This window comes from Artibeus jamaicensis, unplaced genomic scaffold (assembly GCF_021234435.1).
Source record: "Artibeus jamaicensis isolate MK-2021 breed Jamaican fruit bat unplaced genomic scaffold, CSHL_Jam_final contig_64, whole genome shotgun sequence".
Lineage (NCBI taxonomy): Eukaryota > Metazoa > Chordata > Mammalia > Chiroptera > Phyllostomidae > Artibeus > Artibeus jamaicensis.
The window spans coordinates 16,069,575-16,213,753 of NW_026521911.1; the positions used below are offsets into that span (position 1 = coordinate 16,069,575).

The 144,179-nt window shown below is 41.2% G+C and overlaps 6 protein-coding genes and 1 pseudogene across 6 annotated transcripts; 6 read left to right on the plus strand and 1 right to left on the minus strand.

The window, feature by feature from the left end:
- The first annotated feature begins 7,217 nt into the window (after nucleotides 1-7,217).
- Nucleotides 7,218-13,537, plus strand: LOC119061451 (putative tripartite motif-containing protein 64B). The gene is made up of 5 exons (XM_037162003.2): nucleotides 7,218-7,628; nucleotides 8,188-8,283; nucleotides 9,368-9,611; nucleotides 11,827-11,913; nucleotides 13,047-13,537. The coding sequence occupies exons 1-5, from the start codon at nucleotides 7,218-7,220 to the stop codon at nucleotides 13,535-13,537; spliced, it is 1,329 nt and encodes a 442-aa protein (XP_037017898.2).
- Nucleotides 13,538-18,740: 5,203 nt separating this feature from the next.
- Nucleotides 18,741-48,226, plus strand: LOC119061458 (upstream-binding factor 1-like protein 1; annotated as a pseudogene).
- A 3,238-nt stretch (nucleotides 48,227-51,464) lies between these two features.
- LOC119061457 (tripartite motif-containing protein 77-like) lies at nucleotides 51,465-60,112 on the plus strand. The gene is made up of 5 exons (XM_037162009.2): nucleotides 51,465-51,875; nucleotides 53,066-53,161; nucleotides 56,550-56,780; nucleotides 58,237-58,357; nucleotides 59,619-60,112. The coding sequence occupies exons 1-5, from the start codon at nucleotides 51,465-51,467 to the stop codon at nucleotides 60,110-60,112; spliced, it is 1,353 nt and encodes a 450-aa protein (XP_037017904.2).
- A 30,782-nt stretch (nucleotides 60,113-90,894) lies between these two features.
- LOC119061456 (upstream-binding factor 1-like protein 1) lies at nucleotides 90,895-92,124 on the plus strand. The gene has a single exon (XM_037162008.2). The coding sequence runs from the start codon at nucleotides 90,895-90,897 to the stop codon at nucleotides 92,122-92,124; it is 1,230 nt and encodes a 409-aa protein (XP_037017903.2).
- Nucleotides 92,125-105,001: 12,877 nt separating this feature from the next.
- LOC128628250 (tripartite motif-containing protein 43B-like) lies at nucleotides 105,002-114,695 on the plus strand. The gene is given in 6 exon segments (XM_053670736.1): nucleotides 105,002-105,189; nucleotides 110,243-110,413; nucleotides 110,415-110,466; nucleotides 112,200-112,328; nucleotides 112,885-113,038; nucleotides 114,298-114,695. Coding segments are annotated over 6 exon segments (1,092 nt in total).
- A 2,775-nt stretch (nucleotides 114,696-117,470) lies between these two features.
- LOC119061460 (tripartite motif-containing protein 64-like) lies at nucleotides 117,471-123,770 on the minus strand. The gene is made up of 6 exons (XM_053670879.1): nucleotides 123,360-123,770; nucleotides 122,704-122,799; nucleotides 121,373-121,616; nucleotides 120,741-120,750; nucleotides 119,045-119,142; nucleotides 117,471-117,961 (listed from the first exon to the last, which is right to left on the minus strand). The coding sequence occupies exons 1-6, from the start codon at nucleotides 123,768-123,770 to the stop codon at nucleotides 117,471-117,473; spliced, it is 1,350 nt and encodes a 449-aa protein (XP_053526854.1).
- Nucleotides 123,771-141,553: 17,783 nt separating this feature from the next.
- LOC128628241 (upstream-binding factor 1-like protein 1) lies at nucleotides 141,554-142,537 on the plus strand. Its single transcript, XM_053670724.1, has one exon. The coding sequence runs from the start codon at nucleotides 141,554-141,556 to the stop codon at nucleotides 142,535-142,537; it is 984 nt and encodes a 327-aa protein (XP_053526699.1).
- Nucleotides 142,538-144,179: the final 1,642 nt, after the last annotated feature.

Sequence of the window (144,179 nt, forward strand, 5' to 3'; positions counted from 1 at the left end):
CATTACAAATGTAGTTTCAACTCTTAAGTGAAAATAAACTTTTAAGACAGTTAGCTGTGCCATTATGATTCCCAATATTGAATATAGTGATTTTTTCCCTTGAACTACAGTTTTTCTCCTTATGATGACCCTCACTTTTATTACAGGGACTACTTTGGGTCCTGCTTTTGATTCTGACTGTTCATTTGCATAAACACACCAAGAGCAGCCTGGATCACTTCTGATCCTTAAGTCTGCTTTCCTGGAACTCACACAGGGAACCTTCAGATTGACTTCTCAGTCCACCTCTCGGGGCGCAGAAGCAGAGCCACACATCTACCATCTGGCTTTACCTGTACCAGTTGTTTCACTCAAATCTTTGAGCCTCCATTGTGCCTATTGGTTCCTTCTTAGCCGTCTTTCAGGAAAGCAACCTTCATTCCTTCCCTGGAAATGCTGGCTGGAAATGCACAGCCAACCAGTGTATCAGGCTTTTCTCATGGGCTTTTGCTAGCTTCACAGATCAATCCCAGTTCCTCTGAGCTCTATGGTAACAACCAGAACCCATACATGCCTCCTTCAGCTGTGACATTCCAGTCAAAGTCCTGGTTAACGAAACCACTATTAATGACTGGTCTTATTGGTTTTATGCAAAGAAATATTATGCCATTATTTATTCCTTAAGAATGCCAAATTCTGGAGGGATCAGGTAGGGAGAAAAATACAAAGCTTGAAGGAAAATCTTTCTCCTTCTAATACCCATCAAGATGCATCTTCATGCCTTACAGCTTCTATTACTAACACCACATAATTTCTTTCTGAAACTTTCACATCTCCATTTATTTTTATAACTTCCCACAGACTTTCTGCAATACTCACAAACCTTCTATAGCCTTTTTACCTATCCAGATTTATCCATAATTCACTTTTAATCTTTGTTCCTTTTCCACACTGTGAAAGACTACTTAAATTCAGTATGTGGCAGCTAAAAGTCCCTAGCACTATAGGCATCTTCTACAAAAAGTCCCTAGATTTGCTGGGACATTTTCACCTTTCTGAAGCTTAGACCTTGCAAACACCCTATAAATCAGATGGTCAGCTTTGAACCTCAGTTCATGACCTCCAAAACTAGAGCTATTCCTTTCAGAACCAGTTACACGGAGAACCTGACTGCTGCAGTGTCCACACAGCAGCAGCATACAGCTCATAATCTGAAAAGAAGCCTTAGCCAGTTCTAAGATGGTGACGCCCATGAATGCTCTGTCCTCCATGGTGGGGCATTCATGTGGCTCATCTGTTTTACCCAAAATGGTAGCCCCACGACTCTGGTACTGCCCACCTGTGTTGGCAGCCCCAAGTCTCTTGCTCCAGTCTCCAGAGCAAAGGAGGCCCTGGAGGCCCCGAAGCCCCTGGTGCAGCAGGTGAGCAGAGCCCACTCGCAGAGGCTGTGAATTTGTGGTGGAGACTTCTCCCACTTGCAGGGTGGGAGAAGCCATAGTGGGCCTCACCTCTCCAAAAGGCAATGTCACCAGGGGAGTTGCTGCTGTCTGGGGTTCCCCTGCATCCACTCTGAGGATGGGAGGAGGCCCCTCCAAAGACCAACCCACACAGGGCACAGCCCAAAGGGCTAGGGGCACTCCCAATTCCAAGCAGCGCCAGCTGCAGCAAATCAGTCCAAGGCAGTCCAGCCTCCCGGTGGAACCCAGCCAGAGCTTCCCCAAGAGTCTGGTCCACATGCTCCACCTTTCCCAAGCTATGGGGTCAGCACGTAGTGTGCCCATCCAGCCCCGACCTCTGCCCCTTCTTCAAGGACACCTGGACCCCTGTCCCAGCCAGCAGCTGGAACAGCTGGCAAGGGCCTTCCCAGCACCCATCCTGGGCCAGTGTGGCTGAAAGGAGGCCACCCACACACTGCAGCAACACTGGGTCAGTCTCCCTCCTGGTGAACAACTCCGGATCTCTGGCCAGGCCCCATCTGAGGGGATTGGGAGAGCCTCTGAAGCCCTGTGACAGTCTAGTCTGGGTCCAAGCCAGCTAGGCTGAGGACTGTAGGCACCTGTAACCCTGGTCTTTGTCGCCTGTCAGTGGGCTCCTTCTTTTTCCTTTTCAGAGCGGATACAGAGCAAAATCCAAAATATGGAGTTCTGAAACAACACGCAGGTAGAGGCACTCTCTTCACCAATGCACCCACTGGTGCCTCGCAAAGACATGCTCCTTCAGGCCCAATGTCATGGCAGAGACATGCTGCTCTATCTCAGGCTGAAGCACTCGTCAGCCCCAATTAACCCTTCCTGGGTCCCGGGTGGCAAAGGCATTCTCCCCAACTGGGTACAGGCAACCTTTCCTAGGTCTTACAATACAGGTTTCTGATCAGAAACGCAGCCACATGTGAGAAATTTGCTCTTCTCCCACGAAACCAGAAAACAAGTAGTTGAGGTTTCCTTTACTCCATGTTTAAAACTTTCACATCCTTTATACATATTTCTACTTATCTAGATTTATCTATCATTGTTTTTACTCTTGGTTCCTCTGCTTAGGCAATCTGGTGGCTCCCTGCTCCCGGGAAGTATCTGGTTTCCTAAAGGACCCACTGTCAGGGCTCCAGGGCGGGCCCAGGAGGTCTTCACAACTCGCTGCTGGCTCAGTGAAGGGGGCTCGGCTGGGGTAGCCCTGCTTGTCTCCTTGGCGACCTGTTTAGTAGCACCAGGTACAAGGGGCCATGAGGGCCTCAGCTGCCTCCCACCCCTCCAGCAGGGGGGTCACTCTTGCTCCCTAGGTTTTTCAGTGGAGCCACAAACACAGTCACTCCTACAAACACACAGACAAACATCCAAGAGTTTATGCAGTCCTGCCCGAGTAGGACTGCCCAGGTGGGGAAACATTGCCCCTTCCAGATGGCCAATTAATTGGCTTCCAGAGGACTTAGGGCTAATTGCCTGCCTGAGAGGTGATCATTCTCTCCTTCCACCACAAGGGGTGGACTGATCTCAGGCTCTGGTTCCCGGGGCACTTATGGATTGGTGCCTTCTCAGGTTCAAATAGTTCCAGTCCGCATCCCGCCTGCCCAGGATGATTTCCACGAGCCTAGGGGGTCTGGGACCGAATTCACCAGGGCGTGCACTTGCCCCTTCGCCCCTGGGCTCCCTCTGGGTCACTCCCCTGTCTCCCTCTCACCTCAAGCAAAAAGGCCTGCTTGCTTGAGTGTCGATTCCCAGTCAGGGAACCAAATGTTACAGAAAACAACTCAGGAGCTTTCTGGTGTACAAAGTGAAAGTTTATTTTACTTGCGGACCTGGAAGAGTCAGTTTCCAAATTCTGGGCACTCAGCAGCAGGGGAGCAGTTATTTTTATAGAGCCAGGGAGGGTCTGTCCTTCGGACCCTTACTTGTGGCACAAAAGCAGGAGGCACTTTACAGAAGCAGAAGGAGCAGAGCATTATCTCTGGCATGTAGACGATACATAGTCCAGAGACATCAAAAGAGGCATTTGGCCTCTTTGGGCCAAAACAAGCCACCGACCTGCAAAAACAAATCACTCTCTAGTCACTGTGTTGTGTCTTAAAATGGCTACCAATTTCCCCCAACAATAGAACTGTAATGGTGTCACAACTTATATTTAAATCCTTTATCCGCCTTGAATTTATTTCTGTGTATGGTGTAAATTGGCACTTGAGTTTCATTTTTTTTGCATGTAGCTGGCCAACACCATTTGTTGAAGAGGCTATTTTTGCTCCGTTTTATGCTGCTTCCCCTTTCATCGAATATTAATTGACCAAAGAGACTTGGGTTTCTTTCTGGGTGCTCTATTCTGTTCCATTGGTCCTTGTGCCTGTTTTTATGCCAGTACCAGACTGTTTTGATTACAATGGCCTTGTAATACATTTTGATATCAGGTCTTGTGATCCTTCCTACTTTGCTCTTCTTTCTCAAAATTGTAGCTGCTATTCAGAGTCATTTTGGTTCCATGTAAATTTTTGAAGTGTTTGTTGTATATGTGTGAAATATGCCTTTGGTACTTTAATAAATATTGCATTGAATCTGTAAATTGGTTTGGGTAGTATGAACATTTTGATGTTGTTAATTCTTCCAGTCCATGAACATAGTATATGTTTCCATTTGTGTGTATCTTCCTTAATTTCTTTCTTCAGTGTTGTATAGTTTTCTGAGTACAGGCCTTTTACTTCCTTGGTTAGGTTTATGCATAGGACTTTTATTTTTCTTTTTGCCATATCAAATGGGATTTGTTTCCTGATTTCTGTTTCTGCTGTTTCATTGTTGGCATACAAAAATGCCTTGATTTCTGAATATTGACTTTGTATCCTGCTGTTTTACCAAGTTTATTTATTAGGTCAAGCAGTTTTTTGGCAGAGTCTATAAGATGTTCTGTTTACACTATCATGTCATCTGCATAGAATGACAGTTTTGTTTTCCTCTTTTCCAATTTGGATATCTTTTATTTCTTGTTCTTGCCTGATTGATGTGGCTAGGACTTCCAATGTTATGCTGAATAGAAGTGGTGTAAGGGGAGAAACTCACCTTTTTCCTGATCTTACTTGGGAGAGTTTTTAGGTTTTGCCCATTGAGTATGATGTTGGCTGTAGGTCTCTCATAATTGGCCTTTATTCTATTGAGGAATGCTCCCTCTATTTCCACTTTGCTAAGTGTTTTTATCATAAATGGGTTCTGTACCTTATCAAATGCTTTTCTTGCATCTATTGATGTGATCATGTGATTTTTGTCTTTGCTTTTGTTTACGTGATATATTACATTTATTGATTTGTGAATATTGAACCATCCCTGCATCCCTGGGATGAATCCCTCTTGCTAATAGTGTATGTTTTTTTAATGTATTGCTGGATTCGGTTTGCCAATATTTTGTTGAGGATTTTAATGTCTATGTCCATCAGCAATATTTGCCAGAAGTTTTCTTTCTTTGTTGTGTCTTTATCTGGTTTTGGGATTAGGATGATACTGCCTTCACAAAATGAGTTTGGGAGTCTTCCTTCTTCTTGGATTTTGGGGAATAGTCTGTAAAGGAGAGGGGTTAACTATTCCCTAAATGCTTTGTAAAATTCTTCTGTGAAACCATCCAGTCCAGGACTTTTGTGTATCAGAAGTTTTTGGTTACTGCTTCAGTTTCATCAGCTGTTATTGGTCTGTTCGGGCTTTCTGCTTGTTTTTCATTGAGTTTTTGAAGATTATATTTTTCTCGAAAGTTGTCCATTTCATCTAGGATTCCACATTTCTTGCAGAGCTAGTTTGGTGGGGGTGTATTCTTTTAGACTTCTTTTGTCTGGGAAGCTCCTTATTTGGCCTTCCATTTTAATTGAGAACCTTGCTAGATAGTGTTGCTTGCATACCTTTAGTTTTCATTACTTGGACTATTTCTTGCCATTCTCTTCTGGCTTGGAGCATTTCCATTGGGAAGTCAGCTGCTAATCTTATTGGTGAACCCTTGTAATTTTCTTCCCATTTCTCTCTTGCTGCCTTAAAGATTCTCTCTTTGTCTTGGAATTTTGCCATTTTAATTATGATGTGTCTTGAAGTGAGCCTCTTTGGGTTCCCCTTGATTAGGTCTCTGTGTTTCCTGGATTAGTGTGAGTTTCTCTCATCAAATCGGGGAAGTTTTTCATCATTACTTTTTCAAATAGATTTTCTATTTCTTCTCTTCTTCTTCTGGTATCCCTCTTATACGAATATTGCTACATTTCATGTTGTCTTGCGGCTCTCTTAACACCTGTTTAATTTTTATGGGTCTCTTTTATTTTTCTTGTTCTATCTGGATGTTTCTTTCTACATTTTTTCTCCAACTTGTTGATTTGATCCTTTCCTCCATCAAGCCTGCTTATAAAACTTTCTAATGTGTTTTTTATTTCTGAGATTTTATTGTTCATTTCTTCCTGGTTTTAGTATATAGTTTCTATTTCCTTTTTCATGCTGATGTAGTTCTCAATCAGTTCGTGGTAGTTTTCTGTGAGTTCCTTGAGCATCTGTATAATCATTCATTTGAATTCTATATCTGATTGTTTGGTTACCTCCATTTCTTTCAGCTCTTTTAGTGGGGAGTCTTCCATTCCTTTTGAGATCTTGTTCTTTTTTTGTCTCCTCATTTTAGATGACTCTTTTTGTTTCTGTGCTTCCTGATGTTTCACTTAGCTAACTGTCTTTGGAGGGTGAACTTCTCTGGTAGGAATTCTATGAGATTCAGTGGTATGATCTCTGGTCTCCTTGTGTGGACATTCTAGGTTTGGCCTTTCTTCTGTTTGTGTGGGCTCTCTTGTTGTACTTGGGCTTTTTTCTTTTGGTGGTTCCTTTCTTGGTGGTTTTTCTCTTCCAGCAGGAAAACTGATGTTTGTAGCTCCCACCTATTCTTGTGCATGAGCAGAGGCAGGGGGAAGGCAAAACAGGTTAAGACAGCAGAAGAGTATTTTATGGGATTTAGAATTCCAGCAAGTAGAGAAGAAATAGGAGATTCTTTGGATAAATATAGCTTTAACTGTGATATTTCACCCAATGAGCCACTTTTTTAAATGGTGAAAGAGAGGTAAGACTCTTGTTAGAGGGGAAGATGATTGTGCACTGAATCCAGAAAACAGTGCTTGTGCCAGATTAGATGATGAGATATAGTGAGATTAATGTATAGAAAGTAGGTGTAGTATAAGAGAGAAAAGAGTTAACCACAACAATAATAATGATTATGATTAAATGAAGTGGGCTAACAAAATGGAGGGTTGCTGTGTAGTATGTACAATTGTATGCAACAACAATTATTTACAACAGTACAGAGGTTTTTCCATCTTCTGTAATTATTTACAGTAGTAAGTAGGTTTTGCAATGTCTTCTGTACAACTTCTCCAAACTTAATATAAGCTTGGATTCCAATGGTTGTTGTCCCTGTTCCTCAGAAGATCCGCCAGGGCATAGGGAGAGCTGGGTTTCACTCCCATCCACCTCACCGCCATCTTCCTCCCTGCATTTGAGATCATTGTTTATTTTAAACAAAGAAAGATGCTGAGGACACTCTTGTCTCAGTTTTTCACTTTTATCAGGAAAATATCAAACCTGTCTAGACTTAGTAGGTCTAGGTTTGTACAGGAAGTAAGTTAATGGGTAAATCAGGTTCCCATTTAGCAGGTAGATAGAACTCAAGTAGGCATATCTTTATCCAAAACCTTTTCTTTCCTCATATGGGAAACAAAATGACTTTCTATTTTCTTTCTTATTTTAACTTTCAGAAACATGGATTCAGATACCTCATCAGCCTTTCAGAATAATCTCACCTGCTCCATCTGTACGAATTACTTCCTAGACCCTGTAACCATAGACTGCGGGCACAGCTTTTGCCGTCTCTGCCTGTACCTCTGCTGGGAGGAGGCCCAAACACCAAGATGCTGCCCCCAGTGCAGAGGAGTCTCAGAGAAGCCAGATTTCAAAACCAACATTGCACTAAAGAACCTGGCTTCCATTGCCAGAGAAGCCAGAGCTAACTACATCAAGAGCTCTGAGGAGCAGATCTGTGTGGCACACAAAGAAGCAAAGGGGCTCTTCTGCAAGGATGAGAAGGGCCTGCTCTGCACACTCTGCTCTGAATCCCCAGAGCATGCGGCTCACAGCCACAGTCCAATACAGTGGTCTGCTGAGGAGTACAGGGTAGGTGCAATGTGATAGGTATAAGCTCCAAAATGAGAGAGAAAGATGAAAATGATGATAAGGAAGGGGAAGACAATGGATATAGTGGAGATGGTACTGTTTCTATGTAAATTCCAAATTACCAGTGTAACTGGGCAATGCTATTAACCAACTTGTGCACTATAATCAAAGTAGTGTTGAGCCTTTACTAAAGTACATTGCATTCAAACTACTGTCTAAGTATGTAGAATTGGTGCAGTTGTGGGGAGGGTGGCCAGCACCAGGAACAGTGGCTTCTGATGCAAATTGTACCTGTTTATAGTCACAATATGTGAAAATCTGGTTGCCAATTTATTAATAAATGAATGTTACCTGCAGGGTACCTCCAAACTTTTTATTGTATGTTTCTGTCACCTCTGATATTCCAAATATTTGAATCAAATTTAATGAATATGGAAAAAAACAGACCTCTCCATTTTATTTCAGGGTGACTTTTCCCAGGAACTGCCTTTAACCATAAATAAGGCAATAACATTTACAATATCATTTTTTGTCACTTAAGCTTATGGTTATTTTGCAGGAGCAACTTCTAAAGAGAATGAACTCTTTATGGAACATGACTCAAGAAATGAAAAACAAACTGAAGCAGGAAGCTAGCAAAACCAAGTCATTAAAGGTACGAATACATGTTCTGTTTAATTTTATATTTTTATGCAGGTTGAGAAAGGCTGGTTTAGACTTTTAGGCAAATTCAGGCTACCAGTTACAGGATAATGGTTTACCCTTTGAAAAGGCAGTGGGTTTTAGTAATATATCAGTAAACACATATGTACCAGCCAAAAAATACATAATCAGCCTACAGAAACTACTGTAAGGAATATGAACACAGTTGGCCCTTGGACAAGAAAAGGGCTGGCAATCAATTATCCACGTATAACTTTGAACTCTTTCAAAATTTCCTCATTTTTTCTTATCTGCAAGGCATTGCTTTAGCATGCATAAATACCAAATTTCAAGGATGTTCACGTCTTTTATATAAAATGGTATAAATTAATGCATACAGTTGGCCAACTGCATTCATGGGTTTCCCATCTTAGATAAAAAATATCATCTTTGACATGCTATGGCCTGAATCCATGGATAGGAAACTCACAGATACAGGCAGTCAGCTGTGCATTTATTAAAACAAAATCAGAGTATTAGTGGGCCCTCACAGTTCAAACATATGTTCATGGGTCAACTGTGTATGTGGTGAGCATATTCCCTATACAATTTTCAAGCTTTGATAAATCTTTCAGAAACTGGGTGAAAAACAACAACATATTAAGTTTGACTCCAAAGGACAGGAGAAAAATAAAGCAGTACATAGAGTAAAGAGTAGAGAATTTTACAAAATAAGTATGATATGGCATATACTTCAATATTGTTAAATATGTAGAAAAAGCACACAAAAGAACAAGAGAGAAAGAAGGTAACAGGGAGGAAATAATTACTAGAGTAAGAACCTTAAAGAAGCATCACAGAGAGAGAGCCTGGGGCCCTTTGGAGGGATTAATTTAACAGCAAAAAAAAAAAAAAAAAAGACTGAGATCAAAAGGTCAGTATAGACAGAAGGACTAGCAAATACTCAAGACACTTGGAGGCATGAGGCAGAAAGTTCATCAAGTTCTTTTTTTGATGAGTCTGAGGGAATATTTCAAGTTTGAAGTTTTCTACTGAGAGTGGAGACAGGTAATGTCTTTGTTCCACTATCTGTGCAGGACTACATGGCCAGTAGGAGGGTGATGATCAAAGCTGAATATCAGAAGATGCATCTGTTTCTCTGTGAGGAGGAGGGACTCCATCTGAACACAATGGAGAGAGAAGCAAAGGAGATCTTCCAACAACTCAAGGAGAGCGAACTCAGGATGACCCAGCAGAAAGAAAGCCTGAAAGGAATGTTGAGAGAGCTGACTGACATGTGCCACAAGCCTAACGTGAAGCTGCTTCAGGTGAGGAGGGAGGGTCGATCCTCAGAGACAGGAATCCTCTTCTGGGCAATGTTGGCCTAATATTGAAATGTTGCCTGCATATAGGATACCATTACCCTCAGCTAAGCATTAATGCCCCTTGGCTCCCATGATCAAGCCAGTCCAGTCAGTCACTTATTTACTCATATCCTTTTAACAATGATTTAAGTATAATCCAAAGTAATATCTACTCAGAGAGTGTTCAAAATCGGTCAGTCTCTGACCAGGGAACATGAACTTTGCTGTGGTAATTCTCTATTTGTGTTCCCATAATCCACTGTCACTCTCTGCTATCCACACAAAAGCAACCTGCTAAAGACATTGAAGTTTTGCCCTTTTTGTAGGAAACATTTATAGAACGTGGTAATCAATTTTAAAGCTCTCTTTGTTTTTCATCTGGTTCACTGTTTTGCTTTAATTGTTATTATAAGTGGTCGGATCTTTCCTTGGGAATAAGATGGGGCAATGAGTGACACTGGGAACCTAGAACTTGCTGCATTCTCTCACTTTCTGCCTGAACTCCTACCACCCTTAGTGCACCCTGAGGAAACTCAGCATGTTTTAGTGTAATTTCTGTTATTAAGATATCCTCTGGCCCTGCCTGGTGTAGGTCAGTGGATTGAGTGTAGGCCTGCCAACAAAGGGTTGCCAGTTCGATTCCCAATCAGGGCATAAGCCTGGGTTTTGAGCCAGATCCCCAGTAGTTGGTGCTCAAGAGCCAAGCACACATTGATGTTTCTCTCCCTCTCTTTCTCCTTCCCTTCCCCTCTCTGTCCTTAAAAAAAAAAAAAAAAAGAATAGGAAAAAATTCCTTACTAAAAGAAACTCTGAAAACTATTAAAACATACTAGAAAAGGCCTAAATGCCAGGACTCATATGTTTATCTTCTCTTTTTGTTTGTTTTGCAGGATTTGGGAAATATATTGGAAAGGTGAGTTTATACTGATTACTTCTAAAAAATCATTGTCTTCTTGATGAAGTGGGTGTACAATTTTTGAGCTATAAAAATTGGCCTCTGTGGCTATTTTCCATTTTGTTAAAAAAAATAACAAAGCCCCAAAGCACTCTTCTCTCAGAAGTTTCTTCCTTATGAGACTGAATTACAACACACCTAAAAACCATCTGACCTTCTGGGCTTTGTTCTAGTCACTCACTGCCATCCTCTCCAAACAACACAGTAAAAGTTTCTAAAAGTATTTTTGTAAGGTATTAGGAAGATGAAAGGTGAAAAGGACAGGAAGAGAGAGTTTCCTATGAGTAGGATAGGAGAGGGGGGCCTTGCTTTTGTTCCCAGGTGTAGCAATAACTCAGCCTGTTCCATCACTGCATGTCCCTCCTTGTACTTAGCACTTCACAAGGGAGTGACTTCTTGGTGCCCTCAGGAAGTGCTACCTTCAGGAGCAGGACTTTGAGGGTAGAGTTTTTTACCTGCTTGACAAAAAATAAAAAAGAACAAAGATGTCTGACTCTGTAGATATTTCCCTTATGGACACTGAATGTTTCATTGGTAAATAGCATGTTTTGCTGTGTATAATGCTCTTCCATGTACAGTGCATACCCATGTTTTTTGCCCAAACTTTCAGAAAAAAAATTTTTGTTTTATTTTTTTTAAATCACTTATTTATTTATTTATACTTAGAAACAAAACAACTTATCATTTTCCAAGGTATTATTTTGCATATGGCTATTGTCATTGCTTTATAGAGTTACACTTCTAGTATATGAGCATAAATAAAAGAGTTAAAGACATTTATATAGATACAGAATTAGTACTATCCCTGTACAATGAGCATCTTTATTTTTCCCTCAATGCTTTGGGCAAAAAAGTGTGCATTATACTTGGAAAAATACAGTACTTGCAGACTCAAGTCTCACAGGCTTTTCCTGAATTTTCTGCTCTCTGTAAGATACCCAAGAGTCTTGCATTCTCTGAGGTGGAGTAGAGGGAGGAAATGATTCTCAATTTTAGAAATGAAATAATTATCTGGAAAAAATAGGAAGGTTGAAATTTGATATAATTTAAATTTATTTTTAAAAAGTAACATTTTATATATGACCAATGGGTGAAATACAATGTATTCCCAATTAACTCAGAATGGGAGGAACCTGGTGAAATATCTTGGATAACAAGCTGTGATTTTTGTAATGATTGTGGGATTAACCTTTGGCCCTAAATCCCTCCACTGTCATTCTTTACAGAACTGAACCAGTGCAGATGCAAAAGCCTCAGCCAGTGAATCCAGAGCTCACTTTATGTCACGTCACTGGAATCCCAGATATGCTGAACACCTTCAGAGGTAAGAGTCAGCCCTTTGGCATCAGGCCTCCATTTCTTTTGTGGCTCTTCAGACTGAGTCTTCTGTTTTAATGACGTATATTTTTTCTGACATGAAGGTAGTTTGTGACTTTCCAAAACTGATATCTTCCTCCTGTCTAGTCATATCACAATGACCAAGGCTGAACTTTGCAATTTATAGAATATTGAAAATAGGAAGCAAGATACCTTTTTAAATTACATTTGATGTAGACCTTGAAGAACACTAGAAGAGTAGGCAAAGAGCGATGACATTGGTCACGCGGTTATGAAGAAATAGAATATTTAGTTCTCAGAGTAACAATCAATATTATACTTTATTCAGGCTCAATTATTCTTGAAATTTTAAATATGCATTGATGTTTTTAATCTGTTGTATATTGCAAGTGTATTTATCATTCATTGCACAAAAATATTTGTGCAATTATTCATGAGATCGGAGAGTCCTAAAAATAACTGAACTTGTCATAAGCATGATAATTTTAATGCTGTTAGATCAATTTCAAAACCACTGGCAGGAGAAGGATCTGTGAGCATGGCCCCACCACACCAGGGCCCCCCTGGACTGCAGGTCTAGTCCCCAAGGGCTGAAATCAGGATCAGACTGAATGTGAGGTCTAAACAGATCATGTAAAGCCAGAACATCCTCCTCGGGCACATCTAATTTATCTATAATGCAAATTTCTCTCCAATAATTCGATTCTTAAATATGTAACAGGTGTGACTTACATTCCAATAAGTACCCTCAAATAGTAAATTGCTATCTATTTATTAAACAATATCAAGGACAATTAGCAGAAAAAGAGATTTCTAAAGTGACAGAAAAGGTTTAGGTGTGACCTGAAACAAACTATCTGGGGACTGAGATTAAATCACTGCTTTACAAGGTTTGCAATATACGCAAATGGATTTTGGCTGGCTGTGTTATTTTTTGTATAATTTAAAGGATATCTATGCTGTAGAGGTAGGGATAACTTTTGTTCTTGGTAGAGGAGCCAGTCTCAACTCCCTTTACTGTCTTTATTTTGTATTTCCTTAGAGAGGGGCAAATGAAGAGACTGTCTCTCAAAGCATAGAAATTCCTTTCACTGACCTGATTTTTTGCCTCTTTTGCAGTGGACAATGTTCTGAGTGCAGAAACCATCAGTCGCTGTATTAGCCTAACTAACGGTGTTAGTGTGATGTTTGGAGGTGACCGTGACAGCGCATCCAGAGAGCCCCAGAGAGTGCAGAGTTTTGCAGCATGGGGAACTCATACCTTCACCTCTGGTAGACATTACTGGGAAGTGGATATGATGAAGCACTCGATGTGGATTCTGGGAGTCTGTAAAGATTCCCTGATGAGTGATACTGATATTATTGTTGATTACGAAGAAGCTTCTCTTCTATTTTCTAGGAAAGTGAATGATCATTATTGTCTCTCCACTAACTGCCCACCCTTCATTCAGTATGTGAAAAGGCCTCTGGGTAAGATTGGAGTGTTTTTGGATTATGACAATGGAACAGTGAGCTTCTATGATGCTTCAAACAGTTCCCTCATATGTAGTTTAGTTTCTTCTCCCTTTTCTTCCTCTCTGAAGCCTTTCTTATGCTTTGATTCTCCATGAGAAGTTAAGTTTTGGCCATTTATTTGATACAGTTTCACGTCTAAGGAAACTATTTTTATGAAATCTCCTGTGAGGCAGCAGGTTGATATCTGAGTGTCTCAGAGCATATTGTAACTTCAGGACACATAACTATTGTATGTTTCCAACATGGCATAACCACATTGAATGTATAAATGTATTTATTAAATTTTTTAATAAAATGTTTACAATGGAGAAATTCCTAGAATATAGTCAATGGCTCAATGGCATTTTTTCAACTGACAGCTGTATTATGAGAAGTTATAGAACATGTCACCCACCACATCTCAGCTAATATGATCATTTTTACAGGATGTCATCTCTGACCCTACAGACCACTGTAGTTCCTCTTAATCCAAACTCTCTGAGCACACTATACCATGTCCTCATAATAGTCAGCAAACTTTCATCAAATTGGTAGATGCTTATTACCACTAGACTGAAAATTGTAAGAGTAGGATGTATTAGTTACTATTTCCACTACCCACTGCTGTACTCATGATACAGGGTGCAGCCAAGAGGGGGTCACAAATGGGGATTTTGAATGGGGTCCAGAACTCAAGGTGTTTAGGAACTATTGGAAAGATATATGAGATATCCTGACCCCTTCCCACCCAACAGGTGTGAGTTGGGGGAAGGGACACATGGAGCAGGAACATGCAGAGCTGTTTTGTACAGCCACAGCTTTGCAGCTAATCCATGGCATGGTCATTTAACATATCTATCACATATAGATGGTCATGCATAAACCTCAGACTTCGCAGACCATCAAACAGCCTGATAATTGCAATTGGTTATTTCACTAGTGAAGGAAATGTCCACTGTGAAGAAAAGAGTATATTGTAGTCAAAATCAGTGTTAAAAATAAAATTGTCTATGAGAAAAAGCATCTCTCTCCCTAGTGTCTCACTGGGAAGAGAACATTCCAACATTATTAGAAAATCAGTTCTGAATAGAAAATATTGAATTCGAGTGATGCAAACAATATCTCCTGGAGACACAAATATCTAAATATAATAGGAAAAAATCTTCCTAAAAATCAGAGATGATAAAGGAGAAGGAGGTTATGTTTACTGCTGACTGGTTACTTTTCATGACACCTGAAAAGCTGGACACCTGGGCAATGCCACCAAGTCCATAGCAATAAAACTTATCTCTATCACTCCTTCTTGAAGGACAAAAAGAATTTTAGGCTAAATAAAGGGAGATTACTTTTCCAGGATATGATAATATTCCAGTTAATTAAGCAAGTTATCACTAAAGAAAAAATCTAAAAGCCTTCTTAGAAGTGAATTTGTACTAATTGTCTGCCTCTGATGACTGGTTCCACCTGAGAACTTCCTCTTCCTCTTCCTGACATATTGACCCTCCAGGTTCAGGTTTACCATGGACCTCTATGCATGGCCTCGCCAACCACCAATTTCCTTTATTGTTATTATTCATAAAATCTTCATATCTGCATTTAGGTTTTGTTACACTTATGATTATTTCTGATCACAGCCATTATAATCAGAAATCCACACGTTATAAGTCCAATTACTAAAACTATTTAAAACCTAATTCACTGCTGTTCTTTTAAATTGGAACATCTTGAACTGCCATCCAGTTTTCTATTCCTCAGTGAACAACTGACAGTTTATGTGATGATATTTCTAGGACTCAAGAAGCCCTTTTTGGTTCATGTCTTTTTTCTCATTATATAAGTAACATATCATATTTACAAGTGATTGATAGGGACAGAGTCACATCTATCATTACAGCAGTTTTAATTTCACCTTTTATAAGATTATAGTTACTCCATGACTAACTAGGAGTATACATGCCACTCAGCAGATTGTTCTCCTCTGCAAGAAAGAGGAAAAGATCATCCACAAGAAATCAGAATTGAAGAACCCTTTCAGGTGGTCCCACCAAGGGGGCAACACTCACCTTGGGAGCTGTTGAGCCTGTCCATCAGTTTAGTAATGGGCAGTGCAGGGAGTTTGGGCCACAGAGGCTGAGGCATGTGTAGCTGCACCTGCTCACTCCTGTAAAGAGGAAGATGCAATTAATCTTTTGGTGCCATCATCATTCAACTGAATGTTCTTCATCACAATCCTTTTGTGGGTTAGGACTGTACTATTCTTAGGGAATCTCTCTTTTTTTTCTTCTTTACCTACTTCCACTCCAATTTCTCAGAGGTACTTGCCTCTGTTACTTAATTCTGGGTAAATCAAGTCTTTGCATTTTCAGTTCTTATTGATTGTGAAATATCAAACCATAAATGACCAGTCTTATAGAAAGGTTTGCATTGAGCCTGACAACGTGAAAAAATACTCACTTCTGATCAAGAAGAGAAGGAAAACATATACTGCAAATCACATGCAAATAGATGAGCGCAGAACAAGTGAAAATACTCTCAGAAGTTATATCTTCACTTTGTTCAAAGTAACTGGATCTTTTTCATGGCCCTCATGAATCCCACTTAGCATTGAAGAACAAACTCACCTTCTCATTTCATCTCCTAACTCATGTCAAGAAAGGAAAGAGAAACTTAGGCTTCTTCAGAAGTAGGGTATTCTGCCAAACCAGTTTGGGTTTGTGGAGGTTTGGAAAAGTACTAATCCTAACACTTGCAAACTGCCTTGAAAATTTATTTTCCTTTTCCTCTCTAAAAATAATTTTGACCATATCTTGTCATAATCTAAATTCTTTTGTAAATGATTTTTAATTTTTTATTTCTGTGTCATTGGTATATTATTATATATTGCTTTTATTAATTTAGGGTGTACAGTATTAATGATTCAACATTTTTATTCCTTACAATGTCATCACAACATTAAGTCTAGTAATCTTCTGTCACCGTGTATACTTAATTAAAATAATATTATTGATTATATTCTCCTTCCCTTTTTACCCATTCCCCTGGACCCCTACTTTTGGTAACCATCTGTTCTGTTTTTATGTTCTTGAAAAATTCGGAACACTGAGTGTGAAAAGAGGGAACTGTCTGTGCATTGCTGTTACTCTCAGCTCTGTGCCTAGGAGTCTCTCCTAAGGCTTGTCCTGAAAGAGTAATATGACCCAAATTAATGGCATATGAAATCAATGATATCACCTCAGAAGCAGGAAATATATGGGAGCTTTTACCAAATGTTTCTACATTACCCACTTGCAGACCAGAATTAAAAGACCTTAAGAAAGTTTTTCCTTTCTGGTGTTTACTGGAGGAAGAAACAAAAGTAGATTTTGAGAAGAAAAATATTCCTCATATAAATCTCCATAATCACAATTCCATAAGGCATGTTTATGCATGGTCAGGCCAGGAACAGACTGTATTATTCCCAAGTGGGAGCCACTCTCTACCATGGATGCAGGAGATGAAGAAATATATATCTTTGGTATCAAATACATAATGGAAATGTATTTTCACTAATGGTGTGAGCTTCCAATAATATAAAATATTCCCAGCTAAACAGTCCACTTTACCTTAAGCAACTCTACATCTGGTTTCAGACACATGTTCATGAGCTTGTCATACATTGCTTTTAAGTTGATCTTCTTTTCAGCCACTTCAGCCTCAAGTTTTTCGAGTTGCTCAAATATCGTTGACCCCCCCTTAATAAGACTCTCTTATTAAGTCTTTAAAAAGATTCTCTCAATATTGTTTTTTCTCCCTAATGGAGAACCAGTTGAAATGTCTCAGAAAAATCCCTGGTTTCATCTTGGAATCCATAGATATACATCTGCAGAGAAATGGATTTCCCAGGTCACATACTCGGCCCAACCTTACCCACCTCCACTGAAACAGCAGCTGCTGTACTGATTCATATTCTCTACCAATAAGCTTCACATGTCCTAAATTCAGGTTCCCCCACTTGTCAGTAACCATTCATTCATTCCTCTTTCCTTCATTTATTTTCCACTCTTTTTAAAAATACATTTTATCATATTATTACAGTTGTTCTATTTCCCCCCTTCATTCCCCTTCGCCCTGCACAACCCCTCCCCTACCATTCCCTTCCTTTAGTTTATGACCACATGTCTCAAGTTCTTTAGATTCTATATTTCCCACACTAATCTTGCCCTCCCCCTATCTATTTTCTACCTACCATCTATGCAACTTATTTTCTGTATCTTCTCCCCCCTTCTCCTCCTCCCACTCCCCTGTTGCTAACCCTCCATGTGATCTTCATTTCTATGGTTCTGCTCCTGATTTAGCTGTCCTCTTAGTTTGCTTTTGTTTTAGGTGTGGTGGTTGAGAAGTGGGAGTTTGCTGTCCTTTCACTGTTCATCTTTTTTATCTTCTTTTTCTTAGGTAAGTTCCTTTAACATTTCATATAATATGGGCTTGGTGATGATGAACTCCTTGAATTTGATCGTATCTGAGAAGCACTTTATCTGCCCTTCCATTCTAAATGAAAGCTTTGCTGGATAGATCAATATTGGTGTAGGTCTTTGAATTTCATGACTTGGAATACTTCTTTCTAGCCCCTTCTTGCCTGTAAGGTCTCTTTTGAGAAATCCGCTGACAGTCTGATGGGAAGTTCTTTGTAGGTGACTGTCCCCTTATCTCTTGCTGCTTCTAGGACTCTCTCTTTCATTTTAATCTTGGCTAGTATAATTATGATGTGCCTTGGTGTGTTCCTGGTTGGGTCCAACTTCTTTGGGACTCTCTGGGCTTCCTGGATTTCTTGGAAGTCTATTTCCTTTGCCAGATTGAGGAAGTTCTCCTTTATTCTTTGTTGAAAGAAGTTTTCCACTGGTGGCTGTTCCTCTTCCCCTTCTGGTACCCCTATAATTCAGATGTTGGAATGTTTAAAGATGTCCTGAAGGTTCCTAGGCCTCTCCTCATTTTTTTGAATTCTTGTTTCTTTATCCTTTTCTGTTTGGTCATTTTTTTCCTCCTTCTGGTCCACTCCTTTGATTTGAGTCCCAGTTTCCTTTCCATTACTATTGGTTTCCCATGCATTTCCATTCATTTCAATTAGTTTAGCCTTTATTATGTTTCTCTCATTTGTGACTAAAATCAACCAGTTCTGTGAGCATCCTGATCACCAGTGTTCTGAACCGTGCATCTGAAAGTTTGGCTATTTCTTCATCGCTTAGATTTATTGGCTCTGGAGCTCTGAGTTGTTCTTGAGCCATGTTTTGATCTGTTCATGAAACATCCCGACTTACCCGAGGCCCCTGACTTCACTTCATCATGAAGAAGAGGGCTCAGTAATTCCAGATGCACCCTGAGCTGAATAACCAGGAGCTGACCAAGTTTCTGTCTAAGAAATACAAGGAACTCCCATAACAGATGAAGCTGAAATACATTGAAGATTTCCAGAGAGAGAAAGAGGAGTTTAAGGAGAAACTGGCTCAGCTTAGAAAGGACCACCCTGATCTAATGCAGAACTCTGACACATCTGTTGTCCCTAAAAGGAGCTCAAACAAAGTCCAAGAGAAGTTTTAGGAAAATGTGGGAAAAGTGAAATCTCCCTCAGAAAACTATTTTTCTGAGAAGGTAAAATTCGGTGGAGAGCCCGAGAAGCCTCCAATGAATGAATACCACAAGTTACACCAGGATTTGTGGTCAAGTAGGGAGCTGCAAGACCTGCCCATGAGGGAGCGCATGGTGGAGATTGGCAGACGCTGGCAGCATCTCCCGCTGAGCCAGAAGCAGCATTACAAGAAGCAGGCAGAGGAGCTGCAGAAACAGTACAAGGTGGCCCTGGACCACTGGCTCAGCAGTCTGTCCCCTGAAGAATATGCTGCTTACAGAGAGAGATCCTATGCTAAGCGTAAGAACATGAACATGAATGAAGGCCCGGGCCCCAAGATCATGGGGAAAGAAGTGCTCTGTCCCTGAGCCAGGGCTCTGCAAGGAAGGCTTGCACAGGAGCAGCGGCTGCAGGCTCCAGAGACAGAGCCAGCAAGGACTAGAGGGGGCCATTCTCAAGGCTCACGGAGGCCAGAAGAAAATAAGGAAGATCAGAAAAAGGATGAAAGCAGTAGCTCCTCAGACTCCAGCAGTGGGGATGAAGATGAAGACTGTGAGGACAGCAGCTGCTGCTCATCTTCCTCTGGGGTCACCTCTGACTCAGACTCCAACTGTTACCGAACAAGAAGAGGAGGTCCAAGGGAGGGGCAATACAATATTTGGCCCACCTAGGGATGCCCAAAACTGCTATACAACAGGGGCCCCTCCCAAAAACAAAATACTAAAATCTACTGGGCCCTTCTGTCCGCCACCAATTGGAAAGACATCTCTTAATGCCAGAGATTTGTGAAAAGGAAACAAAATGTTTATTTAATGCTATTCAGGCCTAATGCCACCACTAAAATATCAAAGTCCTTTATGTATACACCTACACCTGATACAGGGTGCAGCCAAAGGGGGCCCCCCAAAAAAAGATTTGGAATGGTGTCCAGAATTCAAAGTGTATAGAAATATTGGAGAGACATATAAGATGTCCTCCACCCCCCCCCCACAGGGGGGAAGAAAGAATGGAGCCAGGGCCATTGAGAGCTATTTTGCATAGCAACAGTTTTGGAGCTAACCTCTGAGGAATGGTTATTTAACATATCTATACCCTTTAACTGGTTTCATAGATATGTTAAATAGCAGTGGCCAAGTTTGGAGCCAGGCAGGGGCAGAGAGAAGGAACTAGCGAGGACTGAGTAGCTGGGACTCAAGATGGGATCTATGAGCTGTTCTCCTGAGGGAGAAGGAACTAGCAGAAACTCAGAATGTAACTAGGGGCTGCTCTCCTGAGTGAGGAGGGCTTGGACTCAGGATGTAACGAAGGGCTGCGCTCCTGAGTGAGAAGGCCTGGGAGAGAGCCAGGCGGTTTCAGCAGAGTGAGGACCCCCTCTTGGTGAGGTGAAAGAGGGAGCTACGTGGTTTTGGCAGGGTGCAGACCCCCTCTTTCCCAGGTGAAAGGAGAAAACCACGCAGCTTTGCCAGAATGGAGATCCCCTGCAGCCAGGTGAAGAAGAAAGCCACATGCTTTTGGTGGAGGTGCGGACTCCTGCAGCTTTGGTAGAAGAGGCCCACGCGGCTTTGGGGTGTCCCCTTTGGCCGCGGGGCCTGAAAAGCAACAGAGACTTTGACTGGAACTGGGTACAAAGGACTCTTGCCAGTGGACTATGAGAGGGTACCACAGTACTTTGGATTAACTCGAGATCCTGCACGGTGACACAGCTGACGGTGCCAGTGGCCTGCAACACAGACGTGTGCTCTTTTCCTGATTTACGGTACCCGGAGTTGGGACAGGGGGAGAAGGGAGCGCTGTGTGGGTGTAGGTGTACAACCTAAAGGACTTTGATATTTTAGTGGTGGCATTAGGCCTGAATAGCATCAAATAAACATTTTGTTTCCTTTTCACAAATCTCTGGCATTAAGAGATGTGTTTCCAATTGGTGGCGGACAGAAGGGCCCAATAGATTTTAGTATTTGGTTTTTGGGAGGGGCCCCTGCTGTATAGCAGTTTGGGGCATCCCTAGGTGGGCCAAATATTGTATTGCCCCTCCCTCGGACCTCCTCTTGTTCGGTAACAGTTTTTGGCGACTCCGCCGGGACGATAATTGTCCGTGGCAGACCGACCCCCTCAGGTGCGAGAGAGTGAGGCTTTGGAATTTTCCCAGTCTCTGAGCATTTCTCTGCGCTCTTGAGGGCATCGGCCGCCTAATCACGCCTGGAAAGGTGAAAAGGAAACAAAGCGGGGAAGGAGCAGAGATGTGAAAGTGTTTTGGGTTGAAAACTTGGTTTCTGACTGCTCTTTGGCAATAATGGAGCTGGAATTGTGGGCGATAGCAGGGGAAATACCTGGTCTTTACGCCACCTGTATTCTTTTTGCTCTGAACCTTTGTTTGCTTTGTTGGAACTGTATGAGTAGCTCTACAGGGAAGCGTGTAATGGTTCAGAAGGAGAAAGGGATCTTAGAATCCCTCCCTGATAGACCTCAGGAGGAGAAAGATGATGAGGAAAGAAACCTCATTAATGCTCTGAACCCAGGGAATGAGGGACCCCAGACAGCAGTGTCTCCCGTGCTGACACTGCTTTCTGGGGAGGTGGGGCCCACTGCGGCTTCTCCTGCCCTGCAAGTGGGAGAAGTCTCCACCACGGATTCGCAGCCTCTGCAAGTGGGCTCTGCTCACCCACCGCAGCAGAGGTTGCCAGGAGCCACTTTGGCTCCTGAAAACGGAGTAGCAGAGCCCCCACCTTCACAGGTGGGCAGAGCCTGCTCTCCACCTGCATTGGTGACTGCAGCCTCAGTGCACCACCCCCACTGGGTAGAGAGTGGCTTTGTGGTGTCCCCTTGCCCGCTGGTGGAAGGGGCCTTGGGGGCTTCCAGGGCTCCTGAAACCGGAGTCCTGGAACCTTCCCAGGTGGGTGGAACCAGAGTCGGGGTGCTGCCATTTTGGGTAAAATGGATGAGTCACGTGAGTGCCCCACCATGGAGGACAGAGCATGCACGGGCATCACCATCTTGGATGACCCCTCTTGCATGGGTGCCGCCATGCTGGATGACCCCACGTGCATGGGCGCCGCCATCTTGGAACTGGATAAGGCTTCTCTTCTGATTTATGGTCTGTATGCTGCTGCTGTGTGGGCACTGCAGCAGTCAGGTTCTCTGTGTAACTGGTTCTGATAGTAATGGCTCTGGTTTTGAAGGTCATGAACTGAGGTCCAAGAGTGACCATCTGCTTTATAGGGTATTTGCAAGGTATAAGCTTCAGAAAGGTGCAAAATGTCCCTGTGAATCTAGGGACTTTTAGTGGAAGGTACCTGTAGTGCTATAGACTTTTAGCTGCCACATACTGAGTTTAAGTAGAGTCCTTCCCAGTGTGGGAAAGGGACCAAGATTAAAAGAGAGTGATGGTTAAATCTAGATGAGTAGGAATAAGTATAAAGGATATGAAAGTTTTGAACCTGGAATAAAGGAAACCTCAACTACTTGTTTTCTAGTTTCATGGGGAAAACAAATTTCTCACATGTGGTTCTGTTTCTGATCAGAAACCTGTATTATAAGACCTAGTGGTCACTGTAGCCGGTTGGGGAGAATGCCTTTGCCACCCGGGACCCAGGAAAGGTCAATTGTGGCTGATGAGTGTATCAGCCTGAGGCAAAGAGCATGTCTCTGCCATGAGACTGGATTGGAAGAGAGCAAGTCTCTGCCACTGGTTTTGCTTCTGATCAGAAACTCTGTGTACCTGAAGACCTAAGAAAGGTCACCTGTAGCCGGTTGGGGAGAGTGCTTTTGCCACCTGGGACCCAGGAAGGGTCATTTGGGGCTGATGAGTGCTTCAGCCTGAGGCAAAGCAGCATGTCTCTGTCAAGAGACCGGGCCTGAAGGAGCATGTCTCTGTGAGGCACCAGTGGAAGCATTGGTGCGAGAGAATGTCTCTACCTGTATTGTTTCGGAACACTGTGTTTCAGATTTTGCTCTGTATCTGCTCTGAAAAGGAAATTGAGGATTCCAAGAAAGATTGAAACTTCATACTCTGTAGGAAAGTGAACAAGGAAAAGGATTTTCCATTATGATTTATATTTTTCTCCCTACCTGATCTCCAGAAATTTGGCATTCTAAAGGAATGAGTGATGACATAAAGTTTTCTTTGCATAAAACCAGTAAGACCAGTCTTTAATAGTAGTTTTGTTAACCAGGACTTTGCCTGGAATGTCACGCCTGAAGGAGGCATGTATGGGTTCTGGTCGTTACCAGAAAGCCCTGAGGAACTGAGATTGACCTGTGAAGCTAGTGAAAGCCCACAAGAAAAGCCTGGTACTTTAGTTGGTTGTGCGGTTCGTGCCAGTATTTCTAGGGAAGGAACGAAGGTTGCTTTCCTGAAAGTTGGCTAAAAAGGAACCTGTAGGCACAGTGGAGGCTCAAAGACTTGAGTGAAACAACTGGTACAGGCAAAGCCAGATGGCAGGTGTGTGGCTCTGCGTTTGTGCCCTGAGGGGCGGAGTGAGAAGTCAATCTGAGGGTTCCCTGTGTCAGTTCCAGCAAAGTAGACTTAGGGATCATAAGTGATCCAGGCTGCTCTTGGTGTGTTTATGCAAACAAACAGTCAAAATCAAAAGCGGGACCTAAAGTAGTCCCTGAAATAACAGTGAGGGTGATCTTAAGGAGAAAAATTATAATTCAAGGAAAATCACAATGCTCAGTATTACACATCAGAATGGCGCAGCTAATTGTCTTGAAAGTTTGTTTTCATTTGAAAGTTGAAACCAGGTTTGTGATGTTACCGAAAATGTACAATTTACAGGTGCAAAGGATCTTGCAATGGAATGTCTTCCCAAAAGACAGTCTCACAGCGCAGAGACTGGTTTGGGGATTGTTGTGTGAATTAACCTGTGCGTTCTGTTTTCATAGAGTGTATGCCTATGACCTGCCTATGCCTATGAGTGATTGGTTGCAATATAGGCCTCACTTAAGGAGCCCATCTTCGTCATCGCCCCCCTGAGACTCAACGGTTTGGCTGAACTAAGTAGTTGGGTTGGTAAAGGGCTGGGGCGGTCTGTGGCCTCACTTTAAACTGATTTTCGCTTTTCTGTCTTGATGGCTTGGACAGAAAGGGTGCAGATATCTGAAAGGAGGGAAATCTCAATGTATTCCCTTCAGCCTGAGTGGAGTATAGTGGAGCACGAGAGTTTTTAGATAGGTGTAACATGCCTTGTACACCTTCCACTAGATAAGCCATTCTTTATTGAAGTGTCTGCCTTTGTCAATTAATGGTTATGATTTAATTGTGCTTCCAATTTCTTGCCTAATCTGTCACCTCCAGAATATGACCTGACCAGAATGCCAACAGTCCAGTAATGCCAGCCTTTGGACACCAAGCCTGCGACGTCCAGGTGACAGCCAACTGACCAGGACCCTGTAAGGTCTTTCCCCTTGCAGGAAGGACTCCCTCTGTGCTGCACTCCCCTCCCCTTTCAGGGCACCCCTGACCTCGGAGTACGTAGGACAGCGTCCATTTTCAGCTCGAAGCAGTTACAAGAAGATGAGATCTGCGTCCATTTTCCTTTATATGATTATAAAGGTGTATATCTGAAAGGAGGGATATTGATACAGGGTGCAGCCAAAGGGGGCCCCCCAAAAAAAGATTTGGAATGGTGTCCAGAATTCAAAGTGTATAGAAATATTGGAGAGACATATAAGATGTCCTCACCCCCCCCCCCACAGGGGGAAGAAAGAATGGAGCCAGGGCCATTGAGAGCTATTTTGCATAGCAACAGTTTTGGAGCTAACCTCTGGAGGAATGGTTATTTAACATATCTATACCCTTTAACTGGTTTCATAGATATGTTAAATAGCAGTGGCCAAGTTTGGAGCCAGGCAGGGGCAGAGAGAAGGAACTAGCGAGGACTGAGTAGCTGGGACTCAAGATGGGATCTATGAGCTGTTCTCCTGAGGGAGAAGGAACTAGCAGAAACTCAGAATGTAACTAAGGGCTGCTCTCCTGAGTGAGGAGGGCTTGGACTCAGGATGTAACGAAGGGCTGCGCTCCTGAGTGAGAAGGCCTGGGAGAGAGCCAGGCGGTTTCAGCAGAGTGAGGACCCCCTCTTGGTGAGGTGAAAGAGGGAGCTACGTGGTTTTGGCAGGGTGCAGACCCCCTCTTTCCCAGGTGAAAGGAGAAAACCACGCAGCTTTGCCAGAATGGAGATCCCTGCAGCCAGGTGAAGAAGAAAGCCACATGCTTTTGGTGGAGTGCGGACTCCTGCAGCTTTGGTAGAAGAGGCCCACGCGGCTTTGGGGTGTCCCCTTTGGCCGCGGGGCCTGAAAAGCAACAGAGACTTTGACTGGAACTGGGTACAAAGGACTCTTGCCAGTGGACTATGAGAGGGTACCACAGTACTTTGGATTAACTCGAGATCCTGCACGGTGACACAGCTGACGGTGCCAGTGGCCTGCAACACAGACGTGTGCTCTTTTCCTGATTTACGGTACCCGGAGTTGGGACAGGGGGGAGAAGGGAGCGCTGTGTGGGTGTAGGTGTACAACCTAAAGGACTTTGATATTTTAGTGGTGGCATTAGGCCTGAATAGCATTAAATAAACATTTTGTTTCCTTTTCACAAATCTCTGGCATTAAGAGATGTGTTTCCAATTGGTGGCGGACAGAAGGGCCCAATAGATTTTAGTATTTGGTTTTTGGGAGGGGCCCCTGTTGTACAGCAGTTTTGGGCATCCCTAGGTGGGCCAAATATTGTATTGCCCCTCCCTCGGACGACCACCTCCTCTTGTTCGGTAACACACCCACACAGCGCTCCCTTCTCCCACTGTCCCAACTCCGGGTACCGTAAATCAGGAAAAGCGCACACGTCTGTGTTGCAGGCTGCTGGCACCGTCAGCTGTGTCACTGTGCAGGATCTCGAGTTAATCCAAAGTACTGTGGTACCCTCCCATGGTCCACTGGCCAGAGTCCTTTGTACCCAGTTCCAGTCAAAGTCTCTGTTGCTTTTCAGGCCCCGCAGCCAAAGGGGGCACCCCAAAGCCGCGTGGGCCTCTTCTACCAAAGCTGCAGGAGTCCGCACTCCACCAAAAGCATGTGGCTTTCTTCTTCACCTGGCTGCAGGGATCTCCATTCTGGCAAAGCTGCGTGGTTCTTCCCTTTCACCTAGGAAAGAGGGGGTCCGCACCCTGCCAAAACCACGCGGCTCCCTCTTTCACCTCACCAAGAGGGGGTCCTCACTCTGCTGAAACCGCGTGGCTCTCTCTCTCATCTGGCCAAGCGGGGACCCTTTGTGTCCTGGCGCCAGTCTTTTCCAAGCTCCCACACAGGCCTTCTCACTCCGGAGCCCAGACCCTAGCTTCATTCCGAGTCCAAGCCCTTCTCACTCAGGAGAGCAGCCCTTAGTTCCCATCTTTAGTTCCCCAAGTTCCATCTTCAGTCCCTGCTAGTTCCATCTTGAGTCCCCATCCCCTACTTTCTCCCTGGCTCCAAACTTGGCCACTCCTATTTAACATATCTATGAAACCAGTTAAAGGTTATAGATATGTTAAATAACCATTCCAGAGGTTACCTGCAAAACTGTTGCTATGCAAAACAGCTCTCAATGGCCTGGCTCCATTCATCCCTTCCCCCTGGGGGGGGGGGCAGTGAGGACATCTTATATGTCTCTCCAATATTTCTATACACTTTGAATTCTGGACACCTTTCTAAATCTTTTTTTGGGCCCCCCCCTGGCTGCACCCTGTATCACAACTGAGCTTTGTTCATTCCCAAAATGGTGGGACAGAGAGCTTTCCTACAAAAGTCCTTGGCAGTGGCATTAAAATAAAGGGCTCTTCGCCATCTCTTTACATTTTCTTCTTTTTATCCTTCCCTCCTCAAAAGAAAACATGACTTGTTGGATAAATAGGTATCTGTGCAGGACCTTCTGGCTTTTCTATTCCCCAAATCTACCCTCCCCCCAGAGAAAAACCTCATGCAATTAAGGCTCTTGGAATAAACAATGAGACGATTGGGCTGTGGATGGCACACTGGCATGAACCGAGTGTTCTCAGATGAGAAGTTTTACTAACCACATGTTCTGCCTGTCCGAAGCAGTGGGGACACCCTGAGCCAATGGACTTTCTCTATGGAACTGTCTCTCAGGACTCTTGCACTGGAACTGGGCAGTGGAAGATTTGACTGATTAAAAGTAAGATAGTTGCCTTTAAGAAAATTGTCGGGGTTTTTACCACAGTTGCTATTGTGGAGGAAACTATTTGTTAGATTAATTAAAAAAAAGTTGGCAAAGCAAATGAACAAAATAAAAATGTCAAGCCCCACGGAGCTGTCTCCCTGCTGTCTGATGTAAAGAGTTGGTCTTCCCCATCCGGCAAGTGGGCGGGGCGTGTGGGCAGCAGCACTTCTGTATATATCTATCTCAGAGACAATGAGATTTTTCTCACTGATTTCAGAAATTAGAAAAAAAAATTTAAACTCTCTGTCTACATTTAAATTGGGTGCTTTTTAGAATTAGTCCCCTTTGATTCTTGGTACCAATTTCCCAGGTCATGTCTGAATTTATTCTGGTTTCCACCACAACCATTTCCTAACACTCTATGTGCAAATAAATCACATTTTTACCATATGCAAAATTTTAATGTATTATCTTACATGCATGTGTATATATAACTATTTTATTACACTAATCTGTCTGTGAATTCATGTTCTACTACCACACTGTTTTAATTATTTTGTTTAGTGACACATTGAAAGTCTGTTTATAGCCAGTGCCACCTCATTATACTTTCCTTTTCTAAACATTCCTGGCTATTTTCCCTTTTTGTTCTCATGGATATTAACATTGCATAATCACTTGTATTCTTTATATATAAAAACAGTTCGGACTTGACAGTTTATCTTATTCCTTGATGTCTTAGTAAAATCTTTCATTTTTGTTTTAGAAGCGTGCGATTACAGTATCAGACAATAATGACAATCTTTGCCATTTTTATACTTCTGCCAGTGAATCATGATTTTAATTCATACACTATCAAATGTATTCAGCATCTACTGTTCTGTATGCCTTTTCCCGGTTGCATGGGATACAGAGATGAAAGTAACAACTCCTGACTTTGTCACCATCACAGTCCAGCAGAAAGGAAGGACCTGCAAGTATAATGAGGAAGAGGCAGGAAAGCACACACACCGGACAAATGAAGGCTAAAATTCTGCATTTTCTGCCCTAATAAGATAGCATTGGTGAAAATAACAATCTCTTTACTTACTTTATTTCCTCATAACACATCATGAACTGGGAATAAAATTATAATTATATAAGATGTAAGTGAAGATTAGCTTTAGTGCTTATAATATGCCTGGCTCAGAGTTGATTCATACTCACAAACAAAAAAGGTAAGTTAATTTCTTCGTTCCTGCCATAGTTCTCACCTCACAGGATTCTCTCTTCCCCTTCCTTGCTCGCAGCTCCTCTTTCAACCAAGTTCAGGGGTTCACTAGCTCTTCTGGGCACCAACCTCTCCAAGTGACTGCCAGCTCTATCCAGGAGCGGAGCCAGCTGCGGTCACCTCACAGGGTAAGTGCAGGGGGAGAGAGACCACCCAGGACCACCCAGCCACTCCCTCCCAGCAGCATGCTACCTGGGCCTTCTGGTGTGATCTGTCCTCCCTCCGTGTGCTCCCCCAGGTCCAACGACTTGAGGTGGCTGCTAGCTCTTCACTGAGGAGCAGAACCTAACTCCCTAGAAAAGCACACGGGGCTGTCAAATATGAGTGCAGGCAGAGCCAGGGGTAGGGCCAGGAGGCCGCGGGGCAGCCACAGAAGTTCGTGGGGTTTGAGGGTCCCCTCAGGGCACCCGCCTTTGAGTCAAGTACTGAACCTCCAAGGATTCCAAAGACATGTCAAGCAGCGAGCAGATCTGGACTTTGTGAGGAGACTCCTACCACCTCCCTCCTGAGTGCAGTCTCTGAAGGAGCCGCTAGGATTCTGTGGCACCCACCAGTCCCTTCTCCACACCTGGAGTTTTGAAAGCTCCTGGAGAAACACTCATTTTACTCCCTAGCAGGGTGCCCATCATGCTGCCCAGGACAGCTATGAATGTGGCCCAACACAAAATCATAAACATACTTAAAACATTATGAGATTTTTTTTGTGACTACATGTCACAATGTATTTAGTGTGTGGCCCAAGACAACTCTTCTTCCAACGTGGCCCAGAGACACCAAAATGTTGGTGCCTACATCTCTGCTGGTACCTGAGCCATGGCTACTCCTGGAAACTTCCCAGGGCTAGTGGAGCCTAAGGTTTTTCCTCAAATTCTCTTGAGATCCAGCCCTGGGACAATGAAGCTCTCTCCTCTCGCAAGTCCCTGGGTGCTAGTGTCTGACTTGCTACACCTGGGAGAGCTGGTCTCTCAGATCCTCTTGCCCAGACCACATGTAACTGGCTGCAGGACAGTCTCAGGGAAATGGGGATTCCTCTGGTTTGCTTCCAAAACACCAGAGGGCCCATTTCCCAACTAGGCCTTGAGCTGGATTTGTTGGAGCAGGTCTCCCTCTAGTAGCCAGATGCTGGAACCAGGGACAGTACCTAACCTTCTTGAACTTGGCCACCACCTACCCTGGACCACAGGCTCATTGCCCCTGAACCAGACTTCAGAGATGTGTTTTCTTGAATGACTCTGGTGGGATCCAAGGACCCAACTCTACTTTCAAACACTCAATGTTTTCCAGTAGATTGACTTCTATACATAATTAAATATTTTCCCTGGAAAAACAGAGTTAAATAAAACAATGTAATTTACATTTACAAAAATAACAGTAGTAGTAACAGTGAAATTTGTGTCCAAGTTTTAAAATGAAATTTAAAAAGTGACCCTAAAATACAACATTTAATGCATACTTGACTATAAATTCCTAAAAAGTATTGGAAGTGTTTTGACGCAGGCAACATAATCTATTTTTTAAAAATATATTCTGTCCTTTCTTCTTAAAACAATGATGCACATTGAGTAGGGAGGCCCCCTGAGTTTGCCCTGATAGAGAGATCACAGAAGGGAAGGGTGGAACTGCTGAGGCTAGAACTTTGGTATCATGCAGCAGATTCCCTTTTCCTCTACGTAATAAACACTACACTATATTTAAAGAAAAAATACAGAAACCAGTTTTAGTTAAACATCTAAATGACAATTTTCTCACTTATAAATTCTAATCCATTTTTGAGGAGTCGGGTTTTTGTGCCAAAGAAAAACAACTAGAAGTAGTAGTCTCATTAGATATCTAGGGTAAAGCAAACTTTGTTCTACAAGAACTACGTAATAATAGACTGATACAGGTGAACATTTTTGAACTGAAAGGTTATATGCATGCTATTTGCAAATTCTACCAATGACCACCAAAGCTCTCCAACCAAAGATAGTTTCATCCCTTTAACATCTTTTCAGTTACCTCCAGGTAGTCTGTACATCCTCAGGTTAGGGTGGTAGGACCCTAAACTATAGGTGGGATGAGTGGCAGATGACTATGCTGGAAATTCTGGGTCACAAACAAGGTCACAGAAAACCAAGGCCCTGAAAGTTGCTTAGCCTCTGGCTCCTCACTTCAGCAACAACCAGGAAAGGAATCTGGAATGTCAGCCAAAAAAGAGCTGCTGAGTGTGTACACATATACATGTGTGTGGAGGGGGACATTGGGATAGACAAGTTGGAAACCCCTTCCTCCCCACCATTCCCATCCCACCCAGGTCTTTGGTTCCTTTTCTAAATGTTTTAATAAAACTAAAAGATAACCCATAGACAGGGAGAAAATAGTTTCAAAACATATCTGATAAAGGATTTGTATCCAAAGAACCCTTACAATTCTATAATGAGACAAAAAATTCAGTGATCATTGTACAATTTATAAGATTTGAGTAGGTACTTCACTGAAGAAAATATCTGGATAGCAAATAAGGACATTGTCTTAGTCTGTTTGGAATTCTAACAAAAATACTGTAGACTAGGTGGTTTATAAACAATAGAAATTTATTTCTCACAGTTCTAGGGGCTGAAAGATGCAAGGTCAAGATGCTGGTGTATTCAGTTCCTGGTAAAGGCCTATTTTCTGGTTTGTAGGCAGCCGTCTTCTCCATGCCCTCACACGAGGGACGGCTCTGGAGTCTCATTAGGGTATTAATCCTATTCATGACGACTCCACCCTCATAAGCCAATCACCTCCCTAAGGCCCTGCCTCCAAATTCAATCATATTAATGATTAGATTTCAACATAAAAAAAGGTGCTCAATGTCATTTGTAATATATATGCAAATTAAAACTACAATTTTACATTTATATGATATTTCCAAAAAGGCAGAAATATAGAGACAGAAATTGGATCAGTAGTTGCCTAGAGGTGGGGATTGAAATAGGGATTGACTGAAATATTATAGAGAATCTTTTTGGAAGACTGGAAGTATTCTAAAAGTGGATGTGATGATGGTTACACAAAATAAATTTAATTAAAATGTATTAAAATCAGACTTCCACCAAGATGGAGGCGTAGGTGGAAGCACTGCACCTTCTCACACAACCAAGTTTAAAAGCAACAAAGTTTTAGCAACAAAAATGCAGCCAAACCACAAAAAAATTGAACTACACGGAAGTCTGACAACAACGAACCCTTCAGCCAAACTGGTAAGAGGGGCAGAGCCAGCAGCAGAGTGGGGTAGGGCAGGAAAGATCCACAGGACTGACCCGGGCACACAACCCAGGTGTGCCAGCAGCCGTAGGTGGATCCCAGGTGTGGAGTAGTGGGCGGACCCACTGAGGGCACAAAGCAGTGGACCCATTGAGGGCTGACCACAGTCACACATTCGAGTGCAGATAAACCCATGAAGGAGCGAAACGGTGAGACAGACCATGCAGGCCCCAGTGGCAGAAAGTGGCAGAGGGGAACGCCGTTGTCCCCCTCTGACCCCACCCCCACATACAGCATCACAAACCAGAGACCTGGGTGGCCTCTCTCTGACCTGCCCCCACATATAGCATCACAAACCAGCTTCCTGGGTAACCCCGCCCTGGTGAACACCTCCTCGTACATAACAGGCAGGAACAGATCAAAACATGGCTCAAGAACAACTCAGAGCTCCAGAGCCAATAAATACAAGTGATGAAGAAATAGCCAAACTTTCGGATGCACAGTTCAAAACACTGGTGATCAGGATGCTCACAGAACTGGTTGATTATAGTCACAAATTAGAGAAACATAATGAAGGCTAAACTAATTGAAATGAATGGAAACGCACAGGAAAACAATAGTAATGGAAAGGAAACTGGGACTCAAATCAAAGGAGTGGACCAGAAAGAGAAAAAAAATGACCAAACAGAAAAGGATAAAGAAACAAGAATTCAAAAAAATGAGGAGAGGCTTAGGAACCTCTAGGACATCTTTAAACGTTCCAACATCCAAATTATAGGGGTACCAGAAGGGGAAGAGGAACAGCCACGAGTGGAAAACTTATTTGAACAAATAATAAAGGAGAACTTCCCCAATATGGCAAAGGAAATAGACTTCCAGGAAATCCAAGAAGCTCAGAGAGTCCCAAAGAAGTTGGACTCAAGGAGGAACACACCAAGGCACATCATAATTACATTAGCCAAGATTAAAATGAAGGAGAGAGTCCTAGAAGCAGCAAGAGATAAGGGGACAGTCACCTACAAAGGACTTCCCATCAGACTGTTAGCTGATTTCTCAAAAGAGACCTTACAGGCAAGAAGGGGCTAGAAAGAAGTATTCCAAGTCATGAAATCCAAAGACCTACAACCAAGATTGCTCTATCCAGCAAAGCTTTCATTTAGAATGGAAGGACAGATAAAGTGCTTCTCAGATACGATCAAATTCAAGGAGTTCATTATCACCAAGCCCTTATTATATGAAATGTTAAAGGAACTTACCTAAGAAAAAGAAGATAAAAAAGATGAACAGTGAAAGGACAGCAAACTCACAGTTATCAACCACCACACCTAAAACAAAAGCAAACTAAGAGGACAGCTAAATCAGGAGCAGAACCATAGAAATGATCACATGGAGGGTTAGCAACAGGAGAGTGGGAGAAGGAGAAGGTACAGAAAATAAGTAGCATAGACTGTAGGTAGAAAATATATAGGCAGGAGGGTAAGATTAGTGTGGGAAATATAGAATCTAAAGAACTTGAGACACGTGGTCATAAACTGAAGGGGGGATGGTGGGGGAGGGGTGTGCAGGGTGGAGGGGAATGAAGGGGGGAATAGAACTGTAATGGCATAATCAATAAAATATATTAAAAATGTATTAAAATCATCTTAAGTGGATGAATGTTATAGTATGTAAATTTTCCCTTAATTAAGCTGGCAAAATTATTATAGGCTCCAAAAAGTTTTTTGTTTATTAATGGGGTTATATTAGGTTATGCCACAAGAGAAATTAAATGAAAAAATAATAAAATTATGTATTAAATAATTTAAAATAAAATTTATAAAACCATCTAGACCGAAGGGCAAATAATGTCTAAATATTATTATAAAAATAGTTTTGACCGCACAGACTGGCAGTGTTCTCAGAATGCATTTTGAGAATCCTGTAGTGAGGACACAAGTCCTGATCCCCTACTTACTGGCTGTGCAGGTGGGATAGGGAAGGCAATGGTCCAAAGGCTGGGCCGCCCGGACCATGGGTCATCAGGCCTATACCTCGTTGCTTGATGTCTGGGGCCCTGAAAACAAAGGGTGCTGCATAGTAGCCATCCTGTAGCCCTCCCACAGCACTATAGCTGTATGGGCCAAAGGGCTCCAAATCTGCCACTCCCTTCTCCCCACTACAGACTGCAAGAAGATATAGCAGCAACTCCACAGCCTGGATTCCCATCCTTGTGCTATCGAATAGAGTTGGGGTGCCTTTTGCATTTTTAAATATATTTTAATGTTTATGCTATTACAGTTTTCCCAATTATTTTCTTCCTTTTATCCCCCTTCACCCTGTACCCCCATCCCTCTAACCTCTTCTGCCCCTTAGTTCATGTCCATGTTTTGTACATATAAGTTCTTTGGATTCTCTGTTTCCTATACCATTCTTAGACTCTCCCCATCTATTTTATGCCTACCATTTATGCTTCTTATTCCTTGAACCTTCCCCACCTGCATTCCTCCTCTCCCCATCCCCACTGAAAACTCTCCATGTAATCACCATTTCTCTGGTTCTGTTCCTGTTCTAGTTGTTTGCTTCATTTTTGTTTTATTTCAGTTCAGTTGCTGATAGTTATGAGTTTGTTGTCATTTTACTGTTCATAGTTTTTTATGTTCTACTTCTTAGATAAGTCCCTTTAACATTTCATATAATAAGGGCTTTGTGATGATGAACTCTTTTAACTTGACCTTATCTGGGAAGCTCTTAATCTGCCCTTCCATTCTAAAGGAAAGCTTTGCTGGATAGAGTAATCTTGGATGTAAGTCCTTGACTTTCATAACTTGGAATACTTCTTTCCAGCCCATTTTTGCCTCTAAGGGTTCTTTTAAAAAATCAGCTGATAGTCTTATGGGCATTTCTTTTCAAGTAAGTCTCTTCTTTTCTCTTGCTGCTTTTAAGATTCTCTGTTTATCTCTAATTTTGGGTAACAATGATGTGTCTTGGTGTGTTCCTCCTTTAGTCCAATTTCTTTGGGACTCTCTGGGTTTCTTGGACTTCTTGGAAGGCTATTTCATTTGCCAGATTGGGAAGTTCTCCTTCATTATTTGTTCAAATAAATTCTTCAGTTTCTTGCTCTTGTTCTCTTTTGGCACCCCTATGATGCAGATGTTAGAGTACTCGAAGTTGTCCCATAAGTTTCCCCTAAGCCTCTCCTCATTTTTTTGAATTTTTGTTTCTTCATTGTGTTCTGATTGAATATTTCTTTCTTTCTTCTTTTCCAAATAGTTAATTTAAGTCCCAGTTTCCTTCCTTTCACTGTTGGTTCCCTGTGTATTTTACTTTATTCCACTCTAGGTAGCCTTGATTTCTTCCTTAGTTTTGTGACCAAGCTCAATCAGTTCTGTGAGCATCCTGATTACCAGTGTTTTGAACTCTGCATCAGATAGGTTGTTTATCTCTTTGTCGCTTAGCTCTCTTTCTGGAGTTCTGATCTGTTTTTTTTTTTTTTTTAAATTTGGGCCATATTCCTTTGTCTCGGCACACCTGTTATGTTGTAAGGGGTAGGACCTTAGGTATTTATCTGGAGGAGGCAACCCTCTTTGCTGCATTGTGGTGCTGTCTGTGAAGGAAGGGTCAGAGAGGCAATAATGCTGCTCACTCTCTCAGCTCTAGCCCCAGTTCCCAATGAACTCTCCTATGGGATCTTCTCCCACCATGGCAACCCTGCAGTATTTTACAGTTAGCTTTGAGTCCTTAGTTTCCCATCCAGGCAGCCCCACCTGGCCAAGGACCTCTCCACTCTGCTGCCCATTTCCCATCTCTACCCCTCCTATCAGTGTGGGTGAATGTTTCTTTAACTCCTTGGTTGTTGGAATTCCACGCAGTTTAATTTTCTGGCACTTCTGGTTGTTTATTGTTTTTAAATTGGTTGTTATTCTTTTGGTTGTGTGAGGGAGCAAAGCATTTCTACCTATGCCTCCATCTTAGCTGGAACTCCCAATGTTTTTTTTTTAATTGTTCATCCTGAACCACCTAAAGCAGCATCTTAAATGAATATTGAGCTAAGTCAGAGATTTTTAAAGTATGGTCCAGGAACCAGCACTAGCAGCAGCATCTTATAATTTGTTCAATATGCAAGCTCCCTGACCCTACACCAGACCTACTGAATCAAGAAACTCTGCAGTTTAGGCTTAGCCATCTGTATTCTAACAAGACCCGCAGGTGATTCTGGTGTACCTACCAGGCTAAATCAGTGCTGATGTTAGTTTCTGAGAACAATCCCTTGTTAGATAGGAAACAGCACAGCTGGGAAGGGAAGTCTCTTTCTTCTTCCTCCATCTCTACCCCTTCCTAAATTTGGACCTTCTGGGTGGAGAGACAGACAATCACTTTTGGGTTCTGGGAGCAAACAGGATCAGGCAACAGAGGTTCCTTGAGGACAAGCACCAACTGGAAGGTAAGGAAAGAGAGTTGCATAAAACAAGATTACCTTACTTGTGCCTGTTTCCTTGTCTCTCTCTGTAGTTTTCCTGAAATCTTTGGTAAAACCTTTAATTAGTTCCAGCCTCATCTTTTGACCCACGCTTGAAAAGAATCAGGACTCGTGTTCAACAAGCATATTAATGTGGACCAGCTTTACCTGAGGTTACCTCGATGGTTACAGTAGTTATTCAGAAAGGTTTCAAAAAAGCAGAGCTGGACTAAGCACAGCCCTGTATATCTAGCAACTTCAGAGCAACTTGCACGTTCTGAGCTTTACTTCTGTTAATGAAATAGGCTTCATTTTTGTTCATTCAAAGGTCTACAGTTACCACAGCAACTGCAGTTTACATGCACCTTCCTAATATAGCCATACACACTTAGTTGTACTACTTGCAAAATGTTTTAAAATATAGAATAACAAAAATTTACATGAAATTATTTTAACTTATAATACAGATAGTTTTTTTGTTAATAATTTTAATATACGCTATTATATTTGGTATAGTTTTTAAAATTTTATGTTTCATCAGAGGAAATGTTATTAAGAAAATTAGACACCCCGAATCAAGTTGACTCATAAGGATACTTTTATATATATACTGAGAGGGGGATTGAGGAAGAAGAGAGTGAAAGAGGATCCCCATGGAGTGAAATCAGTGGCACTTATTCTATTTGGGCAAAATGTAGGATGAGCAAAAGTTCTAGGGATGAAATGATATTATAAAATGTATTTCAGTCATAAGTAATCACAGCAACTTCTATATACAGTTGGAAAAATCTGTGTCTGAGTGGAAGTGTTTGAGCTTGCACACACAAATGCATAAGAGGTGAGAAGAAAGTCCAATATTCCCCTTCTTCCCAAAGACTTTGCAATCTTTGTGGAGACCTTGTCTCTGGAGAATAAGAGCAAGAAAAAGAGACCATGTTTTTTCAAGGATGAATGATATTCAGGATTTAAAAAATGTTTCTTTACCTTTTTTCTTCATTTGGTTATTGTGAGAAGCTGGTCTGAGGTAAGGGCTAGCCTAGGCAGAGAAATATATTGACAAAAGATTTTATTTAATGGCCTTGAGAGGAAAAGAATCGGTGGTTATTTTGACCGTTGTCTTTCATTGAGTGGGCAATTCATCCAATTTCTTTTGTGGTAATTCCTTCTCTCTTTGTGGGAGGCTATTACTCATTTCTGAGGAATAGAGGGGAGGAAAGCCCCACCTAGAACCTCTGACCCCAGGAGGCTCCTTAAGTTCCTATTTTCAAGAAACCCAGGATGGGGATTGGGGGTGAGCAATGAGTGACTCTAAGAATATTGTTCTCATGTTGCAGTGGCCACATTTCCCATAGAATGAAGAATGGGAGAAGCTATGCCCTGTCTGATAATGGGTGCTTGCTCCCAGAACTAAAATGGGGGATAAGATCCATGCCTCTCTCATCCAAGGGAAGTGTATTCAGGGATACCTGATAGGCATGGCGTCCACGAACAAAGAGAAAGTTGAGCCCTAGATGTGTGTCCGGTTAGGTCTTTGGAAAAAAGAGGATCCCAGAACTCAAACTTCCTTGTCCCTACTATACCATGCCTAGAGTCCTCACACAACTTTATTGTCTCCCATCCTTTTGTGGCTCCACTATGAACGTGAAGTAGTACCTGCCCTATCTCTACAGCAGCTGAGACTCTCTGGGCTCTGAAACCACAGCAAGGTTTCAGAGCATAGTGGAACTACTTCTGGATTCATTTTGGGGGTAGTGGGAGCTGAGAGGTGGCAGCACTGAGCCCCAATGCTACAAATTGATAACAAAATGAAAGACTATCCAACTGACTAAAGCCCAATCCCTGGATTGAGAGTCCCTTAACTGAAACATTTGGCCATTGTCCTTGTCCACTGTGTCTTCTGAGCCAGACTGGTGAGCTCCAGGCAGTGGTATTGAGATGTTATTATGGTGGGTCCTGACCATGGGGCTTTTGAAACCACCCCCAGTGTGAGAAAGATGAAATCTCCACCCTGAATTACATTCCAATGTATCCGTTTCCTGTATTATATTTCCATTACAAAATTTTGAGGTTGGAAAGCTTTTTATAAATTATTTTTATTATTTATTTATTTAATTATTATTCAAGTACAGTTTTCTATCTTATACTCCCATCCCAGCCCACCGCCGCCCCCCCCCGGTTTGAAAGCTTTTAAAGGCTTTCCCTGGCTCTTTCACCTATCACTGTCTCAAATTTGGTTTTTTTCTCACTCTTTTGCTCTATTTTTACTTCCTCTCCCTTAAGTCTCTTTCATTCCTGTATTTTTGCCTTCCTCCTGAATGTGCTCCCTCTGTCCTTTGTTGTCATTATGTTAATGTACTAAAAATGCTAGTAATTAATCATTGATTAATTACCAGTACCAACTGATCCATTTATGCCCCTTTTGAGAGGTACTTTGTTTTGAAACTAAAGAAACTGAGTCACCCTCAGTTGACTGGACTAGGAAGCAGTGAGTCTGGGGATCAAACCCCACAGTTTAGCTTCAGGGCCTGTGCTCTTAGCCATAATGCCATGTTCTCACCCTCTCTCTTTCAGTTTGGGTATTGATGAACAGCAGAAACTTCATGCTAATTCCTTGGAATGGAATGGAATAATTTTGCCTAGAGTTTGCCTATTGTCTCCTTTATCAGTATTCTATTGTCTCTGCAACTTTGTTGCTGTTCCCCAAGGGGTGATCTTTCTCTTGGATTCACTGATTTATTCAGTTAAAGGAAGGAAATTTTACTTTGTGCCAGGCACTGCTCGAACTTTTTTTCCCCTATATCTGCCCACAGAGTTGCTGTAAGCATTTTTTTTTCAAATTTCTTTGTAACATCTCTTTTTAGCACTGCTTTCTATAAATTCCTCTCTATTTCGAAAGATGTTTCTTTTGTCCTACTCTCATCTCTGTTCCTTTACTTGGTCTTTGCTTTCCTCTTCCTCCCTTTCTATTATATAATCCCGAACACCCTGTGTTCTATGAGACATGACTTCCTCACATGTTCATGGGATCAGTCAGGACAGGAGAATCTTCAATCCAGCTCCATGCAAAGGATTCACATCAGAGAGATAGGACACATTTTGGAAAACCTCACTTTTGTTTCCTCCTCTCTTAGAAGCCTGCATCCTTATTGCTGGGTTTGGGGCAAGAACAGGCCATCCCTATTTCTCATTCTGGGATATTTCAGTAATTAGCTCATCTTATATTATGAAAGTCAAGAGCAAGAACAAGAGCCCAGGAATGTGGGTAGAGACATTACAGATCTTTGTACTGAGACCTGGGCCAGACAGAGTACTGAAAGAGAGGGATTTCCATGTGATTCTGGTAGACCTCATGGTTCAGTAGTGCCAGAGTAAAAGACCATGTAGGTACATAGTCAAAGCCTGTGGAAAGGATAGAATCTGTTCCTTCAAAGCAGAATGTTAATATAAAGACTAGATTTCATCAAAGAGATAATATGCCTCTGAGCCAATATCAAATACCTCCACAATCCAAAAGACTGAGATATCACAGGAGCTAGCCCGGCTGTACCTTCTGAGTATGCGAGGCACAGGGTTTGTGAGAATAGAACTGCCTCTGTCAGAGATTGAGGCCTAGGTTTCTGTCTCTTCAGGTCACATTTACTGGTAAGGTCCAGTTGATGACTTCATCAGCCTCTCTTCAGAAGCACTCATATGAACACAGGCCTGATCCCTGGCCCTTATAATCAAGAAAGTCATAGGAAGCACAGGACATCCGCAAGGCCTATTATAAAGAGATTTTGTAGCCAAATATGGAGACATCTGCAGGGGTTTGCTGTTGAGGATAGGTATTGACCTTCTTTACCAAACAGGTTCTATGGAGATGGACCACTCCCCCATCCCTCTATTCCAGTGTTGCGTATCTCTGTCAACCCTGCTTCACTCTGTTATATTCAGAATGATTGTTCAGTTGACATCAAACCCTTGAAGGGCCTGCCAAAAGAATAAATATTTGCTGTACCAATTATCCAGAGAATTAGAAGTCCCTTTGATAGGAATCTGGAGCTTGAAGGGTGGATCTATAAGAGGCTCATTAAATTCTGCTATCTCTAGGATTCTCACTCTCTGAATCCAGATGCCTTTGATTGGTTTATTAGGAGAATAGATGTAGCAGGTTGATATTTCCCCCAACCCCTGCTCCAGGTACAACAACATATTCCATCCTCATTCCCTTTCTATAATCTAATTCAATTTCAGTACTGCTCCCATCCTCTTGCATGTGGGTAGCTTTGTGATAATAGCAGATGAAATACTCTGTGTAACATAAAAGGTAGAATAACTTTCACCCGGCTTTATTGGGATGCTTGCTGTATGCATTGAGGAAGGCTGAGCAGCCACAGGAAGAGGCTACATGAAGATATTCTAGGTAACAACCCAGCTGAGATAACCCAGACAGTATCATCTGCCTGAATTGTGATTAGGTAAATTTTTTTGTCTCCACCATATATTCAGTTACCAAGAGATTAATCACTGGGTAGGTGTACAGACTCAACAGACTTATTAGACTTTAGATTTTGACCAGAACTGCATTTGTACTTGATTCTCAGTTCTTTTCAGTCTCACATGAGGTGATGATTATACTTCAAATATCCATATATCCATTAAAAACTCATAACCTGTGTGAATTCAAATAGTATGCATATTTCTTTATTTCTAATAAACATAAGTCCCTTTGGATAAGGACTGGGTAATCATTATGGTATGTAATTGTCATGGTATCACTGAGGACTTACTCCTAGGAATGTGGCCACCTTGTCAATCAAGGAATACTAAATCTGAAAAAGGTCTCAATCCTAGGAACTGCAAATAGGATCATTACTTTAACTAAAAAAACAACCCTTAGCATCATGCTCATTCTTTCTTTTAAGATCTTAAAATAGTCCCCTTGGCTTCCCTTCTATCTGTTTTGCCCCTGGAATGTTGTTTATTAACCATCTCCACAATTCTAGCCCGAAGCAGATAGCTACCACTGAACTTCGTCCTGAAGCTAGTTCCATCTCATCAGCATATGCCTGAGGACTTTGGAGACTGGTGTATCCTCTTGACTTTTTTTGAGGAACACAATACCATGGTTATTTTTCTGTATTCATTATATATCCACTCCAAAATACAAATGCCCCTTGGCCACTTAATCCTATTTTCTACCATCTGGCACAGCAATTCAGGCATTTAAATGTTGCTAATCATGGGCCATTACCTTTTCCAGGCTTACAGGAGGTAGCACTCAGCCAATGTACCCCATCTTCTGATGTCATTGTCAGGGTATTATATCCTATATCCTGAGAAAGTGCCCCAGACCAAGCAACTCATTTTCTATTTTATGTTCTTGCTCCATTGTTCAAGTATTCTCAAAATCCAGTCCCAAGGGGATTCCCACAATCTTTGTAAGTAAATGCTGGATAATTCTTCCAGTTTATTTGGAGTATTTGTTCTTTTTTATGCACGTTAAGAATAGCATAGGAAATGGAAATGCCAAAGAACTTCTGTGCACAACCCATGGACATTAACTAAGGTGGAATTGCTGGAGGAAAGGAAGGTGCCTGGCAGAGGGAGGCAAAAGGGGTAAAATTGGGACCACAATAATAGCATAATCAATAAAATATACATAAAAAAATAAAAATAAAGCCAAAACTAAAGGGAGCTGTGTTTGGCCTGCAAATGAACAAAGAGCTAGACTCATACAAGCTTAAAATGTAATAAAATGTATTTTTTCTCTTTCAGTTGGAAGTTAAAGATAGTGTAGACACCAGAGCTGGTTGACTCAGCAAGTTGAGAATACCATGAAATATGAAGGTGCTTTCCCTTCCCCTCTGTTGTCTGGTGTTAACTCCACCCCAAGTCTTTTTCTTCAGTGGGAATTAAGGTAGCACTTTTCAACCACGAGATGACTTCCACTGAGTCTTTTTTCTTATAATATTATTTACCTTTAGAGGGAAGGGAAGGAGAGAGGGAGAGAAACATCAATTCCCTTTGCATCCCCTCTCCTTAATCCTCTAACAACAGGCTCTTTTTTCTTATTGTTTAAAAATTTTAATTTTTTATCTAATTTACTGGTATAAAATTAATAAAATTATATAGGTGTGGGGGGTGCAATTCTATAATACTTCAGCATATTGTATTTTGTGTTCACTGCCCTAAGTCAAGTCTCCCTTCATTACCATTTACCCCCTTTTACTCTCTTCTACCTCCCTCAAACCACCTTTTTCTCTGGTAATCATTATACTGTTGTCTGTGTCCATGAGGTTTTTTTGCTTTTTGCTTAATCCCTTCACCTTTTTCACCAAGCCCCCAAAGCCCCTACCATCTGAGCACTGTCAGTCTGTTCTCTGTATCTATGAGTCTGTTTCTGTTGTGTTTATCAGTTTATTTTGTCCATTAGATTCCACATGTAAGTGAAATCATATGGTACTTGTATTTTTCTGACAGGCTTATTTCACTTAGCATACTACTCAAACTTTATTAGTGCAGCTTTATGCAGCTTTTATTAATTCAGATTTAATCCAAATCTATACTAACCTGATAGAAATGCTAGTCACTCAGAAGCTATCAATAATAATATCACATATGATAATTGGGGGATAACAAACCTGAGTCCCAGAGTTCCAGACTTCAGGACCAAGAGACAGCATGGTGAGCAAGGGATTTGTCAGTGTCTTGCAAGGAAGGATCTCTGGAGCCAGTTGGACAATGGGGCAGATGAGGTCCTCAGTCCAGCAGGACAGAGCCTCCAGAAGTCAATGCCAAGGGAGATCAGTGTGGCATGGAGCAGCACTATGGTGTGTGGAGCTCAGAAGTCTCAGCAGTGGTCTGGAGCCTGCCTCGGTTATACCCCTGAGAGTTGTGTACTCCACCCTTTTGGGTCTCTTGACAAATATCTTGGCACCCCTGAGAACAAGTGGGGAGCCTCCCCAGGAGCCTGTCTATGGGTGGTCCCTCTTTGCAGACATGGCTGTTCTGCTGATGTGTGCAGATATCTTAGGTGTGTTTCCTTGCCAGATGTGTCTACTGTGACTTAGGTAGTTTTCCTCTTGCACCAAAGTGTCATGGCTAATGACAGCCATCTTGGTTGACATGAGTGATTTCATTTTGTTTTATATACCATACTTTATCCTATCTTGACCAGACCAATACCATGTATTGGTCCTGCTTTTTGCAGTGGGTCATAAGGTAGTTCCATTTTTAATTTGTTGAGGAAATTCCACGCTGCTTTTCACAGTGGCGGCACCAACCTGCATTCCCACCAATAGTGCACAAGAGTTCCCTTTTCTCCACATCCACGAGTGTTTCTGCCAACACTTGTTTGTTGATTTATTGATAGTAGCCATTCTAACAGGTGCGAGGTGATAATTCATTGTGGTTTTAATTTACATTTCTCTGATGATTAGTGATGTTGAGCATCTTTTCATGCCTATTGGTCATCTGTATGTCCTCTTTGGAAAAAGTGTCTATTTAGGTCCTTTGCCATTTTTTAATTGGACTGTTTTGTGGGGGTTGGTGTTGAGTTTTATAAGTTCTTTATAAATTTTGGATATTAGCCTCTTATCAGATATATTATTTGTGAATATGTTCTCCCATTCAGTGAGTTGTCTTTTCATTTTGTTGATGGTTTCATTTACTGTGCAAAAACTTTTTAGTTTGCTACAGTTTCATTCATTTATTTTTTCTTTTGTATTCTTTACCCAAAGCAATTTATCAGAAATGTCCAAGATTTTACTGCCTATGTTTTCTTCTAAAATTTTTCTGGTTTTGATTCTAACATTTAAATCTTTGATCTGTTTTGAGTTTATTCTTCTATATGTTGTAAGAAGGTAGTCTGGTTTCATTTTTTCCATGTATCTGTCTAATTTTTTCCAACACCATTTTTTGACTAGACTGTCTTTACCCTATTGTATGTTCTTGTCACTTTTGTCAATTATTAATTGATCATGAAGGCATGGGTTTATTTCTGGGCTCTCCATTCTGTCCCATTGATCTATACTGTTTTGATGTATATGGTTTTTATGCCAGTACCATACTGTTTTGATTATTAGTGCCTTGTAGTTATAGTTAGATAGCAGGTAGCATGATTTTTCTAACTTTGTGTTTTCTCAAGATTGTTGTGAATAGCCTTATTCTTAATCAGGCCAAATGTCTTCCTGGCTGCACTTTGCTGAGACTTAAGGAAGTCAGGAGAGGAGACAGGCGAATCCTGAAGTGGTTTTCTGTTGACTCCTAGGAGAGAAGCAGTTCTGAGATGTAATTTACATATAATAAACCACATGTACTTAAAATGTACAATTTAAAAATTATATATACATACTATATAATCATATGAAACCACCATATATCCATGCACCACCTGCAAAATTTTCTTTCCGTTTTTGTCTTTGTATTGTGGTAAGAACACTTCACAGGAGATCTAACCTTTTAACAAATTTTTAAGTATACAATACAATATTTTTAATTATACATACAATATTGCACATCAGATCTTTAGAATGTATTGCATCTAGTTAATTCGCTCTTTGCAGTTATGATAAATGTGGGTTTTTTAAAAATCTAAATATAGGTTTTTCATTGCTGGTATGCAAGAATACATTCAAATTTAAATTGAATCTTGCTAAACTTACTTATTAGCTCCAGGGATATTTTTTAGTAAATTCTTTGGAATTTTCTATTTTTATGATCATGTCACCTGTGAATACATATATATTTATTCCTTCCCAACATATGCCATTTTTTCTTGCTTTATTACACTAGTTAGAACTTACAATTGAAAGGAGTTGTGAGAAAGGACATCTTGCCTTATTCTGATATTAGAGAAAAAGAATTTAGTCTTTTGCTATTAAGTATAATATTAACTGTAGATTTTTTATTTTTAAATTTTACTTATTTTTATTATTATTTTTAATCATTACCCAAGGATTTTTTTTTTGAGAGAGAGAGAGGAAGGATTTGAGAGAGAGAAAGAGTGAGAGGGAGAGATGAAACATAAATCAGTTGCCCTTCGTATGTGTGTGATTGGGAATTGAACCTTCTATCAAGGTATGTGGAATGGAGTCCACAATCTTTTGGTAAATGGGGCTCCACCCCAAACAACTTAACCCCCTGGCCAGAGCAAGAAGACCAATTTTTTTAAAGAAGAGTTCTCTGCTATTCTTCATATTTTAAATGCCATATCTGGAATTTTTTATATTTCAAAAGGTTACTTTCCTTTCCCCCTGCCAGAAGCATGAGTAGAATTTTATCAATATTTGCTGTGAAAAACCTAGTATAGTTTTTAGAACTAAAACTTTCAGTAGTGTGAGGCTCTTTCTATAAGTCTATAACTGGGTCTCATGGGAATTTTTAACTCTTAGACTTATCAACTCTGAGTTTCTAACAGTTCATCAATGGCAGTTTAGGTTTTCCTATACTAGCACTGGTTCCCATGGAGGATTCTGTTGCTGGATTTGTACTCTGCTAGACTGAAATTCTTTCTGTATGTGCCTATCTGAGTCTCTCGAATCTGGGGAGGCAAGAGTTGACTTGTGACCTCACTTCTCTGATGGCTTTCAGAGTTGTTGACTTTTCAATATTTTTAGCCTTTTACTTGTTACTAGGGCAAAGTGTGATTTCTGAGACTCTCACATGCTGCACCAGAAACCATAAGTCTAAGGGGCTATTTTTAAGGTTCTATTTTATTTCTTGAATTGGCAATTACAATTCTATTTGAATATCTTTTAATATTTGCCTTAGCATTCAAAATATACTTCTTTGTCCACTTTCAGTAATACCATACCACTTTACACCTAGTATTAAGACCAATTCCTCTTTCCTACGACTGTGACATTGCTACTGTACATTTCTTTTTTATACATGTCCTAAATGCATAGTATGTTGTTACTAATAGAGCTTTAAATGATTAGTTATTTTAACAAAATAAAAATATCATAAAAGCTTATATTTTATCTTTATTGATTGTATATCCAGGTTCCTTTATTTCTTTGTGTAGGTCCAAGTTCTTCCCATCACTATACATGGTACTTTTGTCTGAAAAACTTCTTTGTGTATTTCTTGTAGATTAGATATATTGGCACTGAATTCCCTCAAGCTTTTCTTTGTTTGGAAAATTCTAATATCACTTTCTATTTTGAAGAATATTTTCACTGGATATAAAATGGTAGATTAATGGTTGTTTTCTTTGAAAACTTTAAAAATGTCACTCCATTGTCTTCTTACTTGCATGGTTTCTACTATAATTCTAAACTTTATATCTCTATATGTCACCTTTTTTTCACTGTAACTGTGGTTGCCCTCAAGAATTTCTCTTTGTTATCATTGTTCATTCATTTGAATATGACTTGCTTAGGTGCATTTTATTATTGTTATTTTGTTTTATATTTTCTATTTCATATTATCTAAGCATTATTGATTTTTTTAGTGTCTGTCACCAACTTTGAGAAATTATCTAAAATTATTCCTTTAACACCACTCAACCATAAAAAGGAAGAAAATTTTACAACAGTATAGAAGACATGGAGAACATTCTGCTAAGTGAAATAAGCCAGTCAGAGAAAGACAAGTACTGTATGGTTTCACTCATATCTAGAATCTAATGAATAAACTGAACCGACAAGGAAAATCAGCACAAACTCATAGATGGAGAGCAAGATGACAGTTTTTGGCAGGGGTTAGGGGTTCAAGAATTGAGCAAAAAGGAAAAAAAAGACTCATGGACATGGACAACATTGTGGTGATTGCTGGAGGGAGTGGGTAAAAAGTGACTAAAAGGTAATGTAAAAAAAGTACAATAAATAATTAAAAATAAAAGCAAAAAATAATAAAATAATATAAAATAATTCCTTTGAATGCGTTTCTGTCCTGTTTTCTTTTGAGAGTCCAATACCACAGATGTCACATGATTCAATGTTGTTTTGCTACTCTTTGATGCTCTATTTTATTTTTACTGTGTATTTCTCCTACTTGTGTTTAGATTGTGTATTTTTACTGACCCATCTTCATGGTCACTGATACTTTTTTTTTTGTTATACTGCATCTACTACTGTGTATTCTATTTGTGGCCTATGTGATTCTGTCTTAGAGTTTTCATCTCTCTCCTGAAATTATCTATCTTACATGTCGTCTACATTTTTCATCAAAGCCTTCAACATACTAATCACGGTTATTTTAAATTCCTTGTCTGATAGTTTGAGCATCTGTGTTGCATATAAATTATGGTTACCAAAGTTATAATGTAGTCATTCCATGGACACCAGAGGCTTCCACTGCCTTTAGTTCTTGTTTTCTCAATCTCAGTACAGTTAGTACATTGGGCTTGATTTTAAAAAAAAAGTCTCCAGATATTGCCAAATGTCCCCTGTTTGAGAGAGGGTAGGCTCCATTGAAAAACACTGCTTTGGAGATACTTGCTTCCTGCTTTGTCTCTGGGTCCTATCTCTTTGTGCTGCTTTGCAGAGAGAGACTACCTCTTATCTCTCCAGCTGCATTTCCCTATAATATAGGGCCAATATGCCTCTGATCCTTAGGGTCTTTGCATGCTCACCTTAGTGCCCCTTTAGTTTTTAGCAATTACTTAAAATTACTTTGTTTATCTCTCTACCTATTTACACGGCCTCTGGTGGAATCTGTCCCAGATAAACATGCATAGGTTCAGTTTATCTCTGTGCATGTCTCTGTCTCTATCCAGAATTTGACTTAGTTGGTTTTTAAAAAAAATATTTAGTTTTAGAGAAAGGAGAAAGAAAGCGGAGAGAAAGGGAGAGAAACATCAATGTGTGGTTGCCTCTCACTTGTTCTCCACTGGGGACCTGGCCCACAATCTAGGCATGTGCCCTGCTTGGGAATGGAACCAGCAACCCTTTGATTCTCAGGCTGGCACTCAATGCACTGAGCCACATTAACCAGAGCTGCATTAGTTGTTTGACTTGTTAGCTCAATTCTTTGATGGCTTCAATAAAAGTCATTAACTTTTAGTTTAACTTTTTTTACAGCCTTCTACATTTCTGAGCTAAAATGGGAAGACCTCATTGCCCTCACCATGCCCCTGAATGTCCCATTAATGCCTTCACTGGTTGTGAAGTTTTTCACTCAAGAACAGATTCAACATCCCACATGATAGTTTTTATGTTTAGTAACTTTTATTATATAACTGCTTCTTAATATTTTCCTCTAAGACACAGGTGGCAAACACAAGGCCCACAAGCCATATCCAGCCCTCCACCTTGTTTTATCTGGCCCTCCACTTTATTTCTACTTGGTGGCAGGGCCAAGCTCTCATTTAACTGTTAAGGAGCAGTTACATTTATACAGTCCTACAATTACATTTGGCCCTTTGAAGGTAACCATGAGGCTGATGTGACCCCCAGTGAAAATGAGTTTGACATCTCTACCCTAAGAGACCTCTGGCCAAGATGGAGGTAGAAAAGTGAACTATATGGAAGGCCAATAACCAAGAAGTTAGAGAAGAAATATTCATTTAGATTAGTGGTAGGGGTGGAGATGGGCTGCTGGAACAGAAAGGATGCACTGCAAGGCTGCAGCTGGTGGACCAGGGTGGTCCCATATTTACATGAGGATAAACCTGGAGGAACTACTGGAGAACAAGACAGACTACGCAACCCAGGGATCCAGCATGGGAAACTACAGCCTCAAAATCTCTGGCTGTAAAAACTGTGGGGTTTACAGTGGTGAGAAAAACTCTCAGCCTCACAGGAGAGTTCATTGGTGAGACCCACAGAGTACCAAAACATACACAAACCCACTCACCTGGGTATCAGCACAAGTAGGGCCTAATTTGCTTGTAAGGAGTGGGAGAAGAGACTGAAAGTCAGACGAGAGCCTAGCAAGTGGCATTGTTCCCTCTTTGACCCCTTCCTCATATATAGCACCATAATGCAGTGATGTGGGTTGCCTCACCCTGGTGAATACTTAAGGCTCCACACCTTACAATGTAATTGGCTCACTGAGACAAAGAAATATGCCCCAAATGAAAGAATATATCAAAGCTCAAAAAATAGAACTATGCAGTGAAGAGATAGCCAACCTAACAGATACACAGTTCAAAATACTGGTAGTTAGGATGTTCACAGAAATTATTGAATATGGATACAATATAGAGGAAGAAGTGAAGGCTACACAAAGTAAAATAAATAAAAATATACAGGGAACCAACAGTGAAAAGAAGGAAACTGGGATTCAAATGAATGATTTGGGGCAGAAGGAAAAAATGAACATTCAACCATAACAGCATGAAGAAACAAGAATTGGAAAAAATGAGGAGAAGCTTAGGAACCTTCAGGCCAACTTTAAGCATGCCAACATCTGAATCCTACGGGTGCCAGAAGGAAAAGAGAAAAAAAAAGAAATTGAAAACTTATTTGAAAAAATAATGAAAAGCTTCCCCATTCTGTCAAAAGAAATAGACTTCCAGGAAGTCCAGGAAGCCCAGAGAGTTCCAAAGAAGTTGGACCCAAAGAGGAACACACCAAGGCATATTAGAATTATACTAGCCAAGATTAAAGATAAGAAGAGAACCTTAAAAGCAGCAAGAGAAAAGGAGACAGTTACCCACAAAAGAGTTCCCATTAGACCATAGCTGATTGCTCCAAAGAAACCTTGCAGGCAAGAAGGGGCTGAAAAGAAGTATTCCAAGCCATGAAAGGTAAGGACCTATATCCAAGATTACTCAACACAGCAAAGCTTTCATTTAGAATGGAAGGGCAGATGAAGTGCTTCCCAAATAAGGTCAAGTTAAGCAGTTCATCACCAACAAGTCCTTATTATATGAAATGTTGAAGGGATTTAATCTAAGAAAAAGAAGATAAAAAATGTGAACAGTAAAATGACAGCAAACTCACAATCATTAACAACCAAACCTAAAACAAAAATAAAAGCAAACTAAGCAAACAACTAGAACAGGAACAGAAACACAGAAATGGAGATCACATGGAGGGTTATCAACAAGGGAGTGGGAGGGGAAGAAAGGGGAGAAGGGTACAGAGAATAAGTAGTATAGATGGTAGGCAGAAAATAGAAAGGGGGAGGGTAAGAATAGTATAGGAGATATAAAAGCCAGAGAACTTATATGTATAATCCATGGACATGAACTAAAGGGGGGGGATGTGGGTGAGAGGGGGGGGCTTCAGGGTAGAGGGGAGTGAAGGGGGGGAAATGGGACAGCTGTAATATTATAATCAGTAAAATATATTTTTAAAAAAAGAAAAGAAAAACTGTGGTAGTTTTGGAGAAAATATGACCCACTCACTGTGACTACAGATGAGTTCAGGACCTCTGATTTCTTTGTCTTTGTAAAAGAGATAATATATATGAAACATATTAGATTTCTAATAGGGAACTGAGAAGTAGTGCTATAAGCAAAGGTTGGCAAACAATAATGCATGTTACCATTTGTGGGGGCAACTTTGCCAGCAAGCCCCCTCATCTGCCATGGATGAAAGTGACACTACCAAGACATGATCTGCTTGGAGAGGAGAGATGGTCAATCTCTTAGAGGAAAAAGACCAAGAACCTCTTCTTCAATGGCTTTTATTAGGTTGTAATACAAGGGGATACAGGTAAAGCTCATCAATTAATGTCAGGTGGCAAGGATCAAACAATAGATAATATTACAGAGAAATCTGAGTGTCTGTCAGGTAAATTTTTGTCAGTTGCAAAAACTTTGGGAGACATACTCATTTCCTGCTTGGACCCTTATCATATGAATGAAAGCACTCTTAGAAAAGCAGGCTTCACAGGACTTTGTGAATTCTTTCTTATGCCCAATCACCCCAGATCCTGCTCTAGCTGGCAGAGGACTGCACCACCCTTTCCAGTCATAGGTTTTTAGGCTTAAGTGGATTAGAGTCAGGAAGTGCTTCTCCCAGGTGGAAATGGGGACTTGGGCTAGGTCAGAATAGCTGAGGGGCAAGGGTCCATCACTTCCTTTTTGTTGAACCCCCCCCAAGTACTTCCTTGAGGGCCTCCCAAGTGATTATGTCTGGCTTAGGTTGCCCCTCCTGAGGGGTCTTACCCATTTTTGACTAACCAACCAAGCACTGAGGGCAGGGAATGAAGCAGAAGCAGCGCTGCTGCCAGAGATAAGCTTTCTCTCCTTAGTGGCTCACATTCAGGAGGTCACTCACTCAGCCTTAGCCATGGGGGGCAGTTACAACTCCCGAAACCAGGCAGAGCAGTTCCCAACAACCATTCTGTAGGACTCTTGTTGTGCCTTGCCATCCTATTCAAAACATTACTTGTTCTGCCATGGTGCATAGGGATGTATGTGAGATAAGGCTGAAACTCAACTCATATGTGCAGGGGTAAAGCGTATCCTTTCTTTTTATTTTTTCAGAAACATGAGTTTTGCTTGCAGGCCGTATTCCTACAGGGTGCTCACCTGTTCCATCTGCAAGGACTGCTTCACAGACCCTATCACCATTGCCTGCGGCCACAGCTTTTGTGCTCCCTGTCTTTGCCTCTTGTGGGAAGATATCCAGGCTCCTATTTGCTGCCCTGTGTGCAGGGTACTATCACTGCCAATGGACTTCAAAAGCACTATTTTAGCTAGGGAAAACATTTTTCCTGCTGGACAGTTGGTTTTCTTCCGGTCACCAAGCTCTCCCCAGCAGATGTGTAAGACACACAAAATTGTAAAGAACTTCTTCTGCCCAGTTGACAAGATCCTGCTGTGTTTGCTTTGTGGTTATTCTCGAGATCATGTCACTCATAGACACCATTCAGTACAGCAGGCTGCTGATCACCACAGGGTAAGTAATGCCTCAAAATGCACTTGGAAATGTGTTAGACCCTGTATCTGCTGGGCAAGAGGAAAACTACATTGATTGTTATTATTTTCTGCAATAAATAAATAAAATTTTGAAATACCATGTGCCAGACACTGTTCTAAAAAAAAAAACTGGAGATAAAGCAGTGAAGAAACTAGGCAAATGTCCTAGTTTTTCTTAAGTTTAAATTCTGTTGACATGAGGGAGAGGAATAAAATGAAGTTGATGAGTATTAGGGTGCTGGTATTTCAGTGTAAGTAACATGGTGGGTAAACCTAGTCCCAGTGACAGCCATTGGCTACTACAGCAGTGATTACAATGAGCTCATTCTAATGAGAGCAGGTTTGGAAACACTGGCCAATGTATTTTTAAAGGGCCTTAGAAGCACTGAGGGCTAACATTTAAAAATTAAATATGAAGCAAGATTTACTTCTGAAAACTGACCAGATTCCATGTAATAGCAGTGCCAGATTCCTCAGATAATGGACATATTTTTCCTAATACAAGAACTCTATTTTCGGTTGATTTCTCAGATTTAACACTTACTGTTACAAGGAAAATCAATGACATTTCTGCTCTTTTTACTGTTTGTTTGGCTCATGTCTATCCCCTTGTATATTTCTGAGGTACAGTCATCCCATGTTATTTGAGGTTTATATGTTCTAAAACCCCCAGTGGGTGCCTAGGAACCACAGATAATACCAAACCCCGTGTATACTGTTTTTTCATATACATACATGCATACACTTTTAGGGCTTCTTGTCAGCCTATTCAAATTTCAAGCATCACTACCCTTGTGTTTTGCTGTTATTAAGTAAACATGGGTTACCAGGACACAAACACTGGATACCATGACAGTGAATCTGATAATCAAGACAGCTACTAAATGATTAACTGGCAACTAATGTATACAGTGGGGATACACTGGACAAAGGGATTATTCACATCTCAGGCAGGATGGAGCAAAACTTCCCATCACACAACTCAGAATGGCGCACAGCTTAAAACTTAACATTTGTTTATTTCTGGAATTTTCCATTTAATATTTTCAGACTTCAGTTGACCTTGGGTAAATAAAATGCGATGGAAACCAAAACCACAAATAATGGGGGACTATTGTATTTGAAATGTATTACTTTTTTTTAGTGCTCATATGTATAGTTCTTTTGCAGGAGAATATTCTGAAGCAAATGAAGTCTCTTTGGAAAAATAAGCAGAAAAACCAGAGAAATCTAAACAAAGTGACCAACATATTCAGAGTATGGGGGGTAAGCAGTAGGGGCCCTGTTTCCCTTGGGACCAGCTTGGGACATATATCATGGTAATTTACAGTGGAAGAACTTGAATTAAATCATACTATCCCTTTACTGGTTTTTGAGAAAAAGGGCAATAATATGTTTCTCTTTAGAGAAACGTGCTCTTCAGTGTTGGATCTGATGCTGAGCTCACTATGTAACTAAAAGATTTTTCCTGATTTTTTTGTATCAAGCAATTTCTGTCACAAATACATCAGCAGGGACAAGAATAAAATGATCACTGAGAAGGAGGTAGAAATAGAGCTCTGTAACAATTTAGTAAACTCTAAATGTTAAGAAACCATTGTAAACAAGTAAAAATCAATCTGATACTAATGTGTTAGTAGAATTGATAAATTCCTGGGTATCTGTGGCAGAAAGTTTTGAGGATCAAGAAAAGTCAAATCAATAAGTCTGGCTTTTGTTGAGGATAAATTGTTAGTGTAGAAGCTAAATAAGGTCATTAGAACAAGGATGTTTAGTTTGGGATTTCCAAAAAATATCATGTAAATTTACACATGTTTAAAGGCTGTCAGAGAAAGACAATTTACAACATGATTTCACTTATATGTGGACTCTAATGAACAAACTAAATTAACAAGCAACAGAGATAGGTCCATAGGTAGAAAGTAGGCTGACAGCTCTGGAGGAGGGCAGAGGTGTGGGCAGAGGAAAAAAGAAGAAAGATAAAGGACTCATAGACACGGACAACAGCATGGTATTGGAGGGGTATTAGAGATGGAAAAGAGTATAGGGGAGTTAAATGGTACAATAAACAAACAAACCAATGAGCAAGCGAATGAATAAGTAAATAAAGGCTGTGTGAAAAGAAGGGAGAAGTGTGTCTGAAAAAGTGATTGAGAGCATGAAACAGGCAGACAAACTGAAAGTGGGGACAGAGAGAGGAAGAGACAGCAACAGAGACAAAGGAGACAGGCAAAGAAGAGAATGAATATTGTGCGATAGTAATCTAGAGAATAATGTCTTTGAGGCGACAAGACAGGATGGACCAATGAAGAGGAAGTAGGTGTAGCCCTGGCTACTAACAGGTAGACAGAGCTAATCACTGGTAAAAAACAGAGAGTTTTGGAAATTGAGATAATTTTTAATTTATGTTTTATTGTTGTTCAGTTAGAGTTGTCCCCATTTTCTCCCTTGTTGCTCTCCCCTGCCCTGTCCAACCCCTGATCCCAAAGATAATCCCCACCACATTGTCCTTGTCCATGGGTCCTTCATATATGTTCCCTTTCTTTCCTCTCTAATCCACCCCAGCTCTGGTCACTGTCAGTTTGTTCTTTATTTCCATGTCTCTGGTTCTTTTTTGTTCATTTGTTTGTTTTGTTGATCTCACCACTTTTAGGTGAGATCATATGGTATTTGTCTTTCATGGCCTGGCTTATTTCACTTAGCACAATATTCTCCAGTTCCATCCATGCTGTCATGAAGGGTAGGAGCTCCTTCTCTCTGCTCCATAGTATCCCATTGTGTAAATGTACCATAGTCTTGATCCACTCATTTACTGATGGGCACTTAGGCTGTTTCCAGCATTTGGCTATTGTAAATTGTGCTGCTATGAACATTGGGGTACATAGGTTTTTTGAATTGGTGTTTCAGGGTTCTTATGATATAGTCCCAGCATTGGAATTGCTGGGTCAAAAGGCAGTTCCATTTTTAGTTTCCTGAGGAGATTCCATGCATTTGTCCATAGTGGCTGCACCAGTCTGCATTCCCACCAACAGGGCACTAGGGTTTCCTGTTTTCCACAACCTTTGCAGCACTTGTTTGTTGATTTGTTTATGATGGCCATTCTGGCTGGTGTAAAATGATCTCATTGTGGTTTTGATTTGTATCTCTCTGATAACTAGTAATGTTGAACAGCCTTTCATATGTCTCTGGGCTCTGTATGTCCTCCTTGGAGAAATGTCTGTTCAGGTCCTTAGTCCATTTTTTAATTGAATTGTTTCTCTTCCTGGAGTGAAGTCATGTGAGTTCTTTTTTGACTTTAGAGGGGAAAGGAAGGAGAGAGGGAGACCCCCTCCATACTCACCAGCCAGGGCCATGTGAGTTCTTTATATATTTTGGAGATCAAACCCTTGCCCGAGGTAGCCTGGGCAAATATGTTTTCCCATATTTTTGGTACCCTTTTTATTTGAAAGATCATTTCTGATGTCTTCTTTTTCCTGAAGAAATAAATTGTTGTTTTTTTGCTAATATAAAAAAAGTCAAGCCCTGGCTGGCGTAGCTCAGTGGATTGAGCGCGGGCCTGCGAACCAGACAATCACGGTTCGATTCCCAGTCAGGGCACATACTGGGGTTGCAGGCCGGTTCCCTGCAGGCCAATTCCCAGCAGGGGACGCATGAAAGGCAACCATACATTGATGTTTCTCTCCCTCTCTCCTTCCCTTCCCCTCTAAAGATAAATAAATAAAATCTTTAAAAAAAAAAGTCAGTTTGTGAGTATGAGTATTGAGAAAAATAGATTATGACTTAGGTTTAGTAATGAATTATAGAGAACAACTATTTTTAAAAATATTTTATTTATTTATTTTTAGAGAGTGGGGAAGGGAAGGAGAAAGAGTCAGAGAGAAACATCAATCTGTGGTTGCCTCTTATGAGTCTCCTACTGGGGACCCGGCCTGCAACCTAGGCATGTGCCCTGACTGGGAATTGAACTGGCAACTCTTTGCTTCACAGGCCCCTACTCAATCCACTGACCTACACCAGCCAGGGTGGGAACAACTATGTTTTATGAAATTATAGGAAACTATTTTTTAATGAAAATGTGAAATTTGAAGGAACATGGTTACAAACAATGGTTCAGGGAAGTGAAAAGGAAGGGGGGGAGGAAAGAAAGAAACACAATGTGTGCGTTTTTTAAGTGGAAAGGCATAAAGCTATATCCAGTAATTCTATGGTCTGAATGTTTGTCTCATCCTCCCTCCCCCAAGTCCCATGTTGCAATTCTACCCCCCATGGTGATGGTAATAGAAGGTGAGCCTTTGGGGTGATTAAGTCATGAGGACAGAATCCTTTTAAATGGGATAAATGCCCTTATAGAAGGGGCTAAAAAGAAGTCTCTTGCCCCCTCTGTCATCTGAGGACACAATAAAAAAATGGCTATTGGGGAAGTGGCCTCTCACCAGACACCAAATCTATCAACACCAGTCTTGGATTTCTCAGTTTATAGAACTGTGAGGAATGAATTTCTGTTGTTTAAAAGCTATCCAGTTTCCAGTATTTTTGTTATAACAGTCCCAAAAGACTACGCCAAGTATACTGTACATAACACAAAGACAATAGATGGTGAGGGAAGAATAAAACAATCCAGATACATGATTTAAATAACCTAATGTCACTGCAGGATATTCTCAATCTACGAATGGAGATGATCAGGGCTGAGTATCCTAAGGTATGTCGATACCTCCATGAGGAAATGCAAAGCCATCTAGAGAGTCTGGCAAGTGAAGGCAAGATGATTTTTCAGCAACTCAGGAGAAATAGAAGCAGCATGGTTCGTATTGGGAAAGTCCTGAGGAGACAATATGAGGAGCTGAAAGAACTATACTGTAAAGCAGATGTGGACCTGCTCCAGGTAAGGACTAAGAAAGGATGGCAGGATTCTGAACACCAGTCTGCTTGGAAATCATTGGTATCCCCTGAAGTCTCTATCTTGTTTAACCTCCATTTTCACTCTGTTTACAAAGTTCAGATTCTGCTTCTTCTGACTTTGTGATGGGAGATTTAGCTCCTTCAGTGTAACCTGGAGACCCGGGTCACTTTGCCTTACACAGGAGAGGAAAAATCTATAAAAAGTTTAGGATAACAGATCCAGACAAATTTTCCTTCTACATTCTTCTGTTATACCAAGAGTTTCTGACCAATTGCAACAGAACAGCTTGTGTCTGGACTTGCCAGTATGTGGAAATAGTCATTCTTTCTATTTTGAAGGTCTATTTTGTAGACCTTCTGTTTTGTAGGTTTGAAACCTACATGTTCTTATAAGAAGTTTGTGGAATTATCTGTGAATATCCCTGTTGATTGCAACAAAGCACAGACATGTTTGTTCACCATAAGAACCTCTCCTAGTTTACGCTTTATTAAGACCATGACTTTATCAACTGTACATAAATGTGAGACTGAGTTTCATGCTTTGAGGCTAAAGACAGTGACAAATTAATTTGCCAGAGGAAGAAAGCTGGAGATACTGGATTTTCCAGTCCAATCTCATGTAAACTACCCAGGACAGCCACATTGTTCGGAAAACTAAGCAAGGCTTCCTCTCCTTCTGTTTACAGGATTCAGGAGAAATAGTGATAAGGTAAGTTTGCCCCTATGTTCAAGTCATGGTAATCGATCAGGCTATTTCTTCTGAGATACACCCCAAATTTCTTTCTTTCTTTCTTTCTTTCTTTCTTTCTTTCTTTCTTTCTTTCTTTCTTTCTTTCTTTCTTTCTTTCTTTCTTTCTTTCTATTTATTTATTCCTTCTCTAAAAGAATTGCAGGCTTTATAATGACTATCCTTAGGTAAAAATGAGGATTGAAGGGGTATGGTTTCAGTAGAAAGGTTTAATGTAGAACGAGGAAGAAGAAAACTATTTTTTCTTGCCTGTAATTTTCAAAATCCTCATTAGTTGAGGATAATTCCAGGTCTTGTATGGGAAAGGCAAATAAGCTTCGAGAGGCAGCAGGTGGAAGGATGGTGAGGAGAAAAAGAAAAAATCAAGAAGAAAGACACCCTATAGAGCTGAGGCTCCCTAAATAGTGAAAGTCAGCACATTTCAAAACCTTGGCACTTACTGTACTTTAGGAATTAAATGAGAATTACTGTGTGGATCCATTAAGGTAGTTTGAAGGGAGGAGAAAACATTATGAGTGAGGTGATGTTTTCTCCTGAGATTAACAGTAGGGAAGCCAGTTATAAAATATACTAACAACTGCAGTATTCCTCAATTTGTAGAGTTATGTTCATACCCTTGAAAGCTAATTGTGAGGATTCTGAGGAAGCATCTTCAATGTATCATGAATGAGACCCTTGACTCACTTGTAAGGCAGTGGGACTTTTCCTTTGCAGGAGTCAGTTAGTGCAGCTGTACATGCCTAAGCCTGTGGATCCACAGTTCACTGCATGGACCATCACTGGGATGCGGGAAAGACTTACCAACTTCCGAGGTGAGAGGCAGCGCTCTGGTGTGACTGCAGTAACATTTCCTACACGAACAGGTGCACATGGATGACCTCTCCTCATTGCTCTAAAACTTTTAATCAGAGAACAGGGAAGCAGGTAAATATGCAAACCTTTATAAGTAACTTTATATCTCATTTGTGAATTAATGGTCAGAAAAAGCTAATTGAAACCTTTCAAAAGCAATCAAATATGTTAGTTTGTTATATGATTACTTTCAGTGAGTTTAAAAAAAAAACCCTCTCTGGTATATAAAACTGCATATTCATTCAGTGTATTTCAACTTTTAGTTGTTAACTGTGGTTATATGCAGATGTTCAGATATTTAGAAGCACTTTGATATTATTTCAGTGTTTATCTAAATGTAAATCAAAAATCACAAAATTTAAAAGAGCATAATATATTTATAAACAATTTTTTTGAGATTTTGATGTGAAATCTCAAAACAAATGGAACAGAATTTATTGTGTGGCGGGTAACTTGAGAAAATGTAGAGGGTGAGGCTGGCAGACAAAGAAGCATGTCTGGGATGGGAGGAGATTCTGATTTAATGGTGCACCTCTAGCAATTCTGTAAGCAACCACTTCTAAAAAGGTATATATGGATTTACAGTCAATTTTTTGCTTATTTAGATGATGTGCCCTAATATCTTGGGCAAAGTGATCACTATTTAGGAAACTGTCACATTTTAAATATAACATATACTATATTTATTATTGTAATTATATTTATTTATTTATTTATTTTGTTTTAGCTGATTAATGAGAAGGCTTAAGTGAGTTGAGAGCTATTTTGCCATTTACTTGACATCCATGAAGTAGCTTCCAAATCACTAATGAGCTGGTGAATATTAAAGTGAACTCTGACATTTTACATCTTTACATATTCTCAAATTTACTTTGATTTAGATGCATGATGAAGTTTACTTACTCTATAGATTGACAAGGAGCCCTTGGCAACCTGTCTCCGCATTTCCAATGACATACTCTCTACAGTCACTATGATAAAGAGATGTTCTGGAATGGTCCAGTAATGACTCATTCATGAAAACTAATTGTTACATATTCTGGAATTTTATGAGCAATTCCTAAATGGTTGTTACCTTGAAAATGGTCATGGTGGGTTGGGAGTATTCCCAGCTTTATTTCAGAGGTTTGATTGTTAAACCTTTGCCAGAACACTATGGTGCTTGGTCCTGAGAACTTTTAAACTCTGTTCTTTGACTTCATTATTTTCTTTTTACTGAAGTATATATTACCTTGGAAGATAGAATAAGCAAGTATGAAGCACATCTGTTTGAAGAACTGAAACAATTGCAGTGCAGTTCTGACGATCAAGACACGCCCCATAACTCTGCAAGTTTAGAGTATATTTCTTCATGGGGAGCTCAGACCTTCACTTCTGGCAAACATTACTGGGAAATGGATGTGGGAAATTTCTGTCATTGGATTATAGGACTTTGCAAGGAATCCTGGGCACGTAGGAAAGATATGCGACTCAGCTCTAAGGGTATCTTTCTACTTCTGTGTGTCAAAGCAGATGGCCATTTCTGTCTCTTCTCTACCTCCCCACTAATGCGACAATATATTCAAAGACCCCAGGGCTGGGTAGGAGTGTTTCTAGATTATGAATGCGGCATAGTAAGCTTTGTTGACGTTGCCAAAAGTTCCCTCATCTGTAACTTACTTTCATGCTCCTTCTCTTTCCCTCTCAGACCTTTCATTTGCTATGGACCAAAATGATCAGAAACAGGTCACAGACTTGACCACAGTCTTGGGAATTCCAATAACTGAAGAAGCTTATATCCTGGTGACTTCTTGAATGGGGCAAATCAGTTATACCTCATTGTCTTTAACTTCATTTTACCTTCAGGAGATATAGTTGTATTATTTTTAAAGTGGTTTTTTTTTTTAAGTATGGACATTTGCTTTTCTATTTTACTTAAATAAAACGAATCTTTCTTATTAAACCATGTAGGATATATGCACTTTTCATTTGCTATCTGAGCTTGCTGGAGGTGAAGAATACTTAGGTGTGGAAATCCTGTTAAATGGATAAATGCAAAGCAGAGTATTCTCCTTCCAAAAAGTCCTTTCCAAAACCCAAAGTCAGTGATGATTTCTCTTCTTCTAGCATCAGTTCTCAGTCTACTGAACTAGATTAGGTCACATATATAATATGACCTGAAGGATAGCTTATATTTTCCCTTTGTAAAAAGCTCACAACAGAATTTGGGGTGTGTTTTTTTTTCAAGTTTGCAAATTACAAGAAGTCAGTCCTCTTCACAGCTGCATTCCTAGAATGAAATACCAGGCCAAGGATATGAGACATTAAAAAAGTATTTGAACAAATGAATGCATGAATGTGCATCAGTTATTAAAAGCAAAGGCTAAAGAACCAGCAAAAAATTGCTATGATGTAAACATAATTAGTAGGACAAGAAGTGCTAAGAAATATTATTGAATAAAGAAGTGAATTATAGGGGAGCAGCTCTGTAGCATTCATTGTCCTAAGTGGAGCACTGAAGAGGATGGAGTAACCATGGATAAAGTGGTTTCTGAGGTGAGTTCATTTAAAAAAATGAATTATGTTATTGATCAGACTTATGAGTTAGAAATTCCTTTTGACATAAAAATATAGTGTATAATTTGTTCCTCAGCATTGCTGTAAGTAGTTCTCAATGATGAACAATGGTGTATCACAGAAAAATTTATCAGGGATGTAGTACAGATAATGAGACATAGATGCCGGGGTACTGTAGTATTTTTAAGGAAGAGACATATAATCGAAATGTCTTAAATATTCATTTTTAAGGATGGACACTAAATTTCACTTTTTAAACACACAAAATATCAAACCATCAATAGTCACATTTTATTTAAAAAATCTTCCAGACTTAAATTTTATAAGTTTGCAAAGTAATCAGACATTAAGATCAATCTCTCTAGGGATATAGGGTACAAGAAGACTATAGTTAACACTGCTGTGTGATATATATGAAATTGTTGGGAGAGTAGATCCTGACAGGTCTCATCACCAGGAAGAACAAGATTTTTCTTCTTGTATGTAAAAAAAAAAATTGATCTCTCTCCTTCTTTTCCTTCTATTCCTCTCCTTCACTTCTTCTCCTTCTTCAGCTCTTCTTCACTTCAAAAAGAATGTTAGATGGAGAATATGCTGGCAATTACATTCACTTCTGTGAAAGTATAGTGTAAAAGTAACTACGCCTAGCTCTTTCTACCACATGAAGATAAATGAGAAGTCAGTGGCCTTCTCCAGAACTGACCTTGCTGACACCCTGATCTTGGACTTCCAGCCTCCAGACCTATAAAAAATGAATTCCCGTTGCTTTTTAACAAGGGGAAGAAACATCTAAATTTGCATATACAGTTGCTTAGGGTTTACTGAAAGCAATGTGATGCTGCCTCATGTTTTAGAAGCTTCCAAGAATTATTGCATACTTAAGTTTTCTATTGACTCTGGCACTGGCTAAAATGGAACTAGAATCTGTTTTCTGTATTACAACAAAAAAACACTGAACAGACTACCTACAGAAACTTATGTGATGGTAACTGAAGGTAAACCAATGGTTGTTGGTGTCAAACCAACACCAACAGGAATCTTTAATTTGGGGTGCAGCAAAAAAGGAAACTATTCAGGGCAAACAGCTCACTTGTAATAGAGTGTGGCTATGATACAGCTCTCAACTATGAGGTCCTGGGGCAAGGCAGTCCTGGCCCAAGTCCCTATGGCTAGAGAGGACTGCCCTGCCCTGTGCTGGTCAGCTCTGCTCAGGTTATTTGGTATCCTCAGTGTTTCGACTCCAGTCATGGAAACGCAACCTTCAGTCTTCCCTGGAAAGGGAAAGTGCACTCTCAGAGCTGGAAGGAAGCTGGTTTATATAGACTGAAGTCTCCACCCCTGGTCCCTGATTGATCTGTCCTCATGCAAATGAGGACTCCAAATCCTCATCGTTTGATTTGTCCCAAAGGCACTGTCCTGATTAGTGAAGATGCTGATGAGGATAGATCTGCACATCTATTAGACAAGAAAACCCTCGATCCTATTGATTGAAATAGAATTCCAAGAATCAATCAGACCTGGTGAAGAGGATAATATACTATTGAAACCTAATATAAGGAGAGCCTTCTGAATGAGAGAGAAATCAGTGCCACTGAAAACAAAGGGATGATATGTTTGTCAAATGTGGGAGGCTTCAGGCTAAGGAACCCCAGGACAGAGATTCTGAAAGGGACACCTGGATAGAGTAATCCAGTCCCCAAGGAAACAGACCCACTGGAACTTCATACACACTTTTCAGAAGTGGGTCTTCAGAGGCAGCACTTTCCCGGTGTTCCTCGGCAGCCTCTTCTGCTGGGTGGCCTCTCTGAGCCTCATGCTCTGGAGCCAGCAGTGCACACAGAGCAGGCTCTTGTTGTCTTCACAGAAGATCTGCTTTGTCTCCTTGGGTAGCCCACACCTATAGGGCTCAGGGCTCAGGAACTGCCACAGACTGGCTTTTCAGGCAAGGAAAACCAGTCTCTTCACGCAGACATTTGTTTTAAAGTCTCTCTGCCAGCTGAGGTAGACACAGGGCCCCACAGTCTATGGTGATGGGGTCTGTGGAGTAGTTCATGCAGATGGAGCAGGTGAGTCTCTCCTAGAAGACTTGCAAGAACCCAGAAGCCATGTTTCTGGGGAAGAATTAGCAACAGGTCATTTCTGGGCCTGGGTTGGTGAGAAGCTTCTAAACAGTTCTGCGAGGTAGTGATAGCCATGCTTTTCTCTCTTTGTAATACTCACTAAAAGAGGACAAACACTATTTATTCTAAACACAAATGAAAAATCTCAGGCCAAGGAAGAGTCCTCAGGCTTTACAGCAGACATTCTGACTAGAGTGCTTATAACACCTTCCACACCCAGTTCTTAGTCTGTAACAAAGTACAAATTTGTGCAAGTATCCATTTCCTGGATGTGAATATGGAACTTGGGTGATGGTCTCAATTGTTCTAAATCAGAAGTATCCCCATTCCTCTTTCCAATAACTTGTTAGTGAGTGCAGAAGTGGAAGATTTACCCGTAAATCTACTTTAGCCAATAAACAGGAGAGGAAGGTGGCCAGAGGTGTCCTGTAAAAGGACTTCAGAGAGAGGGTCACGGAAACCCAGCTCTTCTCTTTAAAACAAGCAAGTAAGGAAACAAACAAAAACACCAATTGTGAAACCAATCTAGATTCACTAGAAAAGAAAGAAATGTTTCTTTCTCTTTATTCTTGAGGCTTAAATTAACTGCTGCCTACACAAACTCTGAACTGACATATTTTTAAAATGTGCACATGTGTTATTATAATAGTAAGTGTTATGTCCTATAAGCATTATATTCCATATTCCTGGCAGGAAAATAGAGGCTAAAAGTTAAAGTAAATATTTTGCTTGATTTTTTAATACAAAAGACTGAATTTATTTTAAACTAAAATATGTATAATTCTTTTGGAACTACAAACTCTATTTTCACAGTTCTAAGGAGCTGGCTTTCCTTTCTGAATTAAGGCAAAAGTGAAGCGATCAGAATTCCCAACAGATTTCAGAGGCCAGAGTTTACGGGAACTTTTTCATAATTCAGTAAGATGTAAGTCTAAAGTAAAATGACAACCAGCAGCATATGGAAAATTATGCCTTGAAATAAATTTAATTAGTCAGACAATTTGGGTTCTGATTTTTAAAGTAACGTATTTTAGAGAGTGCTCTTATTTCCCTTACAACTGTATCCCTAATCATTTTCTTAATAACTCCGAATCAGGTCTGGAAAAAAACAAGATCAACAAGCTAAGTTATGAAGGGTCAGAAGCTACAGGATTCAACAATAAGATCTTTTGAATACACTCATTAAATATATGTGTATGTGTAAGTATATATTAACATGAACTCCATAGGTTCACTATGCATGCATATCTATAGCAGCAAACACTGGATATTTTAGATACTTTGCTACAAAATTACATAATATTAGGCACCTACCTTCTGGGTCACAACAATATATCAAACAACCACAACATAGCAACAACTTGTATCTTAGTTCATAAAATGCATAGTAAGAATATGAGTTACAAATAGTATCATTTAGTAGGTTTAAGATGAAATATTTTTAGCGCCCAAACAGAAGGAAATTCTTTGGTATAAGTTGCACTCACCCTGGGTTCTATGAATGGTTTCCACAAGGACTTTTCTGAAATAGTTCTGTTAAATATACCTCAGGAGTTTGCTGGCTGCAGCAATAATTTTCAGAAGTCTCCATAGTGTGGTCAACGTTAAGTGCAGTCTGTCTTCTCTAGAGAAAAATAAGCTTGTCTCTTTTATTAGACTCTTTGAAGATCACACTCACCTCTTAGAGGGATTGCAACTCCCAAATATTTAGCAAGGTGACACTAGAAGTTTATGCCATATTACCAAGTCAACTTCACCCCATTGATTAAATGAACACCTGGCTGTGTTTCTAAAAACAACTGTCTGAATGATGCATCTGAAACTAAGTACTATCATAGTAGACATGTGCTCAACAATGATCTAGGGCTTATTCAATATTCATTGAGTTTTTTGTAAGTGGAGGCATTTCTTAAAGTGATCTTCTAATCTACCTACAAGACATTCCCTGGAGTAAGCCAATGCAGAGCACCGCCTACAATTTCAGATACTTTCCCTTTCCAACACTTAGGAGAAATCACTAATTACCCAATACTTGGAGACTGTCATCAAATTTACAAAAGTTTTGCCAATTTCATGGGTAAAAATGGTTCTTATTATTTGAATTTTTTCTCTTCATTGTTAATTACAGTTTATTTGCTCTTTAATTTTCTTTGCCATAAATAAGCTCTTCAAAAAATTGCCCATTTTTCTATGAGTAATATATTTTTTATTTTTAAGTACGGACTCTTCATTGCATTGTACAAAAATACTTTGTTTTTAAAATGACAGACATGACACGTGCAGTAAACTCAACTTTTTCACAGTAGTCATGTCCTATAAAGTGGCACAAACACTCTCTACTAGGAAGTACTGAAGCATGGTTTCTAGCAACAATGCAGAGTTTCCTTTGAGCATCTGGTCACAATATTTCCATCCATCAGTTAGTGCATAACGTTGTTTTATGTGTGTTTCTATTAAAGACACCTCATTTAATATGTCTAATTAATTAATTCCTTAACTTTGAATTCATAGCCAAAAGTGCTAGAGCTCATACCTTAAGGAAGCTAATCTAACAGACACATTACCTTCATATGCTATATCACAGTGTTTCAGCACTCAAGTTGGGGACCCTTTTAAACAGTGAAATCACCAACAAACAGCACAAAGGTGCCAAAACCCTACCGTAATGTACCATGGAAATAACATCTGCTTGCAGTTTGGGTTGAAAGAAGAAGAAAGAGATTCTCCTTACTCAAACTCTGCTTGGAACGTTCAACTGGCAGGACTCAAACCTTTCCTGCTGGGTGCAAGTACAAAAGTGTCTCAGAAAGTAGCATGAGTATTCATTTTGGAATTACAAAGAAATTTTAATGAATGGATAAATTCACAAATACAGAGTCTACAAATAAAGAGGGTCACCTGCATTTTTCTTGGTATGCCATATCCTTGTGTTTTTAAGTGAAAATCTAAAAAAGGAAGGGAATTTGAAGAAGGGCTCTCCTAATATTGTGAGAGAAGAATTCATTGCCAATGGACCACACAATGTGTGGCTAAGCCCTTGCCAGATGGCTCAGTTGGTTGGAACATTGACCCACACACTGAAAATTTGTGAGTTTGATTCCCAGTCAGGGCATATACCTAGGTTGCAGTTTGATCCCAGGTTAAGGCTCATAGAGAAGGCAACCGATTGATGTTTCTTTCTCTCTCCTTCCCCTTTTTCTCTCTCTAAAATTGATATTCTCAGTGAAGATGAAAACCTCCCTAAACTAAACAAACAGAAATGATTTATGATCAAGACTGTCATAGCAGTGAAGAAGAATCCATCAATGCTATGTCAGTCAAGGTTCAAATCGCAGCAGCAGAACCAGGAATATGGATGCACATGTGAAGAGATTCCTATACAGCTTTATTACAAAGAATAGGCTTATATGATCATGGGGGCTAGTTAAGCAAGTATGAGATCTGTGGTACAGTAAGAGTGGAAGAGAAATCACCAGCAGGCTGGAACCCAATGGTCATGGAACAAAGCATTTGTCGCTGTCAGTGACGAGTATTTGCAGCAATACCCATTTGTTGTCTTGTTCAAGGATTGTCTAAGCCATTCTTTAAAGGGCCTGCAATGATGAACTCAGGCTCACTTGCAAATCTCTCTAGGTTCCAGTCAAAATAAGGGATTTTACTTACATCTGCAAATCTCTTTATATCACCACCTAGATTAGTCTTTGATTGAATAACTAGGCAAGTGGTATGTATGCTAAAAAATGCTGCTGCCCTTGTTTCCATTCTCAGAGTTCTGTCTAGCCAAGTTGGCACATCAAAGAAAACTATCATAAATGTATATGCTTTTAAATTTAGGAAATATAAAAACAGGTCTCATATTGGTTGGCTCAGTTGGTTGGGCATCACTGCACAAAGTAAAGCATCGCTGGTTTGATTACTAGTCAGGGCACAATGAAAAGGAAAAATACACAGGTCTCCATGATCCATTCTAGGTTTACCACACAGGACCACTCACAGAGGAAATGCCCTGGATGTACCTTATGTAAGTCAATTAATTGATGTTTAATAAATATTTCTTATTATATTAGTAATAAATTGAAATATTAGCCCCCAAGAACACTAACTGTGATCCTGACTAATATGAGTGAGTTTTTATTTGTAATTTGATATGACTCAGTACTGTGAATTTGCTTGTAGTGGTTTTTCTAGTTATATAGAAGCAAGCATTTCTTATTAATAAAATCCATTAGTTAAAAACATACAAGATAACACAGGCTAAGTCAGTGATTAGAGAATATTGTCTGCTGCATAACTGACCAATAATATGTAGTATATTTCATTAAATGATACTTCACATTTCAGAACATTTATTTTCTATTCCTTTATTTATCCAACTACTGAAAATTCTACAAAATGTATCCTTTGTATCTACTCTTTGTGAGAAATTTTATTGTAAAGAATGCCAAAGACGATATTGCTTGGTTAAAGGATATGCAGATACAAGATTCTGAAGTTACCACTGGACTCTCCTGAATTTAAAATTTGTCAGGAAACTCCTGTTTCTTAAAAAAAAAACATTTACTTCACTTCAAAGTGAATATTGAAATATTTTACTCAAATAATTGAATATTTACCTTGTTAAATAGTATAGAATATCCTCTTTCTTGTGTACACAGGTATTCACTACTTTTAGAGTAGACTGTAACATGTACTACATATAGAATCAAACACTCCTAAAGAATATATTTTAGGATCTGCAACAAAACCACAAGATACCTGGCACGTATATTCTGAGTCATCATAATACCTAGCAACAACTAAGGGATACATAAAGCAAGAGAACTAAATTTAGTCATCATATTAGTTCCGAGGCATACCAATGCAAGATGACAAAACAGTTATGAAATCATTGTCATTCCTTTGGCAGATAACGTGATCTCATAGAAACAAGGGCAGTTTGCCGACCAATTAAAACTCACCAATGCTTGTTCTAGAAGTCAGCTCAGGGAGCAAGCCTTTCAAGTGTGGTGGGAGGAGCTTTCAGAAGTCACCCCAGCCAGGTGAGTTCCAAACACACTCTCTCTCTTCTGGGGAAGAGAGATGAGTTTGGCTCCTCATATTGTGTCTGAAGACCACACCCATTTTTCCAGGTGATCACATTTCAGCGGTCTTCAGACAGGTGTTAAGAATGGATGATTGGGTCTCTTCAAAAGGGAAGATTAATTTAACACCTTTGCTAATCTCCCTAAATAAACCTCTGCCAAGATAATATAATCAAGAGTCACTGATTTTACAATAAACCAACCCTCACAGGCTGCCTTTATAGCTAAATTTTTCGACATCAAGGGCTTTTATATTTAACTTACCAAAAGATAGAAAGGATTGTTTCATTAGCTAGTGACTTTAGCAAATGTACGAAAACTTGAAAATATTTTATCTGTGTTTACCTTAGAGTTATTTTATTTTCTGTTATGTAGGAAATGCTTTAGTTCATTTGTTAGTAGATGCTTGTATTTTAATGTATGACATTAAAGTAAGAACACCTTGGCCACCGCTCTCAAACGAAGACTTCTCCTGCTTCTCAGACCCCACAGTAAGCACTGCGAGGCTTCTCAGCAACAGCACGATGGGAGGGAGATTCTCTGCCTGGTGCTCCACAGCCCAGCTAAGGGAAAATAGTAGAGAAAAGATGAGATGCCCCCTCTCAGGCACCCCCAGACCAAGGCAGAGGAAGAAGACTTGTATTCAGGCAAATTCAGCTTTATATCTACTATGCTTTAATCCGTTCAGTTCACTGCCTGTGGGGTGGGGAACTATTTGCCAAGTTGTACCCTTGAAAAAACCTCCCTCCAAGTTACCATTGGCTCCAAATATCTTTCAGGCATCCATGGAAAACCGAACTGTGGGTTCTCGAGAATCAGCTGAGACCTCTGCAAAGGGTCCTTAGGGCATTGCCTTGGCTGTGCATAGACCCCCGGGGCCCTAGCAAGAGTCTGAGTTATGTGAAAGACAGAACAGGCTCTGAAAGGCTGGGGTTAATAATAGGAGGAGAAAAAGAGAGGAAACCGCAGTTTCCAGAATGCCCTACTTCATGTGTGTGGGAAGTTGGATACCTCCTCCACGAGGTCACCATTCCCCTACCTGATCCTATGAGCTCTGGAGTTTTCCTGGGTTGAGCCATTCAGGCATGGGGCAGGAGGTGGCTTTTGCTTCTGGACAGGAGGCAGGGACTCAGCAGGAGGAATGTCCTATGAGAAGGAGTCCCAGCTGAGCAGGTACCTAGAAACATGGGGTACAGTGTAGGTAGAATGACTTCTTATCTTTTAGAATTTGCAAATGCCCCAAATCCCCTGACCCTCCAGTATCAGTGTGTGGAGCAGGTCAGATGAGAAAGGAGTAGGCTAAGGGAATTCTGGGTGTGTTACCAGGCAAGGACCTGACCCTGAGTGGGTTTGCCTAGGGCCACCTATAGTGTGTGGGTTCTTGACTTTCTGTAGGAAAGATTTCACAACATGAGTCCAGGTGACAAAGAGGATTCATTGATTAAAGCTGGGGAGAGTGAAACAAAGAAGGGCTTTCCATAGAAGAAGCAGCAGGAGAGCCCGGGCCGGGTTGCCTAAACTGACTAGGAAGTCAGAGAAAAGGGGGCCTTGTGGACAGGTTCAGGCTATTATCCTGGGAGAAGCTGCTGCTGCCCATTGCCTTAGAATTTAGGACTCTCCTACATGTGAAGAAAAGTGGAGAAGGAGGGAAGAGAAAATGGGGCAGGGTGCTCCCCAGAGGGAAAGTGCGCACACTGGGTCCTTTGTCTTGAGGCCTTTATCTCTTTCTTGCAGGTGGGAGCCTTAGGGAAGGTCTCAGAGGAGGGTTTCAGTGGAGTGCTCATCAGTTTTCCAGCTGCACCCTTTCATGCTCATGGTCTCCTCTGATTGATCAGTGGCAGGGCAGGAAATGTTTCGTCACTGCATTGACTGTCATTGCATGCTACTCATTGCTGGCACCACCCCCCTGGTTTTGCTGCTTTTCTGGGCCTGGAGCTGAAACACAACTGAGGCCTAGATGTTATCTCCAGGGAGGAAAGGCCAGGGGAGGAGAGGTTACTCTGGGGGTGAGGTGTTTGTTTTCCCAGTCTTGCCCTTTGCCAGGCACCCTGGGGTTGGGGTGCCTTCTGCCCTGACGACCATCTGCCCTTGGGACCCTGTGTTTAGCTCCCTGTCTCAGGTTTCCTCTTCCGCTTGTCAAGGAATTTTCCTAGCTTCTTGCTATCCTGTCTCATAGGAAGGGAAGCGAAAAAAGAAACTAGTTGTAGCAGGGTTGGGGGGCCGGGACAGTTGCAGGATGGGCAGGTACTGGACAAAACATTCTCCCTTCTTGTCTTCGGAAATAAGCAATTGAAGGGGAAGAGTCGCATGAGTTCTGGGACCAAGGCAGTAGAGCTGTTCCCTGGGCTCTGGAAGCACCTGATCCAATCCCACAGGCAGACAGATCTGCAGTGTCCCGCCTCCCAGAGCTTCTCCTGTCAGGGTCTCCCAAAGGCCCTGCCTGCACCCAGGCTATCCAGCTTCTACTGGGTGGTTTGCTTTCCCCACAGTGAACCATCTTAGCACCCTGAACAAGGCCTGACAATTTTAAATGTCAACCCAGCCTTCCATGCCAATATGAGGGTATATAATATTTGTCAAGATTGGAAGATAAAAAATTTAATTGACTGTTTGTAAGACATGGTTATACATTTTACATATTTGATGATGGTCCTGGCTGGTGTTACTCAGTGGACTGAGCACTGGCCTGTGGACCGAAAGCTCACTGGTTCGATTCCCAGTCAGGGCACATGCCTGGGTTGCAGGCCAGGTCCCAGGTTGAGGGCAGCAGGCAGGAGGCAACCAGTGGTCGTTTCTCTCATGCATAGATGTTTTTCTCTCCCTTTCTCCCTCCCCCCCCAAAAATAAATAAAGTATTTGGCATGTAGTCCATGGACCTTGATGTATGCTCTTGCCTGGCCTCACAAAGACTATACTCTTGCTTTAAAACCACTGCCCTACCCTGCCTCAGCCTTGGCCTCACAAATATGTTCCACATTTTGTGAACGGTTAACCGTGAAAGTAACCAGCTGGGTGCTCCCTGTACAAGTCGGTGAGTGAAGCTTTCCCCCGACACCCACCTCTTTCCAGCCTAGTGCTTGCTCCCAAGGCAGCTTCTTTGAAAATCACTTTGATCTACATTTACTACTTAGTTTATAACTCACTATAACAAAACAGAAACCCACAACAATGGGGAAAACTAAGAAAGACTATTTTTAAATGAATAATTATATTTGGACTCTACCAGAAACTGATGTTTATACCAAGTGTGGTTCTCACTGACAACCCAGCTGCGGGAATGCAGAGCCTTTGTAAGAAATGGGAATTATTGCCTGGTCTCTGGAACTTTCACAACACACGTGTATACATTCTGGGTGGATGATATAAGTTTCTACAGTCACGATCTTTAAAACTAGTGCTGAACTCCAAAGCACAGTTACTTCCTCCTGGGTGCCCGCCATCCTTCAGAACACAGCCAGAGGCCTTTTTTCCTCTTGTCTATTCTCTAATTTATCTAGCACCGACTTTGCCTTGGTGAAGTACGAAACATTTATTTATTAAGAAAATATAAGTTATTCTAAAACATTCATAAATATTTCTAGTAATAATGTGATTCAAGTGATTTATTTTTGATTTTCTGTATCTCACAGAACATCAGTGAGTAGCCTGTGATACATGTGTAACCAGAAACACATTTATTGGGTTGGCCAAAAACTGTACATTTTTTCTGTATGATGGCTCTAGTAGTGCATAGTTGTCTTTAACTTCATTCAAAACAACTTTGTTAGATTGTATTGTGACAGCTGTCATATCAGCATGCATTAATAAAAATATCAAAATTGGTGAATTTTTATGTAGCCATTTCGACACTGAAGATGGAAGAAGATACACAACATTTTCAGCATATTGTGCTTTTCATTTCAAGAAAGGTAAAAATGCAACTGAAACCCCAAAAAAGATCTGTGCAGTATATGGAGATGGTGTTGTGACTGGTCAAATGTGTCAAAAGTGGTTTGTGAAGTTTCTTGGTACTATGGACATTTTGGCCAAATAATTCTTTGCTGTGGGCTGTCTTGTGCATTGGAAAATGTTTAGCAGCACCCCTGCCCTCTACCCAGTAGAAGCCAATAGTGGGAGATAGCCAGCATACTCAAATATCCAAGTCAGTAAAGTTATTGGTGAAAATGAAACATGTGACTTTTATTGTACAGAGGAAACTAAACAGGCTTTTTGGACAACCCAGCAGTAAAATGTGAATGTGTTTGGTGTGTCGGACTGTGAAGAAAAAGAGGATGGCTCACCCTCACACTGTTCACAGCCCTTTCCACTAACTACAGACCTGTGGTGAGGACTGTCACCTTCCCCTGCATAAATCAACACGACCACCTTCAGACATGGCTCTTGGGCCACCAGGGAGAGAGGAAATGTGTGGAATTTTAAGTTTCACCTTCCTCTGAACTTTTTGCTGGAAACTACTGCTACCATCTAGTTGAAAATAAGGTGGGCTGTTTGACTATGTTCTTTTTCATCATACATTGAGTTGGTGCCTTTTTCCAGCCAATCCGAGGACTTGGGACTGAAAGCAGGCTCTGGTAAAGGCACTGGGAACCTGGGAGTGCAGGGTGAGGGAAGCTAAGGATGAACAGGATCAGAATACTCTCGTTTATAAACCTCAGTTATCTCGTCTGCAGCTTGTGCTTTCCAATGAGACACCTGAACCCATGTTAGGAGCTGCTCTTTCAGGAATGTCGGTGGTGGTGCAGACCCTGCAGGAGCAGGCCAGGCAGAGGCCTCCACCCCACCTCCTGAGGCAGAAGGCGCCCCGCTGCCGCCTCCATGGTTCTCCCTTCCCAGCTGGACGGACTTTCCGAGAACATCTATTTTCACAGATTAGTATCAAGAAAATTACTCAAGATATTCTAGGCTCTGGAAATAAAGAACTGGGTTGGGTTTTTTTTCTGTTTTTTTCAACTTTGATACCAAATTAGGTGTTGCTGTGCTGAGATGGAGTAAGAGCCTCTAGATTTTCGAGCTTTTCATTCCATATCCCATCCCACAGCCACAGTTTTCTTGGAGCCTTTACCAGAGCTTGGTGACCAGGGAGAAGTGCTAGGAAGCCTGCTCCGTACTGGCTGCTGGAGCCTTCAGGTGACCCTGGGGAAATGCAGTGGATGTCCCAGCTTGATAGAGAGACACAGGAGAGTTGCAACTGGTTTTCATGGAGTGGGACACGTGTTCCTGTTTGCCCCACTTTTATTTAAGGGTGAAGGTACAGAATAAATCCATTGACAGAAGGCAAAGGGCTGGAACTCTGCAAAGCCAGACTAGGGCAACAAGAGTGTCCTTCCTAACAAGTTCATCCTAGTCATAGCAATGCACAGACAGGACAGCAGCATGCACAGGCAGCAATTTCAAGGCAATATCAGTACCCGGGAAAGTTAGCCATGAGTGTGAATTCCATGTAATGATCAGCCGAGCATCCATCACCTCATGATGTGTGTCAGGATGAGGAGGGGCCTTCTAGAACTGCCTGCAGGGCAGACCCATGACCCTGGGGCTCTGCACTGTCAGGGAGCCGCATCTCCTGAGAGCCAAGTTCTAGCTTGGCAGAGAGGAAGGTAGGAGGAAAAACAGAATGCCCAGAACCTCTCACAAAGAGACTATGGTCAGCACTCCGCCTTTGCACCAAAGCAGGAAACGCTGGGGCAGACTCCAGCCCTTGTCCATTACCCACAGGATTTCTGGCTGTGTAGAACAACTATCCTGTTATTTACTCAATATTTTTTAAGATATGCTAACATTTTTACTTAAATGTGTTTAACAGATAATTTATATCACTATACTTAAATAATACATTAATTATCTTTTAAAATTAAAAATAAATTTAAAATTACAAAATTTTAAATAACAAAAATAAAATTAAAAATTGCATACACAAATAAATCTCATTTCAGAAAGACACTATGAAGAGAATGAGCTAGCAGGTGCAGCCCAGTTGGTTTGGTGTTGTCCCACAAACCAAATGTTGCCTGTTCGATTCCCAGTTGGGGCATGTGCCTGGGTTGCTGGTTCTGGCCCTAGTTGGGGCGCATACAGGAAACAGCTAATTGATGTTTCTCTCTCACCTTGATCTTTCTGTCCCTGTCTTTTTCCCTCCCTTCCCTCTCTGTAAAATCAAAAATAAAAAATTTTTAGAAAGAAAGAGAATGAGAAAACAAGCCATTGACTGGGAGAAAATATTTGCTAACAACATATCTAATAAAGGACAATGTAAAATATACAAAGGAGCCTTAAAACCCAGTATTAATGAACAAACGATCCTATTTTTAAAAATGGGCAAAAGATTTGAACAGATAGCCAAATGAACATGTTAAAAGATGTTCACCATCATTTCAGTAGAGAATTACAAATTAAAATAGGAGATATTACCATTCACCTACTAAAATGCACAAATATATAAAACTAACTGACAACTAATGCTAGTGAAGTTGAGGAGAAACAAACTCTCATGCATTGCTGGTGGGAATGTAAAATGGCACCACTACTTTGTAAAACAGTTTGGTTGCTTCTTACAAAACTGAACATAGTTTACCACATGATCCAGATATCATGCTCATTGGTGTTTACCCACAAGATTAGAATAAAACGATACATACTAAACCTGCACATGGCTGTGTGTAGCAACTTTATTCATAATTGCCAAAATTTGGAACTGACCAAGATGTCCTTCAGCAGGTGAATGGATAAATTACCTGTGGTATATCCAGCAATGGAATATTCAGTGCTAAAAAGAAATGACCAATCAGGCCATGAGAAGACAAGGAGAAGCTTAAAGGCATATTATTAAGTTTAAAAAAAAAAAAAGCCAAGCCCTGGCTGGGTAACTTAGTCAATTACAGTGTTGTCCCAATACACCAAGATTGCAGGTTCAATCACAAGTCAGAGCACATACAAGAAGCAACCAATGAAGGCATAAATGAGTGGGAAAAAACCCTGATGTTTGTCTCCCTCTCTCCCTCCTCTCTCTCTTTCACTCTGAAATAAAAATAAATAAATTAATTAAAAAGCCATTCTGAAAAGACTACATACTTGACAACTGATATTTTATGACATTCTAAAAAAGGCAAAACTATGGGGAATTTAAAGAGATTGGTGTTGGTGTATGGGGGTGGGGTAAAAAGGTAGACCACAGAGGGTTTTTAGGACAGTGAAAATATTCTGATTAATAGCATAAGGATGGATACATGTTCTTAAAATTTGTCCAAACCCTTTGAATGTATAACATCAAGAGTGACCTGGATGAACTCCTGTGATAAAGAAGTGTCAGTGAAGTTTCACTTGTTGGGGGAAATTGATAGCTATTTTAAGACACAACACAGTGACTAGAGAGTGATTTGTTTTTGCAGCCCAGTTGTTTTTGCAACCCAGTGGCTTGTTTCGGCCCAAACAAGCCAAAAGCCTCTTTTGGCTTCTCTGGACTGTTTATCATCTACATACCAGAGATAACACTCTGCTTTCTGCTCCTGTAAGCTGCCTCCTACTTTTGCACCAGAAGTAATGGTCTGAAGGATGGGCCCTCCCTTGCTCTGTAAAAATAACTGCTCCCCTGCTGCTCGGTGCCCAGAATTTGGAGATTGACTCCTCTGGGTCTGTGCGTGTAAAATAAACTTCCACTCCCTACACCTGAAAGCAGCTGAGTTGTTTTCTGTAACACACCGATTATAACAAATCTCCCACTCTCCCGAAGGATGTTGATAGTGGGAGAGAATGTTGATGTGAGCAAAGGAAATATATGGAAACTCTGTAATTTAGGTTTAATATACTGCAAACCTCAAATTACTCTAAAACGAAGTGATGCAGGGTGCAGCGGTGGGGGGGGGGGGGCGCCAAAAAAAGATTTGGAATGGTGTCCAGAATTCAAAGTGTATAAGAATATTGGAGAGACATATAAGATGTCCTCAACACCCCCCCAAGGGGGAAGGGACGAATGGAGCAGGGCCATTGAGAGCTGTTTTGCATAGCAATAGTTTTTCAGCTAACCTCTGGAATGATTATTTAACATATCTATAACCTTTAACTGGTTTTCATAGATATGTTAAATGGCTGTGGTCGAGTTTTGAGTCAGGAAGAAGGGAGTGGCTTGGCCTCAGGATGTAACAAGGTGCTGTGCCCCTGGATGAGAAGGCCTGTGTGAGAGCTTGGAAAAGATTGGCTCCAGGACATGAGGGGAGAACTGCCCAGGTGAAAGGGAAAACCATGCAGCTTTGCCAGAGATCCCTGCAGCAAGGTGAAGAAGAAAGATACATGCTTTTGGTGGAGTGTGAACCCCTGCAACTTCGGTAGAAGAGGCACACGCAGCTTTGGGGTGCCCCCCTTGGCCGCGTGGCCTAAAAAGCAAGAGAGACTTTGACTGGAACTGGGTACAAAGAACTCTTGCCAGTGGACCATGAGAGGGTACCACAGTACTTTGGATTAACTAGAGAGAGATCCTGCCTGCATGGTAACACAGCTGATGGTACCAGCAGCCTGCAACACATATGTGTGCTCTTTTCCTGATTTACGGTACCTGGAGTTGGGACAGTGGGAGAAAGGAGCGCTGTGTGGGTGTAGGTGTATACCCTGAAGGACTTTGATATTTTAGTGGAGGCATTAGGCCTGAATAGCATTAAATAAACATTTTATTTCCTTTTCACAAATCTCTGGCATTGAGAGATGTCTTTCCAATTGGCGGCGGACAGAAGAGCCCAGTAGATATTAATATTCTGTCCTTGGGAGGGACCCCTGTTCTCTAGCAGTTTTTGGCATCCCTAGGTGGGCCAAATATTGTATTGCCCCTCCCTCGGGCCTCTTGTTCGGTAACAGAAGGTCTACTTAAAAGTAAAATAAGAGGTCTAACTACTATACATTGTGAATTTATTAGACTCATATTTTGTCATATGCCTCAAAAAATAATCTTTACATTTTACATTCACCCTGGAATGAAAATGGCAGACCAGATTCAATGGTTTTATTATTTAGATTTTATTTATTTATTTTTAGTGAGAGAACAAGGGAGGGAGAGAGTGAGGGGGAAAGACATTCATGTGCAAGTAAAACATCAATCAGCTCACCCTGGCAATTGAAATGGTGACCCTTTTGTCTGCAGGACGATATCCAGGACACTGAGCCACACCAGTCAGGGCAGATATCATGGTTTTGTATAATCCACTTATAAAAGATGTGATTGAAATTTGTTAGTGAATTATAGAAATATGAGTTTTGAGCCCTGTTGGGAACTGCCCTGACTTGTTTTGTTGGGGAAAACTGATAGCCGTTTCAAGACACAACACAATGACTAGAGAGTGATTTGTTTTTGCAGTCTGGTGGCTTGTTTTGGCCCAAAGAGGCCAAAAGCCTCTCTTGGCTTCTCTGGACTGTTTATCATATCAGAGATAATGCTCTGCTCCTTCTGCTTCTGTAAACTGCCTCCTGCTTTTGCACCAGAAGTAAGGGTCTGAAGGATGGGCCTTCCCTTGCTCTATAAAAATAACTGCTCCCCAACTGCTGAGTGCCCAGAATTTAGAAACTGATTCCTCTGGGTCCACGCACATAAAATAAAGTTCCACTCTATACACCCGAAAGGGGCTGAGTTGTTTTCTGCAACAGTTTAAGAAGCTGTAACCCCCCATGGCTAAGGAAGAGTGAGCAACCTTGGGATCATAAGCCACTAAAAAGTGTCCCTGGAGGGGTGCGGCCTCTGATCCTTTTATTTCACCCCGCCTGGCCCCCAATGCTTGATCGGTCAGCCAATAACGGGTATGATTCCTCAAGGAAGGGATGGCCTAAGAGGCAAGATCATGGAGGACCCAGGGAAGGACTTGGGAGCTACAGAAAAAGGGGGTGCTGGATCCTGGACCCTCAGCGTTGTCATAGCCTGAGTCCTCATTCTGTCTGCAAGAAGTCCCCTAATGTCTTGGCTGCCTTACTTCCCCTGCCTGACTTAAGGCTGAAACAATGACTTAAGCCTGAAACAATGCCTGTGATGGGTGCAGCCCTATCCTGGAAAGGGCGGGTTCCCTGGGACAATCAGGCCTAAGAAAGAATGCATAACATCGTATGACAACTACTTTGTTAATACGCTCAATTTAAATGATAAGTGTCCAAGCAGGAAGTGAGTTTGTTCTCCAAAGTTTTATGGTCATTTAAATACTCTACGCTGACTCAGAATAAGCCCTCAGAGTTCTCTGAATATTATCAATTGTTTAATCATTTCTGCCTGACAATGATTGATGAGCTTTGCATATACACCCTGTATTTGTATGCAAACTGAATCCAGTAAGAGACTGTTAAGGCAAGGGTCCTGGTGCTCACCTCTTGAGAGAGTGGCTGAGGCACTCTGAGGCTTGTTCTCCACTTGAGAGAGAAGCCTCGCTATCCCTTCCTCCACAGGACTTGCTACAACATGTGAATTTGTCTTGTATCTAATACATAATGCTGTGGACACTGTGGGCCGGTATCTGAGTCAGCTGGCACCCAGGAACAGGGATCCAGAGGCCAGGAGCCATCCTTGTGGACAGCACATCAACTTGGTGGGAGTGCATGCATCATCCCAGGTAAGGGCCGACAACACTAAGTTCTTTTCAGTTCGGTAGTAGGGCATGTTGGATTTCAGAAGAAAAGGGTTTTCTTCCTACGTCGTTCTCTCTTGCTATCTCTTTGCAACTGTACTTTCTTTAATAAGTTAGGAGCTTTGCTCTCTCTTCCAAGCATTTGCTGCAACCTCAAAGGCACGTACTGAGCAATTAAATGACACAAGGAATCTCACCACTAGAAGTCACCAGTGGCAGGATTATCTGGGATGTGGACCAGGTAGGAACACTAGGTTTTCTGCCAGCCACAAGCAAAAGTCCACGCAATAACAGGCACACTATAAAGACACTCACAAGCCCACCCCTGTGGCACAACCCCCAACCAGGTCTAGGCTTGGGAGAAAGAGCAAAGCTTTTTCCTTTAATCAGTTTTAAAAACATCGACTAGTTACAGGACAATTTAAAAGCATCTCAGCAAATTTTTTCTCTTAAGCTGCCTCTTGCAGTCCTTTTGATTTTGCCTTTTCCCTCCATCTGCCTGCATAAGAAAAAGCAGATAGGGAATAAATGTTTCACTTTCTATTGGACTCCAAAGATAATTTTCCAGAAGAATTGAGTGTTAGTCACAGGTTGTGTATGAGGCCTTTTGACATTCACCAAGCTACAAAGACAAAAGGCACTTTGCCCCCTCAGCCAGAGAAATTGGATGTTCCTCCACGTGAGTCGGAACCTTGCGAGGGTGTCTGAGATCAATTCCTGAGATGTGCAGGGGCCTTATAGGGACCTCAAACACTGCTTAATCTATCTTCTGGCTCATCCAGGAAGTGCCATATAAAGGTTGGTCACTTAGCACTACGAGCCCCCCTTGCTGTCCTAAACGCTGGGGGAGAACCCAAACCCTAAGCAGGGTGAGGGTACTCAGAAAGTCCAGTACCCCTCTCCCTGACTGTCTTTCACTAACAGCACATTATATCTCTCAATAGCTAACTAGTTAGGTTTCAGCACAGGCAGCAGAATCTGAAAACACAACAATCAAAAGTAAAAAGGAGCCTTTTAATAGCAAAGAACGGGCTCTGATTTGTCTAAAAAACAGGAAATTTATCCATGGGTGTTATAGCAGCTCCTCAGGGGAGTGGGTTGCAAGGTGAAGGAACAGCATCTCATTCAGCATTTAAAAACTATAAAGGACTACTACCCTGCTTTTTCTGATGAGGGAAACTTAGAAATAAAGATTTGGTAGAAAGCAGGCAATTGGATAGAAACTTTACAGGGTGTTGGTCTTTCTACTGGAACTCAAAACCTGGTATACTTGAGGGCTAGTCGAGACTGCTCTCCTGCCCATATGGGCTAGGAGACCAGAACTAGTTAAAAAAGGAGGATAAGGCCTCTAGTTCAGAGGAGGAAGTCAGATGTGATGTAGTGGAAGAACCAGCCATGAAAGTTCTGCCCACAGCACCACCTGAGGACCTGCTTCGTAGTCGTCGCTCCTTACTTCAACCTGAGGAGAGTTCCTCCCCACAGGATGACCCACCACCAAGAGACCCAGAAAATTTAGATGGATATCCTGTTAAGGCCATGAGATGGTGCCTTCAGCAGGCAGCAGAGGCTGGGAATTTAGATGCCCTTTCAGCCTTCCTCATTATAGTCAGGGGTCAAAAAAATATCCATGAACCCCTTCCTTTTTCCCTTCACAAGGATCTAAAAATCAGCATTAGAGAAAATGGGCTTCAGTCTCCTTACACTAATGGGCGATTTCAAGCCATCACTGACAGCTATAGAAAGGTCCCTTGTGACTGGATTGCTCTGGCCAGGAAAGTCTTAACCCCAGCTCAGTTCTCAGTCTGGCATTAAGATTAAGAGTACTCTCAGCAAGCCAGCCACCAAATGACTGAGAATGCACAAATGAATAATCTTGTCACCCTCCCTGTTCTGCTAGGCTCTAGTGATTTTGTCACCCCTACGGCTCAAGCCAGGCTTGATCCTCATGCTTTTAATCAAAATGCTCAAATTGCTCTCAGAGCCACGAAGGCTGTGCCTGATTCTCAGGCCAGGGAATTTCCTTCCTTTATCAATATCCATCAGGGTGCTATGGAACAATATATTGACTTTATTGATCGCCTCCGAGAAGCTATTGAAAGGCAAATAGGTAATGACAGAGCAGCCAAATATCTTTTGTGTCATCTAGCTTATGAAAATGCTAACAAAGACTGCAGGACCATTATAGGACCCCTGCCAACTATCACCAAAGACATCAGTGAGTTTATCAAGGTTTGCCAAGATTTTGGCACAGGGCAGCATAAGGCTTCTCTTTTGGCTGCTGCAGTTAAGGGAGATCCCAGATGTTACAATTATGGAAAGCCTGGTCACCTGCGCAAGGACAGTAAGTCCTTGGGGAAAAGGGTAATTACAAGCTTCCCCTAAAGGACTGTCTGCGCTGTGGCAAGGGCAGACACTGGGAAGGAACACTGCTCTAAACTTGACAAAAACAGCCAACCTATTCAGGGAAACTTTAAGGGGCACCTACTCCAGAATCCCCAACCCCAACTGGAGCTTTCAGAATGACAGTCAATATCAAGGAATGCAGGGAAATGCACAGTTTCCAACCTTCATGCAGCCACCTGCAGAAGTGCAGGGCTGGACTTGGTCCTCACCAATGAGCTCATCTTAAAGGAATAGGATTGAGTAATCATAGCTCCCACTGGTGTCTGGCAACCTTTACCCCCAGGAACAGTCAGTTTAATCTTGGGGAGATACAGTATTACTACCAAAGGCATTTTTGTTGAGGCAGGAGTCATTGACTCAGACTACCAAGGGGAAATTAAAATCATGCCCAAAGCTTCTGGTTATCATATTATTTCTGCCCAACTGCATATTGCCCAGCTGCTGCTACTCCCCTAGGTAATCCTAAAGACTCAGAATATAGTGAGGGGAGAGGAATGCTTCGGTAGTGCAGACAGTCAATCAGTTTTTTTGGACAGAATCAATTAAATTAAATAAACCAATCTTACAAATAAAAATAAAGGATAGGACCTTTCCTGGCCTCATAGATATGGGAGCGGATATCTCTATTATCTCCAATCAGTTTTGGCTTCCAGAACGGCCTCTAATGGACAGCAGAACACCTGTAACAGGTGTTGCAGGAGTTTCTCAACCACAAGTCAGTGTGTGGTCTCTTAAATGTTACGGACCAGCAGGACAGGTAGGGAGAATTTGACCATATATCCTGCCTATGCCCCTTAGTATTTGGGGCCGTGATCTCTTCACGCGGGTTGGGGGTGGTGCAAATGTCTCTGCTGCATTTCCCCTAGTGGCCTCTGCTCTTAGAACTCCCCTACCGCTTACCTGGCCCTCCAATATGCTAGTGTGGATTGATCAGTGGCCACTTAAAGGAGAGCGACTTGAACAGGCCTGCCTTTTAGTTAAACAACAATTAGAAGCAGGTCGTATTGAACCCCCTAACAGCCCTTGGAATATGCCTATTTTTGTTGTACCAAAGAAATCTGGTAAATGGAGTCTTATTCATGACCTAAGAAAAATCGGTGAATCCCTCTAACCCATGTGCGCCCTGCAGCTGGGAGTCCCCAATCCAGCTTGCATTCCAAAGGATTGGCCACTTTAGTTTTTGACCCAAAAGATTGTTTCTTTACAATCCCTTTAGCAGAACAGGATCTGGAGTGTTTTGCATTTTCCCTCCCAGGCATTAACAATTCTCGGCCTTTGCAGCCGTTTCAATGGAGAGTTTTGCCTCAAGGAATGCTTAACAGCCCAATTATCTGCCAGCATTTTATTCAAACAGCTATTTGGCCAGCAAGAGATCAATTTTCTAATTTAGTTATCTATCATTATTTGGATGACATCCTGATCCCAGCTCCTTCACAAGGTATGTTAGCAAAAACTGCTTCTTTTCTTAAAAATTCTGTAGCCTCTGCTGGGCTAGTAATTGCTCCAGAAAAAAATCCAGCATTCAGGACCTTGGAAATATTTAAGCTATATATCTTTTTTAATAGGACAATTCAGCCTGAAGCCCTTCAAATTAATCCACCCAAAGATTTGACTCATCACCTCCGATAACTCCCAGGAGCAATCAGCTGGGTGAGACCCAGCCTTGGAATACCTACCCAACAATTACCTCATTTGTTTAATGCCCATTAAGGGGACCTGGATCTTAATTCCCCCAGAAAACTGTCCTCTGAGACCATACAAGAATTATATAATAAGTCAACATATTCAGCAGTGACAACAAACTAGAATTAATTCACAGTTTCCTATTTGGCTTTTCTATTTTTCAACCTTAGGAACTCTAATGAGGCTTATAGGACAGCTATCACCCCACTTAGCTATGAGAGAGGGCCTTTTTCTGTCTCATCAACCACAACACACTATTACCACTGTAACAGGGTGCAGCCAGGAAGGTGGCACCAAAAAAGTGATTTGGAATGGGGTCCAAAACTCAAGGTGCCCAGGAAATAGTAGAAAGATATGTAGGATGTCCTCCCCCCGCCGCAGGTTTGAGTTGGGAGAAGGGACAAATGGAGCAGGAACATGCAGAGCTATGTTGTACAGCAACAGCTTTGCAGCGAATCCATGGTCATTTAACATATCTATAACCTTTAACTGGCTGCATAGATATGTTAAATAGCTGTGGCCATGCTCTGAGCCAGGGACATGGAAAGGGACATCCCCCGGAAGATGTAACTGGGGGCAGATTCCCCAGGTGACAGCACCTGTGTGAGAGCTTGGACAGGATTGGCTTTCTGCCATGGGGCCACAACTGTCCAGACTCACAATGGAAGCCCAGTAAAGCTGGAAGAATATGAGAGTGCTAGCAAGTGTAGCCAGTTGTGGGAGGAGGAGGAAATGGGGCTACAGAGGAGGACTGGCATGAGGATTTACACCCAGACTCAGCAACCATTGAGGAGAGAGCCATGTGCAGCTTTGGTAGGGAAGAGGACCACACAGCTGTGGCAGTTCAGGGAGAGAGCCACGTACTTGAGGGAGAGTGGGGACCCCCACAGCTTGGGTAGAGAGAATCCCCATGCGGCTTTAACACAGAATCACCACTAGGTTTTGGCAGAGTGGCAAACCCACTGCTCCCCACAGCTTTGGTGGAGAGAAGAACCGTGCAGTTTTGGCCAGAGTGGGGACCCCTGCAGCTTTGGTAGAAGAGGACCACGCAGCTTTGGGTGCTCCCTTTGGCCACGTGGCCTGGGAAGCAGGAGAGACTTTGCTTGGAAGAAGGGTGAAAGAACTCTTGCCGGTGCACCATGAGAAGGTGCCACATGGCTTTGGATTCATTAGAGATCCTGCCTGGATGGAACACAGCTGAAAGTACCGGCAACCAGAATCACAGACACCTACTTCTTTTACTGAGTTATGGTACCCTGAATTAGGGCAGGGGGAGAAGGAAGCACTGTGTGTATCCGTGGGTATCCAAAAGGACTTTGGTATTTTAATGAAGACATTAGAGTAGAGAGGTGTCCTGAGGATACAAAACTACTTTAAGCCTGTATAGCATTAAATAAACATTTCCATTCCTTTTCACAAATCTCTGGCATCTAGAAACATTTTTTCTAAGGTGGCAGACAATTGAATCTAGTAAGGGGTCCTTTTGGTAATAGCATATTGTACCCCCTTTTTAGTCCTGTGTGTGTATGTGTTCTTGACAGTTTTTGGCATCCTTGGGTGGGTCAATAATTGCCTCCCCCTTCTGTTCCATTATACCACATATATAACTGCATTGAGTCACCTTATTATAAAAGGACATGAGAGAACACAACATTTATTTCGATATGACCCTGCTTTCATTCACATCCCCTTAACTCAAGTCTATTTACAACAATTGGCAGCTCAATCTTTAGAATTTCAGTGTGCCATAGCTGACTTTGTAGGAGAACTAAAAATTAATCTGCCCTCAGATAGATGGTTTCAAAACATTCCTTCAAATAAGGCTAGCAGAAAAAGTCAGTTCAAGACCAATAAATGAAGCAAGAACTGTGTTCTTGATAGGTCCAGAAAAACTGGACGGGCTGCTTTTGCCTGGCAAGAGGGCAAAGACTGGAGAAGTTTTGTATCCTCAGGACACCCCTCTACTCAAAGGGCTGAGCTTTTTGCTGCAATCATGGCCCTGTGGCAATGGCCCCAAGAACAGTTGAATATAGTTTGTGACTCAGGATATATTGTTTATACTATCCTGCATCTAGATCAGGCATTCATTAAGACTTCTATTGACCCCAATTTACTTAACCTATTTTTCACCCTGCAGTCCCTCCTTGACAAGCGAGAACACCCCATCTTCATTCCTCATATTCGGTCCCATTAAGGCCTGCCTGGCCCCTGGTGTATGGTAACAATAAGGCAGATGCTGTAGTCAGTGTCCTTACTGTGTTCCAGGAAGCAGCAGCTTCTCATCAGTTTTTTCATCAAAATAGCCAGGCAAATCGGAAACAATTTAATATTCCTCGCTCCCAAGCTAGGCAAGTTATTAAAGAATGTCCAGATTTCCAGGCCCTTAGCAAGGCACCCCCGTCCAAAGGAGTTAATCCTTGAGGACTATGTTCTTGAACAATTTGGCAAACATATCACTCATTTACATTCCCTTTGGAAAATTCAAATAGTGCATATTTCTATTGACACTTACTCTGGTGCCCTACATACATCTGCCTTGACAGGGGAATCTGCTGAAAATATTCAAGCCCATTGGCTGGAGGCCTTTAGTCATTTAAGACAGCCTCAGCAAATTGAAACTGATAATGGCCCTGGATACCTTGTACATTCTATTAAGGTTTTTCTTTAGTGTTGCAATATCCACCGTAAAACAGGAAGACTTTACAATCTAACCAGTCAGGCAATTGCAGAATGGGCTCATCATACTTTTCAAAATCTTAAAAAACAAAAAAGGGGGATCCATGAGTCCTCCCCACAAAATTTGATTATGTTAGCCATGGTTACATATAATTTTCTAAATTATGATATACTCCGATTAAGAAACATTTTCAGAAGAAAGAGCCAAAGTTATCTTATCATCAGATTTTATATAGCTATCTGCTGGGAGATGGTTCTTGGCAGGGCCCTGTAGATCTCATAACATCAGGGAGAAGAGGGTGTGCATTTGTTTCCATCCCTACAGGTGTTGTCTGGCTGCCAGCCAAAAGCGTAAAGCTTTATCATGAGCAATATAGACACCAAGTTGCACTACCTGGAGCTCAGAACCAATTGACTAGCAGGACAGATGGCCCAGCTGACCCTGAACAACCAGAAGAAAATGGACACACACCCCATCACTTGGGGGCCTGGGTCTGCCAATGGAGGACAATGGGGCCTGCCCCAGTGACAAGGGCTGAAGCTCAAGCACCTCATACAGAGGGCAACAACCCCTCTGTGCCCCATAATGTTCCCTTTAGGTGTGTCCCCACCACATGGGGGGACATCAAGGCCCTTAATGCTCAAGCAAAGGCCTTACCAAACAAAAAGTGTCCCAGACACTCCACAGTAATCTACAATGGTTGAACTCCCAAAACTGATTTGTTGAATTAAATTTACCAGTTTGAGTCTTGACAGCCCTTGAGTGCCTCTTTGTCTGAATCCTTATTTGTGCTTTATGATGTATATAAAGGTTATTTTCTTGAGATTGCATAGGGGAACAGAAAATAGTAGGTTTCACAGGCTTAACAACTACAATTGATTTTACAAATATTAATGGGGGAGATGTTGGGAACTGCTCTGCCTGGTTTCAGGAGCTGTAACCACCCCATGGCTAAGGCCGAGTGAGTGACCTTGGGATCATAAGCAACTAAAATAGGTCCCTGGATGGGCACCACCTCTGCTTTTTTTACTTCACCCCACCTGGCCCCCAATGCTTGATCGGTCAGCCAATAACGGGTATGATTCCTCAAGGGAGGGATGGCCTAAGAGGCAAGATCATGGGGGACCCAGGGAAGGACTTGGGAGCTACAGAAAAAGGGGGTGCTGGATCCTGGACCCTCAGCGTTGACATAGCCTGAGTCCTCATTCTGTCTGCAAGAAGTCTCCTAATGTCTTGGCTGCCTTACTTCCCCTGCCTGACTTAAGCCTGAAACAATGCCTGTGATGGGTGCAGCCCTATCCTGGAAAGGGCGGGTTCCCTGGGGCAATCAGGCCTAAGAAAGAATATGTAAAATCCTGTGAAACCTACTTTGCTAATACCCTCAATTTAAATAAGGGTCCAAGCAAGAAGCGAGATTGTTCTCCAAAGTTTTATGGCCATTGAATATCTGACCCTGATTCAGAATAAGCCCTAAGAGTTCTCTAAATATCATCTATTGTTTAATCATTTCTGCCTGACAATCACTGATGAGCTTTGCATATACACCCTGTATTTCTATGCAAACTGAATCCAGTAAAAGGCTGTCAAGATAAGGGTCTGGGTGCTCTACTGTTGAGAGAGTGGTTGAGGCGCTCTGATGCTCGCTCTCCCCTTGAAAAGAAGCTGTGCCATCCCTTCTGCTCCACAGGATTCGGTAGGTCATGTGAATTAGTCTCATATCTCACCCGTAATGCAGAGGACGCTGTGGTCTGGTGTCTGTGTCAGAGCCCAGTCACGTTATTTCAGAAGGGGACAGGCTGTATTTCAGAAGGGGACAGGCTGGAGGTATTTTCCCATAACATCTGAGTAGAGAGTCACAGCAAAAAACAAAAAAGGTGTTGAAGAAGTACTCCATTATCTTCCACTACTTTTTGAGTAGTGGTTTCACAGGTAATAATTTCTGGAGAGTGGCGAGAATGGGAAAAGAGTGAGACACCAGTACCCTGTTTTAATGTTTGTTAAAGAAGTAACATAGATCCTTGTACTGCAGACAAAAATCTTCTATTACAAGCATATTCAGTCACATTTTAAAAAAATTTCTACTCACCCATATATCTCAGACTACAGATAGTAATGCTCTTACTCATTTCTAAATACCAGTGACTATTTTATTCTTATTTATAGAGGCAGAAGTCTCTCAATCTTGCTGTGTGTGTGTGTGGGGGGGGTGTGAGTGCTAAGTGCAATAACTGAAGACACAGAAAATAAAGAAAATTAAGAGCTGGCTGCTCCCATCTAGGACATTATCTTTATTGGTTTCCCAGTGCTGAAATAACAAATTGCCACACACCAGGTAGCTCTAAACAACAGAAATGTATCTCCCATAGTTCTAGAGGCTAGAAGTCCGATACGAAGGAATGGCAGAGCACGTTCCCCCCAAAATGCTCTGGTGGAGGATCCTTTCTTGCTTCCCCATCTGGTGGCTGCTGGCATCCCTCACCTGTGGCAGCTTGACTGCAATCTTGGCTTCTCTCTCTACAAGGTCTTCTTCTAGTTCCTCCCTGTCTCAAATCTCTATGGCCCTTCTCATTTAAGATCACTAGTCATTCATTGAACATAGGATGAACCCCAAATCTGGGATGATCTGAACTTCAGGCACTCAACTTAATTATTCTTACAAAGATCTAATATTCTGAAAGGTCACTTTCATCACAGGTAAAGGATGTTAGGACTTGGGGTATTTTTTTGTGGGAGATAATAATTTATCTCACTATATGCACCCATGAAATGAAAGAAGGGTGTCCTGAAATACGAAGAATTCAGTTTTTCCTGAAAAAAAAAAAAGTTTGTTTCTGATATGTAATGTACATTACTCTCACTTATTCTATGAGAAATACATTGCAAGACCCCCAGGGGAAGCCTAAAATCTTCACTAAAACCAAACCCTCTATATACTATGTTTTCCCCTATACAAAGATACTTATGATAAAGTCTAAACTACTTATATACTGTGGGACCATTATTAAGTAAGATGAAGGTCACTTCGACACAACCACTTCAATATTATTACAGTGGACCCGATATCCAAGATGGCTACTAAATGGCTAACAAGCCTGTAGGGACTCCGGGTAGATGCTCTGTATGATTCATGTCCTGGGAAGGGCAGAGAGTGACAGTGTTAGGTTCCATCAGAATGGCATGCCATTTAAAATCTAGGATTGTCTCTTAATGGGATCTCCCATTTAATATTCCCAAACCATGGTTGACTTCAGGTAATAGAAACTGAGGAAAACAACATGGTAGAGAAGAGGGAGACTACTGTAGGTGACTGTATGCAGTGAGAAGAGAAATTGTTGTTGTAAACTTGTTGCATATTAACTCTTGTCTAGTAAGTTTTTCAGGATTGTCTTCTAGAACTAGAATTACTAGGTCAGAGGCAGACATATTTTTAAAAATTTTAAAGCATATTTGCAAGCTACACTTCATTAAACTCTAATATACTGTGTTGTGACCATTCAAAACCAGACAGGTTCATGGTATTCACACAGACAAGATAATACTCATGCAGCCATTGGAATGTCCGGCATGCCTTTATTCATGGGTGGGCAAGCCAGGCACACTGCAAGCTGCGTGTTTATCTGCATTTCTCTGTGTGGCACGCATCCGTGGCTCTTGTTCCGCAGAGTGGCACCCATCATGGCATGTGTCTTTTAGCCTGTGTCTCCCATTATCATCCCCTGCAGGGAGTCCATAACAGTTTAAGTACTCGAGGGGAACAAAGCTGGCATGATGACAGAAATGACAGAACCTAATGCAATTCTGCACATGTGAGCTCACTTCATGTGATGGTAAGAGTTTATTGGACTCAGTCTGAAGGCTTTGAGAACACTAGTTATCAGGTCCATTCAAGGCTATGGGAACACTGCTTCCCTTAGCTACCCAGACACCTGGGAGAGGAAGCCGGACTGCCTCCACTTACCTTACCCAGTAGTATATGACAGTGCCCACTTGGAACTTTCAGCAATATTAGAATATTATTTCTTAATGTTTTATCAATTTCATAGTTTAACAATGATATAGCTTAGGTGCTTCAGAGTATAGTTTGCTTATGTGTCTTTTTTTATTAAAACCATTTATGTTAGTTTTCACGTCATAGTCCGGCGAACAGGGCATATATTGTGTGTGTGAGTTAGTGTGCATGAAGAGGTAAGAGAAGCAGGCAGGGCTCCAGTTCCAGGAAAGCGAGAGAGCGGGCTTCTTGGCCTCAAGCATTGAAGGCACGCTCTGAAGAGCTCTAACAAAACACAAGGCCTGTGGGCATGCATTCTGGGAATTTGAGTGGCTGGGTGCTGTGGGCAATTGGGGTGTGGTCCCAGAAGCCAGGGGCACAGACAGGCCAGGAGTGGAGCAGGAGCTTGGGGTCTGGGCTGCATGCTGTCCTCCATCCCCCTGGACTGATAGGCTGTGTGTACAAGTGATAGCTGCACAGTGAGGGCTGCCTAACCAGGGCTGGGAGGGCTGGCCTCGCCCTTGGCCCTGCCCTGCCTGTGCTTCAGCTGCCAAGGACACCAGGGGAATTGTCAGGGTACCAGGGGACATTTTCACTGTGGGCGTTGTAAACCCTGAGTTGGTTGGTGGGTAAACATGAGAGAAAATTAAAAATTAAGAAAAGTTAATGTAATAAAATTGTTGATATTCCATAATTCTCATATGGTCCTTGACTTTTGAAGGGAGAATTAATATGGTTCCCTAGAAAGTATTCATTTTTCTGCGCTACAAATAATCTATACATTAGTCATTTACTCCAGTAATCATTCATTCATAAAATATACCAGTGTGGAATGCATGTCTCCTTAGCATGAATTCCATTTTCATTGGAAAATAAAATTTTCATTATATTTCTAGCCTGTACCTTCTTCACAGACACCAGAGTGAACTTAGAAGGTGGCCACACTAAAGGCACTAGAAATCAATAGCCCTTACCTTTTCAAAATTTTTCTTTTCTTTTTATTTTTGCTCATCTTCACCAACACTTTTTTCTTATATTGAGCCCTGAGTAGCCAGTTATCACTGTATACAGAAAAGGCCCTGATGAGATGTGGCAATACCAGGGTACAATGAAAGGTGACAGGACAATTTTAAAAAGTGAAAATGTAGCATAGGAAAGGTAACAAAAATTTCACTGCAGCGGTAGGCAATTTTTTATTTATTTTGTTAGCAAGTCAGTTACATAAACAACATATCCCAGTGGGTTCTGATTTTCTCATTCATTTCTTCTCTTTCTTCTCAGAAATATGGAACCACACTTCGCAAACTTCTTAAATAGCTCAACTGCTAAGTCCTAAGAGGGAAGATATTTGAGCTTCTGCTGTGGTGTCTATATAACTTTGTAACGGCCTCAAAGCCCTAGAAATGGCATCGACTAATGACCAAGACCAATGGCCCAAAGAAGACATTGAGATGTTACTAGACCTCCTAGAGAATAATCTCCCACCCAATGACAGTCACACATTCAAAATGACCCAGTCAAAGATGGACTGGGGAAAAGTGGCTTTTAAAGATTATTCTGGAGAAATGTGCAAGCTCAAGTGGTTAGAAATTTCCAATCAAACAAGAAAGTTTCGTACTTTGACAGAAATAGTTCAGGACACTAAGGAACATTTAAAAAATTCTTACCAAAGAGAAAAGCTCAAGAACCATCCCCATTTACCCAAGAGACCCCTGACTGCTTACTTCCGCTTCCTCAGAGACAAGAGAGCCCAGTACTCCCAAATGTACCCTGAGATGAACCACCAGGAGCTAACCAAGTTTCTGTCTAAGAAATACAAGGAACTCCCAGAACAAATGAAGTTGAAATACATTCAAGATTTCAAGAAAGACAAAGAGGAATTTGAGAAGAAAATGGCTCAGTTTAGGAAGGACCACCCTGATCTAATGCAGAACTCTGACACTTCTGTTGTCCCTAAAAGGAGCTCAACCAAAGTCCAAAAGAAGTTTCAGGAACATGTAGAACCAGTGAAATCTCCCCCAGAAAACAATTTTTCTCAGAAGGCAAAATTCCATGGAGAGCCCAAGAAGCCCCCAATGAACGAATACCACAAGTTCCACCAGGATTTGTGGTCAAGTAGGGAGCTGCAGGACCTGCCCATGAGGGAGCGCATGGTGGAGATTGGCAGACGCTGGCAGCGTGTCCCACTGAGCCAGAAACAGCATTACAAGAAGCAGGCAGAGGAGCTGCAGAAACAGTACAAGGTGGACCTGGACCACTGGCTCAGCAGTCTGTCCCCTGAAGAATATGCTGCTTACAGAGAGAGATCCTATGCTAAGCGTAAGAACATGAACATGACTGGAGGCCCGGACTCCAAGATCATGAGGAAAGAAATGCTCTGTCCATCAGCCAGGGCTCTGCAAGAAAGGCTTGCACAGGAGCAGGGGCTGCAGACTCCAGAGACAGAGTCAGCAAGGACTAGAGGGGGCCGTTCTCATGTCTCCCAGAGATCAGAAGAAAATAAGGAAGATGGGGAAAAGGCAGAAAGCAGTAGCTCCTCAGACTCCAGGAGTGGGGATGAAGATGAAGACTGTGAGGACAGCAGCTGCAGCTCATCTTCCTCAGGGATCACCTCTGACTCAGACACCAACTGAGCTTTGTTCATTCCCAAAATGGTGGGACACAGAGCTTCCCAACAAAAGTCCATGACATCTGCAGCAAAAGGAAGGGCTGCTCTTCTTTTCCCTTTCATTTCTTTGCTTGTTCCTTCATCCCCCTACCCATCCTCAGTAAAGGATAGAACACATTGGGGACTATGAAATTTGGGAGAGTACTCTTAATATCAGGCCCATAAACCTGGAGGAGAGTGTCCTGCTGGAAGAAGAAATATCAGTTATGCACAGGTATAGGGTCCCCCTACACCATCTTCACCATCCCCAGGAACTCTGTGCAGTGACGGCTCTGGAAACAGATGATTGGACTATGGAGGTCACACTGCTTTAGACTGAGTATTTTCGAAGTCAGAAGTTTTATTTTTGGAATGTTTTGACAGTTGGCTGGTGTGAGGGCCTTGGGTGGGTGGGCATAAAAGCTGACTGGATTAAGAAGCACACTTGTTATGTAACAGTCATGGGGATGTAAATTATACCATAGAGAATATAGGCAATAATAGTCTAATAACTGTGTGCAGATCGGTGTGAAATTTACTGGGATGATCACTCATTCAGTGATGTATTGACTAATCACTGGTGTCTACGCCCAAAACTAATGTAATAATGTATGTCAACTGTAGTTTTTAAGAAATTATATTTCTAAAGATTTCACTTTTCTCATTTTTTGTTTGCCAGAGGTTTTCAGGGGCCACCTTGAGCCTGTGGCTCCTACACCCCCTGCAAGAACTGTACCTCTGGATTCTTGCACTGTCTGGTGTGAGGAAAAAGTTGGTCTCTCTGAAATGTGAGAGTGGGCAGCTCATGCAGGAAGCACTGTTTATGTATATACTTAACTCTTACATCTCTGTAAGACGTACATCTCTATAACTTCAAATATATATGTCTATATTTTGTTTTAAATTCACTTTCATTTGATAAGTGCCTCTGTAGAGAAGCCTTAATTCCTCCCTGTTGCTCCGGGTGCAGGTGAATCTCACCTTCATCATTCAGGATTGAGGGAGGGATAGAGAGACAGACACACAGGCCCGTAGGTACATACATAGACACTGAGCAGTAGACATAGACATGGACACTGTTCCCGTCTCCTGGTCTGCCTGTGAACTCTCGTCCCAGTGCCATGTTGCTTCGACTATTTGGTTCACTGGTATGTCTGAGAATCTATTTAAGGTTATTGCCCTCTCATTAGTTTTTTTCCTGTGTACTGCTGGCTATTTTCATATTGTGTTCTCATGCATACAACCATTATAAAAATAATTGTATCATTTTCACATGAAAAATCATTAAAGTTTGAGCATTTAGATAACTAGATATCTAAGTAAATTATTTTTATTGTTTTTGTAGGTAATCAGTTTTCAAAAAAATAGTAATATTAACAATTTTTATAGTTCTAATATTTTCTCTAAGTGTTCTTTTAATATCCACAACAGTGTTAAGTAATAATAGTGAGACATATTTGTCTTGTTATTGACTTTCAAACTAATGTTTAAAGAATTTACTATTGAAATTATGCTGATTAATATATATTTAAAATAAAATATAACTTATTCAGAATATGCCCATTTACTTATATATTGTTGTTTTTATTATATAATGTGTATCAGTATTTAAAAAATCACTTCTACCAACTATCAATAAAATTTTCCTTAGGAATATTAGTATAAGGAATTGGATTATCTTGCTAATATTAAATAAACATTCATCATATTCCAATAATAAACCCACAATTTTATTCCATATTGAAAAGAGGACTAGAGTATAGGCAAATTTTCTAGCCTTGCCTATGCTGGGAATACACCATTTATAGAGTCTCCGGATATGTTAATTACATTCGCTAATTCTTTTTTATTTAACTTTATTTTTCTTAGTGACACTGTTACACATGACGCCATTTTCCTGCCCCCATTTGCCCACCTCCGCCCAAGCCCCTGTGCCCCCTTCTCTCTCTTTCTCATAAGCTAGATTAGAATTGACTACCCCACAGTAATAGTAACTGAGTGGGGGCAACAGGTTGTCAGATATAAGACATGTCAGTTATTACAATGAAACATGTTATATTATTTGGAAAATTCTTTAGCAGATTGTGTCACATGCTTGTTACTCAACATTCTATTTGCAAAACAAGTTTAAGATACGATTACTGTTACTTCAGATCACCAGAATCCCAGATGTCATTTTTGCCACTAGGTGGTAGAAAGATTTATAAGCCAAGCTAGATGGAGAGACACACAGAGTCAATTCATTTGACTCTCTTTGTGAATTTAAAGCATGTATTTCTGATTCATTCAGCACCAGTGTTTTCTAAGCCATGTCTCACTGCATGGGATACAGAGATGAAAGTTACAGTTTCTCATGTCACAGCACTCATGGTGTCACACAGAAGACTGACCAGCCAATGCAATCAGTCAGAGGAAGCATCATTGGGTCCACAGAGCACATATACTGGAATTGAACAACCGAACATAAAAATTCTGAATTTGCTATTATAATGACATGGGTTTAAAAATGTCTTTGCTTATCTGTTTCTTCAGGTATACATTTATAAACTGGAAATAAAATTGTAATTAGGTATGATAAACAGTAAGCTTAATATTTATAATTATGGTAGATTTATAGAAAATGTTAGGTGGATTCCACTGGGACTGCTGCAGCAAAATATCATAGACTGATGGGCTAATAAACAACAGAAATTGCTCTCGCACAGTTCTAGAGGTTGGAAGATCAGGGTGCACACATGGTTGGCTGATGGCTGTGTTCTAGGTGGCACACTTCTTGTATCCTCACTTCGCACAAAGGGCAGGGGACCTCTCTGAAGTTCATGTAAGGTACTAATCCCATTTCTGAGGGTTCCTCTCTCATGACTCAAGCCCGTCTCAAAGACCCCACCTCCTCAGGACATCCCATTGGGCATTGCGGTTCAATACATAAAGTTTGGGGGCCACACAATGTAAAAATTTTACTAACAATAAATTATTCCAGAGTTTGTCATTAAATAGCTAGGGACTAAGTGAGAAAAGAGACAGTGGAAGTGGTGTTCAGATGGAGGTAACAGCATGGCCAGAAGTTCACAGTGAGGGTGGGCATCCTAGTACAGCAACTTCCACTATTATGTTGTCACGCTTCTTTTACACACAGGTCTTACACACTACTCAAAACACTGTCATTCAGGTGGGAGATGCTCTTTGTTCATGTACTTCCAACAAAAAAACCTAGTTGACAAGTCCCCAAATATGAACAAAAGCAGACAAATCAGGAATACCTAAAGATCCATGAGGTGCCCTGACTGGCATGGTTCAGTTGTTTGGGAGTTGTCCTGGGAACCAAAAGGTTGCTGGTTCAATAGGTAAAGGCACCTGCCTGGGCTGTGGGCTGGGTCCCTAGTTGGACACATTTGAGAGGTAGATTGATGTATCTTTTGCACATTGTTGTTTGTCTCCTTCTCTTTCTCCCATCCTTCCCCTCTCTCTAAAAGTAAATAAATCAAATCTTCGAAGAAAAAGTCAAGATCCTTGTAGTATCAGGTTCTGTTTAGGAGGAAATGTGGAGGTGGACAGAACTTCTGGTAAGTCTGAGACCCCACATGTCAGCAACAGAGATTCATTGAAAGGCATGGCAGGCCAATTTAAGAACAGCTGTTGAACTTGGTAAGGGGAAGATGCTCACACACTAAAATATGCAAAGAGTGTGCAATAAGATGTGAAAAGGCTGGTACAACCTAGTTTCAACACTCTCAACATAACCAACACAAATTCCCTTTAGGGTCAATCTCCACACAGAGAAAAATACTACTGGGAGTAAAATATGGACAGAACAAAACCAAAGCAAGAAGACCACCTACAGAAGAAATCCCAATAAAATAAATGTGAGAGCCCAAACTGGGTGGCTCTATTGTGTGGAAAATTATCCCACGCACCTAAAGTTTGTATATTCCACCCCCAGTCAGGGCACATAACGGGCTTGCAGGTTTGATGCACTATGGTGAGCATTTAGGAGGCAACCAATATGTTTCTTTTGCACATCATTTCTCTTTCTCTCTCTCTCTCAATAATCAATTATACAAATAACTAAATAAATAAAGTGTAAGGGAAAGAGAACCAGCAAGTGTCAAAGATAAGAGTTTATACTGTTGAACTCCTTATGAAGACAACCAGAGCACTCTAGACTCAGGAAGCAAGGAAAGCAATCTTGATGTACCTCCACCTAAAAAAATCCAGAGACACCAACTGCATATAAATACCATTAATTGGGCATGTTTTTACTTCTTATTTTAAAAGAGTCCAGAGGAAAAAAATCATACCTTTTCAAGAATAATAGCCCTGAGTATGACTGCTCACAAAGTGGCCTTTAGAGACAGTTCTGAGAAGAACACTACTGCCAAGTGTACATTGCCTGTACACTTGGTTACTGCCTTGGGAGAACATGGTTCTGAGATGTTGTCTCCAGTTACTGCCCACAGCCCCTCAGCCCCTAATCACACAGACCCTCAGCTCCACAGCCTGTCAGCCCCATAGTCTCTCAACCACACAGCCCCTAGCTCGATGGCTGCCCAGGGCCTCACCTCCATAGCACCCTGGTCATACCTTCCTGGATCCTACTCCTCCACTGTGCCTTGATACCTCTAGCTATTTCTGCGAGTCAGTTCCTGCACTGTTTCACCATCCTCTGCTTTGCCCACCTCCTCTAGTCCCTGAAGTTTTCCTCCCAAGAAGCAACTTACAAGTCATTGTGTCCTGACATAATAATACACTTTCCTAAGAATCCGTTAGAGAAAGACAGAATCTATATAGGATGCAGGTTCTCTAATTCCTAACTGAATGTCACACACCTGGATCTTTAAGGACTTATCACTTTTCTAGATGAAACAAAGAATTCATATCTGGGACTGAGGAGCTCAGTACAACTCCAGTATATGAATGTATTACCTGCGATTCAAAATGCAAGGTTTTTTACTTAAAAAATGTTTAAAGAAAGGCAGACACCCTGGGAGGATAGAGGGAGAAAGCTAAGTGCCAGAAGGTTTTGCCTTGACTGTCATCATTACTAGTGAACAAATGCCTGGAGTTGAGGGGATGTTGGGGTGTCTGTCTTCCACTGTGTGTTGGGGGTGTGATCAATGTGGAGGGCGTATTCCTCCCTTATTCCTCTAGTGCTAATGTGGTGGGGGATTTGGGGCATCAAGACAGTCCCCATGGGAGTGCAGAAATCCAGTCACCTGTAGCCTTGAGGGACAGAGGTGGTGCTCAAAGGTTTTCAGAGCAGAAGCCGATTCCCTTGTTCATCTACAGCACCAGGAGGAAAGGGAACCCTACCTTCTCTTGCTTACTCCACTCTAAGTCTGTGAAAGTACAAGTGGGTGGATGAAAAATGAGTAATGTGAAAAGAACTGTGTCACTTCCCTGAAAATGAGTCGGCCATCACACAGACCTAAAGAGGAGCCCGGCTTGGTGAGGCCCATCAGAGTACTGCCAGGCCTGGGCAGTCTCCTTATCACCAAGCCTGATACTTCTGAGTTAATTTTTGAAGCACAAAGGGATCAGTTGGAGGCATGGCCCCTGCATTGCCCCATGGTGACTGAACATCCTAGGAGGCCAGGATCCCTATATCAGCACTCCCCTCTAATTCACAGATTTTCAAACTGGTCTTGAAATCAGCCCCAGTAGAGGCGTCCAGCACTGTCCCAGTAGAGCTGGTGGCATAACTGAGCCCCTGAGCCCACAGGGCCCATCCCAAACTGTCACTTTCCCAAGACTCTTTGCACAGCCACTCTTTGGCAGTCCCTCAGCCTCATGACTCTGGTGTCAGGTGGTGAACCTGGAGAGACAGACAACAGGTTTAGTATTCACAGGGTTATGTCAGGTTTTTTTTTACTTTTCTAAAAATTACTTTATTGTTGTTCAGTTACAGTTGTCTGCATACTCTTCACACCCCTCTTCCCTACCCCAGCCAAACCCACCTTATATACAAGAGAGGTCTCATAAAATGGTCACCCGATTTCTCAACAGAAGAAATTGGCACAAAATATTATAAGTTATGGAAATCAAAGACCTAGAATCAAGATTACTCTACCCAGCAATGCTGTCACTTGGAATGGAAGGAGATATATAGAGTTTGCCAGACAAGAAAAAGCTGAAGAATTTCATCATCACCAAACCCACGTTATGAGAAATGTTAAAGGGACTTCTTTAATAATAGGAGAAAATATGAATAATAAAGTGGTAATAACAACATATATATCAATAATTACTTTAAATGTAAATGGATTAAGTGAGCCACTCGAAAGCCATAGTTTGTCTAAATGAATAAAAAAACAACACCCATACATATGCTGTTACAGACAACCTGTGTAGACTGAAAGACACACATAGAAAGTGAAGGGCTGAAATGGTATTTCATGTAAATTGATACAAACAAGCAAAAATCCTGAGGTAGCAACATTTGTATCAGACATAATAGACTTTAAAAGAAAAGCTATAACAAGAGTCAGTGAAGGAAGCAATAACTCCACCTCTGGGTATTTATCCAAAGAAACCCAAAACACGAATTTGAACAAGGATCATTGTTTACAACAGCCAAGATACTTTCTTCTGCCCTCACTCTGAACACACGGACAGGCCACTTCTTACTACCTACTACCAAACACTCTAGTCTTCTCCAAAGAAATTCACTTTGAGTAAGCCTAACCACCCCACACCCTATGAAGAAACTTTGATGATCCATGCACATGGTAATAAATATACACACAAACCAGCATACATGTGCAAGACACAGAGAAATATCTCCAGAAAACCATGTATGAAACAACTTCGAAACACCAAATTATCCTTATCTAATGAGTCACATACACAAATACTAACAAATAATTGCATCTCACATCTCAGATACAACATGTAAACACTATTCTCCCACTGTCTGTATAACACCGAAAGCTACCTGTCCATCAAATACATACATACTTGCTTCTGCAAATATAGAAAAGCCTAACAGCCCCCTAATGAAAAATATAAACACATAGCTCTAGCAAATATTCCTCCACATGGCCATGGACCTTGAATGCACACACAAACTCAATATGCACACAACTACCCACAAAAGCTGCAAATAGCCCACAATTACCCAGTAAAACACAAATAAGCAAACATATCACTTTATACCTTATGTCTCAAATACACATATAATGCCACAGTACCTGCATATACATAACATCACACTCCCAAATTCTCATGCACAATTACTCTTCCAACCCACAGAACACACAATCACACAAACACTACATCAAAACATACAAACACCACATAACACCAGCATACACAACACCCACCAGTATACAGAACTCCTGAAATCAAAAAATGAAAAATAATACACATAACCAAACAACATGTCCTGAACACATAATGATGCTTCTACATTCCTCAAATACAAAACAACAAGATCATACACTCAAGCTAGTGAACAGAAACATTTTTCACATATGCAGATGATCTTTCCAAAACAGTAGATCATTCCCCAAATACCCAGGATGCGAGGAAAGAAAGAATGGGTAAATATGCTCCATCCACAAACACAAAATACAAACACCTAACCACCAACTCCTTGAATATACATGCACTACATCTCAACACCCTCCAAATGCAACACTCAGTCCTACACACTCTTACCAAAAGCAGACATGATCTCCTCTTAATCACAAATATCCACAGACAAAACCAACTCACACATTTCAAGACATAATCAGATTCCTACCAATCAATTAAAAACTACAAACCCCATCTCTGCTCCCAAGTCCATGATTTGACAACAGACTGCATTGCCTTTAGAGCCAGCAAAGTCACTTGCTTCATTGACAAGAGTGCCATTTGAACGTAATTAATGGTTGAGATTTTCTCATAAAACTATCAGGAAGTACATGAAAGCTTCACTCATTTCCACTCATGTTCAATGACTTGAGCTACTTCTTGCTGAACAAGAGGACCATTTTCAAATTCAGAAGAATGAAACTGCCCTACAGCTTGTGTATTGTTCAGAATGCTGGAGACACAGGGTGACCCTCAGAGATTAACAGCTTGCACGCATTAGGTACTGCTGTAAGCCGGGCAATTATTGAACCCCCTTGCAGGGAGTTCCCCTGGTGCCAATTCCATGGTGGAAACACCACCGGAAGTGAGCTGTATGTGGGGTGTGGGGTAGGGGAATGAATAAAGACTCAGGGCGCAAATAAACCACAGCATAAACAGTGGACTGGGGTGATACCTAAGAAGGAAGAGCCCAAGCATCCCTTACCTCCTCATTTACATAACTCACTCTGAAGGACGCCATGCCAGGCCTCCTACCAAGCAAGGTGGCCATTGGGCCCCACCCCTCCCTGCTTGGTGCAGTTGCGCCCACCAGAGGCTACTGGCCACAATGATCTCTGGGATCAGTTGCAGGGCAGAGCCCCATCCCCAGTGCATGGGTGCTTGGGTCTGTCCAGGATAGAGGCATGCCCACTCCCTTCACCCCTGCACAGGGGAGGAAAGACAGGACAGTGTGGAGTTGGGGGCCTTCATGCAAAGGTTCTCCAGCAAGGTCTCTTTGTAGTGGTCACTGTTTCAGATTGAGGCATATGAAAGGAGTACTTAGGATTTTAAAATTGCACCTATGCTATCCATGGTCTTAGACACAGCCCTTCCTCCTGAAACCATGTTGGAGAGGTCTCCCTAAAGCTCACATCTTCAAACTGGAGCAAGTGCCTTCATGCACTTTGGACTGCATTTCCATGGTTTCTGAAAATAGTAGGTCCTGCCTCCAAAATTGTCATTAAACAATTCTGACAAGAGAGGAAAAAATCTATCTGGCAAAGAAATTTAGACTTGGGAAACATTTGAAGAGAGACTTTAATTTCACTTTCCTCCTAGAGTTTTTCCAAAAGCACAGACTGTAGTGGAATATTTTCTCAGAGTATTTATTTAGTTCATGGAGGTTTTTCAATAGATGTTGGTTCACAGGTTTCCATTGCAAGTTTGCTGTGTAGTGTTGCTCAAGACTTGATTGCCTGAGCCGGTTTCTGTTCACCCTGTAGTATGGGAAATATCCACCTTCACTTCCCTCCTTTTTTTGTATTATACAGCAGAACTTGTGTTGCATTGGAGTCTTTCAGGGAATGTTCATAGTGGGGAACAGTCATCACTAAGAATATTGGTGCTAAAGCAGGGAGTGAAGCTTGTTTCCCTGGAGATTCAGTTGCAATCCTCCCAAGTTGTCACAACTCACCTCTGTTGACCAACTTCCTAAAAATCCTCTCCTCTCACAACACAAAACACAAATGCCCATTCACATCATTTGACCGTGATAAACTGACATTTATGTACCACGTGAAAATGAGAATCAACAAGGTTTCTAAGGGGTGCAGCGTGATTGACGTGCAGATGGAACCACATGCAATGATGAGTTAGGTGCCCAAGAGCAGGGCTGCATGTGTGAGGCAGACAGGAAACTTGGGAGCCAGTGAGCAGGGCTTCCAGGCTCAGCCTGGCAAACTGAGACTTAGGTGGATGAGGTTTCTGTAATGGGGGTTGGATATGGCGGATAGAATTCTGGCTTAGTTTCACAGCGCACATCCATCTCATGTGCAGTGCAGTTTTAACACCTGTGAACACAGGAGGTTAGGGTATTAAGCCCTGTTAGCACAAGGAAGCATCAGATTTTCTGTCTTCCCATCCCTTACTTCTGTCCTTACCGCCACTGAACCTACATGTTCATGCTTGTGACGGCTCTCGCAAACTCCTTATCCTCCAAAGAGCATGCTTGTTTCATGTGTGTGTGCACCTGTGTTTTGTGGTGGAGCCAAAATGCACACTGTAGTCCCTTTAATCCAAGTGATCTTTCTTATGGGGGGAGTAGCTAATAGTAATCTACTAAGTTACTTGTTTCGTAGAGTTCCCAGATAAAGTACAAGAGGCCAGTTGAAAATAAATTTTACAAAACACTGAACAAATTTACAGTAAAAGTATATCCCAAATATTGCAGGGGACACAATTATCCTAAAAACTAATTAATTGTGTATCTGAAATTCAAATTCAGTTGGGTGTCATTCTTTGCTAAATCAGGCCTCCTGAAAAGATTTCAAGGAACCACTGACACGGGCCTCCCGTGGGAAAGAGGACTGTGCCGCTGGGGAAAGAGGCAGGAGAAAGACTCGTCACTGCGTTTCTCATCTTGGACAATTTGCCTGTGAATTATGCAAAGCTCTTGCTTATTTAGAATATTAGATAAAGATCATTCAAAAGGTAAAAAATTAAACATTGAAGAACATATTACTCCATGAACTGGACAGTTATGTGCAAAAAAATGAAACTTGAGCACCAACTTACACCATACAGCAAAATAAATTCAAGGTGGATAAAAGATTTAAATATAAGCTGTGACACCATTAAAGTCCTAGAGGAGAACATCAGCAAGAAAATCAGATATTTTATGCAGCAGATATTTCATGCAGCAACTTTTTTACTGATATGTCCCCTAGAGCAAGGAATATAAAGGAAAGAATAAACAAATGGGATCTCATCAAAATAAAAAGCTTCTGCGTGGCTAAAGAAAACAGTATTAAATTAGCAAGACAACCAACTGTATGGGAAAACATATTTGCCAATGATACCTCAGACAAAGGTTTAATCTCCAAAATATACAAAGAACTTACATGACTCCACTCTAAGAAGACAACCAACCCAATTAAAAAATGGGAAAAGGACTTGAACAGACACTTCTCCAAGGAGGACATACAGAATATCCTGAGACACATGAAGAGATGCTCAATATAGTTAGCTATCAGAGAGATGCAAACTAAAACCACAATGAGATACCACTTTACACCAGTCAGGATGGCTATCATAAACAAAGCAACAAACAACAAATGTTGGAGAGGTTGTGGGGAAAAGGGGTCCTTGGTTCACCATTGGTGGGATTGCAGGCTGGTACAACCATTATGGAAAACAGTGTGGAATTTTCTCAGAAAAATAAAAATTGACCTGCCTTTTGACCCAGCAATTTCACTGCTAGGATTATATCCTAAGAATCCTAAAACATCAATTTCAAAGAACCTATGTACCACAATGTTCATAGAAGCACAATTTACAATAGCCAAGAGTTGGAAGCAACTTAGGTGCCCATCACTAAATGAATGGATCAAAAAATTGTGGTACATATACACAATGGAGGTCTATGCAGCAGAGAGAAAGAAGGAGCTCCTACCCTTTGCAACAACATGGATGGAACTGGAAAGCATTATGCTAAGTGAAATAGGCCAGGTGTTGAAAGACAGATACCATATGATCTCACCTTTAACAGGAAGCTAAACAACAAAATAAACAAGCAAGCAGAATAAAAACAGACACTGATATAGAGAAAAAGGGGGCAGTGACCAGAGGGGAGAGGGAAAGGAATTTAAGGGGGAAAAGGGAGAGGGATTTGGAGGAACAAATAGGAAGGACACAGGGACGAGAACTAAGGGGGTTGGAAATGGGAGGGAGGTGGGGAGCACGGGGCAGGGGAGGCTGGGATGGGAGAAATAGACAAAAAACTGTACTTGAAAAATAACTAAATAAAATTTTAAAAAATGACTACAAAAAACAAAACAAAAAAACACATATTACTCCAAGAAAAAAAAGTAGTGATTTCTGGTCCTGTCTGCATAGTCTACTGGACCTCCCCTGACAGAGGCAGCAAAGGAGACTGTTGGTGAGGCTGGCAGGCTGCAATCTGCACAGCTGCCCACCCTGGACGGCACTGGAGCCTCGAGAGTGCATCCTAAAGAGATTCCGCAGCACTACCGAAGGAGCTGGATCCGCTGAGTCAACCCTCTTTTCGAACACTGGGCTGTGTGTGGCCCTACATACCCATTATTTATTCAGGACATGTGCTTGATTTTTGTTTCAGAAGTGTAGCCTGCGTTGAAGTAACTCAAAAGTCAGATAGGAAGCAGGTTGAGGACCCAAAATTAGGTTGAAGGATCAAGACCTGAAATAAAGGGAACATCAAGTAAAGCCTTTGTGCTGTGAATTGAAAAAAAAAAAAAACAACAGTGTATGAATTGCCTAAAGAAGCACACACCAACTGTGTTACAACTTCATTTTGAAAGAACTTCTGGTTCTCCCATGCCTGCAGAGCCTGCCATGGAAAATCTCCCCAATCCCACCCCTTCATGCCACCTGCCCTCCGCCCCTCCCCCACTGCAGAATGTCTAGAGCCCTAGGTTCTGCTGTTTCAATTCAGACCCCTCCTTCCACTGGATGCTGAGCATGTGTTGGAGCAGATCACTCTCTGGATCCTGGACTTGGATTTTCTCATTGTGGAGGCTCCTGGGCAGGAGAGATCAGTGCCACAGCCTGCAGAGATGGCTTCAGAAGGAGGTAAGCCCTCAGGGTGGGAGGCATTCTAGAGACAGTACTATCTCTGAAAACTTAAGGATTAAAATATGACAGTTCCACCGGGGAAATATAGTTTGGACTGAAGTAGAAGAAGGAGAGAGCACTTGACCTCCACGGACCTGTCAGCCAGGAAGGCTGGGAACCTGTGGAAACCAGGGAGGGTGCTGAACAGGAGGGCTGCTGAGAAGTGATCAGGATGCTCAGGGGTAGTGCCCGGGTGTACAGAAAGGACAGCCACAGGCAGGCGCATTAGTTCTTTCTAGAGCAGAGACAAGCTGCTGCAGCCTGTGTGTGCAGGGAGCAGTGGATGTGTCGAGGTGGGGAACGTGGGGGAGGGGTACAGGAAAGCCTTGTCCTCTGTCCTGCTCTTCAGGCACCTGGAGCCCACCCCACAGTATCTTTCTAGGGGATTTGAACTGACTGCATTAGAGCTAATGGGGCAGTGGGGAGAGGTGGTCGTGGCCATGAAGTTGTCCAGTGTGGCAGTCTGTGGTCAGATCTCCAATGAAGTGTCATCCCTGAGAGCCAGAATGGAAGGTACCCCAACTGCGGCAGCCCAGGGCTTCCCCACTCCTTCCAGCACAGAAGTCACTTCCCCTGAGTCCAGGGAGCTGCTTGTTTTTTTTGGATTCCACAGGGACAGGGCAGCCAGGTAACTTCCACCAAGAAATGGGGCTGGGTTCCCTGACTTGTCCTGAATTGATCCCCCTATGTGGAAACTCAGTTCTTCAGACCTGCTTCCTTCCTCCCATTGCGTGTCTCATGGTATATTCGTTGCCCTCCCTTTTTCTTTTGCAATGAAGAGTTTGCTCATAGGCCACATCACTGCTTCACGGACAGAAAATAGCTGTGAAGTGCGGTTGGTTTTCCATTGAAACATCTGGAAAGGCAGATGCTTTTTTAAAGGGGGAACAAAATCAGGAAGATGATCTTCTGTATCATTAGGAAACATCAATGACACCTGTCTTGAGTAATTAGAGGCATCTGGTCAACTTTCACAACATCTGTCCCACCTCCCTGTCAAAAGACCCAACATAAAGTTTGCTAAGAACCTGGCTGGACCCGGTGGGAGTGGGCCTTGGAGACAAGGCAGGTCTGTACATCCTCACAATTGACTCTTTTGGATGCCACCCTCTGACTTCACCCCTCACATAGTCACGTGGCTTCAGAGGGCCTGGCCCCAGAGGGCCTGGCCCAGTTGCACCAAGTTAACGTCCCCCTGCACTGTCCTCACCATCACATGCTCGGGAGGTGGAAGCTGGAGTCCCTCAAACTCCCTCCTCTTCCCTCTCTGCCCCAGCTCACATTCCCAGGAAGGTGGTACTCAAGGTCGAGGGCACCTAAAGACCCTAGCAGCCCCTGGAGACTAAGGTGCCCAAAGTCATCCCCCCTGGGGCCTTGAAAGGGTACATGGACAAGCTGGTGCAGCTGGCCCTCTCAGCCCCGGGGCTGTCAGGTGGATAATTGAAAGAGGACAGAGAGGAGTTGCAGCAGGAGGATAGTGGGACCTACCTGGACCCTGTTCTCCTCATCTACATTGAGAAGCCATGTTCCCAGGAAGACTTTGTCATCAAAGTGGGCTGGCTCAGAGCTCTGAGGTCTATAGGATTCTATAGGCCTCAGACCAGGGTTCTGCCCAGGTGGATGGGATTAACCTCTGTTCTTTGTTCCTGAGCTAGGCGTGTCCATGACAGTGTGCATGTTGTATGTGTGCTGTGTATGGGTATTTCCTTGTGTTTGTCTGTGTGTATGTTCCTGTGTGTGTGTCTGTAGCTGATGACCATGAGTTGTAAAATGCTCACCTTGTAGGAGAGGGTGGGGTGGACTTTTGCTTTTCCAATTTTCCTCTTGGTTCTACTGACTCACAGGTCACTCACAGCCTCTTCCTTCTGTCCCAGGTAGCAGAGGTCATTCACCCCCGATTTCTGGCACAGTTGATTTCCCCTGTGCAAAGTTGTAATTCTTGTCCCGACCTGAGGAGTTGGGGCAGGAGAAACGACTCACTCCTGTACAGGTGATCCAGTGGTGGGATGGAACTTAGGAAAATGGGAGAAGGTCTCTAGATGAGCCATGAGAGAAACAGACTGCAGATGAATTACAGGAGGGGCCCCAGGTTAGACAGGGAGGGAGGGACTCCAGATAGAATGGTGACATGGGGAACCCAGGTGAGCCATGGGAGGGAGCACCAGGTAGACCAGGGAAGGCAGCAACTCAGAATGGGGGTGCACATGACTGTGTCCAGCCCACCCCTGCCTGTAGGCATGGCATGTGGAGCGGCCAGCTCTGGGGTGGGTGCAGTACAGGAGGACAAGAAAGAGGACGACAGGAAGGAGAGAGTGACAGGAAAGAGAGGGAAAGAGGAAGGAGAGGATGGAGAAGGAAGAACACAAAGATGAGAATATGGTGCAGGAGGACAGCAGGAGAGACACAGGTCTGTTTTGAGTTTGAGTCAATATGACACCCTCCTGCCCTCCTCCCCCCAGTGCCATTGTCCTCTCACTCACCTATGTCCTCTCACATTCAGGTGCAGAGCCAGTCACTGTCCCCCTCTTCCTCCCAGCTGGTAGAGGAGTGAGTCCTGGCCTCAAAGAAGGAGGAGGGTGTGCAGGCACCCCTGAGTCATTTTGCACCCCCACTGGACTCGAGTCCTTCTGAGTCTGCAGCCAGCCAGGACACCCATAGTTGTGACCATGGCCCCAAGCTGTGGGTCAATGACAAAGCCTCTCCACCAGAGACTGACTTCAAGGACTGCCAAAGTCACTGTCAAGCAAATACCTTCCTGTACAACCGTTAAGGCCTTTGCTGTCTTTTCAGGACATCAGGAGTGCTCACCACTGGTGGCTCAATGTCCCCTCTTTGCTACCCCAGGTCCCAGGCACATTTACTGTGCACTGGGGCCCAGGGCTGCCCCCATTCCCAGAGAGACCCCTCCTGTTAGGGAGACTGGCAGGCCAGTGCGCAGGTCCAGTGAGAATGAGGAGGACCTGCCCAGCCTGTCCTTCCTCTGAGACTCTCCCAACAGCCTGCTGCCTCCTGAGCTGTCTCTGAGTACAGTCCCTGCCTCAGGCCTTGCCTGCCCTGGAGTTCAGGGGGCTGCCCAGGCCCAGCCTCAAAAGAGAAAGTGTGACCTTTCTGTCACAGGGAATTGGAGGAAGCAGCACTGCAGCCAGTAAGGAGCAGTGGGGTGTCCGTCCCACTGCCAGACCCTGGAGACCCCAGCCTAGATGTGACCCCACTGTCCCCCAGAGGAGCCATGGGCTCTTCTCATCCCAACGCTGACCCTGACAGTACTACTTACACCGGTGGCAGGGAGGGACAGCAGGACAGTGATGGTGGGCGTGGGGCTGAGGTAGGAGCAGCTCCTCTGTGGCATTGTGTGTCAGTTGTAAATAAAGATGTTTCTGTTCGAAAATGTTCTAGTTGGCCTTGTCTTCATACTGGGGTCTGTGCTGCAGCTTGGGGAGGGGACCCGAGAGGGAGGGAGTGTACGGGAAGTCATGGAATCTATGGATTCACAGGTGACCCTTCAGTCTGTCCTTCCAGATTGACAGGGACTCCTTCCATCTGCTCCTGGGAGCGCACAGCTCTGAATCCCCAGCGAGCCCTCCCATCACTTCTACTCCCAAAGACGGACTGGGTGAGGGGCCTTCCAGAAGCAGTCACTTAGGTGGTGAGTGACTCTCAGCTCTTCCAAGGTACAAATACAGATTATCATTAGCAAAGAGGTGTGGCTGCTCAAAGACTATAACACATTAATTGCTTGCTGAGTGATATCAAAGCCCTTTCAGTAATAGGCAAGTATCAGTTAAGCTGTATCGAAAGCTGTAAAGCCATCCCTTCCTCCCCACTGTCTGGAAAAATTGTCTTCCATGAAATCAATCCCTGGTGCCAAAAAAGTTGGAGACCACTAAATGTAGCCCATAGAGTAAGACATAGATGTACAGTGTCCCCGAGATAGAAAAGTAGCTTCAATATATATATATATATATATATATATATATATATATATATATCACTATTTTCTTTATATATGATTATATAAACATACACAAAACATTCCAAATGCCCATCTGCAAAAAATGAAGAAATACATTGTTTTATGTGCCAGTTTTCCAACTTATTACTTCCAAATTACTCCTCATTGCTGCCTCTTTGTTAATGCATCTCGAACCTTTAAATAATGCTTTGCTTGCCAAGGGGAATGATGTTAAACTTTGAGCATCAGGCATTGAAGCGACATTGGAAGGAGCGGTTTTCCTCCCTGGTTCCCATGTGCTCCCTTGACAGCCCCCTGCATGCAAATGATTTCCCTGGGACCCTGCCCTGCACTTGGCTTCACCATTACCCCATCCTGTAGTTCCTGCCACTGCTATAGCACCTCCCCTGATAGTACCTTCCATTTCATGGTGGCCAGCAAAACCAGCAGCAGGAGCTTCTTCCAACACTGCCCTGGGCTGGTTTTGTCGTAGAATGCCTCTGCCGAGACACCTCCCTAAGAACAGCTTCTCACAGTGGCTAAAGTGCAAGATTCTGAGGAGGTTGGGGGTGTACAATTCAGCAAGTTCTTCTAGAGCAACACCACAGCTGCTGCTCTCATATTCAGTGAGGCCTGTGGTGGGCAGGGCCAGACCCTTCACTGGCTGCTATGTCTCAGACCTAGGGCCAGTGACCGCTTCTTGTCTCCGCTATTCTATTCTGTGGAGTTCTCTTTACCTTCTACTAGACAGCCCCTCCTTGTTTCATGCTTTTATTTTTTTATCAGTCATTCTTTGTATGGGCATTCCCTATTTATGTTTCTCTCCCTGGACTAGATCTTGAGTCATAAATGTCATAATCATGCAATGGAAAATGCTCTATGTAAGTGAAATCTGGTGAACTACAGCCACAATAATGCATGGAGCAACCTTCAAAGTTAGTGAAAAACTCAAGTCCTAGAATAATGCATATGGTATAGTCTTACTTATAAAAAGTTCAAAATACATAAGGCCAAATACACACAGGGGATCTAGCCAGGTGGTAAAATTATAAATAATAGGACAGGGCAACATAAAATTCAAGAATGTGAGACTCTGTCAGAAAAGGAAGGCACACTGGTGAACAGTACTTGGGGGAACCAAGGATATTGGTAATGTTTCATTCCTTCATTTGGTTATAGGGTTGGGGGAGGTCTACACATGCTGTTTTATTTCTTATTTTTCACTGTACATATTGTCTAACTAGTGTGATAAGAGAGTAGCCTCTCAGCCTCACAGGCCACACAGGACTTGAGGCCTATGGTTTGGAGCGACCCTGTGAATTGTTCCTTGGGCTCTTGTACAAACTGAAATAACCTGTGTGTGCATAGACAGGAGTAGGTTTAGAAGTGTTGAATTAGACTTGATTCCCAGATAACCCCACACAGGAGTTTTAACATATTAGGCTGTTCTCCTTAATTTAAACACACAGTTCAGCTTTCAGAATGACTTTATGTAATTATTTACCTACCTCTCTGTCAAACTTTGCTTAGACCTTTATATCTTCTGGGCAGAGGAGTAAACTCCTAGTTTTCTTCCCTCAGAAAAATGGTCTCAGACATGTCACAAGCCTTTCAAGAAGAACTTGCCCGTATCGTCTGCCTGAATTACAACAGAACACAGTTTCTGTTGGTCATGTCTCTGTGCGTGTTGGGAGAAAGCTGAAAATCCTGCATATTGCCCTGTGTGCAGGGAACCATCAGAGCAGACAAATTTCAAAACCAACATTCTTCTGAAAAACCTAGTGTCTAATGGCAGGTAAGCAAGTCTGTGGCAGTTCCTGACCTCTGAGCACTATAGGTGTGGGCTATACAAGGAAACAAAGCAGATCTTCTCTGAAGATGACAGGAGTCTACTGTGTGCAATGCTCCAGTGCTCTGGAGCACGAGGCTCACAGATACTGCCACACAGAAGAGGCTCATGAGGAAAATTAGGTAAGTGCTCCTTTGAGAACACAACAATAGCTGCAGGAGAGTGTAGCCAAGACAACATAAGGACCTGAGAATCATCATGGGGATTAAATCCTCTCCTTACTGAGGGTCAAGTACCAACTTAAGCACCAGTGATGGGTCCGTGAGGGTAACACAATTGTATGCCTGCCTTATGGTGGTTACATTTAATGGGAGAGTAATTAAGTTAATGGTCATCATTATTTTGATGATACAGCATTGTGCTCACGTCAGTGGGAAGACCTCATTTTGAGAAAAAAACTAAAATGCAAAAAAAAATTTCTATGGAAAATATATTTGTTAAAAAAGGACAAAAATGATTGGAGTTGGCAAGAGACAAGTATCACTAGCTTCAAATTCTGATGCAAAGTATACCTCACTATTGGAGAAGTAGCTATGCTAAGTAAAATCCTTATCAGTTTTTCTAGACAAATGACTATGTTGCACTGTGTGGTCATACAGCCTGAAATCTTCTAAAATTTATCATTAGTGAGGACAAATAGGGAACATCAAAATCCTTCTTCTCTCCCTAAAGTACATTTCAATAATATCCCTGATTATCTCCATCATTAACAGTCTAAAACCTAAATTTATTTGTTTTTCTGGTGCAAAAATTCTATTTTTTAAACAGTCCAAGGTCTCAAACCACATGAGATCTTTATGAAAAAAGATTCAAGAAATTCAAAGAAGTCTCAGTAAAGCTGGCAGAATATCTGTCTATTGGATGGTAAGTGTGAGACAGTATTTCCCTCTGAATCAGGCTGACACAGTCACGAGGGGAAAAGGAACCATGAACAGCAGTTTAAGATGTGTGATTGTGATGGTGAGAATTACAGGAGCTAGAGAATGATAGTGTTTCCAGTAAATGAAAGTGTAATATTTTAAAAATGAAGGAGACATAGTGAAAGAAGTAAAGAAAAATTGAGATTGGAGAGTGAGATAGTGAGTCAAGAACTTTGGTGAGGGAATAGTCAATGGAATAAGAATCAGTGTTCTTTAAAACCATAGGGAGCCTGTGGCTTTAGATGGAGAACAAGAGCAATCGACAGAGAAAAGGAGGGCAGAGAAAATGGCTGGTAGGATGGACCTCAGTTTGAGGGAAGGTGGTGAGAATTTCAGGAAGATCTTTTCTGGTGGATCCTAATCTTGGGAATAAAATGCAATAATACTTCTCAGAATAGGGAGAATGTAACACTGGAGACCAATTTACTAACCAAGAAGTCAGAATAATGCATGCAAGAATTGATTAATTGACAATGAATTTTAATGGCTTGCATGCAGTCTTTCAGAGTTGAGAGGCTGAGTATGAAAGAAATGATCAATGAGAAGCTATCTTCCAGTTTTTTCAGGAGTTCATTTAGTGGGTGGAGGTAGTTTGAGGGGAGCACATGATTGGATTTTGATATAGTTTAAAAGAATGGAAAATAAATGAAGGAAAGAGGAATAAATGAATGGTGTCTGACAAGTGGGGGAACCTGAATTTAGGACACGTGAAGCTTATTGGTAGAGAGCATGAATCAGTACAGCAGCTGCTGTTTCAGTGGAGGTGGGTAGGGTTGGCCCGAGTATGTGACCTAGGAAATCCATTGCTCTGCAGACGTATATCCATGGATACCAAGATGAAACCAGGGATTTTTCTGAGACATTGCAACTGGTTCTCCATGAGGGAGAAGAAACAATATTGAGAGAGTCTTAATAAGGAAGGGTCAAATATGTTTGAGCAACTTGAGATACTTGAGGCTGAAATGGCTGAAAAGAAGATCAACCTAAGAGCAATGTATGACAAGCTCATGAACATGTGTCTGAAACCAGATGTAGAGTTGCTTAAGGTAAGAATGGAGTGTTTGCCTGGGAATATTTTATATTATTGGAAGCTCACACCATTGGTGAAAATACATTTCCATTATGTATTTCATACCAAAGATATATATTTCTTTATCTCCTGAATCCATGGTGGAGAGCGGCTCCCACTTGGGATTAATATAATATGCTCTTGACCTGACCATACACAAACAAGCCTTATGGAATTGTGATTATGGAGCTTCCTCGAGGAATATTTTCCTTCTCAAAATCTACTTTTGTTTCTTCCTTCAGTAAACACCAGAAAGGAAAAACTATTTCAAGGTCTTTTTTTAAATATGTTTTTTATTTTATTGATTATGCCAATTCTGGTCTGCAAGTGGATAATGTAGAAACATTTTGTGAAAGCTCCCATATATTTCCTGCTTCTAATGTGACATCATTAGTTTCATTTGCCATTAATTTGGGTCATATTACTCTTTGTGGATGAGCCTTAGGAGACACTCCTTGACACAGAGCTGAGAAAAATAAGAGAGATTCCCTAAGAATAGTACAACCCTAACCCACGAAAGGATTGTGATGAAGAACATTCAGTTGAATGATGATGGCACCAAAAGATTAATTGCATCTTCCTCTTACAGGAGTGAGCAGGTGCAGCTACACATGCCTCATCCTCTGTGGCCCAGACTCCCTGCACCGCCCATTACTAAACTGATGGACAGGCTCAACAGCTCCCAAGGTGAGTGTTGCCCCATTGGTGGGACCACCTGAAAGGGTTCTTCAATTCTGGTTTTTTGTGGATGATCTTTTTCTCTTTCTTACAGAGGAGAACAACCTGCTGAGTGGCATGTATAGTCCTAGTTAGTCATGGAGTAACTATAATGTTGTAAAAGATAAAATTAAAACTGCTGTAACAATAGATGTGAATCAGTCCTTATCAATTACTTGTAAATATGATAAGTTACTTATACAGTGAGAAAAAAGACATGAACCAAAAAAGGGCTTCTTGAGTCCTAGAGATATCATCACATAAAATGTCAGTTGTTCACTGAGGCATAGAAAACTGGATGGCAGTTCAAGATATTCTAATTTAAAGCAACAGCGGTGAATTAGGTTTTAAATAGTTTTAGTAATTGGATTTATGACATCTGGGTATTTTATTACAATGGCTGTGATCAGAAATAATCATAAATGTAAAAAAACCTAAATGCAGGAATGGAGATTTTACGAATAATAACAATAAAGGAAATTGGTGTTTGGTGAGGCCATACATAGAGGTCCATGGTAAACCTGAACCTGGAGGGTCATATGTCAGGAAGAGGAAGAGGAAGTTCTCAGGTGGAACCAGTTATCAGAGGCAGACAATTAGTACGAAATCACTTTTAAGAAGGCTTTTAGGTTCCTTCTTTAGTGACAACTCACTTAATTAACTGGAATATTGCCAACTGGAATATTATCATATACTGGAAAAGTAATTTCTCTTTATTTAGCATAAAATTATTTTTGTCCTCCAGGAAGGAGTGATAGAGATGTTTTATTGCTATGGACTTGGTGGCATTGCCCAGGTGTCCAGCTTTTCAGGTGTCATGAAAAGTAACCAGTCAGAAGTAGACATGACCTCCTTCTCCTTTATCATCTCTGATTTTTAGGAAGATTTTTTCTATTATAATTAGATATTTGTGTCTTCAGGAGATATTGTTAGCATCACTCGAATCCAATATTTTCTATTCAGAACTGCCCTTCTAATAATGTTGGAATGTTCTCTTCCCAGTGAGACACTAGGGAGAGAGATGCTTTTTCTCATAGACAATTTTATTTTTAACACTGATTTTGACTTCAATATTCTCTTTTCTTCACAGTGGACATTTCCTTCACTAGTGAAATAACGAATTGCAATTATCAGGCTGTTTGATGGTCTGAGAAGTCTGAGGTTTATGCATGATCATCTATATGTGTCTCTGGCTCCTGGAACATTAAACTATTTTGCTGTATGTTGAGTGCAGGTCTTCACCTCCGGCAAACATTACTGGGAAGTGCACGTGGACAAGTCTTGGGCCTGGGCTGTAGGGGTCTGTACAGAGACCCAGCTGAGGGAGAATGGCACGCTGATTGACTCTCCAGATGCATTTCTCTTTTAAAGTGTGAAGGAGGAAAATCGCCACACGGTCTGGACCGCTGACCCAGTGACTTGTCAGTACATAGAGAGACCTCTGGGCAGAGTTGGTGTGTTTCTTAATGTAGACAGTGGGGGTATAAGTTTTCTGGATGTTGTGAAGTGTTCTTTCATAAAGCATTCCCTCATTACACCTTCCCCACTTCAGAGGTGTCTAGAGGACAGTTTCAGTGTTCTTTTTAGGCCTTTCATTTACACACTGGCTACACACAAGCAGGGCTAAGTCAGGGAACTGGCCCTGAACCTGGGACATCTACTCTGAGGAAGCCCTTCTTAGCTGAAGCCTATCAGTGATACTTTACATTCTTTTATGCTTTTTCTACCTTAATGTAACCTTCTTTTGCTGTGATTCAAGATAAAGATTGTAGAAAATGCAAAATTTTGTTAGTTTTATTTTCTTGACATTAAAATCACATGTGACGGCCTTTTATCTTGAATATATGCTATGATTTTTTATGTTTTGTGAGCATGCTGGAGTCATCAAAATATATAGCACTGTACAGTTACTATTCATGGCCAAAATGCAGGGATGCAAATTGCATATTCTGGACATATACGGTTAGTCTGTCATGCTGTGCCAGTCTGCACCTTCCTCCTCCTTCTTCCTCTTTGTGTAGTTAGTCCTACTGGTCCACTCACCTTCTAGGGAAAAACGGAGTTGATGAGACAGTTTCCACAGATGCTCAGAAGCAGGATAAGCCTTCACTTTAGAGAACCTAGATAAGCTGGTCCTTTTCTTTTTCAACAGAATAAATGATAACAGATACAGGGAGAAAGTGCTGTCTATTTACAGCTACATTCTTAGCAGCTAACATGATGGCTAGGACATCAAGGCTGCTTGGCAAATTGATGGATAAATAAATAAATGGATAAGAGAATTACCTTACTTGAAAGGAATTTTGCTTAAAATTTTTGTGATTTAAAGGATGATATAAAAAACTGATAAAATTATGCAAGTTGAGTTTAATCTCCATTGATTTCTCACTGGTGTGAGGAAGTGCTATTTCTATGTGGGAGGAAGCCACTCTAGAGACTCTCTAAGCACAGAGACCAGGTGTGTGTGCACATGTGTGTTCCAGTCATGGTGGTCATGCATCATTGTTAATTCATTTAGTATCCTCTTCAAGGCCAAGAGAGCTGGAATGGGAAACAGAAGATCAAACGCAGACACAAGCTGCCTGCTCACTCTCTCTTTCACCATCACACAGTGTTGTATTGGTTTTTGTTTCTATTGTTCTTCTCCCACACTAAATTGCAGGTTCACCTTATGTTTATTGTGATTTATGTTCTGAGTGTTACAGAACACATACACACACAGGGCCCGGGGGTACATATACCATGACCAAAAGGACCCCCTCTAGGTTCGATTGTCTGTGGCCATAGGAAAGATGTCTCTCAATGCCAGAGATTTGTAAAAAAAAAAAAAAAAAAAGAAAAGAAACAAAGAAAAAGAAAATGTGTATATAATGCTATACAGACTTGGAGTAGTGATCTAATGTCCTCATTAACATATCAAAGTCCTTTTGGATACCCACAGCTGCCCAGGGTGATTCCTTCTCCCCCTGCCCTAACTCGGGTACCATATCTCAGAAAAAGAGGCAAACGTTCATGATTCAGGCTGCCGGCACTACTGGCTCTGTCACCGTCCAGGCAGGATCTCTAATTAATCCAAAGCCACATGACCGCTTCTCATGGCCTACTGGCAAGAGTTCTTGGTACCCATTTTCTTCCAGGCAAAGTCTCTCCTGCTTCCCAGGCCACATGACAAAAGGGAGTACCCCAAGGTGCGTGGTTCTCTTCTACCAAAGCTTCCTGGGTCCCCACTCTGGCCAAAATCACATGGTTCTTTTAAGCTAAGCTGTGGAGGGCAGGGGTGGAGGCACGCCCCCACTCTGCCAAAGCCCAGTGAGGGTTCTCTGCCACAGCCGCATGGTGATTCCCCCTCAATGGCTGCTGTGTCTGGATTTAAATCCCCGTGACAATCTTCCTCTGTGCACCTATTTCCACCTTCTCCTACACTCAGTGATACCTGCCAGCATTCCTGTATTATTCCAAGTTTACTGGGCTGCCATCATGAGTCTGGGCAGGTGTGGCCCCATGTCATGGAGCCAATCTTCTCCAAGCTCTCATGTAGGCCCCATAACCTGGGGGACCTTCCCCTCAGTTACATATTGTGGGGGGAGTCCATTTCCACCCCCCTGGCTCAGACCATGGCCACAGCTACTTCACATATCTGTGCAACCAGTTAAAGGTTATAGATATGTTAAACGACCATGCCATGGATTGGCTGCAAAGCTGTGGCTGTACAAAACAGCTCTGCATGTTCCTGCAACACGTGTTCCTTCGCCCAACTCACACCCTTTTGGTGGGAAGGGGTCAGGATATCTTATATATCTTTCTAATATTTCCTAGACACCTTGACTTCTAGACCCCATTCCAAATCTCTATTTGGGGCCCCCTCTTGGCTGCACACTGTATCATATGTACAGCAGTGGGTAGTGGAAATAGTAACTAATACATCCTACTCTTACAATTTTCAGTCTAGTGGTAATAAGCATCTACCAATTTGATGAAAGTTTGCTGACTATTATGAGGACATGGTATAGTGTGCTCAGAGAGTTTGGATTAAGAAGAACTACAGTGGTCTGTAGGGTCAGAGATGACATCCTGTAAAAATGATCATATTAGCTGAGATGTGGTGGGTGACATGTTATATAACTTCTCATAATACAGCTGTCAGTTTAAAAAATGCCATTGAGCCATTGACTATATTCTAGGAAGCTCTCCATTGTAAACATTTTATTAAAAAAATTTAATAAACACATTTATACATTCAATGAGGTTATGCCATGTTGGAAACATACAATAATTATGTGTCCTGAAGTTACAATATGCTCCGAGGCAATCAGGTATCACCCTGCCACCTTACAGGATATTTCATAAAAATAGTTTCCTTAGACGTGAAACTGTATCAAATAAATGGCCAAAACTTAACTTCTCATGGAGAATCAAAGCATAGGAAAGGCTTCAGAGGGGAAGAAAAGGGAGACGAAAATAAACTACATATGAGGGAACGGTTTGAAGCATCATAGAAGCTCACTGTTGCATGGTCATAATCCAAAAACACTCCAATCTTACCCAGAGGCCTTTTCATATACTGAATGAAGGGTGGGCAGTTAGTGGAGAGACAATAATGATCATTCACTTTCCTAGAAAATAGGAAAGAAGCTTCTTCATAATCAACAATAATATCAGTACCGCTCGTCAGGGAATCTTTACAGACTCCCAGAATCCACCTCGAGCGCTTCAGCACATCCACCTCCCAGTAATGTCTACCAGAGGTGAAGGTATGAGTTCCCCATGCTGCAAAACCCTGCACTCTCTGGGGCTCTCTGGATGCGCTGTCACGGTCACCTCCAAACATCACACTAACACCATTAGGAAGGCTAATACAGCGACTGATGGCTTCTGCACTCAGAACTTTGTTCACTGCAAAAGAGGCAAAAAATCAGGTCAGTGAAAGGAATTTCCATGCCTTGAGAGACAGTCTCTTCATTTGCCCCCCTCTAAGGAAATACAAAATAAAGACAGTAAAGGGAGGTGAGACTGGCTCCTCTACCAAGCGCAAAAGTTATCCCTACCTCTACAGCACAGATATCCTTTAAATTATACAGAAGATAACACAGCAAACCAAAAACCCTCTGCATATACTACCAACTGCCTAAAGCAGTGATTTAATCTCAATCCCCAGATAGTTTGTTTCCGGTCACACCTAAACCTCTTTTGTCACTTTAGAAATCTCTTCTTGTGCTAATTGTCCTTGATATAAATAGATAGTTTAATAAATAGATAGCAATTTGCTATTTGAGGGTAATTATTGGAATGTAAGTTACACCTGTTACATATTTAAGAATCAAATTATTGGAGAGAAATTCCCATTATAGATAAATTAGAAGTGCCTGAAGAGAATGTTCTGGCTTTACATGATCTGTTTAGACCTCACATTCAGTCTGATCCTGATTTCAGCCCTTGGGGTCTAGACCTGCTGTCTAGGAGGGACCTTGTGTGGTGGGGCCATGCTCACAGATCCTTCTCCTGCCAGTGGTTTTGAAATTGATCTAACAGCATTAAAATTATTGTGCTTATGACGAGTTCAGTTATTTTTTGCACTTGCCAATCTTATGAATAATTGCACAAATATTTTTGTGCAATGAATGATAAATACACTTGCAATATACAACAGATTAAAAACCATCAATGCCATATTTAAACTTTCAAGAATAATTGAGCCTGAATAAAGTATAATATTGATTGTTAGTCTGAGAACTAAATATTCTATTTCTTACATCAAATGTAATTTAAAAAAGCATCTTGCTTCCTATTTTCAATATTCTATAAATTGCAAAGTTCAGCCTTGGTCATTGTGATATGACTAGACAGGACAAAGATAACAATTTTGGAAAGTCACAAACTACCTTCATGTCAGAAAAAATTTAAATAATTAAAATAGAAGACTCAGTCTGAAGAGCCACAGAAGAAATGGAGGCCTGATGACAAAGGGCTGACTCTTACCTTTGAAGGTGTTCAGCATATCTGGGATTCCAGTGACGTGCCATAAAGTGAGCTCTGGATTCACTGGCTGAGGCTTTTGCATCTGCACTGGTTCAGTTCTGTAAAGAATGACAGTGGAGGGATTTAGGGCCAAAGGTTAATCCCACAATCATTACAAAAATCACAGCTTGTTATCCAAGATATTTCACCAGAATCCTCCCATTCTGAGTTAATTGGGAATACATTGTATTTCACCCCATGGGCATATAAGAAATGTTACTTTTTAAAATAAATTTAAATTATATCAAATTTCAACTTTGCTATGTTTTTTCAGATATTATTTCATTTCTAAAATTGAGAAGCATTTCCTCCCTCTACTCTACCTCAGAGAATGCAAGACTCCTGGGTATCTTACAAAGAGCAGAAAATTCAGGAAAAGCCTGTGGGACTCGAGTCTGCAAGTACTGTATTTTTCCAAGTGTAATGCACACTTCTTTGCCCAAAGCATTGAGGGAAAAATTAAGATGCTCATTGTACATGGATAGTACTAATTCTATATCTATATAAATGTGTTTAATTCTTTTATTTTTGCTCCTATAATAGAAGTATAACTGTAAAAAGCAATGACAATAGCCATATGCAAACTAATAGCCTGGAATATGATCATCAGTTTTGTTTCTAAGTATAAATAAATAAATAAGTGATTTTAAAAATATTAAAATGAAAGATTTATTTCCTGAAAGTTTGGGCCAAAAACATGGGTATGCACTATACATGGAAAGGCATTATACACAGCAAAACATGGTATTTACCAATGAAACACTCAGCGTCCAAAAGGGAAATATCTACAGAGACAGAGATTTTTGTTCCTTTTTTTTTTTTGTCAAGCAAGTAAAAATCTCTACCCTCAAAGTCCTGCTGCTGAAGGTAGCACTTCCTGAGGGCACCAGGAGGTCACTCCCCCCTGAATTGCTATCTACAAGGAGGGACATGCAATGATGGAACAGGCTCAGTCATTGCTACCCCTGGGAACAAAAGCAAGGCCCCCCTCTCCTATCATAATCATAGGAAAGCTCCTTCTTCCTGTCCTTTTCACCTTTCATCTCCCTAATACCTTACCAAAATACTTTCAGAGACTTTTACTGAGATGTCTGGAGAGGATGGCAGTGAGTGACTAGAACCAAGCCCAGAAGGTCAGATGGTTTTTAGGTGTGTGGCAATGCTGACTCATAAGGAAGAAACTTCTGAGACCAGAGTGCTTCAGGGCTTTGTTAGTTTTTTAAACAAAATGGAAAATAGCCACAGAGGACAAGGTTTCTACCTCGAAAATTGTGTACCCACTTCATGAAGAAGACAAGAATTTTTAAGAAATCATCAGTATAAACTCACCTTTCCAATATATTTCCCAAATCCTGCAAAACAAACAAAAAAGAAGGTAAACATATGCGTTCTTGCTTTTAGGCCTTTTCTAGTATGTTTAATAGTTTTCAGAGTTTGTTTTAGAAAAATATTTTTTCTACTTTGTTTTAAGGAATAATCAGAGGCTTTTTTTTCTTTTTGTTTTTAAGACAGAGAGGGGAAGGGAAGGAGAAAGAGAGGGAGAGAAACATCAATGTGTGGTTGGCTCTTGAGCACCACCTACTGGGTATCTGGCTCAAAACCCAGGCATATGCCCTGACTGGGAATCGAACTGGCAACCCTTTGTTGGCAGGCCTACACTGAATCCACTGACCTACACCAGGCAAAGCCAGAGGGTATCTTAATAACAGAAATTACACTAAAACATGCTGAGTTTCCTCAGGGTGCACTGAGGGTGGAAGATATTAAGGCAGAAAATGAGAGGATGTAACAAGTTCTAATTTTCCAGTCTCACTCATTGCCCCATCTTATTCTCAAGGAAAGATCCAACCAACCACTTACAATAACAATTAGAGCAAAACAGTGAACCATATGAACAACAAAGAGAGCATTAAAATTGATTACCACATTCCATAAATCTTGCCTACAAAAAGGGCAAAACCTCAATGTCTTTAGCAGGTTGCTTTTGTGTGGATAGCAGAGAGTGACAGTGGATTATGGGAACACAAATAGAGAATTACCACAGCAAAGTTCATGTTCCCTGGTCAGAGACTGACCGATTTTGAACACTCTCTGAGTAGATATTACTTTGGATTATACTCAAATCATTACTAAAAGGATATGAGTAAATAAGTGACTGACTGGACTGGCTTGATCATGGGAGCCAAGGAAAATTAATGCTTAGCTGAGGGTAATGGTATCCTATATGCAGGCAACATTTCAATGTTAGGCCAACATTGCCCATAACAGGATTCCTGTCTGAGGATCGACCCTCCCTTCTCACCTGGAGCAGCTCCAAGTTAGGCTTGTGGCACATGTCAGTCAGCTCTCTCAACACTCCTTTCAGGCTTTCTTTCTGCTGGGTCATCCTGAGTTCGCTCTCCTTGAGTTGTTGGAAGATCTCCTTTGCTTCTCTCTCCATTGTGTTCAGATGGAGTTGCTCCTCCTCACAGAGAAACAGATGTATCTTCTGATATTCAGCTTGGATCATCACCCTCCTACTGGCCATGTAGTCCTACACAGATAGTGGAACAAAGACATTACCTGTCTCCACTCTCAGTAGAAAACTTCAAACTTGAAATATTTCCTCAGACTTATCAGAAAAGGACTTGATGAACTTTCTGCCTCATGCCTCCAAGTGTCTTGAGTATTTGCTAGTCCTTCTGTCTATCCTGACCTTATGATCCCAGTCTTTTTTCCCTGTTAAATTAATCCCTCCAAAGGGCCCCAGGCTCTCTCTCTGTGATGCTTCTTCAAGGTTCTTACTCTAGTAATTATTTCCTCTCTGTTACCTGCTTTCTCTCTTGTTCCTTTGCGTGCCTTTTCTACATATTTAACAATATTGAAGTATATGCCATATCATACTTATTTTCTAAAATTCTCTACTCTTTACTCTATGTACTGCTTTATTTTTATTCTGTCCTTTGGAGTCAAACTTAGTGTGTTGTTTTATTTCACTCAGTTTCTGAAATATTTACCAAACCTTCAAAATTGTATAGGGAATACCTTTCAAGCCTTGCTCACCATGTACACAGTTGACCCTTGGACATAGATTTGAACTGTGAGGGCCCACTAATACTCTGATTTTATTTCAATGAATACACAGCTGACTGTCTGTGTCTGTGAGTTTCCTAACCATGGATTCAGCCCATAGCATATCAAAGATGATATTTTTGATCTAAGACTGGAAACCCGTGAATGCAGATGGCCAACTATATGCATTAATTTATACCATTTTATATAAAGATGTGAACATCCTTGAAATTTGGGAATTATGGATGCTGAAAACAATGCCTTGCAGATAAGAAAGAATGAGGAAATTCTGAGAGAGTTCAAAGTTATATGTGGATAATTGACTGCAAGCCCTCTGCTTGTCCAAGAATCAACTGTGTTCATACTCCTTGCAGTAGCTTCTGTTGGCTGATTATGTATTTTTTGGCTGTTACATATGTGTTTAATGATATATTACTAAAACCCACTGCCTTTTCATAGGTGGAAACCATTACCCTGTAACTGGTAAGTTGAATTTGGCTAAAAATCTAAGCCAGCCTTTTTTCAATCTGCATACATTATAAAAATAAACAGAACGTGTTCATTTGTACCTTTAATGACTTGGTTTTGCTAGCTTCTTGCTTCAGATTGTTTTTCATTTCTTGAGTCATGTTCCATAAAGAGTTCATTCTCTTTAGAAGTTTCTCCTGCAAAATAACCATAAGCTTAAGTGACAAAAAGATGATATTGTAAATGTTATTCAGTTATTTATGGTTAAAGGCAGTGCCTGGGAAAAGTCACCCTGAATTAAAATGGAGAGGTCTGGTTTTCTTTATATTCATTTAATTTGATTCAAATATTTGGAATATGAGAGGTGACAGAAACATACAATAAAGAGTTTTGGCGGGCCCTGCAGATAACATTCATTTCTTAAGTAATTGGCAACCAGATTTTCACATATCATGACTATAAGCAGGTACAATTTGCATCAGAAGCCACTGTTCCTGGTGCGGGCCTCCCTCCCCACAATTGCACCAATTCTACATACTTAGACAGTACTTTGCAGGCAATGTACCTTAGTAAAGGCTCAACACTACTTTGATTATAGTGCCCAAATTGTTTAATAGCATTGCACAATTACACTTGTAATTTGGAATTTACATAGAAACAGTACCATCTCCACTACGTCCATTGTCATTCCCTTCCTTATCATCATTTTCATCTTTCTCTCTCATTTTGGAGCTTATACCTATCACATTGCACCTACCCTGTACTCCTCAGCAGACCACTGTATTGGACTGTGGCTGTGAGCTGCATGCTCTGGGGATTCAGAGCAGACTGCACAGAGCAGGCCCTTCTCATCCTTGCAGAAGAGCTCCTTTGCTTCTTTGTGTGCCACACAGATCTGCTCCTCAGAGCTCTTGATGTAGTTAGCTCTGGCCTCTCTGGCAATGGAAGCCAGGCTATTTAGTGCAATGTTGGTTTTGAAATCTGGCTTCTCTGAGACTCCTCTGCACTGAGGGCAGTGCCTTGGTGTTTGGGCATCCTCCCAGCTGAGGTACAGGCAGAGACGGCAAAAGCTGTGCCCGCAGTCTATGGTGACAGGGTCTAGGAAGTAGTTCATACAGATGGAGCAGGTGAGATTATTCTGGAAGGCTGATGAGGTATCTGAATCCATGTTTCTGAAAGTTAAAAAATAAGAAAGAAAGAGAAAGTCATTTTGTCTCCCAGATGATGAAAGAAAAATTTTGGAGAAAGGCTTGCCTACTTGAGCTCTATTTACCTATTAAATAGGAACCTGATTTACCCATTAACTTACTTCCTGTACAAATCTAGACCTGGTAAGTCTAGACAGGTTGGGTGTTTTCCTTATGCAAGTGAAAAAAATGAGACAAGAGAGTCCTCAGCATCTTTCTTTGTTTAAAATAAACAATGATCTCAAATGCAGGAGGGGAGATGGAGGTGAGGTAGGTGGGAGTGGAACCCAGCTCTCCCTATGCCCTGGCAGATCTTTTGAGGAACAGAGAGAACAACCAAATGGAATCCCAGCTTATATGAAGTTTGGAGAAGTTGCAGAAGACATTGCAAAACCTATGTATTATTGTAAATAATTGCAGAAGATATTGAAAAACCTCTGTACTGTTATAAATAATTGTTGTTCTATACAATTGTACATACTACACAGCAACCCTCCATTTTGTTAGCCCACTTCATTTACTCCTAATCATTATTGTTGTTGTGGTTAAGTGTATTCTCTCTTACATTACACCTACTTTCTATACATTAATCTCACTATATCTCATCATTTAATTTGGCACAAGTGCTGTTTTCTGGATTCAATGCACAATCATCTTCCCCTCTAACAAGAGTCTTATCTCTCTTTCACTATTTTTATAAAGTGGCTTGTTGGGTGAAATATCACAGTTAATGCTATATTTATCCAAAGAATCTCCTATCTCTTCTCTACTTGCTGGAATTTTAAATCCCATAAAATACTCTTCTGCTGTCTTAACCTGTTTTGCCTTCCCCCTGCCTCTGCTCATGCACAAGAATAGGTGGGAGCTACAAACATCAGTTTTCCTGCTGGAAGAGAAAAACCACCAAGAAAGGAACCACCAAAAGAAAAAAGCCCAAGTACAACAAGAGAGCCCACACAAACAGAAGAAAGGCCAAACCTAGAATGTCCACACAAGGAGACCAGAGATCATACCACTGAATCTCATAGAATTCCTACCAGAGAAGTTCACCCTCCAAAGACAGTTAGCTAAGTGAAACATCAGGAAGCACAGAAACAAAAAGAGTCACCTAAAATGAGGAGACAAAAAAAGAACAAGAACTCAAAAGGAATGGAAGACTCCCCACTAAAAGAGCTGAAAGAAATGGAGGTAACCAAACTATCAGGTATAGAATTTAAATGAATGATTATACAGATGCTCAAAGAACTCACAGAAAACTACCACGAACTGATTGAGAACTACATCAGCATGAAAAAGGAAATAGAAGCTATATACTAAAACCAGGAAGAAATGAACAATAAAATCTCAGAAATAAAAAAATACATTAGAAAGATTTACAAACAGGCTTGATGGAGGAGAGGATCAAATCAGTAATGTGGAGAAAAAATGTAGAAAAAAAACACCCAGATAGAACAAGAAAAATAAAAGAGACTCATATAAGTCAAACAGGTGGTAAGAGAGCTTCAAGACAACATGAAATGCAGCAATATCTATATAAGAAGCATACCAGAAGAGGAAGAAGAGCAAGAGATAGAAAATGTATTTTAAAAAGTAATGATGAAAAACTTCCTTGATTTGATGAGAGAAACTCACACTAATTCAGGAAACACAGAGTCCCGATCAAGATGAAACCAAAGAGGCCCACTTCAAGACACATCATAATTAAAATGGCAAAATTCCAAGACAAAGAGAGAATCTTTAAGGCAGCAAGAGAGAAATGGGAAGTTACATACAAGGGATCCCCAATAAGGCTAGCAGCTGACTTCCCAATGGAAATGCTCCAAGCCAGAAGAGAATGGCAAGAAATAGTCCAATTAATGAAAACTAAAGGCATGCAAGCAACACTATTTAGCAAGGCTCTCAATTAAAATAGAAGGCCAAATAAGGAGCTTCCCAGACAAAAGAAGTCTAAAAGAATACACCTCCACCAAACTAGCTCTGCAAGAAATTTTGAAACCTAGACAAAATGGACAACTTTCGAGAAAAATATAATATTCTAAAACTCAATGAAAAACAAGCAGAAAGCCTGAAGAGACCAATAAAAGATGATGAAATTGAAGCAGTAACCAAAAACTTCTGATACACAAAAGTCCTGGACTGGATGGTTTCACAAGAGAATTTTGCATAGCGTTTGGGAAATAGTTAACCCCTATGTTTCACAAACCATTCCAAAAAATCCAAGAAGTTGGAAGACTCCCAAATTCATTTTATGAAGCCAGCATCGTCCTAATCCCAAAACCAGAAAAAGACACAACAAAGAAAGAAAACTTCTGGCAAATATTGCTGATGAAAATAGACATTAAAATCCTCAATAAAATATTGGCAAACCGAATCCAGCAATACATTAAAAAACCATACACTATGAGCAAGAGGGATTCATCCCAGGGATGCAGGGATGGTTCAATATTCGCAAATCAATAAATGTAATATATCACATAAACAAAAGAAAAGACAAAAATCACATGATCATATCAATAGATTCAGGAAAAGCATTTAATAAGGGACAACACCCATTTATGATAAAAACACTTAGCAAAGTGGAAATAGAGGGAGCATTCCTCAATAGAATAAAGGCCAATTATGAGAGCTACAGCCAACATCATACTCAATGGGCAAAACCTAAAAACTCTCTCAGTAAGATCAGGAAAAAGGCAAGTTTCTCCCCTTACATCAATTCTATTCAGCATAACATTGGAAGTCCTAGCCACATCAATCAGGCAAGAACAAGAAATAAAAGATATCCAAATTGGAAAAGAGGAAAACAAAACTGTCATTCTATGTAGATGACATGATAGTGAAATCAAGGCATTTTTGTATACCAACAATGAAACAGCAGAAACAGAAATCAGGAAACAAATCCCATTTGATATGGCAAAAAGAAAAATAAAATTCCTATGGATAAACCTAACAAGGAAGTAATAGGTCTATACTCAGTAAACTATACGACACTGAAGAAAGAAATTAAGGAAGATACACACAAATGGAAACATATACTATGTTCATGGATTGAAAGAATTAATAACATCGAAATGTCCATACTACCTAAATCAATTTACAGATTCAATGCAATATTTATTAAAGTACCAATGGCATGTTTCACACATATACAACAAATACTTCAAAAATTTATTTGGAACCATAAATTACTCTGAATAGCAGCTGCAATTTTGAGAAAGAAGAGCAAAGTAGGAAGGATCACAAGACCTGATATCAAAATTTATTACAAGGCCACTGTAATCAAAACAGTCTGGTACTGGCATAAAAACAGGCACAGAGGCCAATGGAACAGAATAGAGCACCCAGTAATAAACCCAAATCTCTTCAGTCAATTAATATTTGAAAAAGGGGGAAGCAGCATAAAATGTAGCAAAAATAGCCTCTTCAACAAATGGTGTTGGCCAGCTACATGCAAAACAATGAAACTAAAGGCCAACTTACACCATGCACAGAAATAAATTCAAGGCGGATAAAAGATTTAAATATAAGTTGTGACACCACTGCAGTCCTATTGTTGGGGGAAATTGGTAGCCATTTGAAGACACAACACAGGGACTAGAGAGTGATTTCTTTTTGCAGGTCAGAGGCTTGTTTTGGCCCAAAGGGGCCAAATGCCTTTTTCGAGGTCTCTGGACTATTTATCATCTACATGCCAGAGATAATGCTCTGCTCCTTCTGCTTCTGTAAAGTGCCTCCTGCTTTTGTGCCAAAAGTAAGGGTCCAAAGGACGGGCCCTTTCTGGCTCTATAAAAATAATTGCTCCCCCACTGCTGAGAGCCCAAAATTTGGAAACTCACTCCTCGGGGAATGAACGTAAAATAGACATTCCATTCCATACAGAGAAAAGTGGCGAAGTTGTTTTCTGTAACACTATAATCAGGAAAATCTCAGACATTCCATGCAGCAGTATTTTCCCTGATCTGTCCCCCAGAGCAAGGGACATAAAGGAAAGAATAAAAATGAATGGGATCTCATCAAAATAAAAAGCTCCTGCACAGCTAAAGAAAACAGCATTAAAATGAAAAAAGAACCATCTGTATGAGAAAACATATTGGCCAGTGATACCTCAGACAAGTGTTTGATCTCCAAAATATACAAAGAACTCAAATGACTCCCCACTAAGAAGACAAGAAATGAAATTTTAAAAAGGGCAAAGGACTTGGACAGAAACTTCTCCAGGGAGGACATACGGAGGGTCCAGAGACACATGAAAAGATGTTCAGTATTACTAGCCATCAGAGAGATACAAATTAAAACCACACTGAGATACCACTCCACACAAGTCAGAATGGCCATCATAAACAAAGCAACAAATGACAAGTGTTGGAGAGGTTGTGGACAAAAGGGGACTCTAGTGCACTGTTGGTGGGATTACAGACGTACAGCCACTATAGAAAACAGTATTGAATTTCCTAAGAAAATTAAAAATGGATCTGCCTTTTGATCAGGCAATTTCACTGCTAGAATTATATCCTAAGAACCCTGAAACACCAATCCAAAAAAACATATGAACCCCAATGTTCATAGCAACACAATAGCCAAGTGCTAGAAGCAACCTAGGTACCCATCAGTAAATGAATGGATCAAAAAACTATGGTACATTTACACAGTGGAGTTCTACACAACAGAAAGAAAGGAGCCTCTACCCTTTGTGACAGCATGGATGGAATTGGAGAGCATTATGCTAAGTGAAATAAGCCAGGCAGTGAAAGAAAAACACCATGAACAGGAACTTGATCAACAAAACGAACCGTCAAGCAAAGCATATCCAAAGATATCGAAATTGAGAATAGGTTGAGAGTGACCCGACAGGGAGGATAGGGAAAAGAGTGACGGGTTTACAGGAACAATTATAAAGGACATGTGGAAAATGACAAGGGGTGGGGGAGGAAACAGGGGAGATAGGTGAGGAGGGCTGGTGCGGTCGGGAGGGGTGAGGGGAAAAGGCAGAAAATTGCACTTGAACAATAAAATAATAAATTTTTTTTTAATTAAAAAAATAAAACATTGATCTCAGTTATCACTAATTGACTTAAACAAGCTGAGTGGTCCAGAAGCACATATATACACTATGAATCAATCTATTTCAATCATTTTAGACGATGAGGAAAGCTACTTGTTTGCTTGGAGGAGACCCAATCACTCCAACATGTACATCGAAAGCATTTGTATAAGAGAAAGTAGACATGGAGATATTTACCCTAAATTCTATACTCACCAGAGTCTCTGTGAGTGGTCTCACCTCTGGAAATTCTGTCGATATCAGGGTTAGTAGGAAGTCCCTCTGCTCTCCTGACAGCGACAGATTGTGTCAGTCTACCCTGGAGAAGAAGTGTCCTCTGAAGTAAACCTGCCTTTTAAGGGATTCCACCCACCTAAGGCCACACCCACTTTCTGACGTTGGCCTAGGTTATCAGAAAGAGGTGACGTGGCTGACCAGATTATGTGGAGAGAGATAGAGTGGCTGACTCGTTTACAAAGTATAGAAAGCAACACTGGGGGCTGATGCCCTAATATAATGTACATGTTTTATGGTAAGCTGTATGAATCTTTTAGATTTTCTTTCCCACTTTTTTTATAGAAATAAACTTGGTTCCATAGGGGAAGAAAGGGGAAAAGAGAACCAAAAAGAAAGAAATGCACAAGAAATACACTTGGTTAAATTTCTTCCTAACTATACTAATGATCAATTTCAGGAAATTTTCCAGTTACACAATCATGTAATGTTAATAATGCAAATTATGATAGATGTATTTCTTGACAACTGTTATAAGATGTATTTCATTTTCTTGCCTATTTGCATTGAATAGGACATCATCATCGTGTTAAATATAAGTGTAGTAGCAGATATTCTTATTTCATTCCTTATTTGCTTACTTGTTTCTTCTTTGCTTATAAGTATTTAAAAACAATAAATGGGCATTGGATTATTTCCATTGCCTTTCTGCAGCTCTTTCTTTAGCAGTCTAACCAGTTCCTTGCATTCTGCCTCATTTTAAATGATCAGATTGAGTTTATTTGTGTTGTTTAGATCCTTCAAGATCTAGCTCCCTTTCCTAGTTTCAAAGCCTCATGACAACAAGTTATAATGAGATAGAGCACCATATAACAAATTATACCTTAAAAAATGAAATAAATGCAGTAATCTGTTCTAAACTAAGGGTGACTTCTTTGTGTTTCCATGATGAGAACATAATCTTTTCTCTCTGTTTGTCACAGAGTTTGATTTACACGTAACTATAACCTGAGTCCTTAAGACTGAAATAGAATGTTTTTAAAGCTATGCCTAGAAACTAAAGATTTTAAAAATATATAGAGGTTGGCATTCCATGACCTGTGTTCCCAATTGATTCAATACAATCATTTAATTCAAACGAAACACTTGGTTTCACCTCAGCAGTTTCCAATGTTTGGGGTGAACCAAAACAAGGTAACTGAGCCCTTTCCTCCAGGAAACTTACTATGTAAGAAGGAAGATAGGGGACAATTTGGGAGACGTGCTTGATTTAATCACAAGATTTCACAAAATACAACTCAATCCTTCGTTCATTAAATTATTTAAACAGTAAGTTATTTTTCAGAAACATAGTCTGAGCCCTACCCACTTTTAAAATTTTTCTGGTAGCCTCACAATAAAAAGGAATTAAAAACATTTAAAATAAAATTTAAGAATATATTTAACCAGGACATCTAAAACATTATCATCTCAACATATTACTATTTTAAATATTAATGAGGTGTTATAAATTCCTCTTTTTACTAAGTTTTTGATATTCCACAGGTGTTTTACCCTTAAACACAGATCAGTTCAGACTGCTCCATTTCAAAAGCTTGGTACCTGAATGTGACTCCCCAGTTATGCAAAACAAAACTAGACAAACCACCCAGAAAAATACCTTCTTCCCAAATCTTTAGCTGACAGCACAATTTCAAGTAGTCTTAGGGAGACAGGGTGGGTAGGAACCCACCTTCTTTTAAATTCCAACAGAGGCCATTATGAATGGTCTTATGATAGTTGTTTGAGAGGAAAATTTGTCAAAGTTATCCAGGCTGCTTACTTTACAAAATAGTATTCACTGCTGGATGTAACTTGGTATCAGAATAACCACTAGTGAGGGTCTTTATTTTCTAGAAAGTGTGGAGACTGAATTGCATTATCTAATCCTTTGTGTAAAATTTCTAAAGACTAGGCAGTTTTCTTAACATTTCAAACTACCCTCTCAACCAGAGATTACATTATGGGGGTGTAAACCAGACTTTAAGTCATTTGATTAGATTTGCATAATCACTTAATCTTTTTAAAGTAACAATAGCACATTCTTGCCAGTGGTAAATAATTAAAATGGTTTAATTTTATCAGATGCTATAATTTGATCTTACATTTTTATGCCCCGATTGTGGACCTTGATGTATGCCTTCCCATAATCCTTCATTATAAACCTAAAATACAAAACTACAATAGGTCTTTGGCATGGATTTTTGTTTTTCAAATAAATTACTTTTTAGAGCAGTTTTAGGTTCAGAGCAAAATTGTGGGGAAGATACAGAGACATGGCCCTTGTCCCCACATATTCATGGCCTCCCCCCATTATCAACATCCCCCTTCCTTGTGCTATATTTATTGCAATTAATGGAACTGCAATGACACATCATTATCACCCAGAGTCCAACAGACACACCCATAGTTTACCTTATGGTTCACTCTTGGTAATGTACATTCTATTGGTCTAGATAATTTATAATGGAATGTAATCACCATAAAAGAATTCCACAGAGTATTTCCACTACCTGAATATCCTCTACCCATAACTTGAATTATTAATATGTCTTTTTTAATAGTAGAGAATTTTTCAATGAGGCAACTCAAAATAAATATTTTCATATATAAATTTCAAAAACTGTGAGTTCTGCTAGAAAATTGTCCTTTAGGTTGACATGGTTTATAAGTACTTGGTATATATAAGCTTTATTTTGAAGAATTGCTTTTTTTCTGTTTGTGACTATTTTTTGTTGATTTCTATTTAGAGAGAGGGGAAGGGACAGAGAGAGCAAGAGAAACACAAATATGTGCTTGCTTCTTGTGTGCCTCCCACTGGGGACCTGGCCCCCAACCCAGGCATGTGCCCTGGCTGGGAATCAAACCAGTGACCCTTTGAGTCTCAGGCTGGCACTCAATCCACTGAGCCACACCAGTCAGGGTTGTCTGTGAAGCTTTTTAAAGTTAAAAGCATTTAATAATACAAAAAGAGTTTGAATGACTTTGAAGATAAACTTACTACTCAATAATAGCACCATCTATGAGGACTGAGTTACATGTAATGACAATCATTGTAGATCATTGGATCAGTACTCTGAAGCATAAATTAGTTGTAGTGACTTAACAAAACTTACCAAATCTCAGAGCGCAATGAATTCATAGATCAAAAGTTTGGAGTGGACTAATGAACTTCCCTGAATTATTGTCTCAATGTCTTATAACTATGAAGAGCAAGAAATAATCAAAACATTTTTGATGAAATGGATCAGACTGAGAAGCTTCTACTTCTATTGAGGTCAATTCTGGGTCAATACTTTATACATATTAACCCTTTCTGTAACTTGATCCTCAAAGCCTCCTAACTTAATCTTGTTTACTAATCCTCTTGACTCCACATCTAAGCTTGTGATCATCTAAGCCTGGCTTTTCCTGATAATAGATTTAATTCTATCTTAAATTTGTGGCTGAATTTCAAAAAGAATAGAAGTCTTAACCCTATGTATTTTCACTAATTCTCATAAACCTCTTTGTGGCTTGGCTTTATGTTCTTATTCCTTTTATTTTCTTCCACACACACACTCACCCTTAGGGGAGGGCAGTGAAAATTAATTATTAATATTGAGCATAGTGTTTCAAAGGGTCTTTAAGTTAGTTATAGTAAGAGTTTTTTGTACTCATTGAAAATATTTTTCCCAGTATGCTGTTTTTCATTTGTTTATGTTCACTTGGTGATTTTTCCAATTTTTATGTTTAGAAGGACATCTAGAATTATCAAACCACACTCTCATTTTCTTCTGATTTTACAATTCAAATTTAATGGTTTATTTCATCTAGAGTTTATGTGGGCATTTGAATATATATTGGATTGAATATAAATTAAATCTAAATTATTTGTTTAAATATAAATATTGATTTGATGAAATGTGTTTTTTGGAATAAAGATAAATGAAATTTAAATACTTTGAAAATTTTACAATTTATTTTTTTATTTGAAAAATAAATTGAACTGGTGACCCTTTTGTCTGTGGGACGATGCCCAGTACACTGAGCCACACCAGTCAGGGCAGATTCCATGGTTTTGTATCATCCACTTATAAAAGATGTGATTGGAATCTGTTCATGAATTATAGAAATGTGAGTTTTGAGCCCAATCATATTATTATATATTTCAGAAGAAGACAGGCTGAAAGTATTTTCCCATAACCTCTGAATAGAGAATCACAGAAAACAAAGAAAAAAGGTGTTGAAGTACTACTCCATTATGTCCCAGTACTTTTTGAGTAGTGGTTTCACAGGTAGTAATTTCTGGTGGGTGGTGAGAACGGGAAAAGGGTCAGACACCAGTACCCTGGTTTTAATGTTTGTTATTGAAGTAACATAAATCCTTGTACTGGAGACAAAATCTTCTATTACAAGTATATTCCATCATATTTTTGTTATTTCTACTCACCTGCATATCTAGACTCCAAATAGTAATGCACTTAGACATTTCTAAATATCAGTGACTATTTTCTTCTTATTTCTAGAGGCAGAGTTTCTCAGTCTTGCTGTGTGTGTGTGGGTGCTAAGGGCAGTAACTAAAGACACAGGAGGTAAAGAAAATTAAGAGCTGACTGCTCTCATGGAGGTCATTATCTTTTATGGTTTCCCAAGGCAGAGATAACTAATTGCCACACACCGGGTAGCTATAAAGAACAGAAATGTATCTCCCATAGTTCTAGAGGCTACAAGTCTGATACGAAGGAAGGGCAGAGCACGTTCCCCCCAAAATGCTCTGGTGGAGGATCCTTTCTTGCTTCCCCATCTGGTGCTGCTGGCATTCCTCACCTGGGACAGCTTGACTGCAATCTTGGCTTTTCTCTCTGCAAGGTCTACTTCCAGTTCCTCCCTGTCTCAAATCTGTATTGCCATTCTCATCTAAGGTCACTAGTCATTCACTGCACATAGGAACAACAACAAATCTTGGATGATCTGAACTTCAGTTGCAAAGTTAATTCAAACCTACAAAGTCCTAATGTCCCAGTAATGTCATATTCATCATAGGTAAAGGAAGGTTACGACTTGGAGATAATTTGCTTTCTGTGGAGAAAGAATAATTTACTTCCCTGCATGCTCCAATGAAAGAAAGAATGTTCTTCTGAAATTCCAAATATCCAGGGGTTTTTTTCTGAAAAGAAAAAGAAAACATTTATTCCTATGTTACCTACAGTACTCTCATCTATTCTCTGATAAATACATTGCAAGACACTTGGGGGAGTCCTGAAATCTTCATTACAAACAACCCCTCTATATACTAGGTTTCCCCCATACTGAGGTACTTATGATAAAGTCTAAACTACTTCTCTACTGAGGGATCATTATTAAGTAACATGAGGGTAGCTTCAACACAAACACTTGAATATTACCACGGTCAATCTGATATCCAAGATGGCTACTAAATGGCTAACAAGCCAGAAGGAACTCAAGATGGATGCTCTGCATGATTCATGTCTCCCAAACGACAGAAGTGGCAGTATTGTATTCTATCAGAACAGTACGTGGCACTCATCATGGCATGTTTCTTTTTGCCTGTGTCTCCCATCATTGCCCCCAGCAGGGAGACTGTCAAAGATTAAGCACTTGAGGGGAACAAACCTGTCAAGATGACAGAAATTATAAAACGTAATGCAATTCTGCAGGTAGGAACCCACTTCATGAGATGGTAACAGTTTATTGGACTCCGTCCGAAGACTATGAGAACACTAGTTATCAGGTCCATTCAAGGCAATGAGAACACTGCTTCCCTTGGCTACCCAGACACCTGGGTGAGGAAGCCAGACTGCCTGCACTTACCTTACCCATACCAGTAGTATATGACAGTGCCCACTTGGAACATTCAACCATGTTAGAATATTATCTCTTAATGTTTTACCAATTTCATAGTATAATAATATCTTAGGTGGTTCAGAGTATAGTTTGCTTACATGTCTTTTCTCATTAAATCCATTTATGTTAATCTTCATGTAATAGTCTAGAGAACAGGGCATATATGTGTATATGAGTTAGGGCAGGTGAAGAGGTAAGAGGAGCAGGCAGGACTCTGGCTCCAGAAAAGCTGGAGAGCCAGCTTCTCGGCCTTAAGCATTGAAGACACATTCTAAAAAGCTCTAACAAAATGCAAGGCCTGTGGGCATGCATTCTGGGAACTTGAGTGGCTCGGTGCTGTGGGCGATTGGGGTGTGGTCCCAGAAGCCAGGGCCACAGTCAGGCCAGGAGTGGAGCAGGAACAGGGGGTCTGGGCTGCATGCTGTCCTCCTTTCCCCTGGACTGATGGGCTGTGTGTACAAGTGGTGGCTCTGAAGTGAAGGCTGCCTAACCAGGGCTGAGAGGGCTGGACTCGCCCTTGGCCCTGCCCTGCCTGTGCTTTAGCTGCCAGCGACACCAGGGGAGTAGTCAGGGCACCAGGTGATATTTTGACTGTGGGCATTGTAAACCCTGAGCTGGTTGGTGGGTGTCCCAGTGACAGGGTAGGGGTAGGGCTGGGGGATGTGAGGAGGCGGCTGTAGCCTTGTGGGTTGCACAGGAAAAAGTCTATGTGAGTTATTTTAGGTATGTGTTATGTATCTGGCAGTATATTTTTATAAAAACAGCTTTTCCTTCTTGCAGGTCCTCATTCTCATTACCAAAACTATTGCATGGTATTGAAAAAGAGACGTTTCCTTAAAAAGCCCACAAGCCACTTATTTCCATTGAGAAACATGACGAATTTAGACCTCCAGAAATTTCTCTGTACAAACTTTGGCTGTGTCTCTGTATATGAATCAGTTGAAAAATCCAAAATTAATTCATTATTACATACTGCATTATAACCCAACTATTAAACCATTTTTCTCATTTAGAGATTCTTGATAATATGCTATCATTGGGCAATTCATATCAGAAGTTACTTGTTAAAAACTCAGTAATAAAATTTTTAAATGGAGGGCGAAAATCTATTTTTTGAAAATTGATGAAGCCTGATACTGTAAAAAAAAATCATCATTTCAGTCATAATATCCTGATTGCCAGCTTGGATTTCACCAAATTGCTTGCACCAAATCACATGAGTTTTAGAGCATATCTTCCTTAACTCTCTGAATGGAGAACTAAACTCTCTGAATCCTAGTCAGTCACATTTTTATCTCGAATGCCACCTTCTTCTCTAAAGATTGGGGAAAGGTTGACTGGGATTGACACAGTTTAAATAGCCATCCTGTAGCTGAGAGAATTTCAGGTTCTAGACCATAGGAAAAGACCAAAATTAGTACTTAAGGAAGAACTTATACTGAAATAGCATGTTGAAACAAAGTCAGATGTGGGAGCTGGAATAGAATTAGAGTGTGGAGACATTTTCAACAACATTGACAAGAAATTCCGAGGACCTTTGGCCCTCTGTATGGTGTGAAAAATCAATGCCTAGGATGGACCAACAACAAGGGATTGGGGTGGGGTTTAAAGAGCGTGTTTTCTGAGATAACACTGAAGGGATTAATCTAATCCCTGACCCTGGTCTGTTCTCCAGGTTTTCAACACTGCGGAAACGTGATTGGGGCGGAGCTTCCATGGTCCCTTGAAAAGCTCCCTTCAAAAGCCAGGTTCATTCTGCTGGGAGGCCTTCCTGGATGGCTTGACTGTTCACAGCTCAGAAGGTGGCAACTGCCTCTCTTGTATTGAGAGCCCGGACAACACAGAATCCTTGACCCCATAAGCATCAGGAGCAGAATTCCACAATCATCAGGTGAGCACACACTTTCGTGTAGACGAGTTAGTTCTTCTTTCCTTAAAAAATAGAAATGATAATTTAACTATGGGCTGGCTTAAGTCTTCCCTAAGAAAATGTAATTTGCTTGTTAAATTCAAATGACAGCATTACTTTAGTTTACTCTTGAGCTATAAAGTTTTAATGTTCTTGTTTTGATGTTTAGTTTGTCATAATGCATTGTTTTAACATTTTATGCTCCTTGTCTGTACAAACTGTGATACCTAGAGGAAAAGTTCTAGATTTTGTGTAGTTTCTTATTTAGGCTTAAAATCTGAAACTTAATTGGACAGCCTTGTTCTCAGATGGTAAAAGTGACAGACGATTACATTGGGGTTGAAGAAAAGGGCTCACTTCAGGTGACTGAAACTGAGGAAAACAACATGGTAGAGAAGAGTGAGACTACTGTAGGTGATTGTGTGCAGTGAGAAGAGAAATTGCTGGTGTAAATTCCTTGTATGCTAAGTGTTGTCTAGGAAGTTTTTCAGGCTTCTATTCTGGAACTACAATTTCTAGGACAGAGACAGAGGTATTTTTAAGAATTTTAAAGCATATTGGCAAACTACCTTTCATTAATCTATAACATATTGTTTTGAGACCCTTCGAGGTCAGGCTGGTTCATGGAATTCACAAAGATGAAATAATACTCATGCAGCCATTGGAATGTCTGGCCTGCCTTTCTTCACTCGGGGGCAAGCCAAGCATGCTACAAGCTGTTCCTTTTTCTGCACTTCTCTGTGTGGCACGGGTGGGTGGCCCTTGTGACCCTGCGTGGCATCCATCACTACAGGAGTCTTTTTGCCCATGTCTCCCATCATCGCCCCAGCAGTGAGACCCTGAAAGTTTAAGTACTCGAGGGGAACCAAGCTGGCAAGATGACAGAAATGATAGAACGTAAAATAAAGTAATTCTGCACATGCGAGTCCAGTTCATGTGATGGTAACAGTTTATTGGACTCGGTCTGAAGGCTTTGAGAACACTGGTTATCAGGTCCATTCAAGGCTAAGGGAACACTGCTCTCAGCTGCCCAGACACCTGGGAGAGGAAGCCGGACTGCCTCCACTTACCTTACCCATACCGATAGTACATGACAGTGCCCAATTCTTAATTTCAGCCATATGAGAATATTGTTTCTTAATGTTTTACCAATTTCATAGTTTAACAATGATATAGCTTAGGTGCTTCAGAGTATAGTTTCTTATGTGTCTTTTTTCATTAAAACTATTTATGTTAGTTTTCATGTCACTGTTCGACGAACAGGGCATATGTTGTATGTGGGATTTAGCTCAGGTGAATACTTAACAGAAGCGGGCAGGGCTCCCCCTCCAAGAGAGTGGGAGAGTGAGCTTCTTGGCCTCCAGCATTGAAGGCACGTTCTGAAGAGCTCTAACAAAACACAACGCCTGAGGGCATGCATTCTGGGAACTTGAGTGGCTGGGTGCTGTGGGCGATGGCGCTGTGGTCCCAGAAGCCAGGGGCACAGACAGGCCAGGAGTGGAGCAGGAGCTGGGGGTCTGGGCTGCATGCTGTCCTCCATCCCCCGTAGACTGACAGGCTGTTTAGGCAAGTGGTGGTTCTGGGGTAAGGGCTGCCTAACTAGGCCTGGGAGGCCAGGCCTCGCCCTTGGCCCTGCCCTGCCTGTGCTTTACCTGCCAAGGACACCAGGGGAATTGTCAGGGAACCAGGTGACATTTTGACTGTGGGCATTGTAAACCCTGAGCTGTTTGGTGGGGGTCCCAGTGACAGGGAAGGGGTAGGGCTGGGGAATGTGAGGATGGGGCTTTAGCCTTGTGGGTTGCACAGGAAAAAGTCTATGTGAGTTATTTTAAGGTATGTGGTATGTATTTGGCAGTATATTTTTATAAAAACAGATTTTCCTTCTTGTAGTGCCTCATTCTCATTACCAAAACTATTGCATGGTATTGAAAAAGAGACGTTTATTTAAATAGCCCACACCGGCAAAATATTCCCATTGAGAAACAGGGGGAGTTTACACCTCCAGAAATTTCTCTGACAAACTTTGGCAGTGTCTATGTATATGAATCAGTTGAAAAATCCAAAATTAATTCATATTTTCATACTGCATTATAAACCAAGTGTTAAACCTTTTTATTCATATAGAGTGTCTTGATAATATGTTATCATTGGGCAATTCACATAAGAAACTCAGTAATAAAATCTTTCCAAATTACTTGTTGGAAATTCAGTAATAAAATTCTTAAATGTAGGGGGAGAATAGATTTTTCGAAAAATCGATGAAGCCTGATACTGTAAAAAAACAAAATCATCATTTCAGTCATGATATCCTGATTGCCAGCTTGGGTTTCACCAAATTGCTTGCACCAAATCACACGTGTTTTCGTCCATATCTCAGCTCTCTAAACACAGAACTAAACATAGTCACACTTTTATCTAGAGTGCTACCTTCTCCTCTAAAGATAGGGGAGAAATTGACCGGGATTGAAACAGTTTAAATAGCCTTTCTGCTGCTGAGAGACTTTTAGGATCTAATCCATAGGAAAAGACTGAAATTAGTCCTGAAGAGAAGGATTTATATTCAAATACCACACTGAAATAAAGTCAAATGTGGGAGTGGGAATGGAAGTAGAGTGTGGGGATATTTTCACCAATATTGGCCACAAACTCCAATGACATTTTGCCAGGTGCATGGTGTGAAAAGTCAATGCCTGGGTTGGACCAACAACAAGTGATGGGGGTGGAGTTTAAAGAGTTTGTTTCCTGAGACTTCGCTGAAGGCATTAATCTAATCACTGATGTCATGGTCTGTCCTCCAGGGTTTCAACACTGTGGAAACCTGATTGGGGCGGAGCTTCCATGGTCCCTTGATAAGCTCCCTTCAAAAGCCAGGTTCATTCTGCTGGGAGGCCTTCCTGGATGGCTTGACTGTTCACAGCTCAGAAGGTGGCAACTGCCTCTCTTGTATTGAGAGCCCGGACGACATAGAATCCTTGACCCCATGAGCATCAGTGAGCAGAATTCCACAATCATCAGGTGAGCACACACTTTCATGTAGATGACTTAGTCCTTCTTTCCTTAAAAAATAGAAATGATAATTTAACTATGGGCTGGCTTAAGACTTTCCTATGAAAATGTAATTTGCCTAGTTAAATTCAAAGGACAGCATTACTTTAGTTTATTCTTAAGCTATAAAGTTTTAATGTTCTTGTTTTGACATTTAGTTTTGCATAATATATTGTTTTAACATTTTATGCTCCTCATCTGTACAAATTGTGATACCTAGAGGGAGAGTTCTAGATTTTGTGTAGTTTCTTATCTCGGCTTGAGACCTAAAACTAAATTGGAAAACCTGGTTGTGATTGGTAAGTGACAGATGATTAATAATGAAGAACAGCTAATCTAATAAAACTGTAGATATTCCATAATTTTTATATGGTTCTTGACCTTAGATGGGAGAAGCAAAATGGTTCTGTAGAATTCCTTTCCACTACAAATAATGTAAAAATTAATCATTTACTGCAGGTTTTAAATTCATTCATAAAATATATCAGTCTGGTGTGCATGTCTTCTTAGCTTCTTTCATGTTATTTCCAGCCCATAACTCCTGCACAGGCATCTGATTGTACTTAGAAGGTTGCCACACTAAAGGCACTAGAGATTAATAAGCCTTTCTTTTCCCAACATTTCTCTTTCCTTTTTAATTTTTGATCTTCTTCCCCAGAGCACTTTTCTTTTTTTTTAATTTTTATTTACTTATTTTTCAAGTACAGTTTTCTGTTTATTTCTCCCATTCCAGCCCACCGCTCCCCCATGCACCCTACCTCCCTCCCATTTCTACTCCCCTTAGATATTGTCCCTGTGTTCTTTATACATGTTCCTCTAAATCCCTCCCATTTTTCCCTTTAAATTCCCTCCCCTCTCCCCTCTGCTCACTGTCCCCTGTTCTCTATTGCAGTGTATTTGTTTTTATTTTGCTTGCTTGTCTGTCCTGTTCTTTAGCTTCCTCTTAAAGGTGAGATCATATGGTATTTGTCTTTCAACCCCTGGCTTGTTTCACTCAGCATAATGATTTCCAGTTCCATCCATGTTTTCGCAAAGGGTAGTAATTCCTTCTTTCTCTCTGCTGCATAGAATTCCATTGTGTATACGTACCACAATTTTTTTATCCATACATTTACTGATGGGCATTTAGGTTGCTTCCAGTTCTTGGCAATTATAAATTGTGCTGCTATGAACATTGTGGTGCATATGTTCTTTGAAATTGATGTTTTGAGGTTCTTAGGATATGATCCTAGCAGTGGAATTGCTGGATCAAAAGACAGGTTGATTTTTATTTTTTCATACCTTGAGCACTGAGTAGAAAGTTGTCATTGTATTTAAGAGAGGCTCTGATGAGATTTGGCAAAAGAAGGGTAGAATGAATGGTGACAAGATGATTTTGAAAAGTGACAGTCTAGCACATGATAGATAAACAAAATTTCACTTTATATGTAAGCAATTTTTCATTTATTTTGTTTAGGCAAGTCAATTATATAAAGGACAAATCTCAGTGGGTTCTGATTGTCTCATTTATTTCTTCTCTTTCTCCTCAGATATATAGCACCACACTTTGCAAAACTTCTTAAATAGCTCAACTGCTAAGTCCTAAGAGTGAAGATATTTGAGCTTCTGCTGTGGTGTCTATATAACTTTGTAAGGGACTCAAAGTCCTAGAAATGGCATCGACTAATGGCCAAGACCAATGGCCCAAAGAAGACATTGAGATGTTACTACACCTTGTAGAGAAGAATCTCCCACCCAATGACAGTCACACATTCAAAATGACCCAGTCAAAGGTGGACTGGGGAAAAGTGGCTTTTAAAACTTATTCTGCAGAAATGTGCAAGCTCAAGTGGTTAGAAATTTCCAGTCAAACAAGAAGGTTTCGTACTTTGACAGAAATAGTTCAGGACACTAAGGAACATTTAAAAACTTTTTACCAAAAGAAAAAGCTCAAGAACCATCCCCACTTGCCCAAGAGACCCCTGACTGCTTACTTCCGCTTTTTCACGGAGAAGAGGGCCCAGTACTCCCAAATGCACCCTGAGATGAACAACCAGGAGCTGACCAAGGTTCTGTCTAAGAAATACAAGGAACTCCCAGAACAAATGAAGCTGAAATACATTCAAGATTTCCAAAAAGAGAAAGAGGAGTTTGAGGAGAAAATGGCTCAGTTTAGGAAGGACCACCCTGATCTAATGCAGAACTCTGACACTTCTGTTGTCCCTAAAAGGAGCTCAACCAAAGTCCAAAAGAAGTTTCAGGAAAATGTAGAACCAGTGAAATCTCCCCCAGTAAACAATTTTTCTGAGAAGGTAAAATTCCATGGAGAGCCCAAGAAGCCCCCAATGAACGAATACCACAAGTTCCACCAGGATTTGTGGTCAAGTAGGGAGCTGCAAGACCTGCCCATGAGGGAGCGCATGGTGGAGATTGGCAGACGCTGGCAGCGCGTCCCGCTGAGCCAGAAGCAGCATTACAAGAAGCAGGCAGAGGAGCTGCAGAAACAGTACAAGGTGGACCTGGACCACTGGCTCAGCAGTCTGTCCCCTGAAGAATATGCTGCTTACAGAGAGAGATCCTATGCTAAGCGTAAGAACATGAACATGACTGGAGGCCCGGACCCCAAGATCATGAGGAAAGAAGTGCTCTGTCCCTGAGCCCGGGCTCTGCAAGGAAGGCTTGCACAGGAGCAGGGGATGCAGGCTCCAGAGAGAGGGTCAGCAAGGACTTGAGGGGGCCGTTCTCATGTCTCCCAGAGATCAGAAGAAAATAAGGAAGATGGGGAAAAGGCAGAAAGCAGTAGCTGCTCAGACTCCAGCAGCGGGGATGAAGATGAAGACTGTGAGGACAGCAGCTGCAGCTATCTTTCTCAGGGTCCACCTCTGACTCAGACTCCAACTGAGCTTTGTTCATTCCCAAAATGTTGGGACACAGAGCTTCACCCCAAAAATCCATGACTTCTGCAATAAAAGAAGGGCTGCTCTTCTTTTCCCTTTCATTTCTTTGCTTGTTCCTTCATCCCCCTACGCATCCTCAGTAAAGGATAGAACACATTGGGGATTATGAAATTTGGGAGAGTACTCTTAATATCAGGCCCATAAACCTGGAGGAGAGGGTCCTGCTGGGAGAAGAAATATCAGTTATGCACATGTATTGGGTCCCCCTACACCATCTTCACCATCCCCAGGAACTCTGTGCAGTGACGGCTCTGGAAACAGATGATTGGGCTGTGGCGGTCACTCTGCTTTAGACTGAGTATTTTCAAAGTCAGGAGTTTTTCTTTTGGAACATTTTGACAGTTGGCAGGTGTGAGGGCCTTGGGTGGGTGGGCATAAAAGCTGACTGGATTAAGAAGCACACTTGTCATGTAACAGTCATGGGGATGTAAATTATACCATAGAGAATATAGGCAATAATAGTCTAATAACTGTGTGCCTTTATCAGAAGGGTGTGAAATTTACTGGGGTGATCACTCATTCAGTGATGTACTGTCTAATCACTGGTGTGTACACCCGAAGCTAATGTAATAATGTATGTGAACTGTACTTTTTAAGAAATTGTATTTCTAAAGATTTACTTTTCTCATTTTTTGTTTGCCAGAGGTTGTCAGGGGGCCCCTTGACCCTGTGGCTCCTACACCCCCTGCAAGAACTGTACCTCTGGATTCTTGCAGTGTCTGGTATGAGGAAAAAGTTGGCCTCTCTGAAATGTGAGAGTGGGCAGCTCATGCAGGAAGCACTGTTTATGTATATACTTAACTCTTACATCTCTGTAAGACTTACATCTCTATAACTTCAAATATATATGTCTATATTTTGTTTTAGATTCACTCTTTAATTTGATAAGTGCCTCTGTAGAGAAGCCTTAATTCCTCCCTGTTGCTCCGGGTGCAGGTGAATCTCACATTCATCATTCAGGATTGAGGGAGGGATAGAGAGACAGACACATGGGCACATAGGTACATACATAGACACTGAGCTGTAGACATAGACATGGACACTGTTCCCGTCTCCTGGTCTGTCTGTGAACTCTCGTCCCAGTGCCACGTTGCTTCGACTATTTGGTTCACTGGTATGTCTGAGAATCTATTTAAGGTTATTGCCCTCTCATTAGTTTTTTTCCTGTGTATTGCTGGCTATTTCCGTATTCTGTTCTCATGCATATAAGCATTATATAAATAATTGTATCATTTTCACATGAAAATCATTAAAGTTTGAGCATTTAGATAACTAGATATATAAGTGAATTATTTTTATTGTTTTTGTAGGTAACCAGTTTTCATAAAAATGGTAATATTAA

Coding starts and splice junctions, on each gene's coding strand:
- LOC119061451 (XM_037162003.2), top strand. CDS start 7,218: ATGGATTCAGATACCTCATCAGCCTTTCAGAATAATCTCACCTGCTCC. Junction 9,612..11,826: donor GCTTCAGGTGAGGAGGGAGG/GTCGATCCTCAG, acceptor GAACTGAACCAG/TGCAGATGCAAAAGCCTCAG. Junction 11,914..13,046: donor TATGCTGAACACCTTCAGAG/GTAAGAGTCAGC, acceptor CCTCTTTTGCAG/TGGACAATGTTCTGAGTGCA.
- LOC119061456 (XM_037162008.2), top strand. CDS start 90,895: ATGGCATCGACTAATGACCAAGACCAATGGCCCAAAGAAGACATTGAG.
- LOC128628241 (XM_053670724.1), top strand. CDS start 141,554: ATGGCATCGACTAATGGCCAAGACCAATGGCCCAAAGAAGACATTGAG.
- LOC119061457 (XM_037162009.2), top strand. CDS start 51,465: ATGAGTTTTGCTTGCAGGCCGTATTCCTACAGGGTGCTCACCTGTTCC. Junction 53,162..56,549: donor ACATATTCAGAGTATGGGGG/GTAAGCAGTAGG, acceptor ATGTCACTGCAG/GATATTCTCAATCTACGAAT. Junction 58,358..59,618: donor AAGACTTACCAACTTCCGAG/GTGAGAGGCAGC, acceptor TTTTTACTGAAG/TATATATTACCTTGGAAGAT.
- LOC119061460 (XM_053670879.1), bottom strand. CDS start 123,770: ATGGATTCAGATACCTCATCAGCCTTCCAGAATAATCTCACCTGCTCC. Junction 122,800..123,359: donor GGTCTGCTGAGGAGTACAGG/GTAGGTGCAATG, acceptor GTTATTTTGCAG/GAGAAACTTCTAAAGAGAAT. Junction 117,962..119,044: donor TATGCTGAACACCTTCAAAG/GTAAGAGTCAGC, acceptor CCTCTTTTGCAG/TGAACAAAGTTCTGAGTGCA.